The sequence below is a fragment of the Emydura macquarii genome, unplaced genomic scaffold (assembly GCF_026122565.2).
Source record: "Emydura macquarii macquarii isolate MOO-44397 ecotype Brisbane River unplaced genomic scaffold, CSIRO-AGI_Emac_v2 contig_431, whole genome shotgun sequence".
Classification (NCBI taxonomy): domain Eukaryota; kingdom Metazoa; phylum Chordata; order Testudines; family Chelidae; genus Emydura; species Emydura macquarii.
The window spans coordinates 2,975,521-3,119,699 of NW_027130568.1; the positions used below are offsets into that span (position 1 = coordinate 2,975,521).

The 144,179-nt window shown below is 40.5% G+C and overlaps 1 long non-coding RNA gene across 2 annotated transcripts; it reads right to left on the reverse strand.

Moving 5' to 3' along the window:
• Nucleotides 1–37,140: 37,140 nt before the first annotated feature.
• LOC137146238 (uncharacterized) lies at nucleotides 37,141–102,028 on the reverse strand. 2 transcript variants are annotated; one of them, XR_010917860.1, is made up of 3 exons: nucleotides 101,847–102,028; nucleotides 39,176–39,243; nucleotides 37,141–37,671 (listed from the first exon to the last, which is right to left on the reverse strand). It is a non-coding gene; the product is annotated as an uncharacterized lncRNA (long non-coding RNA). The 2 variants fall into 2 exon arrangements; XR_010917861.1 differs by lacking the exon at nucleotides 101,847–102,028 and adding an exon at nucleotides 54,973–55,089.
• Nucleotides 102,029–144,179: the final 42,151 nt, after the last annotated feature.

Consider the following 144,179-nt stretch of genomic DNA (forward strand, 5'->3'; position numbering starts at 1 on the left):
CTAAAGGAAAGGAGAACACGGGAAATAGTTAAAATAAAAGCCTTATTAAATACTTTACATTTCAAATGCTTTAACTGTTTCCCCTTCTTTTCTCTATCTTTAATAAAATGTTAAAGGCTTTTGAATGGTATATTTGCCATCATGTTATGCAGGCTGAAATCTCTGTATAGCAAGCCCTGGACCTTGTTTAACACTGTTTATGCTTAGACAGTGAATTGGTTATGTTATATTAATTCCTTTAACCCATTTATTCCATCTAAATTAAAACATATCCTTGATCTTTAATATACAGAACCTTATGGCACGCCATTGTTAACCTTTTGGGGTGATGGAAGTTGACCAAACTTTTCTGCCTCTTAGTCAATATCTACCAATAGAACTTTACCCCTCATCCCATGATTCCTTAGTAACCTTGAAGGCACCTGATGAGAGACTTTGTCAAAGGCTTTCCGAAAGTTCAACTCTACTACATTAGCTGAGTCTCCATTATTCACTATTCTGTTGACATGCTCAAGAAATTCTAGTAGATTAACAAGAAAGCTGGTTAGTCATTAGCATCTCATCAGAATCTTATCCCACTGAAGTCAATGCGAGTTTTGCCATCGATTTCACTGGGACAGGATTTCACCCTCCAGTGTATCATCATTCTCTTTTACATTACTGTTTCCACCAGAATTACTTGGTACTGTAATAAGACTAACTTATATCATTTGCAGGATCATTGCTAGGACTTTTTTAAGATAGACAAAACATTTGTTAACCGCCAACTGATTTAGTTGCTGATTTTAATGAGACATTGAATATTTTTATTTGTGGCTCAAGCACTTCATTCTTAAGGTCCTTCAAAAGTCAGACATATATAAAAAAGCTTGGTCCAAGTTACTTGTTACCCCTTTTTAACTCAAACAATTAGCCAAAGTTCAGGGCCTTGAGAGTTGTTTCCATTATGAGGCAAAATTTATGGAGTCGGGTATCTTTAGTGCAATCTTTTTTTATTTACAAAGAATATACAATATGTTTCCTGAACACAGTAGAAATCGAACAGGAGATAGTTTCTTTACTCAAAACTCCAAGCCTATTTTAGGAAGCACTCAGCCTAAAAGCTCTCTCAGCTTTTTTCCAGGGCCATGCTCCAAGTACTTCTGTTACTGCATCTAGGACTTCCTTGCTCCCTTATCTCCCAGCTTCTCTGATCTTATTGTTGTTTCTCAGATACCCAAAAGCAGCTCCAATCTAGTCAGAGCCCTAGTCCCTAACTTTGCTACATGAGTCCCCCAGGAACCTCCTTCAACCAGATGATTCAGCTTCTACTCAAGCCTACCTACGTGCCTGTGTTTTCAGTTATACGCCTATTGTTTCAGCTATGTGGTTACATAAAGGAGCTTAATGGGTTCTTTACATTTATCCTGAATGAAAGGCAGCTGTAAAACTCACTAAATTCTACAAGGTTTAACCCAACCCGTAACAATACCAATTTGTTTCAACATTTCTTTTTGGACTCCTCACTTTTATTAACTGAAAAGGGTAGGTATCTCTCAGCATCCTCTGTGGTGAAGGCAGATGCTCTACAATGTCCTTTTGCTTTTTACTCCCTGGCCGTGTAGCACACCTATAGATTCTTCTGCAGGCTTCCTGTTTCTGATCTATTTAAATATATATATTTTAAAAAATATTTGGCTATTTGTTCTTTGAATTCCATCTTAAATCTCCTAATATCCATCTTTTTATAGGCAATGCTCCTTTCTATAAGCTACATTAAGGCTAGATTTCCATTTTCTAAAAGAAATGTGCTTGGCCTACATGGACTTTAAACACAGCTGGGTTTCTCCCTGAGTGAGGAATAGAGAATGATAATAAGGCAGCAAACCAAATGTATTTTATGTTCAGTTTTCTCGTCACATTCTCACTCTGTGAATGAAACAATACCGGATGGCCAAGTACAAATGCCTGTATTTACACAAGAAAAGTGCTCAAAAACTCCCCAAAACTATTTTGTGCAAAAAAGTTGTATGGGAAATATTTTCAGAAAAATAATAATTTAAAAAAAAAAAAGATATAGTCAGACTGGGTTAGCAAACATACACACATATGTAAGTGTAAAACACACTGTTCGTGCGGACTACCCTTACTCTGAGTTGTAATACAGAAGGGGATGTAGACTTTGTATGTCCACTTATTTCTCAAGCAGATGGTCAGAGCAGAGTGAGGACAGGACAGAACCATTGCTTCTCACATGCCAATCAACAAAGCTGTGCTAGCATGCCGGGAGACACATGCTGAACTAGGTATAGTCATGGTTTGGTATATTTACTCCCTGGAACAAATGAGGGGGAAAGAGGATGCACACTGTTTGCCTCCAAGTCACAATCTTCTTTTTTGGACTCCTCATGGAACAGCAGAACTGTGGGATGCCCCTTACTCAGCGTAGATCATAAAGGGACTATCTAACTTTCAATGAATAAGTTATTAGTCATTCAGCTGTACTCACAGTGCATAAGTTACATATTAACAAACTAACAGTGTAATATCTTAATGCCACAATAAAACACATTTAGATCCCTCATTATAATCACAAAAATATTCTTCCCAGAACAGAAGAGAAGGAACATTGTGTTTATATCTGTCTTTTTAAAAAGGTCAGCTGCAGTAAAGCAGAATTAAGGGTCAGTTAACATGTTCAGGTCATGTCTTTCAGATGAAAAACATTGCAGTGTATTCAATTCATAAACTTGTAACAAACTCATTAGCATATTTCCCATTTTACAGTCATTTCTTTACAGTGATTTTTCTAGATATTGATGTCTGCTACCAGTATTTGGAAATCACATCTTTTTTAGATGTATATCCTTTTTCCTCTAAAAAATATCAGCAAATTGCATAGGTGGAAGCTCACTTTTTCCTGCTTCCTTCTCCCCTGCCCCTGCTTTACTATTCAATTCCAGAAAGAAAAAACAAAAAAACAAAACAAAGCCCTAGTAACACCAAAACCTACTATTAAATAGAGGTAAAAAAGGTCTAACATTTCATTTGCACATTCTAATTCAATGACTTCATGAAACCTCATGTTATAAAACCAGAGACCTCTGCAGAAGCCGTGGATATTGGAATGGACGTATTAATCTGTGTGTAGGCAGCACTGCTAATTTAGCTGGACAACAAAAGTCTGACACCTTCCATTCGAGAACCCATGGCAAAAAATGCCTTGAGGCAGCTCAATAAAGTGTACTGATCAAGAGAACATCCCCCTACATTCAGTAAATCTGGTTACTTTTGTCAGATTTCTATGGCTGCAGCTGGTACCTCTTAAGAAACTCACATCTTTTACAACATACAGTATTTAGATGTTCACTGAGCAGAGACAGACTGCTTAATGCAGCTTGGCAATCTAAAATTGTCAGGCTCCACATATATAAATAACTATCTACTTCAATAGGCTAAGAACTTGATCTGCTCATGCCCGCTTCAAGGCTCAAATATAATACATTTTTTTATTTTTTAGTGTGTTTCTCTCACTCTGTGCACTGAATGTGCAGTTTCTTATGGTCTACATTTTCAAAACTTAGTTTAATTGGAAGGAATATTTTTCCTGCAGCTAGTTGCATGTATTTAATCACTTACTTCATGTTACAGATGACATTTCTTCATTGGATTTTGTTAAGTGATATTCAATTACTCCTACACAGACTTAGAGTTATATAATTTCAGTAGTCATATTTACATACTTTAATATAAAACATGGCATTTTTTGCAACTCCATATTCCATAGGATGAGAACTTACTTTTGAATGTTTAATGTTACAATGATCCAATGAATTACACAAGGCAGCACTTATTTTCAGGTCAAAGATGTACTTCAAAGTCACAAAAATTTTAACAATACTATATAAATTAAGTTCTTTATCAGTAAGTGTTTTTATACATGTTAAGTAAACATTTCACCTAGAGATCACAAACCATTACAACAGAAACGTGAACAAGCCTTGACCAGATATGAGGTAAGACTCTGTATTGGTCTGCTAACAGCTGCAGCACAGAACTTGCAACTATTGGTGAGGGGCAGGTCGCAGCAATCTAGAAATGCTGCAGTGCAGAATCCCTCCCCCTGATACACCTCCTACTCCAGGGCTTGCAAGGGGATTCTCTGAAGGCAACCCTACAACTGACTTCCTAAATGACTGTGCTGTGAGCATCCTTCCCCAGGTAGAATCAGGGTTTTTATGGCTCTTTTATGCTGCTTTGTGCCTTTTACACGGATAAAGGGGATTAGGCATGGGTGAAGAGTTCATCCTTCATAGTTAAGGATGTATGTCAACTTAAAAATCATTCTGCCTAAATATTATTTACTGACTATAGGTACAACAACCATCAATGATTTACTGTAACAAAGATCAGAGAAAATAGGTTTTCTATTTTATAGTGTGTTTCCCTTGCAGATTTGACAGCACTAAGATGACGTTTTTTAGATCATTTTTCTAAATCAATGTTTTAGTACCTATATAAAAGTGACCTGATTTTCTGAAGGGCTGAGCCATTGTACTTTCCATTGAATACAACATAAATGCCAATATATAACTTTAGGAGCCAAACTCTAGGAAGTTATTTTTGAAAATCTTAGTATTGGTGTCTAGCAAGTTTTTCAGTGTTTTTCACATAGTAAGTTGTTTGTGATGGTCTTTTATAGAAAAACTGGAAAGATACAATATTTTATAAAAAGAGGGAAAATATTATTATAAAACAATTAAATTACTCAAAATAGTAAAACTTAGAAAGTTACTCGGAGGTGAAGTTACTGGCTGCTAGACTGCTCCCTGTGGAGCATTAATGATACTCCAGTGCAGGTGGTATAGGGCAAGGGTTCTCAAATTTTTTGTACTGGTGACCCCTTTCACATATGGTGACTCACCTTAGAAATTAAAAACAAGTTTTTTATATTTAATACTAAGTTAAAAGCTAAATTTAAACCCTATTGCTTAAAATGAACTTACCTTTTCTCACTGCTTTTAAATTAAGACTAAAACACATTTTATTGAATTATTATTATAAGCAGAAAAGTTATTTTTAAATAGAATTTTATTTTAATACTTGACAGCAATTAGTCACCAGAAACAACCAAAAATTAGTGAGATGGATGATGCTGTTTATTTGACACAAGAAGTTCTTGGTGTGTTTTAGAAAGGATGCATCTGATTTCATCCTTCACTTCAAGTCGGTTTTGAGATTTCATCTTTATTGTGAGAAGGCTGGAGAATCCACTCTCGCATTCGTAGGTAGTGGGAAATGGCAGAAGGACTTTCAGAGTCATTTCAGACACCAGGGGGTATTCACCTGCAACTGAGCACCAGAACTGGTTTGGAGGCAGCTGCGTGAATTTTGCTTTCACTTCATCATCACTGATCGCGTTGATAAACTGTTCTTGTGCATGAATATCCTCAGTAGGTAACTGCTCAGCCGTCACACTGAACGGGTTCTTCACCAGGGAAGTGCTGGGAAGTAGTGCAAGAACTCTTCATGAAGGAGTCTCAGATGGTCAATGATAACTGACTTGAGAGCACTATCCGTGTTGACTTCCTCCTCCTCGCTAAATGAAGAAAGTGTCAGAAACATGCCGTATCTGTCTGTGTCCATCTTCATGAACCGCAGAGACAACTTCATCTGGAAGGCTCTGATTTTATTATTCAGGTCTATTAATGTTGAATGTTTTCCCTGAAGCAACAGATTAAGATCATTAAGATTATCAATGATATCACCTACTGGTATGCCAAACAGAGAAGCCATTCCTTGTCACTGAACTTTTTGTTCAGCTCTTGTTTCTCTTTTCACAGGGAAAACTCTGCCATCTCTTCATGAACTATAAAAACCCACTTTAATTGGCGTCCCCTAGAAAGCCATCGGACTTGAGTGTGGAAAAGCAGAACTTTGTATTCACCACCCATTTCATTACCGAGCTCTTGAAAGAGATGACTATTCAGAGCATATGCTTTAATGTAGTTCACTGCTTGTCTAACAACATCCACCACAGCATTAAGGCACATTGGCAATGTCTTTGCAGGTAGGACTTGATGACTGATTCCATGAGTGACAATCACATTACGTGACACGTCCTTTTCCTTCTGCTGAAAGCCAGACCATGCACCCATCATGGCTGGTGCACCGTCAGTACAGATACCACAAAGATTTTTCCACTCAGTGCCATTGCTTTTGAAAAAGGCATTCACTTTATTGAAAATAACCTGTGCTGTTGTGGTTGTTTCAAGTTGTTCACAGAATACGAACTCATCCCTAACATCCCCGGCAACAACATACCCGTATGAACATTATCCATTGTGCACAATTAGTAACATGAGTAGTTTCATTAAGTTGCAGGCTGAACATACTGAAAGCAGAATGTTTAATTTTGTGCACATCTTGTTTTTTGATATCTTCAGACATCTCACATATGCTGCATTTCACAATATCATTCAACATGGAAAGTATATTAAGCTTTTTGGCAGTATCATTGCCAAGCAAAACCAACACAATATCTTTGCATGCTGGCAGAACATGCTCCTCACCTATCGTATGTGGCGTTTTAGTTCGGGCGATTTGTAGTGACACAATATAAGAGGCCTCCGCTGCTGAGGATGTTTGCTGTTGGAAACTTCCATCTTCATCAAGCCTGGCTATTTTTGTTGCTTCTTCTTTGCATTTGGAAAAAACAAACAAAAAAAACCCCAAAACACATTTTGATTTTTATGCTCAGGATGTCTAGCTTCAAGACGTTGCAGCATGGTTTCATCAATTCAGCAGACAAAAGACGGCAGCAAATGACCCATTTTGGTTTTTCAATACCACAGGTAACGATGCTGGTGAAACAGTGTTTAATGTAAAACTCAAGATACTTTCACTTTTCAGCGGGTTTAGCAGTAGAAGAGTGACCATTATTTTCAGGAGAAAGTATGCGCCTATCTGACTGTTAAATAATAAAGTACTTCTTCAGCAGCTGAACAATCGAGACCTCTAATGTCTCAGCTCCACGGCTGGCCCTAGGAGAAATGGCACCCTGGGAAAATTTCTATTTATCACCCTTTCTTTGGAGACTGAGTAGGGCTGGAGGTAGAATGGAGTTGGGGGTGGAGCTAGGCTGGAAGGGTTTGGGGCTTAAGCCCCTCACATGGCTGGGCTCAGGACTTACAGCTTGCAATCCCCGCATAACCATGTCGCAACCCCCACTTTCAGAACCAATGGTATAAAGGGTTTTTTTATGTGAACCACAGGTGGTAGCCAAGTACCTCCTCTGTGACATAACCCAGGATACAATCTGGACTGATGAACAGCTGTGTTCTCCAAACTGGGGTGCCTTTTATACTGCTTTGCTATGAGAGCTACCACTCCTGGTCTGCTCTCACCCAGCCTCCAGCATGTAAGTCACTCTCAGTGTATGAGTGCTGCTGCCAGCCACTCTAAAATTACACTGTAGACAACACCAGCAAATTCCCACTCCCAGATCTTCCCCAGAAATGTACATCTTGTACTACCCTGTTCTCTCCTGGACAATATAAGCTCATATAAAGTCCATTATTTTATTAATAGAAAATGATATGTACAAATCATGTTATCCCAAATGGAGTTCCCCAAACACTTCAATCCAAACACACTGGTTCAGATAAAACAATAAAACACATTTATTAACTACAAAAAGATAGATTTTAAGTGACTACAAGTAAAATTCAGAATTGGTCAGAAGAAAAATAAAAGCAAAAAAAACCTAATGCCTGACTCAATAACCTAGAGTGAATTTGAAGTAAAGAGCTCTCTGACCACATGTTCTAGCAGTTTTACAGGCTGAACTTCTTTCAGTCAGAATCCCTCCCACAAAGCCGCTTCCTTTGTTCTTCAAGTGTTGTTGATGCTGTGGGCAGACGGAAAGGGAAGAATAATTTGGGGCATCTGCTCTCCCGTCTTATCGTTCTTTTTCTTCTTTGAGAAGCATCTTCAGCTGGCCCCATGAGACAGAAAGTCTGTGTGGCTGGGAATCCCAAGCTATTTCTTTGTCAAGAGGTAGATTTTCTGCCCACACCCTCTTTCCTGCCAAAGAGTGGCCACTTACCGAGGTGATGGTCCATTTGACTTTGTTGACACTTGGCTAAGGTGTCAGCTTGCCTTCTGTCTCTGGGGAACTGGTTTGTGGTCACTCTCCAGACTTGGAACATGCCTTAGTAATACCATACTGTAGAATATTACAACTTTACATACAGTGATGCTACACATATTTTACCTGAACAATAATGGTCAGCAAATTATGAGTTTTCAAATGACACTTCACAAGGCATACTTTTTACAAAATGTACTGTAGTCCGATAAAGGGGTGAACTCAAGGGTACAGACCATCACATCCTCTGAAACACAGAATCCTTTCATGCTAACCTCACAGAGTAGCCAGAGTTATAGTAGTATCTTGAAATGACTATGGACAAACATCTTAGTTAAAATCTGATGCCACAGATCAACATTCAGGGTGAAATTCTGGCCCCATTGAAGCCAATGGCAAACTCTCATTGACTTCAGTAGGGTCAGGATTTCACCCTCAGTACATTACTCTAATGCACTATTGGGAAAAAATGTACGTCTCAAAATAAGGTAATAATATAACTTATCTGAATTCTACACAAACCACTGGTTGAAAGCAACAAGCATTGCAAGCCTTGACAGGAACAAATTTTAAATCTGACAATCATATCAGTCACGGGGCAAAAGCCAGAGCAAAGCCTAACAACTTTGCTTCCTAAGTTGATGACAGCAAAAATAAATCCAGGAGCCAGAGAGTTTAGAAAGGCATCTTTCCCAATGCTTTAGGAAATGCAGCTTCCCCAAAAACCAAAGTAGTACAAGATGCAACAAAGAGCTATACTATATTTTAAATAAACTAAATGGACATTGCAAAAAAACCAAAAAACAACAATAAAAACACACCACCGTTCCATTTCTAATTAACAAGTGCTGCTTCAAACATAATTTTGGTACCCGAAAAAGAAAAAGAAATAGCCTAGTTTATTAACTATAAATTAGTGTGGCTTCTCCAAATAGAGCAATGTTATCCTACAAGAGGAGGCCAGAGCAATATTCTATGAAGCTGTCTTGCAAAGCATCCTATCTGGGGAGAGAGGTTTGGAGTCCTGCCGATTTTGTAGGCAGCAAGACCACCCAAATCCCCACAGATTCAGAAGATCTGTAGGAAAGGGTCCACTTACATCTGTGAAGGCAGAAGCTGTCCACATAGATGGCTGCATCCCTGATGGCCCTGCTACTACTGGCAATGTGGCTCCTGCCAGAGCCATGCTGCCACTGACTGGGTCCACATGGGAGCTAGGTCCCACAGGAAGTGAATATAGCTCTGAGGTACATTAACACCTGATCAGATTTCTATGAAAAGATAATAGGCCCTCAGGGGACAGTGCTCCAAAATATTCCTGATTCCTCATCAAAACTATATGGAGTACTGACTCCTATGAGCTCTTGTGAAGGAGAAACCAGGTGGTCCCAGGTGCAGGGCAAGGTACTTGGGAAGTCACCTTCTTTGCAGCAACACCATTGTCAACTGAGGAAAGTTCCCAACAATTGATGTACAATGGAGCCATGTTGTAGCCCATTGGTATTAAGTATGAACCACACTCACAAAACCAGAGGGCCCTGGTCTGCATTCATTAAACATCCAAGATATTGATGGAACTCAGCAGGAGTTTGAGTTTGCAAGGAGTGCAGAATTGGGTTCAGATGTTTTTTAATAACGTAAATCACTGCAAATTGTAAACTAACAATTTAATTAAATATATTAGGAATCCCTAATCAATAGAGGCATAATGGAATTAAACATTCCTTCTATAGAAAAAAAATAAAAATATTAGTAACTTCCCCCATACAAGCAATAGTTCTGTAAAATATTACCTCCAAAACTAGTCTCTATTTATAACTACTTCACTTTGCATCAAAGGATAAGGACACACAGCTCTGCAAGCAGTGCAGCTTGTGACGAAGTAAAATTAAATGTGTGCCCAATAAGAAATATGGTAATCAGCTCTCATAATGGCTCATTCAAAAGTTGCCCCAATTAAAAAATGATGAGTCCATTCCCAAAGAAATGTTCTTGCCAGCTTCCCAATAGCATTGCAACAGTTTCAAAATGGCTAGTTTCAGAAGCCAAAATATGTAGATGGCTTCTTGTCTTCAGGAAACGTTTTTAAGTATCAATTGACTTACTAAACAGTCAGCAGAGTGTTAATGCATGTCACCTGGTGTACGGATTGGGGGGGGGTTGTTTTTTCTTTTTCTTTGTTTTGTTTAAAAGAATATGCTACACATGAGTAAATTTTACATACATATTTTATAAAAGTTATAATACTAACCTCTGGCTTCTTGCATGGTCATAGCTTGAAGACAAAGAATTCAGTAATTAGAAAACAAAATCAAGAGCCATGAAAGCTTAGCACTATCTATAGCTTAGTAGTCACAAAACATATTTCAGTGGCATTATTTTACAAATCAAGGCTTTAAACCGGCACACAATTCTGCGCTTGTTTACGTTTCAGCACATAAGTAATTCCACTGACTTCTATAGGATTCAAGTTTACTCGTGTGGATAAAATTAAGTACATGCATAAATGTTTGCAGAATTGGGGCCCAACTGTATGCCAGTGCTAACATTTTCCTCCTCCACCATCATTACAGGTAGAAAATGCCTTATGCATCATTGTCTCATACAATCAGCATCCAGACCAGCATGCATGTTTAGGGGATGCCACTGTGTCAGCAAAAGATAAACTGGAGCCCTTCTGTCACTCTATAACATGGTTATGCTGATAGTGGGTTTTTCCACATCCATGCTACTGTACACAATTTGTATTATTTCAGTCTTTGTAGACTTATTTACAGCTTTAGAATCTCCAAGGGAGAGCTATAAAAATCTACAAAATCTAGCATTAATGGTGGGAAAAGTAAAGGCCAAAAGGACAGGAAATTAAGTACTGAAGCTAACAGCTCAAAGTTATCTCTACCCCCTTGTGCTTATGCTTTGAAATATGGCCTTTCGGGACTATTTCATTATATTGTGTTATTTGTCAAGTATAAGCAGAGCTGTTCACACCACCTGTTGTTACAGTTGCCTGACACTTCCCATTATAAGACCCTGTTTTCAAGTGCTTATACCTTTCCTAAACTAACAATTCAGGTTGACGTTCTCCATGCTAAATCTCTTCCGCAGGCTGATTTTTTAAATTAAATTATTTATTTTAATTTCTTTTTTTAAATGAAGCTCAGTCTGTTTAGCTTATCAAAAAAGAAGATTGAGATGTGACTTGATCACCATTTGTAAGTACTTACCTGGGGAGGAAAATACAAGACACTAAAGGGTTCTTTAATCTAGCAGGGAAAGGCATAACAAGAACCAATGACTGGAGGTTAAAGCCACAGAAACTGAAATTAGAAATAAAGTATTAAAAAAATAGCAGTGAGGAAGATTAAAAATTAGAACAAACAGCCAAGGGAAGTGATGTATTCTCAATCTATGGATGTTTTCAGATTAAGACAGGATTCTTTTCTGGAAGAAAGAGTTCAGTCAAACACAAGCTATTGGGATCAATACAGGGATAACTCAGTGAAATTTTATGGACTGTGTCACACAGGAGGTCAGGCTAGATATCTAATGGTCCCTCCTTTCTGATCTTAAAATCTATTAACCTATTTGAAAATTGCAGCTGTTTCAGAGAAAAAGGTGAGGGAAAAGCAAGTTATTTTGCCCCCCCCTTTTTTTAAAGACAACTGTTACATTGCTTTGGGGTTGGGACTTTATATTTGGCAGGAGGCTGACCCTAAAAATATGAAATTCCACTCCAAATTGGCTATATGCCTCTGCAGTTTGCACATGCTCTGTAGAAACTTGTTAGAGTTTGGCAGCTAATTCCACAAAGATTCCATCTGCACTGAGCATGTTCCATCCCCTCACAGCACCTATGTGCTGACTGGACTGTGCATGCAGCATCCCTGTACAGCAACAGAGCATGCTCCATCTCAGTGGTATAGGGTCTAAGATGGACTTTCCCTGCAATTGTTGTTTCCAGTTGCACAGGTGATGCCAAGCACCAGTACTAAGGTAGTCTCTCTCCTGTACTATTAATGCTTCCCTTGCTGGCAACAAGGCAGCATGGAGGAAGCTACTTAGGTAATGCAGAGGTCTAAGGAGGTGAGGGTACAAGGGCAGGAGCCAGTGGGAATAGGAGCAGAAGACAGGATTCTCCTGAAGGATGGACAGGGGCAGAAAAGTTTATTACCACTGGAACACGGAACTAAACCCATGGTCAAGTGATAGCAGTCAGTGCTGTAGATCTAAAGGTCCCTGCCTTTAACCCATATAGGTGGTTCATATGGTTCCACACAATTGATTTTTTCCCCCCATTTTGCTTTTAAAAAATTGAAAATTGCTTATTATTAAACTATGTTAAACGAGCAAAGGTGCAAAGACAAGTACTGAAGTTAGGAAGTACAAGTACAAAGTTAGGAAGTGCCCAAACTAAGATTGCCCAGTTCATCTGTTTTGACACTCGTATGCAATGTATGCATTATGTTACAGTCCAATTGTATGATCCCATATTTTTGTGCCCACAATAAAGCCACCTTCTCCTGGGCTGTGAATTCTGTGCTGGACTGCTAACAGACAACATAGAATATTACACTCTGCATTTTGATTAGATATTTGCATGACTTAAAAAGAAAGAAAAACAACACATTTCTCTTTTACTAGTGGGAGGGAATAATTGCTTGTTTAGGTGGTTGGTGTAGGTGGGCACAGTCTTTTGATACTTATTTTTTATGTTGCATTTAGCCTATTTAATATACCCAAAGGATGCAAAAATGAGAGCCCTGTCCAAGATCCACTGTAGTCAATGCAAAAAGACTCCCATTGACTTTGATGGGCCTTGGATTAGGCTCTGAGGTTTAGATTCAGGAAATCACTTGGAAATATGTAATTAAAGTTAAATACACGAATAGAGATGCTTTACCGAATCACGTTTAAGTGCATTCAAATATAAAACATGGTGACAACACATACACACGACAAAACATTGATACAATCTATACAAATTAAGTTGCTGAACACCAAAGTGCAACTTCCACAACCATTATTCTAGAGATAGGACAGAGCAGTGCAGTTTCATAAAGGTGTAATGTGCTGTCAGAGCAGTTCCCAATGCATTTATAATGGATGAGTCACAGTAGTTTTTCCTTCACACACAGACTGAGTTATCTGGCCCCTGAAAATATTCAGCTTGGTATTTTGTACCTATAAGCCATTAAGAGGCAGAGGGATGTGTGTGTGCATGCATGCACAAGATGATCAATGCAATCCTTATATTTCTACAGTCCCTATCAAATTTAACCTAAGATGCATCTAATTTTTGTGTGTCCCCATTGGTATCACAGCACAGAACAGGAGTAATGTAGAATGTTCACTTTTTCTACTGCACTATTCCAGCTCTGCTCTCCTGATAGCAATACACTCTTTTACTCCACCTCCTAAATTTTCAAAGCAGTGCCTAGGGTTTTAGTCTTGCAACTCTCATTGACTTTTATAAATTTATAACTCATTCCACATTTTGGCTGCTAGGAATATTTTATGCTGCTTTTCAGTGGAATTAATGTGAATAGAAAGTATGCATTTCCAGAAACTGGGGCTGTGGGGGGAGGGGGAAAAGGGGTGGTTAATTATTGTTGCAATAGAATCCTATTTGAAAATGTCCTTATTTTACATAAAATAAAAATCTTAATTTACTTCATAAAGTAAGTTACCTCTTTGTTTTTAAAATAGTAAAAACTTGTTTAAAATGTAATCTTTCCAGCCAACATAATATTTACCTAGATAGTACTGAAAATTATATATTGACTTTATATAACTTTTGGGGGACAAATAAGATAAAGTATGGGTTAATCACCAATTTCATTTATTTTCATGTACTATATTAATTTCCCTGAAGGGCAACAATGCTCAGTATGACATGTTGTTTAGTATTATATCACCATATATTGATAGTTTGTATGATGCCTAGCGCTTAATTTTAACTCATAGCACATGAATAAAAATGCAATAACCATTCCTTCCTTAGTAAATGAATTGCTCTTTGAATGTTGACTAAAAACTCATAATGTTTATATTTATAGCAAGTGAGACATTAGGAAACAACTTTTCAAATAGAATCCAAACCACAGGATTTCAAATATTTTTCATACCCAAAGTGCACAGGGCAAGAATTGAGATTTCATTCAACGTTTATAACAAAATGAGTCTCAGTTTTCTAGGTCTGAACCTATGAACCTTGCTTTGATTTACAACATATTTTTCTTGATCTGCAGAGAGGATTGTAGGTAGGAAGCTATATATCAATAAGGATATCAAGAGCCTGACAAAAAGGAAAACAAATCCAAAGCTAATCCTTACAGTGCAGGGATGCAGAGACTGGATCCCATTACACAAGCACTGTAATAGTACGCACTGAACATTGCGACACTGGTTTAAAATAACACAATATAGTTTTACATGTAACTGAATTCCACTAGACTGAAATAGAACCATTCGATAAAAGCTACCTGTCACAACTATTGTTTTCCTCAAGGTCAGAAGTTTTCAGAAAAGCTGTATAAAACATAAAACTATCCTTTTCAACCCAGCCATCTGAAGACTCACATAACGTGAGATACAAATGTCGTGTGATGTAGTGGAATAAATCAGAAGAAAATGCAACAATACTAAATATACCGTTATGACAGTTGTCACCAGTGGCTTCTTAAACAGTCTTCCACGTTCCTTTTTCTTAACGTGCAAGTGATGTTCAGTCTTGGGAAGATAAGTTGTCTATTGTCTTTAGTTTTGTCAAGTGTACAAGGAGCTATGGGAGAGAACGAGATAGTTTTCTGACTCCGGTAACTATTGTTACACCTACAACACTAGTTTAAAACACACATGCTCACACGGCCCTCACCTAATTTTTAAAAGGAATAAAAACAAAACAGCAACATGCAGGCAAGGTAAGATGTGGTTTATCCTGCTTTTATATAGTGTAGCTGCACCACTTTACCTGGTCTGACAACAGGCTAGCCATTGGCTCAGTTTCCCCTCACTCAGGTTAGATCTTCCAACCTTCCTAGGAAGGAGTCTGCTATGCTCAATTTTATTCTTCAACACATAACTCAGATAAAACTAAAGCAGTTCCTGTGTCCAGCTTGGGTTACAGCTTTCAAAAGGCTTTTCCCTATGCCTCTCTGAGTGCTGAAACAAGTACATGTATAAGCCTGGCCTACACCATGCAGTTAGGTTGATTCAAGGCAGCTTATGTTGACCTAGCCGTGGATGTGTCTATGCTTAAATTTCGCTCCCACCATAGCTGCCCTGCTTGGCTGACTTAATAATACCACCTCCCTGAGCAGCATAGAGTCAGGATTGATGTAGTTAGATCAATGCAGAGTCTGTAGATACTTTGTTACTTACATCTACTGTGACTGGCCTCTAGGAACTGTCCCACAATGACCACTCTGGTCACCATTGTGAACTCCGCTGTCCAGGAGCCAGGTGTACAGGAAGCTGCCCCGCCCCTTTAAAGCCCCATGAATTTTTGAAATTCTTTTTTCCTGGTTGGCCAGCTTGGCGAGCGCACCTAGCGGCTCTCCACTGTTGTGTGCAACTGCCCAGCTGGTGATGCCGGCTGCATGTTGCAGCTGTGCTCCAATTGGAGTACACAGAAGGTGTTGTATCTCCTGGGCCTGTGGAGAGAAAGAGGCTGTGCAGGCACAGCTCTGATCCAGCTGTAGAAATGTGGACATTTACAAGCAGATTTCTCCTGAATGCCCTGAGCAGGGCTACAAGAGGGCCCGGCAACAGTGCCTAAAAGCCGAGAAACACAGCAGGTGTACCAAAAGGCGAGGGAGGCCAACAGTCGATCTGGTGCAGAGTCACAATGCTGCAGCTTTTACAAAAAGAGCTGCATGCCATCCTCAGTGGAGACCCCATCACCACCCCACGAGCCCCATGGATACTTCAGAAGAGCCTGTGTCTCAGGCCCCCTACCATGAACAGCAAGGAAGAGGTGGACAAAGAAGAGGATAGAGGACAGGCAACTGGGAGATCCATCTTCACAGCAAGCCAGAACATGTTTTTGACTCTACCACAGTCCTGCCAGGCTGATCCTGATGCAGGGGAGGACACCTCTGGTAAATCTGCAATTTGCTTTGAAATTACAGGGATGGAACACCCAAAGTAGCAGGACACATCTGTCGATTTACTCTTTTTTACTTGTGCTAAAAGAGGCAGTGAAGCAACCAAGAGAGGTAGACTTGCTCTCTGCTTTTCTTTCCTCTCCAAAGTTAGGCAGAAGGGGCCATGCAGAGAAGTTTCTTTACAGGCATCGGGATGTCTAGTGAAGCCCCCACTGAGATCTCGATGAAACCTTCATGAAGGTATTCTGCAATCTTCTGCCAAAGGTTCTTCTGCCAAAGCTGCCTTATTTCTTCCGCTGCGGTAGGACACTTTCCCAAGCCAGTCAGCAATCACTTCAGCAGGCACCATAGCAGTACACAGGCTAGCAGCATATTGGCCCAGGCAGCATTGGGACACCAGCAGCAGCTGTGCTCGCTCTGCTTCTGTTACCCTCACAAGTGAGATATCAGGTAAAATCATCTCTTCCTGGGGAAAACTGTGCCAGTATTTGGTTCCATTGCCCTATACAAATAAACTCATGCCTGTGAGCTATTCCAGCCTCATAGCCCCAAACACCTGCCCTCACCTCCCGAGAGCTGTACTCGCCATGGCTGGTGCTGTGACTGGTGGTGTGCTGTATCAATCCCAAGGAGAAGAGAGAATATGGTACTTACAACTTTTGGGGAGCAATGGGAGTGAGTTCAGTATCCTCAGTTTCAATTTCTGTCATGAATACACTGACAATGATACCTGTGTGTATTGTATCTGCACCTTCAGGGTCTCCTCCTCCACACCTACAAGAATGCCCAAGCCAGATAAGGAAGATAAAGAAGAGGACTCAGGCTGACATATTCCAGGAGATACTGGAAGCTGGTGCTGCATCAGAGAATGAGACCAAGCCCTGGAGGATGACCCTTGCAGACAGCATGGAGAAGGAAAGAGTGGAGAGGAGAAAGGCCTGGTCATCCAAGCAGGAAAAGGAGAGGGAGATGCTCCAGGACAGAATGGGGCTTCTCAGGCAGCAGACTCTGGTAGATTTGCAGATTCAGAAATCCTGTGTTTACCTCCCTCTGTAGCACATAGCCACACTAGTCCAGAAAGGTTTAATGTGGCTCAGAAGGGGTTAAGTAACCTGACAAGGCCACACCTGAAGGAGTGTTAGGCCTGAGAGGCAAGCACTGATTAAGGATGGAGCCCAGCTGGGCAGGAGTAAGTGGGGCTGGTATAAGGCCAGGAAGTGAGGGTAGAAGGAGGCTGCAGTGTGGAAGCTTGCAGTCACTCTCTGGGCTTAGAGAAGAAAAGAAGGAAACCCAGGGAGAGAGTAGAAGTCTGGGATTCTGGCCCTGAAGGAAGGGTTTGCCCAGAAAGATGATGGAATAGAAGCATGACAGAGGTGGAGTAGGACAAGGCCTAGGGAACAGCAGTAAGGTTTGGGGTGGTGCAGAACTTGGCCACTGACTTGAGGGTCCCTGGGCAAGAACCCAGAATAGTAGGTGGGTTCCCCTACCAGCCACTGAGGAAATGGCATAGCTTTGAGTTGGAGGACTGCTAGGAAGGATACTCGGTCAACCAATCCAGTAAGACTTCGATACCCCAGAAGGAGGAAATTATAGTGACCTGGCTGGAGGGAAAAGCCATGAAGAGGGAGCATCCTGATTCACAAAGAAGTACTGTAACTCCAGGAGCATGGATGGGGTCACAGCATGAATGAGAGAAGGAAGGGGGCATCCCCACTATAGCTCCTGGGGACATCATTGCGGCCTATATAGCCTAGAAAGAGGCCTTCAACTTGGGTTACAGAAATTTCATGGCAACTGATGCCATTGTAGGAAGCTTATTGAGCCTTCAAGTGTGGATTCTTTTAGTTTTCCCTCTTTCTATTGTTTCATCGGGGCTGTGAGACATAGAACTTTGGAGAATGCTACAGTTACATTATGGGGAGTCCACTGGAGTGGGGAGCAGAAGCGTTTAGTATATGAAGTTGTTCTGCTTGGTAGTTGTAGAACTCTGCTATTCTTTATTCTTATCAGGGTATTATTTCTACTATTAGCAAGTAAAAAAAGAGAATTAAATTTGTGTTACAGAAAACCTTACAGTTCACTTTTTTCTACCTTTGACATCTGGCAGCCTAACAAAAAATCAAGACAAGAAGAGTGGCAGTTTACTTTGAAAGTTAAAATAACTATTTCCATTGACTAAGGGGAAAGGTCATGAACAGATTTTGAGAATCTAAGGTCTTTAAGTGATGACAATGACAGTATACTGGTTGACAGTTTCACAATTGCTAAAAAGTTAATGAATTCCTTGCTTCATTGTTCACTAGAAGAAAACTTTAGAGCAGTGTTACGTATCAATTTGTATATTGCAAGTTGTGTAAAAAATATTCTCTAGCTTCAGAAGATGGTGACTTTCCTAAGGTGTACATGTCCACATTTGTCCCATGTGAAAATTAATCACAGCCAACCCAATTTTACACCTGCCAAAATAAATTGTCCTGAGGAAAAAAACAGAAAAATATTACAAATGAAATTGCAAAACCTTTCACTTTTCTCCTTAATCTCAAAGGAGATTTCCATTCTCCTGCCCAAAGCAAGTAGAACTGGTCAAGGCAGTCCAGGAACTTGAGAGCATCACACAGATTCACCCAAAACATGCTCCATATTTTTCAAGTGTATACGTATTATTCGTATTGCTGTAGGGCCTAGGCACCCCAGTCATGGACCAGGACCACATTGTGCCAGTCAAAACAAACAGAATTAAAAAAATAGTTCCTGCCCTACAGAGTTTACAATCTTTACTTTTTATAGGTCAACCTCTTATAACTCTATATGTCCACACTATGAAACAGATCCTGTGTAACTGAAGACTATGGAAGTTTTGCCATTGACTTCAGTGGTCAACTCCTTGAGCACTATATAAGCATTTTCAGTCCGAAGCCTCTAAAATCAGAGGGATTAGTTGCAGGATTATTTATATGATCAAGTATTTTATATGATTAGAGAAATGGTAGGCATTATTACTATTATAGTAATAGTATATAGAGAAATAGGGATAGGCTTTATTACTATTATAGTCCTCACTTTTTCTATCCACTCCCCATCATCTGCAGTGCTTTTACCTGCATAGAGAATGATAGGTCAAATTCAATATTGGTGTGAAAAGACAACTCCATTGATTTCAAGGGACTTGTGCTAGTGTATGACACTGGTCAACTTGGCCCATAGTAGTTATGTGAAAGCAGATGTACTGGAAGTTCCCTGTTCTATAGTAATATTAGGTCTAATTTTGCAAAATTTGATTTAATTTGGTCAAAACAAACAAAATACTTTAAAACAAATAGTTTTGACATGAAAAAACAGGGTTACTTACCAGTAACTGTTGTTCTTCAAGATGTGTTGCTCATATCCATTCCAATATAGGTGAGTGCACAACACTGTGCACGGATTCCCGGAACTCTTCCCTTTAGCAGACCTCGTAGGGTCAGCTTAGGCGCCCCCTGGAGTACCGCGCTCATGCTGCAGTATATGTGGCACCGCCGAGCCTAGGACCCTCAGTCCCTTCTTTCTGCCAACTCCGGCCGGGGGGACAGAGGGTGGGTGTGGAATGGATATGAGCAACACATCTCAAAGAACAACAGTTACTAGTAAGTAACTCTGTTTTCTACTTCGAGTGACTGCTCATATCCATTCCAATATAGGTGATTAAAAAGGAATACCTTGGAGGTGGGTAGGAGTTACCGGTGAGCTGCCCTCATCAGCACGTCTCTGCCGAATCCCGCGTCCTCTCTCGCCTGCTGCATGATGGCGTAGTGGGACGGAAAGGTTTGCACCAACGACCAGATGGTACCTTTGCAGATGTCCTGCAGGGGCACCCTCTCCAGGAAGACCACAGAAGAGGCCTGGGCTCTGGTTGAGTGAGCTGAAACGGCCCCTGGAAGTGGTACATTTGCCTGCTCATAGCAGCACTTAATGCAGGCAGTGATCCACGCGGAGATGCACTGGGTGGAGACAGGTGAGCCTTTCATCTGGTCCGCCACTGCAACGAAGAGCTGCATCAACTTCCGGAATGGCTTTGTCCTGTCGATGTAGTAGCCAGGGCCCATCTGACATCCAGGGAGTGCCATCTCCGCTCCTCCTCCTCTGACCCATGCAGTTTGGGAAAAAACACGGGGAAGAAGATGTCTTGGTTATAGTGAAATTGGGAGACCACCTTAGGCAGGAAGGCTGGATGTGGTCTCAACTGCACCTTATCTTTGTAAAACACTGTGTAGGGGAGGCTCCGAGGTCAAAGCTCTAACTCGGAAACCCTCCTAGCCGAAGTAATGTCCACCAGGAAGGCTACCTTCCACAATAGGATGAGCAGAGGGTATGTAGCCATGGGCTCAAAGGGGGTCCCCGTTAATCTGGAGAGGACCAGGTTAAGATCCCAGGGAGGCACCGGGTCACGGACCTGCAGGTAAAGCCTCTCCACCCCCTTGAGGAATCTGAATGACATGGGGTGGGAGAACAGGGATCTCCCTTCTAGCGGCTGATGGAAAGCCAATATGGCCGTCAGGTGGACTTTTAGAGAGGCCAGCGCCAACCCCTGGAGTTTTAGCTGGAGCAGATACTCCAGGATCGCCTGAATAGGAGAGAGGCTCAGCCGGATGCCCCAGGACTCCACCCAGCAAGTAAACCTTCTCCACTTGGCCTGGTACACGACCTGTGTGGAAGGTTTTCTGCTGCCCAGCAAAATTTGTTGGACCTGTGCCGAGCAGGCTCTCCCCCCCTCCGTCAGCCACAGAGCCTCCAAGCCACCAGGTGCAGGGAGTCCAGGTCCGGGTGGAGCAGACGACCCTGGTCCTGGGAGACCAGGTCGTGTCGTCTCGGGAGCTCCACTGGCGGGGTGATCGACAGGTCCAGCAGCATACTGTACCAGTGCTGTCTCGGCCAGGCTGGGGCAATAAGTATTATGCCTGCTCTGTCCCTCTTGATTTTCAAGAGGACCCTGGGCAGGAGCGGAATGGGGGGAATGCATACATGAGGGCCCCCTTCCACTTGATGAGGAGCACGTTGGAGATAGAGCCCGGGTCGCGACCGCGGAGCGAGCAAAACCTCGGGCACTTCCTGTTCCAGGACAATGCGAACAAGTCAAGTTGGGGAACACTCCACTTGCGGAAAATGAAAGTCACTACCTCCGGATGCAGGGACCAATTGTGGTGGGGTAGAAATGACCTGCTAAGGCGGTCCACCTCATCGCTTCTGACCCCCGGGAGGTGAGAGGCAGATAAGTGAAAGTCATGCCTCACTGTGAAATCCCACAGTCAAATGGCCTCCTGGCAGAGGGCCGAGGAGCGTGCTCCCCCCTGCCTGTTGATGTAAAACCCTGAGCTCTTTCACATTCATATGGAGGCTTTTCTCCTCCTTTGACCACAGCCCTTGGGTGCCCAGGTCGGCACTGATGTGGGCTCCCCACCCCACGTCCGAGGCGTCGGAGATCAGGGTGACCAACAAGGGCCAGATCCCTGTTACCACCACGGGAGTCCTCCACCAGTTCAGCGAGGCTAGTACCCATGGTGGAATCTTGACCACCCTGTTCAAGGGGTGTCTGCTCAGTGTGTACGCTGAGGCCAACCATGCCTGGAGCGGCCTGAGTTTGAGGCGAGCCAGCCTCACCACATATGTGCAGGCCACCATGTGCCCTAACAGCTGAAGGCAGTGCCTGGCTGTCATCGTGGGGCACCAGTGCAGCTGGGCAATAATTGTGGCCATAGCCTCGAACCGAGGCTGCGGGAGGAAGGCTCTAGCCTGGGAAGTGTCCAGGGTGGCCCCAGTAACTTCTGTGTGCTGCACTGGCATTAGGGTCGACTTCTGCTCATTTATGAGGAGCCCCAACTTCTTGCATGTGGCACAGGTGAGGGACACATTGTCCTGTATGTGGGCCCTGGACCCGCCCCGGATTAGCCAGTCATCCAGTTAGGAGAAAATCTGCACCCCCCTGCGCCTCAAGTGGGCCGCCACCACTGCCATACACTTGGTGAAAACCCTGGGGCCAGATGAGAGGCCAAAGGGCAGGGCCGTAAACTGGTAGTGGGACCCAGCTACCATAAACCGGAGGAAGCGCGTGTGGCTGGGAAAGATGGAAACATGAAAATATGCATCCTTCAAATCAAGGGCGGCATACCAATCTCCTGGATCCAGAGCAAGGATAATGGAGGCTAGGGAGACCATGTGGAACCTGAGACGCTTGATAAACTTGTTTAGTCGGCGTATGTCTAATATGGGCCTCAGGCCCCCTTTTGCTTTGGGGATGAGGAAGTATCTGGAATAAAATCCTCTCCCTATCTCATGCGGGGGGACTGCTTCTACCGCCCCCAGGTCGAGGAGGGTGTTTACCTCCTGTACGAGGAGTTGCTCGTGAGAGGGGTCCCTGAAGAGGGACAGAGTGGGGGGGTGTTTGGAGGGAAGGCTGTAAATTGCAGGGCGCATCCTCGGAGAACTACTCTGAGAACCCACTGGTCTGAAGTTATGCCTTCCCATGAAGCGTAGAATGGTCTTAGCCTGTTTAAGAAGATACGGGACGGATCCGGGAGATAGGTATGAGTGCCACCATCGGGTGCACCATCAAAACTGTTTTTTTGTGTGCTGGGAGGTTGTGGACGAGCTGAAAGGGTCTAGGTGATGGCCTAGGCTGTTGCTGCTAACACTGTGGCTGCAGCCGAGACTGACGCCTTGAGGCCTGGGGAGTGTAAAGGCCCAAGGAATGCAGCGTAGCTCGCGAATCCTTAAGAGTGTGCAGCTTCTCATCAGTCTTGTCCAAGAACAGGCCTGATCTGTCAAAGGGTAGGTCCTGTATGGACTGCTGCGCCTTTTGAGACAGCCCCGATGACTGCAGCCACGAACACCGCCTCATGGCAACTGTAGAGGCCATGGCCTGCTTGCAGTGCCTGCAGCATCGCTGGCGGTTTGTAGCGCTGCCCCCACTACCATGATACCCTCTTCAAGGGCCGTGGCAAAGTCTGCGGCCTGGTTCTGGGGCAACCTCTCTGCGAACCACCTCATGGAGTCCCAGAGGTTAGTTATATCGCCCTAGGAGGGCTTGGTGGTTCGCTATGTGGAACTGCAATGCTCCAGTGCAGTACATCTTCTTCCCAAACAAATCTAATTTTTTGTTTTCTTTGTTTTTGGGCGTGGTACCTTGGTACCCCTGCCTGTCCCTCTAGTTGGCTGCGTCCACCACCAGGATTCCCGGGGCCTGGTGGGTAAAGAGATATTCAAACCCCTCTACCGGGACATAGTATTTCTTCTCGGCGCTCTTAGATGTGGGGGCAACCGAGGCAGGGGTTTGCCATAGGGCCTTGGAAAGTTTGAGGACCCTGTCGTGCATGGGCAGGGCCACCCGTGATGGTCCCTCTGACACCAGCACACCAAAAAGGGAATCCTCCTCCTCCAAGAGTTCCCTGACCTCTAGGTTAAGGTTGGCGGCCACCCGCTTCAGGAGATCCTGGTGCGCCCTGAAGTCTGTCAGTGGCGCCCTGTGGTCCCAAGAAGCCGCCTCACCTGGGGAGGAGGAGGAGGAGGGTTGAGGGTGCTCGCCCTCCTGATGGGGCCCCATGGAGGGACCTTCCTCTGGGTCCGATTCATCCTCTGAGAAATGGCCCTTGCACTTCTTGCGTGGCGTGGGGGGCACCGGCTGTGCTGTTGAAGGTGGGACTGACACTGTACCTTGTCCCACCTGAGCTCCCCTTGGACCCCAGTATGGCCATTGCCAGGGCCCTTGAGGACAACCCGGTGCCTGCATTGGTACCGGCTGCTGTGCCTCTTGGTGGCGTCGGGTGTCCTTGTCCTTCCTGGATCCCAAGCCATTGAAACGGTGCCGACGCGACCGTCTCTGGCTCTTACTGCTCCTAGCCGGACACCGGCCCCTAGACAACCCTGAGGAGGTGGAGGAACATCGGTGCCACCACGAGCAGTGCTGATGGGAGGAAGCAGGCTCCAACGAGCTGGATGCCGCCGCCACCCAACGCCTTGGCACCGATGACTTGCGGCGCCGTTTGCCCTTTGGGGACCGGGAGCGGTGCCGTCTGTGGCTTCTCGGTGCCAAGCCCAATTCCGAAGACCGAGATCTGTGATGGACTGAAGTGGCTGGGTCTTTCGGTGCCGGGCTCTGTGTTGGAGATCGGGTCCAGAGCCGCGCTGGCGAAGGGCTCAGTGCTGGGGTGCGGGAGCGAGAGCTGTGCCCGCTATGCGAGGCAGTCTTGGATCGGTGCCTCCTCAAGCGCGTTGCCTCCAGTGCCGGGGACCGATCTCGATGCTGCGGGGAGGATAAGCTCGACGAGTCCAACTCAGAGCTGTGAGGGGACCTTCCGCACTCTACCCTCAGTGACCGTCTGGCGGGAGACTTCTCCCTTGGCGGGCGTCTTGACCAGCCTCCAGGGAGACCCAGCGAGGTTTACCCCAGGACACCAGCCCTCCCTCCCTCGGCTGAGGGGGGGGGGCGGAGGTGTGGGCATGGCCATCAAGGCCCGTGGCGCCTGGAAAGCCTCCGGCGTCGACAGCACCTGCAGGGGCGCTCCCTTACCCCCAGGAGTCGGGGAGGCTCCCTGCATGGAGGTGCAGGCTCCGGAGCAAGCTCAATGGGCCGTGGCTGGTGCACCTCCGAACTCGACCCCACCCGCGCAGGCGATACAGAGGAGTGCGAGCGCTCCGCACGCTGGCATCTTCTCTTCTTCGGCACCAGGGATGGTCGTGTTGAGCGGACCCTGGTGCCGGCATAGCGCTCTGCACCAAGGAGATGTTCGGTGCCGAGGTGGAACACGGCAGTTCGGAAGCCGGTCGGAGCACCGCCTCCATCAAGATAGAAGGAGCAGGACATTAGGCTGAAGGCTAAGTCCTAGGCTTGAAGGCTTTGCAGATTTTGCGTTTCTCCCTCTGATGCTGCTCTCCCAGGCATTTGAGGTAGCGATCGTGAGGGTCACTGACTGGAAAGGACTTGCTGCAAGCGGCGCAAGGCTTAAAGCCAGGTGAGCTGGGCATGGCCTGGCCCTAAGCCTCTAAGGACTTCTATTCTAATGCTAACTAACTTAAACACACGACTTAACACTATCTTAACACTTAACTACTGAAACAACAATAACAAAGTCTATAAGGGGAATGCTACTTGCCAGAGGCAAGAGACGTTCCAGCAACTGTCACGGGCAGAAAGAGGGAACTGAGGGGCCGTAGGGTCGGCGGTGCCTCATATACTGTGGCATGAGCGTGGTACTCTAGGGGGGCGCCTAAGCCGACCCTATAGGGTCTGCTAAAGGGAAAAAAGTTCCAGGAACCCGTGCACGGTGGCATGCACTCACTTTATTGGAATGGATATGAGCAATCACTCGAAGCAGAACAAAACATTTTGGTTTCTCAACCTAGATTCATGAACGGATTTAGCTGTCATTCAAATAAAAGGAAGCAGGGGTTGTGGCAGCCTTATAATCTTTACCACAGTAGTTAGGCATTCCCTAGGGATGTGGGAAACTCAGGTTCAAATACCTGCTCTAGGGCCGGAACTCAAACCCAGGTCTGTCCCCTCCCAGGGGAGTGCTCTGACCCATAGGCTATAGGGTATTCTGGGGTAGGCCTCTCCATCTGTTGTTCAAGTTTTCCCACATTGTATACATAAACTAAAAAAGAGTCACTGGAGCAGGCCCTGGAACCAGGGTTCTCCCATACCAAGGAAGTGCCCTCGTAACTGGGATATAGAATCATTCTCATGCTCTGTGGCTCCAAGACTAGTCAAATATTTTATACAATGTGGAACAGCTTCACAGGAAAGACAGAGATCCACCACAGAATACCAGAAGAGGGAGATCATAGGTTAAAATCTGTGCTGCAGAGTGAAGATTTAAACCTGGGTTTTCCCTATCCCAGGTGAGTGCCCCTAAGCCCTGGAGTCAAAGGGTGAGCAAAGGCATCACCACCTTCTCCTCCTCATTTTTGTGAATGTATCCTATCATTTTCTTTGCTTTTAAAATGTATGAAATGCCCAAACCTAAAATGAAGTGTTTCATTTTACCAGAAATAAGAATTGACTAACATTTTCAATTCACCAAAAATTCCTAAATGTTTTAGTTCAACCCAAAACATTATTTTAAATTCTTTTTCGGAAGGAGGTACACTAGCTCTAGTTCATGGATATGTATCTTACATTGTAGGATGCTACAATATCTTTAAAAGAAACCACCTGCTATTTATCACTGACTGGGGAGGGTCTTTTTGCCCTGCTCTAAATAGAACGTGTATTCTTTTAAAGTGGAAGTCAAACAAGCGAGTACAAAGGGCCAACATGCAAAGACCTCCACGCCAGTTACACCCTTGGGCTTCAGTGGTCTGGAGGTCCTTCCTTGTTTCCTCTGAATTTTTACTAGTCTAGTCGTGTTCTACCATCTTTTTGTAGATTTTGTTTAAGAATGTAAAACACATCACACATATATTCTTACAACAGAAGTCTCTTATTTTCCCCCTCAAACCTTGTACAAGATTTCATTAAATCACAGCATCATATTGCATTAGATATCAACAGATGTCAATATAGAGCTATCAATGTCACATTGACCTTTTCTCCCTCCTCCTTTCCTGTGGCTCTGCCATGGGCAACAGCAATCCTTTACTATTAATAGACAATTTTTAAATCCTTCTGCACATCTGTCTTGCAATCACACAAAGTCAATATTCAATTATATATGCTGCCCTATCTGTCACTTTTAATCGCAAATGTATGTGCTCTGTAATAGTCATTTATTTATTGAATGAACTATGCCGCTTTTGATAAAGTAATATAAATCAGCCTAAAGAATTCATATAAAACAGGATTTTCCCTTGAATTGAAGTGATTGGTCCAGGTTAATACCTGGCATTGCTGACTTTGCAAGGGGGGGGGGGGAAGCTATCACTGTGCACATAAGGCTTTGAACAAAATAAAAGGAACTTTAAGATGGAAAACCTCAGATATACAGACCATCTTGAGTCATCAGTTTGAAGAAATCCTCCAAGGAAACTGAAGCCTTATTTATTGAAACAGATAATATATATTTAATAAAATATTTGAAAGGAGCAGCAAGTTATATGCCTCAAACATAATTGTTTCTGATTGGTAATGTTTTCTTCCCCCCAAAATACCTGTCTGAGCAGAAATGATTTGTCAAATGTCTTGAGCATTTATAGGAGTATACAGTTCATACTACAGTACAAGGTTTAATATTCATTACTGCTTCACAGATCATCATATGTACCCTAGTGTTACAAGGCTGATGTATTGTTTATGTACTGCAGAAGACAAATACACGCACAATAGATGACAAATTATAAATTGCCATTGAGCATTACAAGTGTGAAAGATGCAATATGACACTTTGAACACTGAAATCAATTCTGTTTGAATGGAGGTCATCATCACCAGAATTCATCTGCAGCTAGGTACCTTAATCAGTACATTTTCCTAGTATGATACGAACAAGCAAGAAGTTATTTATGATTTTATAGTGGGGAAGCAATCAGTTCACCACTTTTCTAAAGCAACTGTTTTCCTCTCACCTCCCCCAAAATAAATTAACAATAGTTAATGTTTATGTACTGGGAGGGAGGGAGGGGATGACCTACCATGTATCCATGTGGGAAAATGCTCTAAGCCTTAGCTGAAATATTTTTAATGTTAGGGAAAATACAAGATACTGAATACTACAGACATAGCAAGGAAAATTATTTTCATTCATAAAATAATGTTTTACATATCTACACACATTTTCCATACAAAGATCACAAAACACTTTGCAAACACTAGTGAGCCTCAACATCCCAGTGTTGGTTCATAAATATATTAATCTGAATTTTACTGATGATGAAATGGAGACACCTAGATATTAAGGTCCTGATTTGGCAGGGAACATAAGCATGTGTTTAAGTTCCAATGATGTTCGCTCATTTAGACTTTAATACATATTTAAGCGCTTTGCTGAAACATGGCTTATATGAGTACCCCATGACTACAAGAAGACAGTAGCAGAACAAGGAGAAGAGAACCTATATCTCCAGACACCCAGTTCTGATCCTTAATCACTTTAACTCTTTTTCCCTTTGTTGTCTTCTACAAGGCTGATTCTATTTCCTTAATTAGTCCATCTATACAAAACTCTGTCTTATAGAAGCTAACAAATGAGATTCCATATTATGTGCTGCATTAACTAGACACAACAAGATCAAAGGATGATATTTCAGCTACTTAGAGGGTTTTCTTTGTCCAAAATGTAACATTATTTAAGCATAGTATTTTGTATGTGGTTTAATTATATAAAGTCTTTATACATGTATTTATGAGGAGGATGCTAACAGCATGTTATCGAACGGTGGTAGTATGCCCACTATTCTTGATAGCTTCAGGGTTAGTGAGGCAAAGCTAATAAGTAAACTATGAAGCCTAAGGAAAAAAACAAAACAAAAACCAACAATAACCCTAACATTTGCAAGAATAGAAAAAAATTATTTCAGTTTAATGGAAAACACTAAAAATGTATTTGTGGGCCAAAGGCAATCACAGTATGGATCTCAGTAAATATAATCAGGTCTCTGGAAGGCTTGAAGCAGAAATGTATATAGAGAGAAGTTTAGTCAACAACTTGCAGGGCATCCATCTAACATCAATTCTAATAAATATAAAATAATCAAATACCAAGAACAGATTTTAAAACAGTACTCCCAAAACAACAGTAAGCTTGATTCTGAAGCTGAAAGTTATCTGAAATAGCACCTTTTCTAAATAGCCCTATCCTTCTAATTTGAACCATACCATACCTTCCCTTTCATTATAAAAGGGAGTGAGATGGTGAAAGCAATACAGCTTGTCTATCATGACTGTGTGTCAAAATCCTGGCTCCACTGAAGTAAACAGGAATTCTGCTAGTGACTTCTTCCTGATTGTTTAAGCATTCAGGACCCAATCCTACAGACAGGATTTAGTGTAGCATTTCCTATGTGAGATTACTCATAATAGAAACACTGCCTGGTAACAAGGTTTGCAGGATCAGATGCTTAGTTTTATCTCCCTTCCCTTCTCCTCCCTCCCTCCTGGGTCACATACTTTGTAGAACTCCTCTGGGTACTGTAAATGTTCCCACTAGATTTGAAACTGTAGAAATTGTTAATTTCACTGGAGATTTTAAGATCTTGACATGGTTCTATTTTGAAATGAAAGTGATCTTGAGATTTCCTCTAAAGCAGACATCCCATTTTTATTAGCTATAATTTTAATATAAACCTTGTATTATCACTACAAAAAGACCTCATAAAACAGAAGAAAACTAATGTGTTATTTTGTTCATTTCTGGTGTTCAGGGATACATTAAGCAGGGAGGATTGTACATCTTTCGTTTCCATGGAATACCATGGAGCACTGCTTTGTAGTGGTTCTCTCCCCCAAGTAGCACAGCATAGGAGCGGGGAGAAGTGGGAGTTTTGGGATAAATGAGGCATTAGAGTGGTCAAAGTCAACCATATCAGTTACCTCAAAACTTTTGTTGGGAACGTTTTTGGTGTGGGCGGATGGGAGAGAAAGATAAATAGACTTTGTAGCCTGATGGTTAGGGTAGTTGGTGAGGATGTACGAGACCCAGAGTCAAATCCTTGCTCTGCCTGATTTGGAGTAACTGGAATGAAAACTGCTCTGAAACAGGTGGACTCAAGTCTCTCAGATCCCAAGCCAACTACAGCACCTAGTTAGCCCCAGTCTACACCCACACTTCTCATTTCATGAAAAAGTTTGAAAGGTTATTTTCATTCCAACGCAGAACAAATATTTAAACCGCAAAAGTTTCAGCAAAATTGAGTTGTCATGAGACATAGCCTGTGGGTCTCTGAACTGCACACGTCCATGGTCAAAACCCCTGGGACTCATGTAGCAGGCCAAGGCTGGTACTAGACTCCAGAGGTTGCGGCAGTGACATAGCTATTCATTTTCCCCATTTTTCAGTTAAAGGAGGATTCCATCCTCCACAAAGTATGTCCATTTGATCTTTGCACACGATACAAACTTTTGACCATCGGGTTGTAGCATGCAGTAGTGCTGTTGATCCCCATCACATTCTTCATTGTATCTCCAAGGTCAAGTCAGATTATAATCAGTAGCATCTGTTTAATACTTTGGTTCAGAATATTTAAGAAAACAGTAGTCGCTGCAAAAGGATAGCAAGCTTGTTACAGAGCCATAAAATCTGCACTCTGCCATCCGGATGACTCTTCCAACATTTCTCATTAGACAGTAATCTTTTATTGAAGAGTTTGGCTAGAGTCCAATAAAACTCGTAAAATTTTGACCTATAAAAATGGTAATCTACCTTCCCTAGTGGACCGGCAAGAGATACTTAATATCATACACCATCCTGCTGAGCACCCTTCATTTCTTGCTGCACTATTCATTTCCATTTAATCTTAAAATCATCAGGAACTGAGATTGGATATTAATGATTTATCAAATCTGCATAGAGAGCAGTAACCAAGAATAGCAATTCTCTCAAATTTGTAACCAACATACTTCGCAATGGCTAAAGATGTTATACTCATGACTATAAAACCCTCTTATTTATGGTTTTCATAAACTGTCTAAGATAGTCAAACCCATTACCATATAATGTTAAGAAAAGTTTAAATGAACCTTTGTGAAATATCTCCAAATGCTTTTAATACATTTGTTCATCCAGTTTTTTTATACATTCAAACCTGGGACACCACATGTTAAAGACAAGTTCTACAAGGTATTTTAAGAGTAATATTCTAACAGGATATGCTTCGCTCTACAGCTGCTTTATAAATAAGGTGAGTTGGGAGATCTTTCCTCCACAAGGAAAAGATTAAGGCCCCCATATCCAGGCATTTATTTTTTATTACCAAGAATATTCTCATCATTTTGATCAAAATGAATGGTTGAGCTTGTTCTTATAACTAGAGTGCTACTCACCGTGCATACAGAAAAATAAAAAAGTAGTTTTTATTTTGTAGTTATCCATTTATTGTCATCAGTGGCACTTGGTTCTTTCTTCACAGATTCAGTAATTTTTTATCATCCATATAAATGGCTAATTTCTACAGGCAGTAAGGAAGTTTTTAGAGTTAGTGAAATAAATAGCAATGGATAAAGACTGATTTTGCTTTATTTTCTAATTGTTTACAAACAGACAAAAAACCTCATATTTGCTTGTTGTTTAAAATTCTTTGCTAATCTCTTCAGTGACCAGTTCTTCATTGACAGCTTGCAAACAATTCATTGCACATATTCTAAATTCACAGTGTGTTGTTGCCACTTTAAGAGCTCCTCAATGCTCTGGGGAGAGGACCCACTACACCGTAACTCCTATCATGCCTGACACATTCACTACCCACCCTGTTGTCATACTATGTATTTAAAAAGTATCTTGCAAGGTATCATATGTAAACTGGTAAGGCACTAGTTCAGCGGTTCCCAACCTGTGGTCTGCGGACCCTGGTGGTCCGCGAAGCTACTACAGGGGGTCCACAGAAAAGAAAAATAATAGCATCCTCACCAAGGAAATGTACAATTTCAAATAAAAACTAGTAGCACGTGGTGGTTGGGAGTTGAAAAGGGGTCCGCACCCTTGAAAAGGTTGAGAACCACTGGACTAGTCCAATAGCACTTGTGTGATGTATGTATGGGTTGTGTATAAAAAGTTATGTATTTGTGCTAGAAATATGTTCTTAAGATGTGTTTTGAAGAAAGCACATAAACCTCCATAAAGGAAGATGGATGTACCTGTCTGACTGACTTTTTTTACAGGCAGAGGACAATGAACATACATTTATATATAAGGTAAAAAAACAATCAAGCTAACAGGCAGTGGAAACAGTTTAGCGAGCACACTTGGAGACAGAGTCTGCATCCTGAGGAAGTCTTCCTGGCTTTTGAGACAAAGAGAGTAGACTTTGGAAAATATAAGGGGAGCAAAAAGACATATAAATTATCCATCACGTAGCAAACAGGCACCCTCTGATTCTGTGAATATTAGATCATCCTACCAGGAAGGTGTGGAGATGGTGTGAGAAAGCTATTTAGACAAAGCCATAACTTGCTAGAATTAAATTTTCACACTAGGAAACATGTTTCATTTTGTTTTGTTTGCAACTGTTTTCTGTTTCTGTGATCTTGTTTATTATCACTTAACTCTCTGTTCTTTATTAATAAACTTTTCCCAGTTTCACTGTAAACCAAGTTAGTGCTGTTATACTGAAGTAAAGAGTGTGAGTCCTCAGCTAACCCAACAGGCTGGTGTGTGTATTGTCTCTTTGGTGGCAGGGAACTTAATTTTTATGAGTGTCCCAGAAGAGGGACTGGACACTGCCGAGAGAAAGCTCTGGGAAACTCAGAAACTGAAATCCACTGATTGTTACCTGCAAGGCAGAGTCAAGGAGTTTGCTGGTGAGGTGGACAGATGTGTGTGGCAGAGATCTGACACACAGTTTGAGGCCCTGTAAAACTCCCCCTTGTTGAGGCAGAGAAGTAAAAGTGCCTTATGCTTCTCGATGTCCTGAGCACAACATCCCAGTTGGTTGGGGCGGGGAGGGGGTGGGGGTTAATAAATAAATACCACACTTCTTGTCTTACAAAGCTGTTACCTGATAATCTGAATAACTTGAACACAGCATGAACTGTGAGTTTTACAACAGAATATACCATTTGACGTTTAGATGAATACCCAAGCACGCAGTTTTAGAGTTCACTTTTCCTGAATATTTTTTCTAGTAAAGCTCAAATGTATGTAGAAAATGCACACAAAATAATTGCAAACATTCTTGAACAGAAATTCTGATTCAAATCTGAAAGAATGTTCTTGGACAGCTGTCATCTCTGCAAATTATCCCAGTTTTGCCTGGAGAGATCAAAAAGAAGAGCAGCAGTTATAGAGATTGTATTACAAGTAGTATAGCTTCTGAGGGAGGAATTTAAGAAGGTGGATTACAATGGTTTGGTCCATATTTTGGAGGCTTTCTGGCTCATTAGATTTTTTGTTTTTAAAAAGCTTGTTTATATACATTCAACAACTGTAATATCTTGCAAGTCATGGGAGCAGAACCAGGTGCAGACATGTAAGTTAATGTGATTTCTGCATTTGAGAATTTTGGGATCAGACTAACTCAAATAATTCAGTTTTAAAAAGCTACATATCCAGGGTTTTCTAGGTCATTTTATTTTCATTGGCATCTTGCAATGTTTAAACCTTAAATGTTTGTAAAGCAATGGAAGAGAGTTAGATTAGAGGTAAAGGTAATAGAGGGTGACACTCTGGCTCCATTAGAGTCAATCGGAGTTTTGCTATTGATTTCAATGGGTCCAGGTTTTGACTGTCTTTTCCAAAATGGCTTTGACAATCCATAAATTGTTTGGAATACTATAGCACCAAATATTACAGTTAACAAAACTATCACCTTCACTAAAACAGGGATAGCTTGAATTACCAAAGTGGAGCCTTAATGATATGTCTCACAACCCTTTAACATGTCACCCAAGTGAATACATATATTATGGAACAACAAATTGTTTCTAGCTCTATATAGGTTTAAGATGTATTGGAGAGGTGAACTATTAAAAAAAATATCAAAACCAGTAAGTCCTCTTATTAAATAGAAGAGATGTCTGGATGCACACTCACAAAATATGTACAGCTACTCTTCGTGCAGTGACCATCTCATTTCTTTACTTTGGGATTTTTCCAAATGAAGATTGGGGAGAGATTTGTGAACTTGAAAATTTGGATGGATTATCTCTCATGAAATTACATTGGTGTGTTGAATTATTCTATGTGTATTGTGGTATTGCCTAGATGACCTGGACTCTACCCACTGTATGACTATATAACAAAAAAGACAGTTCTTGATTCAAAGAGTTTATAACATTTGATTTAAATGTGTCTACATTAGTAAATCTACCATTTATCCATCTATCTAATGCCTCTCTGTATGAAGATACAAGAACAGATGACATTTTCCAGACCCAACACAAGTTCTAAAACCAAAGGCTTCCCTTCATCTTGCACTTACATGCTCCCCTAAAGAAAAGTAAGTTCTACACAAATCACATTGAGAATGAAAGAAAACACACAGCTTCTGCTTGGGCAACATCATTAAACTTCCACCCAGAACAAACATAACCAGCAAAGCCTCCACATCACCCCAAATAACTGTTACATACAGATTTCAGTAATAATGAAGTTACAGTTCATTTCAAAGTATTAACATTAAAACAACAGAGCTCTCTGTTAAAGTTTTATTTTTGTGTTCAGACCTTTGTACACTGTGATTGATGCAGACATGCAAGGGCTGCATAATTTACTATTTGATCGAGCGGGCACAAATATATTTGGTCTGCATACATCCACAAATATGGCCATTTTCCATCTTTCGAGCTTGTCTGCCTACCATTTCACCTGCTTTTTCACACCAATGTATTTTCCTATATTTCCTCACAAGTGGAGCTCAGTTAATTTCGTGAACATGGTTGCAATGCAGATTAAAACTCCCAGAAGGCTTAGGAGTTCCATACAGCAGCTGCTTCCTCCTGGAGTCCAGCTTAGGAAATTGAGCAGGAGTCAGACTCCACTCCTGAAGTGTTCACAAGCTCCCCACACTTGGCCCCTTTTCCTCATATACAGCTTCTAAAATGTACAGGATGAGACTGCTTTCTTTCTGCTACAATTCCAAATAGGTAAAATATTTGACTTGCTTTGTTTAGATGCCAAATCAAATATTCTTCTCAGTTATACAGAGGTAAATCTGAAGGAACTCTCTTGGTTTCAATGCATTTCATTTAGATTTACATGGGTGTGAGATCAGAATTTGATCCAGTGATTTTAGGCACGTTATTTAAGCTTTATATTGTTCTTTTTTGTCACCATTGAACATCTCAGACATGTTATTGTGTTTATGGAAAGGGAGATTATGTTAAGTAAATTGTTACTACTTAAACCAGACAGTTTGTGCATACACCATAGCTGAGAGTTATTAATTGATTTCAGGGGGCAAAGGGGCAACATACGTTTTAAAATATTTACCTCAAATATACCTAAACAACTTCTGCAGCATGGTTGATGAGTTATATACATTCACAATGACCAGAACCAGTAAATACACTCTTTACTAAAGGAACAGATTATAAGCACTTATATAAAGAACTAAAGACAGTCCTTTTCTAAAGGTGCCTGCAGGTGCTAGGGACCCAAAACAAATGCATTCAGAAGTTTAGAACAGAATTCCATTGGGATCAGCATTTGTATGGAGGGTTTCATTTAACCACATTTACAGAAATAACCTGTAACAGTAGATTAGATCATGATATTTAATAAAGAGAAACTTCAAGAAAATGTATATTAGAGAATTTGGATTTATTGTCACCGGATTTAACCTTACCATATAAAAAGAATAGACAAATAGAGGGATCTCTTCTCCTCTTTCCAGGTATTATATATGCCTAGTGAGAAGAGGCTAGACAATACTGGAAATGAAGACTCTGATCAAACTGCAACAAGAAGAGTCAGTGAGAGGCATATTGGACAAAAAGTGGCAGACCAGTAAAATTAGAAATTGCAAAATATCATCTCCAGTAGTAACAGACTAAAATAAATGCAATTTTGAAAGAAGAGGAAAGCAAAGACCACAGTCAGATCCTCAACTGTTATAAACCAGTATAGCTTCAGTATGACTTCAGGAGCCATGCTGATTTAAACCCACTGGCACTGAGGATCTGACCCTGCAATTTCAGGATTATGTAGAGGAGTTTGTCATGCTTTAGTGTAAGAAAATATAAGTCGATGATGCTCAAAAGTGACCATCAATGAACAAGAAATTATATGATAGATTTGCCTTTTTGATCTGGAGTCGCTCTTGTTAACACCCTTTTCTGCCTCCATTTGATCTTCTATACAGTCCATCTTATACCTGATTCTTAATAGATAACTAACTTACTGACTGAAAAAATTACTTAAATGATGTTGGATACAAATTTTCAGCCCTTCTTTGCACAAATTACATGAAAATAAGGTCTCACTGTTTGTAAGGTAAGATGAATACATTCTATTGTAGTTGTGAAAATGCGTTTTAAAATGTTAAGACACAGGTTAAAATAATCACTGTCAGTTTTCGTTTGCATGACTGATATTCGTGATCTGTAGCAAGTATTCCAAGGTCTCACTGGCATTGGCAGCCTTATGGGGCAAAGCTTTACATAAAAGACAATCACTTTCACTAGCGTAATTAGATACAGTTACACTTTGGCACAGAGTCAGGCTCCCATGGTGGCTTCTTCTACTTTATTGTCTTAGCTAAATGTGTCATTCAGACAATGCCAGAGAAATCCCAGTCTGTTCATGTCCAAATTCCCCATTGATACTGTGACAATGTTAGATCATATCTGAAGTGATCTGTACTATAGTTCTGTCTTTTTAGCATTAAATTGTATTCTTCATATCTAGCATTTGAAAACTCAGAGGATGCTGCAGACCTCATTGCCTCACCATATGCTGTTACATCAGCTTCAGAGGAGGATATGAAGGCAATAACTTTTACAGCATGGGAAATGCAGCATGAAGACAAATAGCATGAGAAAGACAGTGATCAAACATTATTATGGCTATGAAAATAACCAGTACCTGCTCACTACAGGGTAATAAGGGCTGTCCTTTATTGCGAAGACTTGTGGGCCCATGAGAATACTCATAGGAATATGTGGACCAACCAAAATGCATAATTGAGTATAATGGGTTGAAACCCAGATAGTTTCTTGTTGCCGCCCAGGACTACTTTCGCAGGAGAAAGGGATTTAAATGAAAATGTGAGATGGTGTGGAAGCAGGAGGAGTTCAGAGGGGAAAAAAGAGAAACAAGACCATACAAATGGGCTACAGCAGCAAAGAGAGGATGCCAATGACATGGTTTTATTTAGGAGAATATTCTTATAGCAATCTTCATCTACATCGGCGGGGGGAGGGGAATAATTTTCACAGAGGGGCCAATCCACAAACATTGGTAAGTTGTCGTGGGCCACACATTTCTACTATATTAATTAAATTACCTCCACTTAACTTGCTACCTTGACAACTGGAGGTTGGGCAGCTTAATTTCTCAGCCAGTCGCTTTCCTGAACTTCCGGCATCAGGTCACGAGACTGGAAGTACTTGTTTTGCCTCCACCACCACCCAAGTCTACATGGCGGGCTGGACAAAAATGTTAGATGGGCTGGATCCGGCCCGCAGGCCATATTTTGCCCACACCGGTCTACATTGTGTGCTATTTAGAGAGTAATTAATGATGAAAAATCTCAGGAAGTTTGATTTGGATGAGCATTTGGAACCCATCTTCCTTCTTCTTCGTCTGTCCAATGGGGATCTCTCATCATGTGGCAATGGTAGTTTGGAGAGACTTTCAACCAGAGACAAGGTTACAGGGAAGGCTGCAGGTTCAAATTGCATACGCTATTAGAATCTTTGATACTTCTATCACACACACACCAATCTTATTTCCCAGTAAAACTGTCTATAGTATTTGGAAATAAGACTATGGTCTCTTTCCCCTGACAGCACAATTTACTTAAAAAAGAAAAGTTTTATGCCATCCTTGGCACTATTTTTTTCTTTTCTTGCATTCCTACAGAAGACTTTCTTCAACACATTATGCAAGCCAAAAACCAGCAACAACACAGGCTGTCCTCTTACATATATTTTTGAGCCTATCTGATGTTTCCAAAAAATCACATTATTTTGATAACTTCATCTTCCTATTGCCATTTTCCATTCATCTTCATCTTGTGTCAGAGAAGATCTTAAATGATCAGAAACTGTTCATTGACATTTATTGTGTGGTAGCTGTCCTCTAGCTGTTTGCACTGAGCACATGAGAAGTAAAAATGACTAACCTTTTTAGAAAGCAAAATAATGCTAGGCAATTTTTTTAGAAAAAGGGATGGTTATACAGTTTCATAGAGTGATGGACGTAGCAAAATTTCACCAGTGCATTATTGGCCACGTTTTTGGTCTACTTAAAGTGGAAAACCATGTAGCTATCTATTCAGTTAGATGTTGAAAGGCATTTATGGGCCATATTCAGCCCTCTCTGTAAATGAGTTCAATGCCATTAACTTTAATAGATTACCAGTGCTAACACTAGGAATGAGTTGGGGCAATGAACAAAGTGTAATGTTCCTCCTTTCTTTCACAAACCGTGAAACCAAACACATTACTAGTCTTATATGAGGGCTCAAAGAGATTAGTCTCCTTCAAGATTTTCCTCCAAAGAATGTAATTTTATGCCATGATTGAGTCATGTTTCAGTGAACTGAATTAGGGATCACCACATCTGTACAAAAGGATCTTTGATCCAATGTAGAGCCTTCTAGTTTTTTAATATGATCAACCAAATACAGCCAGGTGTAATTTAAAGAAAAGGGATAAATATGAATGGTATTTCTCTATAATATTAATCCACTATCTCTAGTACTAGTATTAATAAGCAAAGAGGAAAAAAGAGCATTCTTGCCCACTGTCAGTACTTGGACATCCAGGAGCAGCCCATTATCTGAGATGACGCATTAATTATGCACCTGTGTTACAGGCAGTAGTCGCAGTTTTTTTAGTGGAGTATGCCAAAATACAAGGTATTTGTCCAGTTGTCTGGCTGCTTCCCACAGAATTATCCTACAGTTGCTTGCATCTCTGCCTTATTCAGATTAAGTTGCAGCTGGCTAGCTCCAATACAAAATGTATTAGCCAGTGTCCAGACCTCCGGCCAGGTCACACATGATGGAGATGTAAAGCTGGGTGTCATCAGTATACTGAATGCATTGCTGCCCATGTCTCCTTTCCTAGCACACATTGGGAAAGAGGTGAGAATACAAATCTCCCCAAGATACCCTTCAAGAAAGAAATCTTAGGACAGAAGAACAACAGACCACAACTAACCTTTGGGTTCTCAGAAATCAGTAAGAACAGATCCACTCAGCAACAACTCCACTGACCTCTGTTAGGATCTGCAAGTGAGTCAACAAATCTCATGATCAATAGTATCAATGATAGGTAACAGATCTAAAAGAATCAGCAGACACTTAGTCTTCATCTATTGCTAAGAAGAAATCAGTCAATGCAATTAGTGCCATTTTTATCACGTCAACCTATATCTCAAAATGACTAGAGTCAGAGAAATCTGAAGAATCAAAAAACTTATGGTTTCCCAACCACAAACTTCTCAATGACCTTCCTCATAACTGGAGATGGGACAGCAATCAATAGTTAGGGTAGATTGTCAACCATCTATTATTGATTCTTTAAGCACTGGCCTCAATAATTCCTCTAAGAATTGCTGACATATTGCACTTATTCCCCATTTATAAGGAAACCATGACAATCTCAATCAATAGTAGACCCAGTATATTTTCTGGCAAGTTAAGGTAATTGGAAAAGAACAATGGTCCAATTTACAGAAGTTCGCATGAATCCATCTTTGCATCTGCACATTTTCAATGCACTACTGGCTGAATCCAAAGCAGAAAATACAGAGATCATCCCCCACAAAACATTCTTCTGTTTCTACAGCAGAGAACAGCTTAGTCTGAATCCAAGCAATTTCATCTGCAGAGAATATTAAAATTGATGAAGGTTTCTCTGCTGATTAAATCCTTGACCTTTTAGCAGAAACTACAGCAAGAATATCGATTAAAAAGGGATACCACAAGGACAATTTAGGCTACCAGTCTGGATTTTGTAAAAGCATGATTTTAAAAAACTTTTCAGCATCACCACAAGTGTTTCCTTTAAAAGAAGGGGGGGGGGGGGAAAGGTTGCAGAGAATCAGTTTAAAACATTTCCCTTTGTGTCTGCAACCCAAAAATTGCCATGCTCTGTTAATATATGGGAACCAGAATGTGGAACTAATAAACAATGGTAAAAATAACAGGTTTGCTTTTCATATTCCAAGTTGAATATAATACAAATAGTAAACAGGGGTGTCAAGTAAATGAGACAATACAAATTAAACATTTCTTTCAGTTATAGCCTCAAGTGTTATTAGTATGTGGCTAAACAAGACCATTCTTTTAACTTGACAGTCTCTTTAATGTATGCAGTGTAGCTGTAGCTGTGTCAGTCCTGGATATTAGAGAGACATGATGGGTGAGGTAATAAGTTTTACTGGACCAACTCCTGTTGGTGAGAGATAGATGGGCAACTAAAGTCTAAAGTTAAGTCTACTTAATTTAAGTAGACAGTCAGTTCTCACAGTAATTAAGTCAGTCGGTTGTGTCTTCACCATGCTCATTGCGTCGGTGGAGTGTGTCCTCAAGAGCAGTGCTTACACTGATGCACAGAGCAATGCACCATGGGTAGTTGCTGGTTGTAGTCATCTTGGACTTGCAGATTCAGAGGTCAAGCCTGATCCCTGCCAACAAAACCATCAACATGCTAACAAAACCTATGTGGAGGGACCCGGAAACCAAGGGGGTGGGAGGTTACACCTTTGAGTTTATATTCGGTAGAATGAGCAATTGTAATGAAAACCTCCATCATCTCTCCTAGGTAATTCTATGTGATATTAGTCTCCTGAGGGTAACACAGGCAGAAATGAAGCAGATGCTTCAAGTATCTAGATGTAGACCTGGTCCTTATGTTGCTATGCTGTGTACCACAATGACCCTAGCAGAGTTAATACTGGAGTGACACAGGAAAATGTCCTACCATGGTGGAAGAAATAAGGCAGCCCTCCCCAGAAATCTTCTGCAAAGGATTGCAGAGTACCTCCATGGAAGTTTCCTGGAGATCTCAAAGGAGGATTCTTGGGACGTCACTATGTACATAAACAATGGGGTGCACCCTCTCCATAGCTGAAGCAGCTACTGGAAATCAGAGACCCACTGCTCCCAACTTTTCTTTCCATATTAAAGATAAAGCAAAAGAGGTTGTCGCCCAAACAGTTTGATTACAATTGCATACTCACCAGAGGGGTATTCCCTGGCATCACACTCAGCCACAATGCTGTCCTGTGACTGGCTGGACTGCTCCAGTGTTAAATACAGCTCCTGGATCTTGGGAAAAATGGATCCTCTAGTTGCCTGCTTCCCACTGTTCTCCTCCTCCACAATGTCCTCATCATTGTTGCCTGCCATGATGTCTGTCACCACCAAAATTCTGTCACAGCCAAGAATCGCATGTGAGAATCATCATGGAAGTGGTATGCCTGCGATGAAGAACCAGAATGATTGTTTGCCTCCCTTGTCTTGTGGTACACCAGTCGAAGTTCTTTGATTTTCATGTCGCACTACTGAATGTCTCTGGTGTAGCTCTTTCTCCCCATACTCGGTGCAATCTTTTCATCTACATTTCTTCAGCTGGATCAGATCTGTGCCTGCACAGACTCTTCTCCCCAGAGACCAATAAGATCCACCACTTCCTGTCTACTCCAGGTTAGAGCACCTTTTGGGCATTCATTTGCCATGATCAGTTGTTCTGCCGAGCTCTCCACACTGATGAAACAGGAAATGGAAATTCAAAATTTACTGGGTCTTGAACTGGGAAGGGACTGTTTCCTATACCTGGTTGCAGTGCAGCAGAGTTGAAAACAATCTCCAGAATAGTCATAGTGGAGTCTTGTGGGACACCTAGTGGAGGCCAATTCAGTTGACTTATGCAATGCTGCATCTACACTGACTCTTGATTGACTTATCAAACTCGAATTAAGCACTACACCTCTCACAACAGTGGAGTAATTAATTTGACATTACAGTTGCATTAGGTTGGTGGAAGGAACCTGGTTGTGTAGACACATACATTATTAGGCAGACATAAGGTGGCTTCCATTGACCTAGGTTGTAATGTAGATCAGGCCTCAGTCTTTAACGTCAGCCTTGATCATATGTTTTTGGGTTATGTGAAACTCTTCATTAAGACCTGGATAGAAAGCACCAAGTCATTTCATATAGGCCACCAACAAACCTTCAGAAGATGACTTTCACTTACTACTATATCTCATTATCTCTCCCTGTTCCAATGTCAGCACATTTCCAATCAAGATGCATGCAACCAAAGTCAATAGAATGCACAGTGATTTGTTAAATATGTCCTACAAGAAGACATTACTATGCCATCATTGCATGTTTATTCCACATTACTCAAGCAGCATTTTGTTTATAAATTACATTGTCATCATGAACCTTTTCCATGCACTTTATTTGTCCTTGCATTATACAATATAAGTCAAAGCTGTAGGAAGCATCCTATAAGGTCACCCAGCTCAAAACAGATGTTCATATAATTTATGATAAATATATGCTTTATTAGACTATTAGGTAATAAACTAAAGGAAATGTTAGCTTGCAGGAGGTTAAACAACCTTACTATTACACTTAATTGCACTGGTATTGTTCAAGGTTCTAAATTGCAATTTTAAATGGTTTCTTTCAACTAAGTTGGTCTTCCCCGATATACAAAAGTGGATAGCTGGAGTCATATTAAAAATATATTTTACAAACTGGAATAAATGCTATAATTTACTGAAATAAAAACTGTATTTTACAGTAGCTTTAATTATCCATCAGGAAATGGACACTGCCATTTGGTTGCTAATCATTCATCACATACTACAAAGTCTCATTTTCAGTGTTTTTCCTAACCTATACAGCAAGTTTTAAATCAGGTAAACAGTGACAATATGAATAAAAAGCAACAGCTTTTTTTCCTCTAAAAGGTCAAATAGTAGTATTTTTAACCTTTAACAGCTGCAGAACCACAAGCTAATATAACATCTAATATATAATTAGGAAAATGACTCAGTTATTAATGACCAGTCCTGTGTGAAATATTTGCAACGAAAGTAGAACTCACACACAATTCTTATACACTGAAAACTCATAGGATACCATATTTAGTCAAAAGCATCACTAAGATTTCCAAGTCTTTCAAGTAATCCTGGTGCCAACTTGGAAGGAGATCAGTCTCTGTGTTCATTTCTGGGACTATCTGTGGCACTGCATAAAAAGGTGAAACATTCAATTTTATACATGGTTTCACATTACAATCAAGTAACACAATGATGATGAAATTAGTTAGGAGATCTTAACTTTATTTAAACATAAGATATGTTTGAGGCAGGGGCTAAGTTTTAAAGCTAACCACATTCCACTCCTCTCTGAATATATGAAGAATTTGATTTCATACCTGAAATTCATGGTTTGCACCCATCTAGTGAAACCCTGATTTCCAAAGTAAAATATAAAGGGTTATAGACCAGAAATGACCAGGCAAAAGGATATGCCTGCACAAAAGCCTATTTAGTGACTTGCACACAGCTCTACAGAACCCAAAATAATAAACATCCTTTACAATATTTTAGGTGGGATATGCTTTGGCTCCAGTCAAAATCCTGGTGTTAATCTCTTGTTTAAATGAACCCCAAACATCAAAGTCAAAGAATGAATACCTAATTAATATAACAAAAGCAGCAACCAACATTTACACATAGAATTTACATTTATAATTTGCCAATGCTTCAAGCTCTGGGACACAGACATATAGGGCCCCTGTCAGTGGAGGCTGCCCAGGAAAAGAACTGAGTCAGTGTCTCCCCACCCTCCTGAGCTCCCGGCTTGCCCTGCCCAATTTGGGAAAGGGTTGAAACAGACCGCTTCAAGTCCCCTTCCTCCCAGAGGAATGAGCTTTGCAGGTGTGTTGCTCCTATCTGCTCACTGCAGTTGAATGTACCAGGAGTTACAACCCTGACTATAATGGCAGGAGGGAATACAATGCTTTGTCCTAGACTCTTTTCAAGATATGTTAAAGACATACGTGCTTTAGGTAGTCCAAGGATAGGCATCCAGGTACTAATGTAAGTACAGCTGTGCAAATAAGAAAATGCAATGCTTCTTTGGGAGAGAATATGCTAGTAAAGGTTTCAGGAAAACATAATTCAACCTCTCCCTTTCCACAGTGTTTCTCAACAACTATCCCTGAGATCTGCCTGATACAATCAAGGGATCCATTTTGAAGCACTTGGAAGAGAGGAACAGTCAGCATGGATTTACCAAGGGCAAGTCATGCCTGACTAACCTGACTGCCTTCTATGAAGAGGTGACTGGCTCTGTTGATGTGAGGAAGGTGGTAGATGTGATATACCCTGACTTTAGTAAAGCTTTTGATACGGTCTCCCACAGTGTTCTTGCCAACAACTTAAAGAAGTATGGGTTGGATGAATGGACTATAAAGTGGATAGAAAGCCGGCTAGATCATCGGGCTTAACCGGTAGTGATCAACAACTCAATGTCTAGTTGGCAGCTGGTAACAAGTGGAGTGCCTCAGGGATCGGTCTTGTGGCCAGTTTTGTTCAACATCTTCATTAATGACCTGGAGGATGAGGTAGTTTGCACCCTCAGCAAGGTTACAGATGACACTAAGAAGGGGGGAGCAGTAGATACACTGGAGAGTAGGTACAGGATACAGAGTGACCTAGACAAATTGGAGGATTGGGCCAAAAGTAATCTGACGAGGTTCAACAAGGACAAGTGCAGAGTCCTGCACTTAGGATGGAAGAATCCATGCACTGCTAAAGACTAGGGACCAACTGGCTAAGCATCAGTTCTTCAGAAAAGGACCTGGGATTACAGTGGACAGTGTTTCCTTGTTGCCAAGAAGGCTATAAGTATATTGGGCTGTATTAGAAGCAGCATAGATATAAAGAAGCGGTGTTCCCCTCTATTCGGCACTGAGGCCACATTTGGAGTACTGTGTCCAGTTTTGGGCCCCCCAAAACAAAAGGATGTGGACAAATTGGAGAGTCCAGCAGAAGGCAACAAAAATGATTAGGGGGCTGGGGCACATGACTTATGAGGAGAGGCTGAAAGTACTCGGCTTCTTTAGTCTGCAGAAGAGAAGAGTGAGGGGAGATTCGACAGCAACTTTCAAATATCTGAAGGGAGGGTTCCTGGGAGGACAGAGCTAGGCTCTTTTCAGTGGTGGCAGATGACAGAACAAGGAGTAGTGGTCTCTAGTTGCAGTGGGGGAGGTGTAGGTTGGATATTAGGATAAACTTTTTCACTAGGAGGGTGGTGAAGCACTGGAATGGGTTCCCTAGGGAGGCGGTGGAATCTCCATCCTTAAAAACATCCAAGGCCAGCTTGACAAAGTTCTGGCTGTGATGATTTAGTTGGTGTTGGTCCTGCTTTGAGCAGGGGGTGGACTAGTTAACCTCCTGATGTCCTTTCCAACCCTAATCTTCTATGATTCTATGAATTTAGGAAGGCAGCAAGCCTGTCCCTGATATCGAAAAGGTTGAAAAACACTGCCCTATAATATTTCTGTTGTAATAAAGATTTTTATTTTTAGAAACAAGATAATTGCAGCTAAGTTGTTAGTAATGGTGAAGTCATCTTATTGTCTTTACAGAACCCAGAAGGCCAACTTACCCCTTAGAATGCTACAATCCTCCTACTAACTGCCCTCACACTCACGCTCCTCTGCCTTCTGCTATTTATGTCCATGTGTACATATGGGGTAATGGAGCAGTAGCTTGGCACTCTCACATTCAATATCTGGAGAACAAAATTCAAATTTAAATTTTTACCTATACCACAATGGAAAAAATAAGTTGTGTCCTTTTCCTGGTACCTATTTATACGAATCCTTCTAAAACATCACACATGTGGAAACAACGTGATGTAAGTGGGACTAGAATAGAAGGGGCTACAGCTTACGATGCAGCAACATGGACAGAAGGTTCTCTTCTCTCTGCTAGTCCTTTATTGTTTAAGAAATGCAAATCTGGTCACCATTTTTGTATTTTGAAAATCACATGCTTTTATGTTGCAGGGGTTAGTGTATCCTAGAAATAGTTTTCACCACAGAGCCAGATAAAAATAGCTCAAAAGAAGCTTTCCCAGAAATGTGCAACACTGTTTTACAAGACCCTGATGGATTACAGTGGAGACACATGCAATAGGGCATCAATAAACTAGGGAAAAAAATGATATTCATAGAGCTTTCAAGTTTCATTCATTTTCGGTGAGCCCTTCTCATTTTTACTGTCAATTTCAGACCATTTGGAACAATTCCAGATTGAAAGCAAAATGATTCATGATCATTTCCAGGACTCCCATGAGAACTGGGGCTTCATAGGGTGATCAGAACTTTTCCTGCTAGAGAGACTTTTTATACCTCATGTAATTTGTTGGCCATTTCCCTAATCTGCTTTCTTTCTCTACATCACATACAAGAGGCAGTAAAGCTCAGGAATAGATAAATTGACAGGGGAAAAGAGGTGGAGGGATGATAAAGAGATTGTGCTCAATCGTTGTTTCATGAAAATGTACAGGAGCAAAGAGAGGTGATAGTAACAGTACTTAGCAACAGCTTTGTTGAAAAATTCCTGACCAGTTCTTCACATTCACCTCCAAAGTGCTTTACAAAATGTACATTCCCATCCTCATGATGTGGAGTATTACCCTCATTTTACAGATAGTAAAAGAAAAGAAAAATGAGCTATAGTGGCAGTGTAAGAGCTGGGATTAGAATTTAGAAGTTCTCCCTCCCCTTGATCCTGAAGAATTCTTCCTCCCAACTCCATTGGTCTTCCTTCTACGTTGTAGCACTTATGTTATTCTTCTGAAAACATGGGAAGCTTGTCTTTAAATGAAAAATAATTTAAATGTTGAATATTACATAAAACACACTGCTGCAAGCTGCAGTCTGCTACAGTCTGTTTTGCCCCCTGAAGTCTAGAATCCCACCTTATAAAATGGGGAAGATGCCCTCAGGTCTCATTAGTCACACCCTACAGCCTTAACAATATCAACTGCTTCCACTCACCCCTTTCCACAACTTCCCTTACCACCATTTTGGGGACCAAACACACGTGTCGCTCATGTTCTACAGGGCTACAGGCTTTCTCTATTTCAATTCTCTTTGAGGGACTCACCCAGTTAAAAGTGTCCTAATATATGCAGCACATCATACGTCTGAATGCCTACAAACACTCCTCGGGTACAGGGTTGAAAAAGAAATCTGGTGCATAATTAGCTCTGTGGTAGTCACAAAAGGGCTAAGTTATTATGTACCATAAAGGACATCCTTATCCATTACTGTCATATCTATCAGAGAGCTAGGATGTACTCTCCATCTCCATTTGGTCCTTGGCCTATTTACTGACTGCAAACAAAAATGGTAATTAGTGCAATTTATGATGACAAGTTTTGTGGTGTGAACATGTATTAATCTGTCTAGTTCCTAGTGGACAATCAGCTGTTCCTTCAAGGCTCCAGCCTCCCCTCCTGCATCAGTGACAGCAAAGAAGTAGGAGCAGAGATAGAACTAAGATGTACCACAGACTATCACTCCCTAATCTTCTTCCCCAGCTAGTGTCACCCATTTTTGGATTTTCAGTCACCAATTGTTATCCCCTTCACAATGTCACGTGTCCCCGGTAGACTATACACCATAGCAGCAGAAGATGGCACAGAACCTGGGTAAATCTCACACAGTATCAAAAAGTAGTTTGCTGTAGTAGCAGTCTGACATTTCAAGGACTGAATCCTCCATTCTGTTTCTGGATTAGTTTAAAAGCAACATTAATTTCTAAACGGAAGTCTGTATTATTTCTCATAAATTCTATGGATCTCATCGCTATAATATCTGAGAACACATTTGGAACAATCTCATGTTGTACATACATACCCTGTAACAACGCTAATTATTCTAAAAAGGCCTTATTCAAGCTATGGAAGCAGTTCTAGACTAAGTGAATGAATAAACCTCTAGAATGATCATGGCACCAGTTCAGTTAAGCATATGAGAGTGTGCTTAACTTTTAAACTTCGGTGGGACTTCGGCACATACTTACGTGTTTTGTTGAATCAAGGTCCATATTATGCATGGATCGATAAATACATAGATTTTGGCTTTTTTTTTAAAAGGCCAAAACATGAAATGAAGATTGTTGCAGGGCTAATATATTGGGGATCATCATGTTATCCTCAAGGCAAACCAAGTCACTCATCTTTTGCTTTAAAACCACATAATAGGATAGTACATAGCTGATCAAAGATATTGAAGACTTAGATGAATCTCAGTGGGTAATGTTAGTTGATTTAGGCTGGCTAATGAATTAAACCACATACTTGTTAAACTCAAACTAAAAATGCTGATGTGTACAGAATTCCAGTGAAGCAAGCATAATAGCATTACATCATCTAATGCAGCATTTCTTAAATGTGACCAGTGGCCACATGCAGCAACCAGGGGCTTTTCTTCCAGTCACACAGCCTCATGGGCGATGAATGGGGTCAAATCAGTGCCCCCTCTCCCAGGTCCGCCAGCAGGGTTTGGACCCTGCCCCCTCTGGAGATACAAATTCTGGAGGAGCAGGCAGCCAGTGAATTCCCCACCTTCCCAGGGTGGCGGGGTTGGGCTTCATCCCTGGGGTGGCATAGGGCTTCGGAATCCAGCTCCCCACACATACATCATCCCTGGCTCCCGCTGTCTCCTTCAAAGGAAAAAATATACTACTACTATTTCTGTGTTTGACTGGTCAGGATACTCCTATGCTGGGACGGACACCCAAAACTCCTTGCAAGGGAACTCTTCAGAGCATTTTGGGGGACAATGAGCCTAACCCTGTCCCTGTAATCCGGCCTGTATTTGATGCCAAAACCCACACAGGAGACTGGCAAGGGGAGGGGAAAGGATCGTAGACATGTCCAGAGGCAGTAGCACTTACCTACGCATCAGGAACTTGCCTTTTTGTTGGATTTGTTCCTGTTGCATATTTTTCTTGCAATAAGTTACATGTATGTTTGTACGTAAATGTTCATGTTCACTTCACTTGTACGTGAAAGCACCTTGCTTCCCAAATATGAGGAAGGTGATAGTTCACAAAGGGCTGGGGTCGAGTAGCAGGAATCACAGCACATAACTGTGTTTTCTGTATATGTCTGGAACCACTGATAAAATATCCCTCATCCTGGCTTCCCTTTCCCCCCAGTCAAAAGTTTACTTATATATTTAAAAAAACTAAAACAACTCCCCCTCCAAAAAAATAAAAAAAAAAAAAAAAAAAAAAAGAAGAAGATCACACAAGAAATAAAGAGTTTACCAGCAATGGAGTAAGCTATGACATAATTGTTGCTGTTCAAAAGCACCAAAATAAGAAATAGAGAAGGTGTCAACTAAAAAAATTTTGGGGTTTGTTAACGATTTAACTCATAATACAAAGGAAACAAAAGTAAAGTGACATGGATGATATCTGTGCTCTGACAACTCTTCCACCTTCACCTCCCCCAAGCAGTCACAACTGGCAGCCATGAATGTAATGTGAATAATCATGCACAGGACCTGATAAGTGCTATGAGCAGAAGTGTTTTATAACACTGTGAGGAGGGAAGGTGCGAAGTCCTTCGCAAAACAAGCAAAGCAGGAAAACAAACAAACAAAGAAGACTTAACAGTGCTAAAGTGCTACCCATAAATCAAATGTATTTGACATGTAACAAACGTTGATGAATAATGGCATTACAGGGCATTAACAATGTCTTCAATGTCTGGCCAAAGATGTTAATCTGGAGAGTTCACACCAGTTCTGTGCTTTCAGTTAATAGTTTGTGTCCTGCAACACAAGTATGATGTAATGCTCTATTGAGCTTTTGCAGCAGCACCATAGTGTCACAAGTCTAGCTTAGCACAGTTCCAAGTCATCTCCTTGCTCTTCAGTGGTTCATGATGTAAATGCACATGGCATCCTGAATTTCCCTGGCCTGCCGGGAAACAGCAGCAGTGTGAAAACGGATCAGGTGAGGCTGCCTGTACAGGCTTTGGATAGCATTTCTGTACTGTGACCGCTTGCTGTGGAAGTGGTCCCCTTTGCATTCACAGTGTTGTGCAAAACACAGCGTGCTGCTATAACCCAAGCCCCATTGGCCACAGTGGTATCCAGATGGTTCTGGAGGCACTGCCAACAGGCTTTCATATGCCCAAAAGGCATACTCCATCACCATTCACCCAGTCTGTAGCAGGATTCCCTTGTCCTTGAGTCAGCAATGTCAGGATACAGCTTCATGAGCCATGGTAGGAGCAGGTATGTGGGGTTGCTCAGAATAAGCCTTCGCACAGAAAAACCATACATAATGACAGTTTCTGAGGAATCAAGTCCCTTCTTGCCACCTGTGGTACAGTCCCACTCTCCTGAGAACAGTGGCATGATGGACCTTTCCCACGTATCTGACAGCATTCATGAATGAACCCCTGTGGTCCACTAAGCCTTGGAGAGCTAAGTGAACAGAAAACTTTTTGACTGACATTCACTAGCCCCTTTAAGCGGGCAAAGGATGGGGTCGGAGGGGAGGAAGAAACAAATCCTCATGGACTTGCTCGCCAAAGCAGCTTGGAAGAAGGGTGAGATATGAGTGAGCTGTCATCGCTAAAATGTGTGAAGGCGCTTTACAGTCCCAGCAATGCAGCAAGGCAGTTCCTGGATCACCACCTGTAATGAAAAGGACTCTGGGATACCACCCCTGATTTCAGAGTGCTGCTGTTGCATTCTGTAAAGGCCAGCGTGGATGCAGGAAGACACCTGTGTATATATAAAAACGGCATATGTGAACATGTTGTGCACGTATGGGACTCCTGCAGTAGCAGTGCACACACATGATCCTGTCTCCATTCAGAAGTGTGGATATCCCCTAAGAAATACAGCATAAATATAACCATCCCCTTTAGTCCACACCTGCCTTAGCAGGCTGAAAGAGAGTTTTGTAGCATGCCTGAAGAGTTAACAAATCTGGGCTCTGTTGAACCAAGCAGGGGGAGCAATCTCCAGAATCAAGGACTCCTCACAGAGAATATCCTGTCAGTAGTTCTTGTTCGTTTATAGTAAGTGAGCTCCAGCATGAGTACCTACACTGATTTCAGGGTCTCGGGCTATGAGACGCACAAGGTGGGTGAGGTAATATCTTTTACTGCACCAACCTCTGTTGGCAAAGGAGACAAGTGTTTAAGCTTACACACAGAGCTCTTCTTCAGCTGAAGTTGGTCCAATAATAGATCTGATTGGAACAGTGACAGCTGGTCATGGGCAAAGAGGTCATCTCTCAGATATTTGCACAGAGGTACTAACTGGTGCCTAGAGCTGAGCAAAATGTTTTGGATGAATAGATTTAACAAAAAAATGCAGTTTAATTTGACCCAAAACTATTTGCCAATTTGCCAGGAATAGTTGTGGCCATTCTTAAGCCAGCCAGGAGGAGGACATGGTGGTGATAGTGTTACTGCTGTGTTTCTCTAGGTTGTGGGAGGCCCAGGTTCAAATTCCACCTGTGGAACAACCACAAAATTTGAATTCACCAGATATTCTGAAAGGTTTCATATTGACCCCCATTGATTTTTCCCAATTATCAGTTAGTAGTGCAGCTGTACTTATGACCACAAATCCATCACTTGATATGTAACTTGCAAAATCTGTCTCAATACCTGAAAGAATGGCCAGTGTTTTTCACAGCTAAAACCATGTTCTCCATTTACTGTTCAGTCTCACAAACCCCCAGGACTAAAAGATTGAGAAAATGTACAAAACAAGCCTCATATGTAAACACAGCATCACGAGGTCTATCAATATGTCAATATAGTGCTGCCAAATACCACATATTCTTGTGAGGAAAGGCACTCTTGTTGTTTAGTTGTTCTTATACAGACAGAATGATGAATGAACTTTTCAAAACACGTTAAGGCAAAATATTAAGGTTATATTCAGCTTTACTTTAAGTGTTTACAGTACAGAAAAACCAGGGGGGAAAAAGCCTTTGGATGAAGAAATTCTAATATATATATTCAGATGATCATCTTCTTGAGATGAAGTTAAGTAGATAAGATGGTGCCTACTTGGTTTCTTTTGCCATCCATTATTCAAATAATTACATGCAGTAGATGTGAATGGTTCATGTAGATAGCAATGCACTTTGTCTAGGACTATCACTTATTCTATGCTGGCTTAATTTTCCCAATTTTGAACTCTAAAACAGTAGAGATACTAATGTGACAAAGACCTGATGTACAGAACCGTTTTAAGCTTCACCAGGATTTAAAGCAGGACAATACACAAAGCCACATTTCCTGCTGACTGACTCCCACCCAGAGACAGGAGCCCATTGCAGAGATAGATTGTAGCCAAGCAGTTACAGCAGCTTCAGTACTGTGCCCACTTTCTAGATTAATTTAATTTTATTTAAAGGCGTTATCCCACAACCTGCCCCAGTCATTGAAATACTACAACTCCTGTGACTTTCACAAGAGGTCTAAACTTGCTGTCTAGTGCTTGTCTCTCGATGAGCAGAGAAATATCCTTCTGTTTGCCTACATGTCTACCTCATAGATTATCCTAAATCCTGAAACAATTTGTGCATAGTGTATGGATAAAGTACAACAGCTAGAAGTAGTATTTACCATGGCCCTGCATATTTAGAATATAGGCAGAAGCAATTACATGCTCATAACACAAATATTTGTGCATGCAAAATGCACATGCATATTTTTCAGATCCAGTTTATGTACTTATGTTTGAAACTGTGGTTTCAAACTCCCACCATTCCAAAATTGTTCATTCATGAAAACAGATCTATTGTCAAACTATAAAAAAATAATGGCATGATCAAATATTTGAATCTTATTGAGTTTTTCTAAGTTAACCTTTGTAACCAATAATTGCACTTATTCTACAAAGTATTTTTTTAAACAAAGTTGTAATATTTTTATCCATATAAAATCCATGGTGTCTCTTCATAAAGAAACTGTAGATATACTACCAAAGACAATTTCCTTGGATAAAAAGCCTATTAAGTTCCTGAACAATACCCAAGTCGTATATTTGCATCAACTGCCAGCAGGAAACAGAAGTCTATGGAAACAACAAAAAGATGTCAAACTAGCTTTAATTCTTAAAGTGTCTTGAGCATGAGCAATGAGTCTTGAGCATGAGGTTTTGAGATATGATTGGAGGGGGTGCTAGAAAAACTTGCAATAAAATAAATAAATAAAATAGGCAGTTCTAAAAGGATAAGCTTCTGTGTGAGGATCAAGAGTTATTTGAAATAGGCCAACACAATACCGACTGAGAGGAGGATATTACTTCTAGTGTGGATCAGAAACAATTACAATGTTTGTTATACTTGTATGTTACCCATTCTAAGTGTATCAACATCTTAAAAGAAAAAAAAAAACCATACTTTTTCATATGTGAGTGCCTAAAGTTAAAGCACCTAAGCACAAGTAGCCTGATAGTCTGTGCTCAGCACCATTAAAAAAAGGTCAATCCACTTTTATTTAAGTGCATAAACTCAGATATCGACGTTTGAAAATAAGGACTCAAAAGTAAAACTTAGAGTCTATTATCTGGGAACATGTTCTTTGAAAGCACTGCTTAGTCACCTCAATTGGATACCTTAAGACAACTATACTTGAAGAACAAGTGACCTGATTCAGTATGTCAATTGCTATGTTCCTACAGACATGTTAAATGCTTTAGGCTAAGTAATTTATCTGAGCCATTTTCGAGAGTGGTGTAGGAATAGTATGATAGTGGTTCATCTAACCAGAGATTAGTACTTATATACTCAACTCACCTAAATACCATCAAATGTCCTAAAAATACTACAGGCCATCAGATAACTCAAACTAGCTGGTAGTGTTCGTTATCATTACTTTTACACTTAAATGACTGCCTGGAGTTGGACCAAGTTTCTCCCATTCTACATGGCACCACAGAAATGGGATTAAAAGAAATGCAGCAACATGATATAGGAGCCATCTCCCTGGCTGGTCGATAATACTTGCTTCATAAGGAGTCCTCTAACTGGTGATAACAGTAGTAAGGGTAGCTAATTGCACCTTAGCATCTAACTTGTCTTAGCTAACACAGTTGAGAGTGACAGCCCTGAAGAACATGTGGGAATGTAGCCATTATAGTATCTACAAATTTCTCTGGGTCATGTGGTGTTGTGGGAGCTATTTTTCTACTCAGTTTTAGTACTTTGAAATCATAGAACTGTGCTCAGCCCTTGTGCCACTGAACAGTCACAGAACTCTTAGATCCACTATTCCCAAAGGAATAATGCACACCAGCTTGTCAGATTCAACTCAGGATCACCACTTAACACACAGCTCTACATTGTTTATGAATATGAAAACAAGAATAAGTTCATTACCGAAAAGAGATTCAAATAATAGAGTGTAAGAACATTGGGAAAAAAAACAGTTACATACAAAACAAAATCATAACACACTTTCTAGAGACTAAGCTTAATAAGGAATTCCCCTATCTCCTACGAGATAGCTTACCCAAATTCTATCCCCAGCATTTTTAAACCCCTTAAAACCTCTTCACATAAGATCAAACCTGCTGGCAGCTTGTTCTCACAAATTGAAGGAATGAAGGTGTACCTCTACACCCTTCATTAAACCCCCAAAGTTCATTGTTTTTATTTCTAACACTTCTGGTTCACTGCTTCCTGTAAGTATTCTCTTTGAAGATTTTACAGTCCTTCATTAGCATTTAACTCAGACAGTAGATGAAGTCCCTTTGTGAATCATACAATACTTAATTTACATGTAAATCAGACAAACACTTCTTGCCTGAAAGAAAACCTGCTTTTCCCTTTTCTGGTGACCAGTTTGTAGTCTCAAACCTTGAGGACATAATTTTTAGTATATATCACACACAACTCCTTACACAATATTCATACATACGTTTTGCAGTTATTATGACCATCAGTGTGAGATAGGCTTTTCTTATGGACTGGTGATTTCAGTTAGCAAATCCACAGCAGGCATAGACAAGACTTCTTTGGTGAACCAGGGGATCCCTGTACCCATATGCCTATAGTTGGCATCCGGAGGTTCTTGGATCACAGGTATTTGCACGTAGTGGCAAACAGAAAATGGGGACTTCTATTTATAAAAACATAGACCATCAATCAGGAAATAGAAAGCATGTACTCAAGGTGCTCGCTCATAGATAAAGGTTAACAAATATTCAGATTATTTCTCAGAAGCAGAAGCTAAAATTCAAAACAGACAAGTTTATAAAAATCATAACCTGCTCAGAGATAAGCGGAAATAGAACAAAGGAGGTAAATTAATGAGTAATTTTGCCATCTATAATTCTAGTGCAGATCTTGCTAACTACTTCATACAAACAGATGAGTGGGAAAGTTATATCAGACCAAATGTGTCTGTCTCAGGTATCAGCTTTCATTTCTTAGAATATTGCTTTCTTTGGCACAGAGCAAGAAAGCTGCTTTAGGAGCAAAGGAATGACTAATAAGCACTCCATATCACTATAGTGTTACTTACAAAAGTTTTGTTTGGTGTAAGTAAAGAGTAACACTTCCGGAAAGCACCAGAGTTTCAGAAGCACTTCAAAAAAAAAAAAAAAAAATGGTATATGGATGCCTCATATGCACTCACTCACAAACTATGATGGTGTTTAAAAGAGGCTAGCAAAGTACTCTATCACAAGTGAAGTTCTTAGTTACCGACCAGAGGGTATGTTTTTGATCCGTGACTATAAGCTTTGCTTCCATCAGCCAGCCAATATACTGAATGCTCAAAAACTGAAAAAGAAACTATGAGGCATCTAAAAAATATGCCACCATGCCGACTTAAGGATATAGAACTCAAGGACACAAACATCAACATTTTATGTATATGCTTATTGGTGTATGCAATTGTATAAATAATAAAGATATTTATAATTTTGCCATTAATCTAAGTTACTTTATCTTCTGTATGTAGATTTTGAAAGACTGTAATTGCTCACTTTACTTTAGAAGTTAGATATGTTCTGTGTTATGACATACAGTTAATGTATATATCATAGTAAGAAGTACATCCTTGCATTTTTATATATAGTGGCAAAAAGCCAGCTTCACCCTAGTGGGTCTCGCGCTTTTGCTTCTCGTAGTGGGCCACGGCATCACCAGTTACCCAGTCTCCCCAGGGAGAGGGGTAGGGACCTGGGTCCACTCACTCCTCCGGGTCCCAGCCCAGGGGCCCTACGAGTAGCAGCTTTGTGCTGCTGGCACCGTGCTCACAGCTGCAGTCTTTTCCCCTGGGCTAATTCCCCCCTTCTGTCCTTCTGGCTTCTTGAGCCCGGTACCTTCCTCAGCATTCCTTCCTACTCCTTCACACAACTCTGCACTCCTGCACACAACACGGCACTCCTACTCCTCCAGCTCGCCCGGTGTCTGTCTGGAGCAGAAGGTTTTTATGAAGGACCTGGCTGGTCCTTAATTGGCCTCAGATGCTCCTAATTGCTCCCTAATGACTTCAAGCTAGTCTGCAGGGAAGAGAGCCCTGAGCATTCTGGGGCTTACATAATTCCTTTCCAGCATGGCGATGGCGAGACCCTGCCCCACGCGCTGCTATAGGTACTCCAAGAACAAGCCGTACCCCAAATCCCGCTTCTGCAGGGACATTTTCGATGCCAAGATTCGCATCTTTGACCTGGGCCAGAAGAAGGCCAAGGTGGATGAGTTCCCCCTCTGTGGACATATGGTGTCGGATGAGTACGAGCAGCTCTCCTCTGAAGCACTGGAGGCCGCCCGGATTTGTGCCGACAAGTACATGGTGAAGAACTGCAGGAATGATGGTTTCCACATTCCACAGATGTGATTCCACATTCCAGTGGTTAATAATGCCCAGTTATAATTTTACATCTTAGCCATTTACATACATAAAGCCATTCTGGATTTGTCTAGCTTCAACTTCCAGCCATTTGATTATGTTATACATTCTCTGCTAGAATGAAGAGCCCACTGTTAAACATCTGTTCCCACATAGGTACTTATAGACTAATCAAGTCAACCCTTATCCTTCCTTTGTTAAGATAAATAGATTGGATTCCTTTAGTCTATTGTGGAAACCAGAACTGTATTCCACAATAGCATCCGAGCAGCAGTTACACCAGTGCTAAATACAGAGGTAAAATAATCTTGCTACTCTTATTTGAGATTCCCCTGTTTATGTATCCCAGGATCCCATTAGCTCTTTTGGCCACAGCATCATACTAAGAGTTCATGTTCAACTGATTATCCATCATGACACCCAAATCTTTTTCAGAGTCAGTGCTCCCCAGGATAGTTTCCCCCATTCTATAAACATGGCCTACATTCTTTGTTCCTAGATGTATACATTTAGCCATATTAAAAAGCCATATTTTTGCTTGCACGTAACGATTCAGATTACTCTGGATCAGTGACCCATGCTCTTCGTTATTTACCACTCCCCCAGTTTTTGGGTCATATGCAAACTTTCAGTTTGAGAACTTTATTTTCAGGTTTATTATTCAGAATAATATAACTGGACTAGATACTGTCCAGACTATTTCCAATTGTGTGCATTTTAACATTTTTTTAGTTAATCACTAGCAAGTGAGACAATTGTTTTTACTTTGTATTCACAATGTGTGAATACTAAGATTCCGAAACAACAACTTCTGCCTTGTTTAGGCTCCCTTTTCTGGACGTGTTTATTTCTCCAAATGTATATGCCCTAACCTCTTATAATAGCCTGGATTGCAGCCCTATATCTTCAGAATGATCTCAACTGCTACCGCAGGAATTGACTGGCAAGTTATAGTATTCGAGTAACCTGGCACCATGGTCCTATTCGGGAGGGAGTCCAACATATCTGGCCTCTGGCCTGGGAACTGGAACAACACTCAAAAACTAGACTACCCTTCCACTACACAGAGGATATAGCAATGACCACTACCACGTCTGACTTAATTTTGTCACTCTGTTCATTGAGATTAACATGAGTAGCACTCTGAGCTGTTACAAAGGGACCTGAACTTCCCAAAATATTCTCACATACACTGTCATCTTTAATATGACGACAAAAGGTGCAGGGCTTGACTTCTGTGTCCTGCTGCTGCTGTTGGTGAGCAAGTAAAATGTATTTTATAATGAGTTTTAAGATTTATGACATCCTTGAAATCAAGTATTTCTAGCTAGAGACATTATGTCTTGATGGTACCACTAACTACCCTCCATAAAAGAGAAAATTGCTTGCATCATTTCACTGCTGATATTAAATCTGATTTGTTTGTCAAATACACAAAAGACCTTTAGCATTTGGCAGCTAATACTAAGGATTAGCCATTCTAGAATGGTTGAGGAAACAAAACAAAAAAAACCCTCTAGTAATTAGATAGCTAAATGAAAAAGCTTACTTGGCAGAAATCCATTGTCCGTATATTAACGTAAATAGCCACTATAGCAACTTTCTCTGTTGCTGTTCTCATGAGATCCAACTATACAAACAACCAAATATGCATCAACTATTCTCAATTGGGCATAATTTATTACTGTCAGAAAAATAATTCATGAAATGCCATTATTCTACCATCAACTGTAATATGTGGGGTTTTTTTAAATAACCACCTTTTATTTCACTATTATTTTTTCCAGCTGATGACTGGTAATCTACTAAACTTTTCAGTAAAGCAAAGCATTACAGCAGCAGAGCCACTAGCAACACAACATGTGACGGCCAAAACTATAATTGGGTTAAAAAAAGAATTAGATAGGTTCATGGAGAATAGGTACATCAGTGGCTATTAGCCAAGATGGCAAGGGATGCAAACCCATGCTCTGGGGTGTCCTTAAGTGTCTGACTGCCTAAAGCTGGGACATGACTATAGGGGATGGATCACTTGATTATTTCTCTGTTGGGTTCATTCCCTCTGAAACATCTGGCACTGGCCACCACAGGAAAACAGGATACTGGGCTAGATAGACCATTGTTCTGACCCAAGGGCCTATATTAACATCTTCTTAGAAAATAGGTTAAGAGCACTACAGAGAAATACATTAATGGTGAATTTTAGTTTTCTAACCCAGAAAGATGCCCAGACAGTTATATTACAACTTATCCTGAAAAGTAATCAAATGATCACAAATTGGATTATAAATAAACAGCATTGTATCAGAACAGGTTTGCAAAATCCTATCAGCTGAGGAAAGTATCCAAAAGTTCCTCTTTAGATCCTTCTGTCCTGAAGCAGCAGACCCAATTTTAACATGGCACTACTCTGGGGCTTACCCGTCAGAAAAGCGCAGGGCATGACATTCCTGACTCCCTAACTCAATTTGCTGCACTCGGGGGCACTATTCAAAGGAAAACCTCTGGAGTAGGGAAAAAAATAAGACAGCAGCAGCAAGGGAATCCCACAACATCCTGAGGAGAAAGGGGGTGTAGAGTGGGGAGCAGTGAAAGAACCAGCATGTGTTTGAGGGAGAAGGGTGCTCCGAGCTGAACCCGAACAAACAAACAAAAATTTTACCCCCAAAGTTTGAGCCAGTTATTTTGTTCCAAAGGGTTCACCCATCTCTAGCGGCTGACATAATAAGGAAGTCTTCACAGACTTCAATGGAGTTTGGATCAGATATTAGGGGAATTGAGTAGGCTACCGAATGCTCTCTAAAGTCAAATACACTTTGATTATAAGGCTTGGATAGCTAAGCAGTGTGGCAGATCCACTTCATTGAATATCCCATTTCTGACTGAGTTTCTCTTGGGAAGCAACACTTTTATAGCATTCACTTTTTATATAGCTAAAGACCAAGACTTTCAAACCTGTGGCCTGAAGTTAGGCTCCTTAAAGCCATAGTCAGACAACTAAATATAAAATAGTACTTCTGGAAATCAAGCTGATGTCTGCAACTTCCATGTCCTTTGACACATTTTTCATATAGAATTTCTTTTGTTGTTGTTAGAAAATTTACTATGCACCACTCAAGCTTTACAATATTAGGCTTCATTGTTAAATCTAGTGGTCTGGTGTTCTGGTAGGAAAATTTAGTTGTCAAGATTTGTGTTTCTTTCAGAAGGTTCTGTGTTGCAGATTTATTTGTTCTATAAACATTTCACTGTATGAATATGGCAATCCTCCTACAAAGTGTTATTTAAAAAAAAAGTTATGTAAGTACACAAGCTGGGTCAGAAAACTAGAGCACTGGTAAATTAGAATCTCAGCTGGGGTGTTATTTCCCAAGCACAGAAAGGAGAGATGGGGAGCAAAGATTTGAAATAACAAACAAATCCAAATATTTTAGATGCCTCTGGTAGTCTAATGGCAGCACAGATAACTAGAAACCTTCAGTCTGGTAATATGGTCCTGTGCACCAGTCTTCCAAGTTCATTTCCCATTTTCATGCTAGGTAATAAATATAACTGAAGTCAGGGTGAAAATGGCGGAGAGGACCCTGGAGAGCAGTATGGAGGGCAGATGGTCTCTGCAGGTATGAGTTTCCTTCTCTGGCTGATTCTACAGGAGCCAGATGTTTGAAGAGCATATCCACTGCCACCCCCGGGATCTCAAATATTGTACCCTGGAAATAGTGAGGCTCACCTCAGAGTTTCCTAAGCCTTCTGTCCCCTTACCTAGGGGATTCATAACATAACCCTTGAGGGCAGATAAGACCAGTGAAGTGAAGACGGTACCTTTCATTACTAAAATTTCTGTTTTAGATAGCTGTTAGAGTAAGCCAGAAAACAGGGGTCATTACAGTGTTGGACATCCGGCGAGCATAAAGGGGGACAGGTGGGATCAGGATCATTATTAGATTTCTTGGCAAATATTTTTTAAAATTTGTATTTATTTATTTTGAATGCTGAAAACAGGCCCTGGATATAAGCAGCTGGGAAGGGACAGATGGGACAGGGGAGAAGGCAGAGTTGACAAAAAGGCAGAAAACAATAAAAGTAAGTATTTTTTTTAGAGGCTGCTGGAACAGGTAGAATTGAAAAATAACAGGAAAAAATAGGATAAAAAATGGGTGGAAACATAGGCAACGGAAACAAGATGATTTTAGGTTTTGTATTGTGAGAACATGAAGTGTGATTCAGTGGTACAGAGAACACAGGAAGGTACAAAGGGGTTTTAGAGGAAAAAACTCTTACTGTTAAGTGTTTCTGTCATTTGGGATTTAACACGGGTATTGGATTGCAAAAGACTTCTTTGCTTGGTAGTTCCAAATAGCATCTCTAGTAGCAGGGAGCAGAAAGTCCACCTTTAAATGAGTCAGAGTCTTCTTTTAATGGGACCTGAAGCCAGTCAATCAACAACGATTCCTGGGGAAGGATAGGTGTGGGCACGATAGGTATTCCTGCAGCAGAGGAAATTCTGGCAGAGATTAACATTGCTTTCTAGGATAGAACCACCCTCAGAGAAGGCAGCAGAGGAAACCTCATATGAAAACTGATGGAGACCTTCCTTTGTAGGTGCAAATCCATCTCAGGAAGCAGAGGTCTGCACTGATGCAAGTAGGGTGACAACTCTTTCAAAAGACAAAAGTGGCACAGATGCAGGAACCTTGCCCCCTCCACGGCCCTATCCCTACCCTTCTTCTTCCCCCAAGGCCCTGCCCCCAGCCGGGCCAGAAGCCAGAGCCTGTCAGTAGTAAGAGCCACCCAGGGAGCCTGAGACACTGTGGGGCGTCCCAGTCCCTCCACGTGCCCTGGGTGGGGCCCCAGGGGCCTGAAAGCAGCCCCCGGCTAGTGTCCCTACCCCTGGGAGGTAGGTGGAGGGACTGAGGCTCCCCACAGTGGCCCAGGCTCCCTGGGCAGCTCTTACTACTGTCTGAGCCCCCCACAGGGAAAAGAATGGTGCCATCCCTGAGCCTCAGAAAAATGCTGTCCTGGAATCATTCAGCCCAGAACTGGGACTTGAACTCTGCATTTCAGGACTGTCCCACCCACTTTGGGATGGGTGGTCACCCTAGCTGCAGGGAGGTGATTTGCAGCTCATTGATCGGTGATTAATCTAAAACCGCACTAATAAGTCTAACCAGTGTTGTGCTTTAAGCAGTGGGAACAGTAATCCTACTATATATACACTCATGCCCCCAATGTTGGGAGCACCACTGGAACTCCACTGGTGTTAGCTACAATGTAGTCAGGCCTTTATAGGGCAGGTAGTACAGAACCTGCACATATAGAACTTCATCCTAAGCATCATATCTGGCTCGGATCTCCATAGGCAAACATGGAGGGAGGGAAGAGAAACTGGGTTCATCACCCCCAACTGAGAAGACGTGTAGTGGTTCCACTCATCTGTATACTCCATTCAGCCCATAAAACACACACTGGAGAAGAGTATCAGAAGATATCTGATATGGGTTACAGAGCTCTAAGTATATATATTTGTATAAAAGATTGCTTCCTTCAATCCTGCTATGTTGTATTAGTCCAAAGTACATTCCTCTGCAAGCTTCAAAATGAAATAGATATTATTTTTCTTTGTCCCCAATGTAATCTCATCTCAGGGAATCATTTTTAACAGATTAAAATATTATAATTTATGAAGTTGTAGGATATTGATTTGTTTTCTGTAATCATTTAAAGTAATTATACCATTTGACTGTACTTCTGTTTTGATAGTGTCACCTAATATTATCCATCCATTTTTGGCACAATGCTGGAAAAGGTTTCATGTGGCTGAGTGTGTGGATGACTAATCTCACTGAAACGCAGACTGCTGAAGTCCCAGTATGTCAGCTTAAAAATATACTTAGATGCAAAATATTATTTTTAAAGCCCACCTGTAGTCACCTATGATATTGCAGTGCTTGTGATCAGTAGACAAATAAAAGCCTCTCTTTAAAAGCTAACTGTAATTAAGAACGAGAGTCCTGTAGCACTTTAAAGACTAACACATTTAATTTCTGCAGGCATAAACTTTCGTGGGCTTCAACCCACTTCGTCAGATGCAAGAAACAGAAATCAGATAGGGTGTGTGTGTGTATATATATATATATATATATATATATATATACACACACACACACACAAACACACACACACATATCCAAGGGTAAGGAACAACAATGGGGAGGGTAGGTGTTAGCAATGTCCATTCCGTTAGAGTAGATGAGGCCTATTCACAACCATTGATGAGAAGGTGAGAATGTGTGAACAGTGACAATTACTTCTTGTAATGAGATAACCATTCCAAGTCCCTATTCAGACCCAGTTTGATTGTGTCAAGTTTGCATATGAGTTCCAGCTCCGCAATTTCTCACTGAAGTCTGTTTTTGAAGTTTTTTTTGTAGACGTATGGAACTTTCAAGTCAGCTACAGAGTATCCTGGAGATTGAGATGCTCTCCGACCAGTTATTAAGGTTTAAGCTACTATCCATATTTAAAATTCTACAAGAGTTATAACATAGAAGAACAGGGATTATAAAATTCATAACTATCATGACTAATTTAAAGAAGAATCTCACCTTGAACCCTATATTGACTGTATATGTTTCTGGAATAAAACTAAATCAAGACAACAAAAAAAACTTCTTAAAGCTCTAGAAAAATGTAACATCAATGTAATAATGGAGCTTTCTGAAAATATTGAAATGAATAAAACTTCCTAAACTCAGAATTTAGAGTGGTAAATCAAAAAAGAGTCAGCTCTTTGGAAGTGTATTTACCATCATTAATTGTATCCATGATTTGAGACAATTTTATTTACTCTGTTTAAAAACGTTTTTGTGCACCATTAGATATGTTATTTAAGTTGAATATATTGGAAAAATTTTCTGAGCTACATTTAATCTGATACATAGAATTGGTGAAAAGATTTATGATTAAGATCTCAACTTCCAAAAAGTTATCAGGACGGAGGGTCTGTACCTTAAAGATATTTTTCTGGAAGGTGTATTTTTACTACTACCACTCTACAGAATTAATATCATAACAGAAAAAGCTTACCAGGAATACTGACTTGAGTTGGTTGTTACATTCTTTAAGAAAGACAAGAGATAGATTATAAAGGAGAAGATGAGATAGTAGTTTCACTATCAAGGCATCTGTACTACCTGGCTGTCCACTATATACCTTGCCAGAGGATAAAAGATTGATGGTATAAATTGTACGTTGGAACATTAACACCAAAAAGGTTTTGATTTACATGAGTTCTAATAATGTATTGTTAATGCTAATATGTAGGGTATATTTTCCTCACAGAAAGCAATTTAAAAATTCATAAGAGTCCTGATCCAGGATTTACTGTGTCCTTGACCTGAAATAGAGGATTTTTGCTGAAGTCAGGAATGAGTAAAACCTGAGTAATCATTTTAGGATTAGGTCCAGAGGATAACAGGAATACGTTTATTATTTGTGTATTTTCTGCATGGAGATAATCATTTTAATTATATTAGGAAAAGTTTTTAAAAATGTATTTATTAGTTGTAATAAAGATTTACAGAAGGGAGAAGCACTATTTCTAGTTTGAGTTTACGCAGCATATTCCTTTCTTATATTTCTGCTTATCAACCTATAAAATCTGTGCATCTCCAAGCACATACCAATAAAAACTATGCCAATCAAATCAGTGTTTCTTCATCTAAATGGATGTTTTCTAGTGTTTTGTCAAATCAACAATTTTAATTTTCAAATAGGAGAGCCCAGTATCTGTATTTGAGTTGTATCTATGGATTTGAGTTATTTACATACACATAAAGATCAACCAGTACAAAAGATAAACCAGCTAAACCATTAAAAACAGTAGAAAAATAATGGCACGCAGTATACCAATAATTTCAAAAAGTGAGTCACTTAACAAGCTTTCCTTCTCATGCCCTGAAATCATTAAATATCTTTTCAGGTGATGATAATATATGTAACTTTTCCAGCAATCTTTATTTTTTAATAAACTGCCACACATCAACAGTTGCAAAGAAATATTTGAGTGAGCCATGTTTGCTTATTTCTGAGTTATTCACAGGGTCTTCTGACTGCTTGCTTATAAATCAACCAGTCATGATATTATGTAATTTCTCCCTTCTTAGAATAAAGAAAATGCTCTGCAATTGTCTAGTGTGCACACCAAATATTTGCACATAGTTCCAGAAAGTCTTGAACACTGGATAAAGTTATGGACAAGGGGACTTGTATCTGAAGAACAAAAAGAGATTCAGACAAACCCTTGTTACAGCCTACCATAATGCTATTTCTGGACACTCTGTCTACAAGTCTGACCAAGCATCTCATTTGATTAGGTCCCTGCCAACATGACAGAGTATTCAGAATGTTTTGCCTGGTGAAGTCAGGGAACATCCTGGATAATATTTTGAGTTTCTCATCAGCAAAAAGGCTACACAGCACTCAATCGTATTTTGAGGGCTTCAATGGGCTACAGCCCTTGCGCTAGTCCTCTGCACAAAGGATAGCTTTATCTAGAGCAAGCTGGAGATGAAGCAGCTTGTTTAAGATATCTATTCTCTCTTTCAGGAAAGTTCATTTTAGCAGTATCTACCTTCCATGTTGATATATACTCCTATCTCTTGGATACTTCAGCTTCCATAATGATTTATAGATTACTGTCAATGCTCCCCGACCCTACATAGCATACAAGAGCTGATAGGCTGCTTATCTCTAGAGAATTTGTTCTTGTGGTATAAAACATACAAAATTTCTATGTTGCGGGTATAGACATGGATTTTTTTTTTTTTTAAATCTAGCTTAAAGTTTTTTTCCTGTTGCCAAGAAAAGCTTGTTTAAATAGCTGTCATTTAAGAGGTTTCTGGCCATTCACGAAGCCTGGTAAAAAAAATGTGTGTTGAAACTTTTGTAAACAAAAGGAAAAATGTGTTTTAATTAAAAACATTTATTTTGTTGAAAAGTGTCTGCTGTCCATGGACAGTTGTCATTGAAAAGCTGAATACCCCAAACCTACAAACACTTATTTTGAAATACAGGCATGGTGTGTTATGGGAATTGTAATGTGGAAGCCTCGTACTCATTTCCTCTATGGGCTGGGTAACCTACCTAAACTACATTCCTGTGATGCAATATGGTTCCCCACTGGGTGAGGGGAGGCTGTGTTCCATGGCCCCAGTACATTATGGGAGCGATAGTCAAACTGGGGAATCCAGCCTGTTGAGGAGAATAGGAACAAGGAACCCAAACTATAATTCACATGATGCACACTTGTGCCTGACTTCATGGGAGAGCTAGCTCACCAGACAAGCTGGCCTTTAAGGAGGGTGGAGGCATGAAGCACTTAAACCGCAACTCCCAGGAGGCACCACAGTAATATTTCATTATCAGCAGTTTTCTACCAAAATCCCTTTTTTGAGCAAAAATCTAGACTTCTGTTTTTGTATGGAGGAGTTTCACTGCTTTCTCTAAAATGTATACTTTTTTAATGTAAAGGCACAGAGAAAGTATCAATATAAATTAGGACAATATAGCATAACAAAATATTAGTGTCCTTTTTATGATAGGAAACGGTTACATGAAGAGCTGAAGCTGTGATTTATTTCTCAAATTCAGGAGGGAGGGAATATGGAAAGCAAGGTCTTAAAAGCTGAAAACTGAGATTACATATGCTATTTATGATAGCTATTTAATGATAGCTAATGATAATGCAAACCATTAGGAAAAAGGAAAAAAATGTGCAGAAGCAAGAAAAATATATTTACTGGTCAGAAAAGCATTCAGCATTTAGAATCAGGGAAAAAATAGCACAGGGGGATGGGGGAATTTCCCTGTCCATAAAATAAATCACTGCCTGCAAGGAAAGTCAGACCCAGATATCTCCAGGGATTTCCCCAAGTCTCCTCCGCCATATAAATTTGGTAATGAAAACATCTGTTGGTTTGCGAGGAAAGTAACCCCCAAATATTTAATGCCATTTATTTTCCACCTCAGGATAAAACTTTATGAAATAAGAATCCAAGGTTTCACTTCTACCCAAATTTTCCCAATTATTATTATTTTTTAAATGGAAAAAGTAACTCCTTTTAATTAGGGAAAGGAGATGAGGGACTGAGATTTGTGGTTCAACCTACTAAAGCAATGCATGCAATTATAAACTTAGATTGTGGAGTAATTTTGATATCATGGGACTTCAAGAAAACAGCAGGAGCTGAACAAAAAGAGGGAGAGATTCCTGAATTATGGAAGTGATGGTACTATTAAGCCATTTACAGGAGTTCTAGCTATGGTATGAGATATAGTTAAGAGAGATAAGACAGCCTTCAAATTGCTTCTCACACTGTATTTTTTACAAGGACTATACATTTAGCCCTGGGTCCACATCGGATTGATATCTGTGGAGCTTGGCACTGATTACCAAAGCAGCTAAGTTTTAAAAGGGCTAAATAAAATGAAGCATGTGAAATTTAAGCAAATCACTGAAAGCACACAGCCTTGTTTCACCACAATTATTTAGACAGAAACGTAGCCATGTTGTCTCATTAAACTAGCAACAGGATTTAATAAGAAGATGAAACATCCCTAGGGATCTTTCTTCTCCCCTGTACATCTCTTGATGTGATGAGTCATTAAATATCACCACTTTTTTGGCAGGATTCACTCCTCTGGGAAGGAAGTTAGATTCTTCATTCAATAAAGATTCAAATTATGAAATACCTTAAAAATACTAAACATAATTGGCACTGACTGCCAGTCAGTAATGTTCGAACAGCAATAGGGAATTCTGGGTTGTGCCTCTCTCTCTCTTTGGCTTTATCCCAGGGATGCTGTAATTACCTACAAATGCCTTTCCCGTTGTGCCTCACTGCTTGCTTTAAGGTGCACCACAGCTGCTCTTGAAATCAGAGAATTTTTTAAAGCTTGCTCTCTCTCTTTTTTTCCTTCAGAGCATCACAATATTAACTTTATTAGGGATATAAGAGCAATAGAATAGATACAGACCTAAATCTGAGAAAGCTCATGCAAGGGAGTGTGAGCAACAGGCTATTTTTGGAGCTTAAAGACTACAACCTAATGCATTGCAAACTTACTCCAGAGGTAAACCAACTGAGCAGGGGTAGACTGGAGCTATGGAGACTGAAAAGCCACGGCATAACAAGTTGCCCTCTGTGAAATGGTTTGTACACTGAAATAGGTCAACTGTTTCATCTGTTAAGAAAAATCCCTGGATTTTGGCCAGAACATTCTCACATTGATCCATAGAGATTAAAATAAAAATAATAAACCCAAGAACACCTTCTTCCTCCTATCCAACAGGACAATTGAATTGTTTTGCTATTTTCCTGCAAAGACAAAATACATTTTTTCAGTGGCCAGATAGTGGTTGTTATTGAGAAGTCACATACCTTCAGCAGTATCGGAGACAGAGCTCACATATGTTAATCAAAAATAGGAAGTAACCGATGTATCAGATACTACTGTGTGGTAGAGAATGTTGACTTTCTGAATGGCAGCCAATGTAGATAGAAGGCTGAACTAAGTTAATGGCCTCAGTTCAAGTTTAAGAGGGTAAAACATTTGCTTCCCTACCACTTAAAAAACCACCATCACACAGACTGCAATAAAACAAGATTTGATGTTCAAGTAATTATGCATACCGTCCATGTACGATATGAAAGGAATGAGATTTACATGAAGTTTATACAACACTAGATTCAATAATATTGTCTAAGTTAATTTGTTCTAGTAATTTTGAAATACATGGCACTGAGTTCTTTGCAAATAGGACATTTTAAAAATAAAACAAGAAAAATGTGGACTTGGCTTTTTTGTAAGCACAGTACAAGAACAAAGGTTACTAATGAAATATGCATAAGCACTAACACAAACTTCCTGCTAACATTGTATTAGCACTTTTTTGATGTCCTATTGAAAGAACATCTGACCCAGTCTTGAACTCATATCTATCAGAAGCAATGATATATTGCAGTAATTAGGAAGCATGCTGTGGAAAAAACTCAAGAGCAGCAGGAGAGAGTTGGTCCCATTTTTTGATTTGCTGTGAAGGCAGAAATGAGAAAAGATTTTATTTTTCTGCTGAAGTCTGGAAAAAATAAACACAATATAAAAATAAAACTAAGATATGAAGACTTCCCTCTCCACAAAGCTATGGGAAGCTCTTACTCTCAAAGAGAGCAAAGAGCGCATCAGGAAAGACTCTATGAACCCTTGGAACTTTCTCAGGGTTTAAATGTTCTCTCTTCAAATGCTAAGAATTTGCCATAGAAGAGCCATTTTTTAAATGGACATGTTGAAACAATCGGCTTTTTGCAAAGTTCATGTATGCAGTGGTGTCCAACATGCATAACCTGCTTGTTGTAGAGGAGTCTGATCATTAAAAGTTAAATGGAAGAAAAGATTGAAACGGTCATAGTAGCAGTAACCATCTGCTAGAAGACAGACAAATGAAAGATTCTCAAAGTGGGCTCCGTGGAGCACTGACTGTAATGCAGTCAATGTGTTGGTGATCCACTGAGAACTGGCAAGTCCAGGGTGCTGCCTCTGCAAGACAGAGTATGGGCATGGAGGTTGAGAATAAAACCTGAAAACTATTTCAAAACCCATCTACACCACCACCATACTGCACTAAAAGAAAGTCTGTTATTTCATGTTTTCCATATTAACATGCAGTGGGAGCTATAAACATCTGATGGAAGAGAAGCTCCCTTTGAGCAGCATCATTGGTGAGAAGACCAAGGAACAGGAAATTGTTATAGGAGTGATGCAGTCTTCCTCCATCCTCCATGAACGTGCTACAGAGCATCCAAGAGCTTATTTACACAGCCTAGACTCAGCACAGGAAATGAGTGCCATGTGAGGCTTCCTCAGCCATCACCATGTGGATAAGTCTTGAGTGTATTTGTAATTAAAGATCTCGTTGCAACTATCGTTGCAAATGTTCACTAAGGTACAGTCTGCATGAAGAAACTAATCTATTGCTGACAAATTCCAAATAAAAGTCCTTAAGTAACTACCTCCCTCACTCAGCCAAGTTCCTCCTAGCAACAATTAAGACACAGTAGGGACTTTCTCCAGCCTAAGCCACAAACTAAACTTATGGTTCTTCTAGAGAAACATACCAATTTTTCCAGGACTTCTTCTGAGAAAGGATTTGTTCTTTTGGGGGCCCTCACCAATTTACCACTGTGTCTTCTTCATTGCACTGTCCTAACAGTCTACATGGCGACTTGTTAATAACTGGCAAGTCATAGTGGCCATCTCCTATCTTCCTTTTTTAAAGTTTCTAACTTTTCATGCCTCAGTTATTCTGATCTATGTACACCCCACCACATAAGGGCAAGTAAATTCATATTTCACAGTACAAGTTGATTGCTACAGAGAGCAGAGGAGAACTCAGTTCCTCTATATTTACAGCACTGCACATTGAGCAAAGTGCTTATCAGATGTCCATGAACTTTCTCTGAAGCATCAAATATTGGCCTTGCTGGGCAGGCAAGACTTAGCCCATCTAGTCCACAGAAGTGATGTGGCAAATGCTAGAGCTGGTTAGTGATATACACAACAAAATAAGGCCTAGAACTAAAACGATTTTTCATCAAGATGGAGGTATAGTGATCAAACTAGTGTTATGTTGCAAAGGAACAAAGCAGGAAACGGGATTCTAAGTGAATTTTTTTTTAAATGGTGGGCATGGATTAATTTGAGTGATCATATAAAAATAGAGTTTGATTAATATAATTAAGATATACATATGAGCTCTAAGTGAAAGGTGGCCAAGAAAAAATAGAAAAAGGAGACTAAACTTCTCTCAAATTTTGAAATACTGTCTGATTCCAGGCTCCGTATGACTTTTCTCAACCTATTCTACAAAATACCGTTGAAGTCCAAACTCTCCTCCCTATACCCTTTCCTGTGTTTTGTTTTATCTACTAACAAAACAACTTAATGTAACAGATCAGCTCAAACATTCATCCAAGTTTGTCTGCAGTGGCTACTGTGCTTAGGATTCTGTCTTTTCTGCTGTTTAGAGTAAAACTCTGAGACCCTGTTTACACTTACCTGCGAGATTCGGCAGCAGTTGACGGGAGTTACGCAAAGTACGCAAAAAACTTGCGTAACTCCCGTCGACTGCTGAGCTTCTCTTCTGCGCTCCGTCTTCACTACACTGTGCTGACGGGAACAGCGTTCCCGTCGACGCAGCGCTACGCTACTTGTGTGGCTGGTCTTAGTACGTCGATTTCTGGATTGACTGAGCAGGTCTTCACTGACCGCTCAATCGATGCAGAGAAATCAATCTGACGGCGGCAAATTCACCACCGTCAGTGTAGCCGTAGCCTCATTCCCGCTTCCAAAGCCACTCCTGCTTTTCTTGCGTCCAGGTAAGATTAACGAACCTGACTTACTCAGCAAAACACTTTTCCTACCACATCAACACTTGCTAATAAGTAGGGTGTTCAGGCAAACATTGTTAGCTTTTTATAGCCAGCTACAACAAAGGTTGGAATTAAGGGCACACCAAGAATAAATACCTATAAATGGGTTCACTAAGTAACTAAAAAAAAATGTTGTAGTGTGCTATTCATCGCTTAAAGAGAAATGTTTCCTTGTTGCTCAAGAAAATAAGTGTTTCTTCTTTAGACGTTCAGTGAAAATTTATGGTAATGTCCAACAGTGTTCTAATGTTAACCAGCAGAGAAGCATATTTTCATTGAACACCAGATATTGAGTAGCCTCAAGAAGCTCTACCGTGTAGAAGGAATATATTTACAGCAATTCAACTCAGATTCGTGGGATCTTCTGCAGTAGTACACTAAAGTGTACGCAGCACATTCACACGAGGAAAGCTCCTACAAAGGCAATAAGTACTAATCGATTGCAATAGTTCTGTATTTTTACTACTACTACAATACCTCCTAGATGCCTCAGCAAAGATTAGAGGCTCAATTGTGCTGAGCACTGTACAAACACATGAGACTATCCCCAGCCTGAAAAGCTTACATTCTGAAAGAAAAGAGACAGTGGGACACATATTCTGGGGTGCAACCCAGATCAGTGAGGGGTTGTGTCATCACTTACTCTGTAACCCTGAATGACTTAAAGTGCTTTCCTGCAGTAGTTTCTTTGTCTGGACTCTCTTAGCTAGCATACAAGCGTGCAATAAGTGTATGTGTGATAAACTGCCTAGACCAGCAGGTCTTACTCCAGTAGCCTCCTCGTTACAGCTCAGCCACACTCTGGCGTCCACCTGCCTTAGTTACATTGGAATGATGACCCCACACCCCACAGTTCCAGATTTTCCCAGCTCTGCAGCATCCAGTCCTTTCCTGGACCATTCAGAGGAATAATAAGGTTTGTTTGCTCCTCTACAGACACAAAATGCACAGCTTATCACTTTAACTGGCATTAACAATCACATCAATTCAAACAGCATTGGGTTGGTTTCCACTTAAAACAAAACTAGATTATTAACAAAAAGTGATAAGTTTTAAATGAGTTCAAGCAGAAAGGCTAGAGTAAGAAATGATTACAAGCAAATAAAAATGAAAAACTACAGCCTTGGTTCAACGTAGGATTTTTATCACACCACCTTCCAGCAAGATGGCTGGCGAACCCTCTATGATCAGGATGTCCCACAATGTCCAAAGTTCAGTTTTCTTTTGTTTTCTTAGGTGAAAGGCCACTTGGGGTTCTCTGCCCCTCTCTTTTATAGTCCAGAGAACCTTTGAAAAGGATTCTTCTGAAGGTTACTCCCCAAAAGTAATATTCTTTAGAGTTGTGAGCAAGGAGATGTGGCATCTGCTAGTGAAGGAAATTCTATGCTGTTTCTTCCCCCACTGGTGTTTGCTAAAATGTAAGTGAATCACCACTTGACATGTGGTTGTTCATAGACTGAGGACACTTGGCTGTAAGCATCAACCTATCCTTTGTCTCAGAGAAACCTGTTCACCCACTTCCAGACTTGCCTGGTAAATATATTTTAGTTTCACACGTCCTTCATATCTGTATGGTCTTTTAGACATTTACAACAGATACATCACAAAAGAATATTAATGTTCAGTGTGTTATTAGTTTTCCAATGATACCTTACATGACACATATCAGATACCATTTATGACATTAATGAACGGGAGCATGGTGAACTGGTCAGGTCAACTGAAACTCACTCCAGGTACCAGTGAGCCCCTTGCCCTCTTGCATTGTGAGGCAGTTATGTTAGCACCTAGTGTCTGTGACCCTAATACAAATGTAACCCTTCTGCCTGGGTTTGATGGAACAAAACAGGTTTTTAGGGGTTTCCTTAAAGACTTAACACTGGCTCGAGCCTGCACCCAGAAACTTGGGAACCTACATACACCATTCTGGGCACCCCAATAGGCAGTGCTTCTCCAATCACAAGCACCGAGTCAAGAGGTTAGCAGAGAGAGAAGTTGAGTGGGGGGGGAAAGAGAAAGAAGATAATGAATTGGGAAGACCAGCAATTGTGATGCAAGACTCTCTATCCCCAAGGTGTCTTAACATTAGTCCCAACAGCCTCAGTCCTCCTTTGGCCATTGTGAGTGACTGATGAGGTCTGGCCACTTCTCTCCTCCACATCCTCAGTTCACTGTCCAAGAATTCTAGCAGGTCAGAGCCACCTGGGCTCTACCTACCCACCCAGCTGGAATGATTTCAGCTTTAATTGCTGGGTAGGGAGGCCCACACCCCACTCCCTTGGGTAGGCAGTTGCTCTTTGTGGTTCCCAGCCAAACTTCCTAGCTCTGCCCATCCCTGTGAAGGTGGTAGTGCTGCTCCTGAGCCATCCCCCTCACACTGGAAAAGCTGCTGTTGCTGCCGCCACTCTGTGCTGACCCATTGTCTTGAATCATTTGCCACTGCTGCAGCCTCTGTTGCCACCCCGCTGCTCCCTACTAGCTTGAAGCTGCCACAGTTCTACACCATCCACTGTTCAGGAGTCTCAGCTCAGTCCTTAAGTCGAGATTAGTGTTCTCAGGAGAAAGACACCCCCACCTCTCCCCTCCTTTAGGTTTGGCCAGGCTCTCTTACCCAACTGAACCTAACAGCAGTCTGTCAGGTTGACCACAGGCACACTCAGTGTTGATATCTTGAGTTTGTATTTCCCCAACAAGGTACACTGCATTGTCTCCAAGCTAAAAATTTAACTAAATTTTAAACCAAAATCCCCAAACTATCACAAAACCGAAGTGTAAATAATGCCTGGCCCATTCAATCTGCTCTCCTGCAAGCAGCTCTGGGCTGTCTTCTCCTGTTTCACCAACAGATGACAGTAGTGAGCTCCCTTCTCTCTAAGGCTTCAGACCACAGGGTTTACCTGAATAAGCAACCAGAGCTGGGAAGGGAAGTGGAGGCAGAGTGGGGAAGTGACTTACTCAAGCTCACAAAGTAACTGGCAGACCCAGGAATAAAACCTGGCTTTCCTGACTCCCAGGTCAATTCCCTAAGCCCTTGACCATTCTGACTCTCCATAGATAGTGCTGCCTGTATCTGTCTAATTTAGTAAAATCAGTCTCCCTAGGTCTCAATTTTTGAAGAATTGCAGAGACTGGCAAAAGTGAAAAATATTCTTCATCCTCTGTGACATGCAAGAGGAGAGGACATGTTCCAGACCTCCAGGAGTTTGTTTTCCATGCTAATCTACTGCAAGATGCAGATCTCTCAGAAACGGAGGGGACACATCTCTGTGCAAAACCCAGCAGAAAACTGGGACAGCCTCATTTACTGGCAGGATTGTATGTAGAAGCTTCCCTTCCACCTTGTGCTGGTACATGTGGTCATTTCTTTCTTGGAGCCATGCTATCATTTCTCATTGGAATTTTGCCTACATTTGAAAAGTGAGTAAGATGCTGTGAGGCAGCTAGGCCTGCATATACAAACTGAAAAAAAGACTTGGCTTTGACCAAGATTGAATCTAACCTCTCTCACAGACACAGTGCCTCAACAAAATGCTTTTTACAGTTGAGCTGTGAATACTAAAATGTAACTTCCCTTTAATAAGCAGCTGTCCGTGAAACAGAAAATGTCACTCTCTGGGCATGGCTGAACAAAGGTCTGATGAGTTTCTTACCCACAATTTCAGTTCCAGTTTTTCACTAGTTTTGAACTGAAGTTATTTTTGAGTCAGGATTTTAGGACGCTTAAGATAATGCCTGCAGACTGGCCCATAACCTCCTAAATCTCAAATACATCTGGTCCAGCTAACTGAGTATATTTTTGGATCCTTGGTTTTTGGAATGGGGGAGGTTCTTTATTTGCATAAAGGTAACCTAATTAGAACCCATTTGGTGATGCTAGTGGCCTCACAAGGACCCCAGTCTGATTCACCACGTAGCTCCTGAGAGCAGGTCCGAAGGAGAAGAAGAACTATCCAGGACACTATCTTCAAAAACTGAATGAAAGGACCAAGATGGTTTGCTTGTTTACCTACACTAGTGGTGGCTGTATACTGGCTGGCCTCTGGACTTGCAATGCCATCATGCTTGACAACAGGTCCTGCACTGCCTCCAACCTGCCAGCTGGCTACCGAGGGGCAGGAGTCCAGCAATCTCATGTTATGTTCTCTGACCAGGGACCTTTATTCTTTAGGCTTGTCTACATGAACAAATAGACCACAGCAATCAGTGGTGTGAATCTACCCCCACACTAGTCTGCTGCAGTCGAAGGGTAAATCTACACTAAAAAGAGAAAAAATGTGAAGCAGTGAGTAGTAGGAGCCTCGGCCATCTGACTCAGACTTACGCTACGGGGTTTAAGAAAGAGCATTGTAGGAGCTTCCATTTGGGCCGGAGCCTGGCCTCTGAAACCCAGCGAGGGGTAGGTCTCAGAGTCCAGGCTCCAGCCGGAGTGGAAATTTCTACAGGGCTCTTTTTAGTGCCATAGTGCAAGTCTGAGTCAGATGACCCAAGCTCTGAGACTTACTTCCATGTTTGTTTGTTTTTTTCCAGTATAGACATAACCTAATTGTCTGTATGCACCCTGCTGATGTGCATTAGTACTTCGTTAGAGTGCTTAAAACACTCACGAACTGTTAATGTGCATCAGCAGTGTGCACATGGAAAGTTGGAGTAGATCAAGATATATTCACATTCCATCTTGCTGCAGTCTAATTGTTCATACAGACAAGCCCTTAGGCAGTCTCTCTCTCATATATACATACACCCCTGGCACATGCCCCATTCCTCCAGTGTCCTTTCAGAGCACAGTCGGCCCCTCTGACCTTCTTAGCAGACTTTCTGTCCCTTTAAGGAATGTGTGTAGGTAAATCTAATCCTGACATTCCTTTATGAGTACTATATATGCAATATCTAAGGTTCAACATCTAAAAACAAGTAACCTATAGCCAGACATTAAACACTGGAGCCAATAAGACCACCAGCTAATCTTTTTAACAGTGTACCAGTTTCCTGAAGCTGATTCAAGCCACAAGAGCCACAACAACCATCCTGCACAGATTTTTGGTTTTATTTTCTGATGTTTATTGAGAGAGGCATGCCGCTACCTCACATTCAAGTTGAGGGCTTGTTTATACAAATGGTTAGTGCACAGTATTGTTTCTTTTAACTCCAGCAGATGGCTGGTTGGGAGCATGTGTGTACACGCATGCATGCACAAGCAAGCACAGTTGCATGTGGTTAGATCCCACAAAAATGTATTTAAGAATTACATCTACAGAATAGCAAAATAACCCTAGGTTAAAACAACCTTGCTGTCTAAGGCTTTGTCTAGACTAGCACTTTGGTCCGTCAGGGGTAGGAAAATAAATAAATAAACAAACCACCCGACTGACATAAGTTTCACTGACAAAAGTGCAGGTGTGGACAGACTATATCAACGGGAGATGCTCTGCCGCCGACATAGCTACCACCACTTGGGGGGTGGTTTAATTATACCAGTGAAACAGCTCTCTCCTCTCAGCATAAAGCAGCTATGTGGTACAGTTGTAAGGCCTGTAGTATAGACATAGCCTAAAAGGCCACACATATTTAATCCTGAGAAATTGTTATTTTCACCAAAGTTCCTCATTTGAATATTAAATGTAACAAGCTTTGTCATCTTGACCTGTATTGGAATGTTTCATTATAACCATATTTTGGGGAGGGAGAAAGAAGAGATTGGAAAAAAGAGATTGGTCAAATCACCAATAATTTGGGAAAGCTACTTTAATTGGCATGAGAGCAGAAGTCTCAATATTAGCTTTAAATTAGGGAATGGTTTGCCCTTCGCTTTAATCAGCTGAATGACTGGAATTTATAGATTGTCAATGAAAGATTGCTAATGCCTTATTACAGGACTGGTACCTCCGAAATTATTACACAGACCTTATAAGGATATGTTGGTTTATTTACTATGTTTTAATCAATTAACCAAATTAGATTAATTTATTGATATTAAGCCACTGTCTTAATCTGATTTGTTTATATGCAATTTTAGCCTTAGTTATTTAATTTAGTTACTATACAAAAATTGGATACCTGTGTGGTTTGGATGCTTCTTTCCCAAAGACAGCAGGGTTCTCTACCTGAAGACTCCCCAAAGTAAATAAGAGGCAACTCTGTGACCATCTAATAGTAGTCCATAGAACTTCCCATATTGTCCTTCCATAACTAGAACTAGAACACTGTTGCTTTCTGAGGGAAAGTTGAGGGCTTGTTTATACAAACGGTTAGTGCACAGCAAGCTGGAGTGCAAGTCTACTCCCATAGAACCTTTGAGGGCATATTGATTGACATGAGTTGGTCAGCTTGAAGGCTGACTACTTCCCCATAATAAGTCAAGCCACAACTCAGTTTAGGATTGCGTCCTAATAAAAAAAAAAAAAAAATACAACTACCATGTATCTATATGCATCAGTGACCAGTTGCATATTTACCGACACGGCTGCTGCATAATTTTTTTTGATTATGCACTTGCTCATACTCACTAAGTTGGCACAGATTTTGGTATTTAGATATGGAGCTGTCCATTAGCACTATAAATTAGTGATTGCAAATCTCTAATATATTACAAGTTTGGCCAAACTATTTAAGGGGGCATGAGGAGAGTTTGCAATTTCACAAAATGAGTTTTCAAACATTAGTTCCCATATAATTTAAAGCTAGGTTTCTTTTAAACCTTTCTTTTAAAGCCAGACATGAGTTAATAAAAATAAAAGTAACAAGACTAGCTAAGAGGCAACCTGTGCTATTTTAGGGATAGAAGGACATCTCTGCTCCCGAGGGCAGGCTGACAAATTTAGATGATAAATTCTGGCCCTCACTCCAGCCCTTGTACACCACTCTGGGTGTACACAGGGGCTGTTATAGGCCAGAGGAAAATTCCAGGGCAGAAGCAGCATATTGGGTGAGCTGGACTGGAAGGGTCTGCTCTAATTTATGCATCAGACTGATCCCTGGCACGGGCAGAATCCAGGAGACACAAGGATGGCATAAACTCACTTTGCTCCCTTTTCCTTCAGAATGAGCCTTCTGTGCTCTCTCAGAAGATAGAGAAGGGGGATGGAGAGGAGTTTTGTCTTCTCTCCAGTGCAACTTATCCCCTTCTTCTTTCTGCACAATTGACTTTAACAGGACTTTTGCCTGCATATTTCTGGATCATGTCCTTAGAATCAAATTGAATGCAAATCCAGAAATTAAGAAATATGGTGGGTTTCTTGAAGATTTTGTTTTAAAAAATTTTAAAAAGCAAACTTGCTAACTTTACTGGCTCTCTCAAAATTCACAGTGTTTGTTTTTGAAATCACATAAGAAGAAACCAGACTATGGGCCAAAAGTCAAAGGGGTGTGCAGATGTAACAAGAAGGTTACATTGTCACCATTGTGAGTTTGGTGTGACTCACACACACACACGCGCGCGCACCGTTTGTACAAGGCACACATTATGGAGAGTGTCCATATTCTGAAGTTAGAGACGGGCTCAAACAAAAACCCTGAACCAATTAAGCCCTGAATTTTGGGAGAGTTTGCAATGCAAGCCTAGCTACAGTTTTGGATTTTAGAGTGGGCCAAATAAAACCTGGAGCTGAACACATTGAATATTGGAGTAATTGGAAATTTGGATCTGAACGTTACCACCTAAACTCATCTCTGCTTGCTAAATGCCAACACCAAGATATGACATGGCATGATAGATAAATGTTAACTGTACATGGTCTAGTTAACATTTATTCAAGCTTAGATGATCGTGAAAATTACAATAATCTACCAGATCCCAGTCTAATCAATTAACAAAAGGCCTGGATTCTTGTAGTTGGAGTGGGTTCAGTGGCCCTCCTCCACTCCTGACAGAACTGTTTCCCTGAGGAAGTCCTTGTGGAGGCGTCTTTCCCGTTAACGTCCCAAGGGTCTTCTTATAGAAAGGCAAAAATATAGACTAGAATTATTTGAGTATGTTTCATTTTGTTTTGAATTTTGAACTTTTTTTCAGTTCTGCAGACTGCCATCTTTTAGTGCACCCTGATGGCGAAAGTGTACTGTAATGATTTCAGCTAGCCTCTTGGATCTTAAAAGTATACAACTTTGTCTCAAAGTAATAAACTATACTCATGAGTTAAAGGTACCTAAGCAATCACATTGACTCACAAAATTAAGTGAGTGAGTGATTGCAGTGCTGGTTAAATGAAACCTTTAGGTTGCTGTCATCACCTATAGTCCCCTTTATGCATCCAATAAATTGTTAGCATCAGACCTCAAGATTGTTGTGAACCAATATAGTGCACAGGAGAAATGTCAACAACTAATTGTTTTTGTAGGCTTGAAGAAGAGAATGAACACTTAACCGGAGATTTCTAAGATAATAAGGTCTCACAACTATGTAAGAAAACATTAAAAGCTAATGGAGAGCAATAGATCCCTTTCATTTCTGACTTAATCTCATGTATGGTAGGCCTCTTGGGAAATAGCAGGATATGCTTTAAACAAAAAGAATAACAGATGAAAGGCTGCATGCTTTTTATAGTCCATGAGGACCTACCATGCAAATTAGCCTAGGAAGATTAAAGTCTCTGAGGTTATATTATCCAAGTTGTAGATGCATGACTGGTATTCTTGATTATAAGAAATTATAGATAAAGAAAAGTCAATCTGTTTTCCAAGCTGTTTAGACTCCCTGTTGTCCTCTGCCAAGAGTTTACTGAAAAGGAAAAAATGCTTTTCTTTGCTTTTTGCTGAAAGTGAACAAGTAAAGATCTATATTTAATCCCTAGCTTTCTAACATTTGTGTTTGTGTAATAATATATTTAACTGCACTACAAATATGTATTTTCCTCAGGAGTAACTTTTGAAAGGTATCATGTCACTTGAGAAAATCCTATATATTTGAGCATGGAGGTAAAGATATTTCTAACACCGCTTTATTCAGATGAAATAATTACAAGTACAGCTGCTCAATGGGGCAACTCCATGCATCGATGTGGTTTAGTAAAGTAAGCACCTGTAAACTTCAGAAAGTCCTTGTATGTATAGGATAATGCTGTTCTTGGAAATCAGTCCACATCAAGGATCTCTTAAAACATCTTTGACCAGAGCCTCTGCTGGTTTAAACTGACATAGCTCCACTGACTTCAGTGGAAATAAACTGGATTTGCGCCTTTACTTTGTTTACTTAGTTCAGTGCATACCTTTGTCATACCTTTGTCCATGTTATAAATACTGCACTATTCCTTTAAATACTTAAATACCTTTAAAAATAAATACCAAGTACTACACTGCTTGCAAAGCCACATAATATCATGTATCTTAATATTAATTGTTACTGTCAAATTCCTCTCCTAACCAGTGCTCAAGTCTGTACAGAGGCAAAACTCACAGGGAAATCTACTGGAATCCAAAGTAAGAACTATAGGATTTGGCCCTGAAAGAGCAAATGAAGACTGACCATAGCAGCCATATTATTCCCAGGTGAAAGAAAGGAGGTCCTGCTTTCCTATTTGGAATGATCTCTGAAGCATAGCTAAAGCCTTTCCCTCTAAATACTTGGTTCACAGATACATGTTTCCAGCATACTTGATGAATATCATGCAGCCAGCACAGCCACCGGACTGCATGGAAAAATCATTTAAAATGAAAGATACGGCCATGTAAGTGAAGTATGGATGGCTAGGTCCTAAAAGGTTGTTTGCCCTGGAATATTTCTGTATCATCAATATTAAGCAGCACATAATCCTTTTTAGAGTATTCCTTGGCTCCCTGATTTGTGGTTCTCATTCTGGTTTGTAACAGTAGAAATATTACAAGGGAGGAGCCCAGTTCATAGAAACACTGTAGTATTTCTGCAGCTCACTTGATTTGGTTAGAAGTCACAATACAGAACAGAATATGACCCCCCAAAAAAATTTGTCAGGCTCCAGCACACATGCATAGGGAGAGGGAGAATTCAAGGAGTCTTCTCCCTACTCTCCCACAACCTCTCTCTGCCCTCCTCCTCCACCCTACCCAACAAAACACACACAGCAGTCCTGGTACTTTTCTCTCTACTGCTCCTTGGGATGCTATCAACCCAAAGAAAGCAGGGAGAATGTGGTGATGTCTCTGTCCCAGTTCCCACTGGCCTGAGGAGATTACTGGACACACCTGGGGTAGCAGGGAACACAGCCTAGAAGAGATTTGTGCTGCATAAAGGAATGAGGAAATTTTGCAGTCAGAAGTACTTTCCCTTCTGGAATCTCTTCTACACAATGCTGCAGCACCCCACCATTGAATACAAGCCTGTGCCCATCAGGTTTAATCTAGTTCTACACGTTACACTTTAAAATGATCACAGTGAATGTACGCTGTTAGTTAATGCATTAGGAACAGGTTTACCAGAGAGTAAAGCTATGAAAATTTAATCTAGGCCAGAAGGGATCATTATGATAATCAAGTCTGAACTTCTCCATAACAAACCATAGATTCTGAATCAAGCCCATAACTTCCATTTGAGCTACAGCCCATGTTTTAAAAGGATATCCAGTTTGGATTTAAACATCTTCAAGTGATGGAGAATCCACCACAACCTTAGGTAAGTTGTTCCAATAGTTAATGCCCTCTGTTAAGAAGTTTCTCCTTATTTTTAGACTGAATTTGGCTAACTTCAGTTTCCAACCATTGGATCATATTATACCATCTTCTTCTAAGTTTTAGAGCAGTCTACTATTAAAACAATCTCTTCCTCATGTAGATACTTGTAAATCATGATCAAGTCATCTCTTAACCTTCTCTTGGATAAACTAAATAGATAGCGCTTCCTTAGCCTTTCACTACAAGCCACATTTTCCAGACTTCAAATCATTCTTACACATCTTTACTAAACACTTTCCAATTTTTCAACATCCTTTTTTAACTGGGGACACCAAAACTGGACACACACTAGGCCATAAACAATCTCCCTAATGCCATGTACAGAGTGAATACCACCTTCCAACTCCTTTTGATATTCCCTTGTTTATACATCTGAGAATTGCATTTGCCCTCTCCGCAGCATTGTACTGGGAGCTTTTGTTCAGTGGACTGTTTATTGTACATGTCTATGATATAGATGTTTCTGAAATGTATATTTTTAATCATAGCAATGTAGAACTGGAAGAGACCTCAATAGATCATCTAATCAGTCCCCTGCACTGAGGCAGGACTAAGTGTTACCTATACCATCCCTGGCAGGTTCTTATCTAGCCTGTTCTTAAAAGCCTCCAATGACAGAGATTCCACAACCTCCCTAAGTAATTTGTTCCCATGCTTAACTGCCCTTACAGTTAGGAAGTTTTTCCTAATGTCTAACTGAATCTCCCTTGCTGCAATATAAGCCCATTACTTCTTGTTCTGTCCTCAGTGGACAAGGAGAACAAATCACCACTCTCCTCTTTGTTCAAGTATATAAAAGGTTGTGATAGTCTTTTTGTTCCCCCTCAGTCTTCACTGCTCCAGAAGAAACAAACCCAATTCTCATAAATCTCTAATACATGTTTTCTAGACCTTTATTCATTTTTGTTGCTCCCCTCTGCACTTTGTCCATTTTGTTCACATCTTTCCCAAAGTGTGGTGCCCAAAACTGGACACAGTACTCCCATTGAGGCCCTATCAGTGCTGAGCAGAATGGAAGAATTTCTTCTCATGTCTTGCTTACAGTACTCCTGCTAATGCAGTCCAGCATGATGTTTGATTGCAGCAGTATTACATTGACAACTCATATTTAATTTGGGATCCACTACAACCCCCCAGATCCTCTTCTGCAGTACTTTTTCCTAGGCAGTCATTCCTAATTTTGTATTTGTGCAATTAATTATTCCTTCCTAAGTGTAGTAATCTGCAGTTGGCTTTACTGAAATTTCATCCTAAAGGACAAATGCAGGTGAAGTGAATGCATTCTTCTATTTATTCACAAACAGAATTCTCCACTGTGCCCAAGCACAACTCAGGCTCATGTGGAGCAGGGGAGAGGGCACTGCCTGGAACCAATTGCAGGTCCCCAATTCCAGCTACCCATCTCTAATGCAAGTTAAAGGTGTAGTGGGACAGCTTTAACTTAAGCCACTGGCAAAAGATCAGCCGATGCAAAGCCTTGCACTGCCACCATCATTGACACTTGCGCCCCCCCTCCACTTCCACCTCAGCGACGCTGCCATATGTTGGGTAGAAGAGCTCCAGAGCAAGAGTGGCAGAACTGGTATAGGAAGCAGCAAAACTGCTTTGCACCTGCAGATATTCCCCTTACACAAGAAGAACTCTCAGATACAATTTCTCTTGACACTTTAAGTTCGCTTTGCACCATCTAAGCAATCCAATGTGAATTTGATGTACTGCAGAATCTGGACCAAACACTTCTAAAAAAGCTAATTATTTGGTGTTGGATGTCATCACCAGCTGTGAGTGAACCTCTGAAAGTTCAGTTTGGAACAAGGCCTTATAAACATTTGTACTTAGCTAAAGCTTTTCTAACTGTATCATGTTCAACATAAGATTAGAGTAATAGATTCTGAGACCAGAAGAGAGCATTCGGATAATTCAATATGACCTCCTATATACCACAGGCCATAGAGCTTTCCTAAAATAATTCCTACTCCATGTTTTTTAGAAAATCATCTAATCTTGATTTCAGAACTGCAGTGATAGAGAATTCACCATGATTGTTGGCAAATTGTCGCAATGGTTGATTAGAGTGTTAAAATGCACACCTTGTTTCCAGCCTGAGTTTGTCTAGCTTCAGCTTCCATCCACTAGGTTCATTATTCTTCTCTCTGGTACAGTGAAGAGACCATTATTAAAATATTTGTTCCCCATAACTTTCTGTTTGTTAGACTGAAAGAGCTCAATCTATTTAGTTTATCACTATAAAGGTATATTTTCTAATCCTTTAGTCATTCTCCAATGAACCGACATCCTTCTTGATGGAGGTAAAATAACCTCACTACTCCTACTCAAAATTCCTCTGTAGATGCATCCCAGGATCGCTTTAGCCCTTTGGTTAGAGCTGGGAGCTCACGTTCAGTTGAATATCCATGATGCCCAAATCTTTTTCAGCGTTACTGCCTCTCTGGATAGAGTTCCCCACGCTGTAAATATGGCCTATATTCTTTGTTCCTAGATATTTACATTTAGCCATATTAAAACATATGGTTTGTCTGCACCCAGATGGCTCTGTATCAGTGACTAGTCCTCTTCATTATTTACCACTCACCCAGTTTTTGGGTCATCTTCAAACTTTATCAGTGATGATTTTAAGTGTTCTTCCAGGTCACTTACAAAAGTGTTCAATAATGTAGGGCCAAGAAACAACCCCTGAGGGACCCACTGGAAACACCCACTCATTGAAGCATCTTGGCATACATGTTGAGACCTATCAGTTAGTCAGTTTTATCAGGATTATCCATGTGCCTTGCTAATTTTATAATAGGTCTAGTGTTTTTAGTTTAGTGTTATAGCATTCTAGTTCTTTTAGTCACAATATTGTGCAGTGCTAAGTCAAACTCCTTACACTATTACCTTATCAACAAAGCTCATCCTCAAATTATATATATGAATCAGGTTAGTTTGACAGGATTCTCCTGACCCGCCCAAAACTGATGTTGAATAGCATTACTTTACAAAAATATGTATATATGTAGAGTAGAGTTGTCCTGAAACAAAATCCAACATTCAGACACTCCCAATTTTGGGGAAGAATGAAGCAGGAGCTTGTCCTCAAATCTCAGGTTCATCTCTAGTTTTGAGACTTTCCTCACTCCCTGCTGCCTCCTTCTCTTTTGATCCTAGCTCATACTTCCAGTCCTGCCAACCCCCAAATCTGTTTGCCAACAGGTCCCTACCACAGGAGAAGATCTTGTGTATGGTCTCTCTGCTACCCAGATTGTGTGGTCTCTGGGTCAAAGGTGTCCGTGATATCATCATCATTGAGCCACTGTCAGACTTCACAGCACTAAAACAAAAGAAGGGAGACATGGTCTGTAGCCCAAGATGCTTCCATTTTAAAGCAGATAGATTATACAATGCAGACAAGTCTGTTATGCTGAATGATAAGAGTTAAAGTAGTGCAATTTTTATTCTTTTGGGGTTTATCATCACTGGGTTTTACTGTAGAGTTGGAAATGAAGAGAAGGGATTGTAGTCAATCAGGACAATATTTCCAACTGTCAGGGGCAGTATGGGAGGAAAAAAGCATGACATTGAGAGGTTATCCTAGTCCTTCCTCTTTAATTAATATAGATCAGAGGATATATAGATTCAGCTTTGCAGATAGTTAACGGAGTCAGTTACGTGACAGACATGAAAAAAAATCACTTTTCACACGTTTGAAATGTGTTGTGAGAGAAGTTATGCATGATGTCATAAATCTAATATTAACCCATCTGGGGGTATTAAATTCTGCAATCAGAAAGTTTTTCTTTTAGAGTAAGAAGAGCTACTCCCACTCTCTATAAAGAGATGTCTGAGCCCTTGGTATATTGTGTCTGAAAAGCCTTCCAATATATTTGGCAGGCCTCACGTCAGTTATAACCAATGTAGACGTTAAATTAGTTTCTTCTGATACAGGAAGATTTAGTGTCAATGTAACACTGGCAGGCTCCCACTAGCCTGACCTGGCTCCACTACTCTTTCGTCCCATCTGCTTTAGAGATATTATTCTCTCATAAAAGTCATGCAAATTGCCTATCAATTTGCAGGATATAAAATCTTTTTGGAAGCTATGCATTACAAAACTATTCGGTTATAGCATGGGTCATTTAAATATCTGGAATAACAACATCTCTGCATATAAAAGTCATATCATCTGTGTAGATTGCTGTATATCAGTAACACGGTTGGGTGTGTGGGTTTAAGACTATTTAAAGTAGTCAGAAAGTTCTATTTTCTTTGCCAACCATATGTAACAATAAATTCTCCAGTATTTTATTCTTTCAGTTTATCTTCACATAGCATCTTAAAATCTCAGTATTGGAGGACAAGATGGCACAGTGGCTCAAGGCTGTAGTGAGTAGTCTTTCACCTTCAGTGACAATGCATGTTTATACCTGTCACATCACAAGTGATGAGCTCGATTGTCTCAGCCTTGTCCCTTTAGAATTTGTCCATGTCACAAAAAGCACCACATTTTATTACAATTGGCTATCTCCAGTCAGAAGAAAACGGAGACTGTAGTAACAGGATTGTTCAAGGTCAATTTTTAGGTGCATTTGGGAGAACTATGAAAGAAAACTTTAGAAACGTTTCAAATATATGCATTTGTGATTGTGCATGTATTCAAATACTTATTGAGCATATTACAAGAAGTTATATTAAATGTATCTGTGTCCCTCATTACTGTAGCATTGTGAACTTTAATAGATTTTATCCTCACAAAATGCTGTAAGATGATAATTCCCTATTGCTGTTTCACAGATAGCTAACAAAAACTTTGAGTGACCAGCCCAAGATCACAGAAAGTGGCCATGGACATGCTGAAAATTGAACCTGTGTGTCCTGCTCTTAGTCCGGTGCTTTTATCACAAGGTCATTCTTCCTACTGTACATTTGGCAAATATATACATTCTCACTAGCAATCATTTAGGGAATTCCCTTCATCCACAGTAGTAGAAGCAGCTCTGATCTGGAAAGTCTAGCCCATATTTGCACTTAAGCAGCACTTACAAGTCTCTCTATTATCCTGGTTTTTCTACATCACTCTATGCTTGGTTTTGGTGATAAGTTAGTGTACAGTTGACTCTCTATATAAAAAAAAGATCTTATTACCCAAGTTTAGGCTCTAGCTCCCAACATGCATCCCTTGCGGTAAAACCTTTTCTGCTTTTCCAGACACCTATTTATATGAATCATGTCACATTTTTGGTTTCTCTAGGACAAACAAGTTCTACACTTGAACTGGGCAAAAATTTTCAACCAAGCTCATCCCCACCCCAGCAAAAGATGAAGATTGAGACACTGCAAGATTTTACAAATGTACATATTTCATCATTTTTGTTTTTCACCTGAAACAAAACATTCAAAAAATATCACAGTGTTTTGTTTCAACATTTTCAAAAATGAAATGTTTACATTTGAAACAATTTTGTTTGTTTCCTTTAATTATTTTTTTTTTTAAATATTAAAAATTGTCTAAGTGAAACAACATTTTTTGTTCAGTCCAAGATGATTTTTCCCTCCCAACTTTACAGAACTGCCAACAAGCCAAAACAAATCCACTATTCGCTTTGCTCCAGTTTATATTCAGTTCTGTTCTACTTTCTTTTCCCTGTGGATTTCTCAATTATTTGTTGTGTTATTTAGTTTCAGCTTCAACTACTGTGCATTTTATTTTTAAAGTTATGTTCCCCCCTCAGCAGTCCACGGTGACTTGACCTAAATGCACCATTGGACCACCCAGGGTGCTTCCATCAGCATTTTCAGCAGGAAGAGCAGCTTGCTGCCAAATGGCTTAGTCAGTTCTATAGCTTAACAATTAAACAAAAAACTAAGTTAAAAGAAAAGTGGTGTTTGAAATCTTCTAGCACAGATTCAGTCTATCTTCAGTGCTCTGACACTGACATCCTGAAAAACACTGTAAGGAGAGTTGTATTCTTTTCCATTCAGTAATCCCATGGTACAAGAGCAAAGTATAGACTCCATAAAATTAAATAGCAACAAATGTGAACAGATGACTGGAAATACATTTTGCATTCAATGTACTGTATAATTAACCTGTGGAACTCACTTCCACCAGATGTTATTTAGGCAAATAGTTTAAGTTTCAAAATGAATTAGACATTAATATGAATAAGAGCAGCACATGCAATTGCACTAACTGTGCTAGTTCAAGAGCTGTTAAATCTCAGACTTCAAGGCATAAATCCAGATGCTGACCAACTTATGAGGAAATACATTACCATGATATAGCACTGAATAGTTTTTACTTTTTTCCCTGAAGCATGACACTGGTATGTTAGTCTGATACTCTGTTCCTAAACTGCACCTCCATCTAGTAGTGAAGTGCGTCACATTACATTTAGAACATACAGTAAAAATAAACACCAACCATATAATCACCCACCATTATTCTTAGGCTCTCATCTAGAAATGGGTGAAACCACTTGAAGGCAATGCAATTAAAACCCGCTTTGTACATCAATTTTGCCTTTCATCTCTGAACCTGGAAGTGCTAAGTAGGTCATTTAATGACGCTTCACAAATGGAGATAGACCTAGCTTGTGAAGTTAGGGTCTGGCTGTAGATTCAAGGATGTGCATTTCTGGCATGAAGCTTTCAGAGGTGTGCATCTCTGGTATTCCAGTTCAGGCTATCACTGTTCTCAACATTCCCATGTGATAGGTCAGTGCTGAGAGTTAAGAGAGCTTGGGTTTATTTCTAGCTCTGATAATGTTGACTCATTATGTGACCTTGGCAAGTCACTTAGGGCCAAATTGTCAAAAATAGCCTGTAATTTGCAGTACCTCTATTTTTAGAGGTAAAAATTGAAAGAGCCTTAAGATTTCAGTTTCCACATCTGTGGGGATAATGCTTACCCATCTCTCTAAGACACGTTGATATCTGAGGATATAATTTTATTTGTAAAGGTTATAGTTGTCTCCATTTTACAGATGGATACATGAAGGCATAGAGGGGTTATGGATTGCCAAACATCATACGGCAAGTCAGCATCAGATCACAGAAGTCCTGGTTTCCAGTCCGTCTGTCTTTGCCACTTTTAATGTAACCCTCCCACAAATTAAAGTAAACTGTAATTATCATTTTGCTGTGGGAGCCTATGACACACAAGTTAGTCACAATCAAGTGGCTTTTTTGTCCTGATTTTACACTCGTCAGCTCCAGTTTAGAAGATATTATTAAAAAAAAAAAGTTTCAAGTCACATTTGCAGTCAGATGAAATTGGAAAAAGGCTAACCTATTACTTGAAGGTAATGAGTCAGAGTGATTCACTGCAGCCTCTTGGTGATTTCTGTACGAACCAATCAAATGAAAGGGCACAAAAACCATTCACAGTGAAGATGATCCTCAACTCTAAGTAATATAAAATCTAAAGTCATTAAAATGCCTAAGAGTGAGAAAGATGGAAACTTAAAAGCACGAACTCTCCGACCAAAAAAATCATAGTTTATAGTAAAGTGACAAATAGTAAAAACCTTGAAATCAATCATTAAGATGGAACCGTCCAAATGTTGAATCTTATGGCTCCCGTAGGACTAAAAAACAATGCAGTCAAAATGAGAGCTTGCTTTACAAAGTGGTTCCATTTAAAGGTAAAAGAAACAGAATGGGTCAGCAAACAGCCCACACAATCCATTGAGTATGATAAAAATGCAATAGTGTTTGTGCAATGTGACCTTTCATATAAAAGAGAAAAGAAACAAATGCACTATGCTGGAGAAGTTAGATAAAAAGGGATTGTACTATCACATCCTATATATATATATATAATGTCATTTAGTGCCTTTTAACATTTTTTTTAATATGGTTCATATTTTCTGTGATCGTTTAACCAGAGGATAAGTCATCCATGTTAACTACCCATTTCTACTACATTTACAAGAGAAGCCTTATAGACATGCTCAAAGATGTCCTTTCCTACTTAAGTGTCTGAAACTGGGGGGGAGTTTGTCACACTCCTCTTAATGGCTAGTCAATACTGAGAACAACAACTTACTATTGTGGTCAGCTAATGAAATTCTTGTTCTAGCTCAAGTGGTAAAGCCTGTGCTTTGGTAACATGGATCCCTGCTAGTGACCCATGGTGGAACTTGTTAAAATGTTTAAATGGTGCTAAAAAGAATTGGAGTTCATGCCCAAATCTTTCTGTTTGCTGCCAGAGCCTGGATTCTAGGAGCGTCCCTATAAAGTATCAGGCAAGTAAAAGATCATTATAGATATTAATTTGCAAGCAACGACACTAAATGTGTATTAATTGAACTTTTTTTTATATATATATTCAAGATGTAATTTCTTGGAATGTCTTCACTGCAGAGTTAACCCAGGTGATTGGCACTCAGATTTGAGCACTCTGATTAGCTTAGCCCAGGTATAAACATCCACCAAAGCAAAAAACATATTCTATTCCGATATTACTATGTTCTCACTGTTTCTGCATTTGTTTGTGTGTGTCTAGTTCCCATGGTTGTTTGTCCTGAGATCTGAGCTTGTCACTATATCACTGGTCAGAGATTCCTGAGAGAAGGAAATGCAGGGGCTCGAACACAAGCTGGGTCTGCAGAGCAGTAAGTATTGGTTATAACCAAAGTAGCATACCCGGATCCTGGTCTAAGAGCGGAAGAATTGTGAAATTCCACCCCAAGTCAGATAAGAGGAAGAGACTTAACACATGAAGAAATGCTATAAGAGACCAGAAAGACAGCTAGTCAAACCTGGATTTAGGATCAGGCAACTGTCTGGGGGGCGCTGGGCTCAGGGTGCTGTTTTTGTTGTTCACAACAAAAGGAAAATAAAATGTTTGAAATAAAATATTTTAGGTATTCCGTATGTGGTTTCATTTTTCACTAACCTCCTAGAATGTTCTGGACCTTTGCATAATCTCGTGGCACTTTCCAGACTTTTCCCTCAAACCTCCTAGAATGTTGTCAGCCATGCCCCCGTGGGTATATAAGGGGTGGGGCGTCAGTCAGTCAGTGAGATATAAAAACAAAGTGAAGAGAAAGTCAAGCTGTAATATCGTGAACTTGTTTTATTGTGAAAGTGTACATGTGGAGGAGAGGGTACCAAAGGGAGGGGGGCACTGAAATGGAGGGGAGGGTGTCATTTAGTGTAGGGCCAGTTAGTTATGTATTTATGACACTAAACAGCTCACTTTTAAAGAATGAGCAATGTATGCTCTGAAAAATGTAGAGGTGTGAAATAAAACAGAAAACTTTGCAAATTTTGAGAAAGTGCCTCTAATTATCTACCTCAAGTTTTGGTGTGATTGTGAGTAACATGAAAACGAAGTAATGGATAACTAAACAGAAAGTTGTTACTATCATTCAGAAGGAAGGAGAGAAAAATACTGTCCTCAAGGGTCAGAATTTGTGAGGTACTAGCAACATAAATCCCTGATTAGGTCAATGGGAATTAAGGGTATTCAGTATGTTACAGAAGCTCATTTTCTCAGGAGATCAGGAGTTAACCACTAATGCTAATTTCTGGAGTACTGAAAATAAATACAATTACAGGAAAAAGAAAAAGACTGCACAACATTTTGAATGAGGGTGCCAGATTTTCAGATAATGTAAAGTGACATATGGCCATAGAAGTCAGAGGAGCTACGCCACTGGATACCAGCAGATGGTCTTAAATGCCTCATGAGTGAAAGTATCTTTGTGGACTCAGAGCAGGGCATTGAAGTGGGGAATAAATAAATAAATAAATAAGTGTTCTCCTACCTGGTATTTACCCTGCAAAGGTAATTGATTTTCTTCCAGGAAAACCCACACATCAAATATCTACTTTTGTACACTTTTGGACTTGGCCATTTCCTCTCAAATACAGTACCTTTTGATCCTCTGTCATTGAATAATTCTAGTAATTGGAGCTACCATGCAAGTCTATGAAACTCTCCACATGCGTTCCCACAAAGTTAGAATCATGAGAGACCCATTCAGAGATGCTGTTCAAAAGGTCACCCAGCAAACAAGGTTGCTTGTTCTTTAGTCATATCCAGCATCATCCCTCATAACAAAACTCACTTTCCATTCTCCTTAGAATGTTAGTCATGATTAACCAGAAATAAAACTCACATTACAAACATAGAAACATTTTATTCTTTTTAAAGCCTGTTAAGAGCTGGAGTGGCAATGGTTCATCCCCCTAAACCATAGATGTAAAAGTTCCTACACCCAGAGTGGTCATCTATCACCCACACTGGAACCCATACAGAGTATCATCAAATAATTACAACCCATATCTGATGGCGACCACGTACTGACAGAAATCTCTCTCAAACTCCCTCTTGTAGCCTTCAAACAATCCCACTTCTCCCCCCACAACCTCACCAAGTTCTTCAGAAGCAAGCTCCCCATAGACCAGGACACACCAATTTAAAGCAGCAGCAGACCCTGCCAGAACAGATACAAAACCTGCAAGCATATCTCCACTGCTATGATGATCAGTACGCCCCACAACACACTCTTCAAGGTCCACATGCCTACCAACATGTAGTGCATCTTATCCAATGCCCCAACAACCATGTGGGTGAAACTGGACAAGCACTGTGCTCTTGAATAAATTCACACAGAACAAGAAGAGATAAAAGCACCCTTTTGCAAAGTGATGGCTGCATATTTGACCTCTCAGTCCTCATCCTCAAAGCAACCTACACAGCTCCTTCAAGAGATGAGTCTGGGCACTCTGCTGGATACGAACCACCTTGGACTTACAGACTAGTTTTATGGCTCATTATTGTTCGATTCCCTTTGAGACCTTAACTTCAGTTCACAAGAACTCAGCTCAACTTTGAAATAGGTCACTCAGGTTTCTTTATTGCAGTGGTCCCCAAACTTTTACATCACAAACCCCCCTTACACACATCCATGCCCCCCCACACCCACAGCTGGGACTGAGGCTGGGAGCGGGGGCCATGCCTGGGAGTGGGGTGGGGGCTGGGGCCTGCTGCGGCAGCAGTGGGACCCCAGAGGCTTGGTCACTGCAACAAGGCCAGGGGCCAGGAACTGAAGCCAGTGCTGAGGCTGGGGGCTGAGACCATGGCTGGGAGCTGGGAAAGGACCAGGGGCTGAGGCGAGGGAGAGGTGAGCCCAGCATGGAGTGGCTACGAGTAGGTGCAGAGATCGGGAACCAGGGACTGCAGCGGTGGGGCCAGGCTGGGAGTCGAGGCCACAGTCAGGCCAGGGGCCGTGGCTCGGGGACCGGGATCAGGGCAGAGCTCTCGGCAGAGCAGGGCTGAATGGGGTTCCCTCCCCAGACACTGTGGGGGCTGGCCCAGGTCCTGCTGTGCCCCCCCACAATGTTCCTTCATGGGCCCCTGAGGGGGGCATGCCCCACAGTTTGGGGCCTCTGCTTTATTGGCATACAGTAAACCTATGCTGAAAATGATCAGGCTCAAGTGCAGGGGGTGGATAGCGCGTGTACCGCAAATCCAAAAAATACGTAATCAAACATATACATCTTTCCAAAACAGAGTAGTGTGTGTATATTCCATTCTACATCATATCGTGGGCTCTACGATTGGTTCTCAGAAGTTAATGAGCCAGTGTCCATACAGATCATGAACTGTTTATGTACCACACATCTGCCATCCATTATACACTTATGGCCTTACTATCTACTACATGTTATTCATTGCCCTACTATTCCCTTATCTACTAATTACATATTTACAAGCTTACTGTGAATACTTCTGTGAATTCACACTTTATTAATTGTTTCATGTCCTTGGTCAGAATAGGCCTTCAAGTACAACAATTTGTTTGTACACACCCTATTGCCTGTTAACCCTTAATTGCCCATTTTATTTTACGTAGTCTCCTACATATGAACCCTTTATGCTTAACAACTTGAATTTAGTTTAGACACTATGGTTACCTTCTTCACATCTGAAGAAGAGCTAGGTGAAGCCAGAAAGCTTGTTCCTGTAACCAAGAAAAGTTGGTCCAATAAGGGATATTGCCTTACCTACCTTGTGTCTCTCATATCCTGCGACCAACACATCTACAACATGCTGCTCCTGGGACATTTTAATTATGTTTTCACTAAATGTTAAATATAACATTATCCTCTAATGTTACCGAGAATTCCTCAACCCAGTAACTTTTAGTTTCTGCAAGTCGGTATCAGGCAACAAACCAAAAGGAAACAGTATCTACGCCTGTTATATGGCTGGCAAAAGGGGAGTCAGAACCAAATGCTTATGACTTAAAAGCTTTACTTCTGGTCCCTTGGCATTACCTTCACCACTGTTTCCACTTATTAGCCTTAAGCAACACAATACAATAGGTGATTAGGCTTTATGCTTAACTTTATGCCCCTGAGTAGGTCCATTGATTAAGGGATTTGTGGCATTGGGACCTTAGAGTAACTGTGTGTGTTATTCAAGTCATTAAAAATATTTTCAAGAAAGACTAGCCAGTTAAAAAAAAGTTGCAATTGTTTCCATTTTTAGTGTTAAACTAAGCTTTTTGATGACCGGTTATCTTCAAGTTTTAATGAGGACATCAAAGGAAAGGCATCAAAGTCCCCAGAATAGACGACAGCTAGGGGAAACTCAGTAATCGGTGTGAGATTATTAATTGACAAGGCAATTTGGACAACAACAACATGTGATTTTTCCCAGAGCCCAAAAGCAATACAGGTCTAGGTAACGGAGCAGCTTGACCAGACGCTTAAGAACAAATTGTTACGAAACTTTTAGGTGCAAACGATTTTTGTAATTTCAGCAGAATGTGCATCTCTAAACCAAAGAGAATAAATCATTTATCTTGGAATATTGTCTAATATATGAAAATATAAATATTTATCACCACATTAATGCAGGGGCTATGAGGTGTCTGGCTTGAAGCCATGTTGAGCAATGCATCTGCATACACAGCGGACAATATATTAGCATGTGTATGCTAAGCCATCCCCAATTTTTCCTCTTCCTTTGTTCCCTATGAAAATCAATTGCATTTTGAATTACTGAGCCTCCTCTGTACTTTGTTGAGTAATAAAAGGACAGTTAGCCAAAACTAAGAACTATGATACTGCAGGGCTAGTGTAATTTCAACCATTTTAACTGCCCTTGAGATTGCCAGCTTAACACTAATTGATGGCTCAGTTATATGTAACGAATTTACTATGCTTTTTGACTCCTCGAAGCTTTACTTAATGTATTGCAATTACTACTAGAGCTGTCACTTTCAAATTGACCACATAAGTTAGTTTCAAAAGGCAGGAGTGGAGAATTAGAATGTGTGCTGGGGATACTGATTTTCTTCGATAATAATCAACTGTAGTGGTTGTGAACACATGTTGACTTGACAAAGTAAGCTGGTGGAAAACGAATCCAGTACTGGACAAGCCTACCTAATTTTTCAAAAATAGTTTTCTAGTTTGCTCAGTTACAGTAAATTCACAAGCCAAGAACTGCCTAATTAGGGTAAATGAGCAAGTATAAAAGTCAAAGGGCCTGATTCGCCTACTGCAACAATTTAAGACCAGTGGAATTCCATTGACTTCAGTAAAGTTATTCCTGATTTACCCCAGTGTAAGTGAGCAGAGAATCAGCTCCAAAGGAAAAGAGTGGAGAAATCAGTCCAAGATAAGAAGAGGCAGCCTTGGTGCCATACATTGTAAGTTGATTTATTGTTTGAATAGCAGTACAGCCTAAGGGCAGAGGTCTGCCAATAGCTGTTTTTTCAATGTCAACTATTTCAGAAAAATGAAACAAAAACATTGGTTTTGGTTTACAGAAATGTTTCATTCAACCCAAAAGAAAAAAGGCTTCATGGAGCTTAACCATTTAAACGTAAACAAAGAAAAAGAAAAGAAAATCTTGAAATAAGAGTCATTTTGAATTAAAAACAATATTGTGGTTTTCTCAGGATTTCTCCCCTACCCCTCCACTGGTACAATTTGTCAAAATTTGACACAAGTTTACAAAATGTTTTGGTCAACCTGAATTTGCATTCTTGACATTACTTTCAGCTGAAAAATTTCATGCAGCTCTCTCTACCTGGGGGCTTGACTCATTTATCAAGACCTAATTGTGCTAGACGCTGAACAGACCAGTGTTCTTTATCAGTATAGATATCCTAAGCATCTTCAATCTGATAGAAAGGTGCTCTGGTCTCTCAGACTGTGGTGGAAGTGCTGACGCTTTCTACTACTGTTGCTGCTGCTTTTCACCCTGTGTCTAAAAGATTGATGCACTAACATAAGGAGGAAAATACAGTAGGAAAGTTCTTTTAATATAAAAACATCAAGTCACCTCTATAACTATTTTAACAATGATAAATTTAAATGATGTATTATTGCTTACTATTCCTCAGAATAAATCTAATGGTAAAGAACCAAATTTAGGTTTAAGATTGTTCTGTTCTACGACTCTTCAACTACTTGCAAGAAAAGATACTGGCTAGGCAGGATTTACTCTGCATCGGCTGCCCCAGAAGGACAACTGAAAGTTAAAGGCCTGACTTTTCTCACTTACAGCGGTGGAAAACTGCTGTAATTATATAGCTCAGTGGCATTTACCCCCATTTTATATTGATGTGAAAAGAGAAGCAGACTGAAGGTTTATTTTGAAATGTTAATCCTGTGATTTTGAATTATTTAAGAACTGTAATGTTTGTGAAAGGCACTAGAATTTGATATGAAAAAATTAAGCCCTTAGCGAAAGTAAAGCACAGGCATCAGGAGCACAAGTTTCACCCATGCCATTCTGCCTATCCACATATCCCCCTCCACACATTATGAGGGGACAACCTCTAAAGGTTGATCATCTTCTCTTTTCTGTCATTGGCCTCGCCTCTGAAACTAACACTTGAATATCACATAGCCTCATTCTGTCACTGTCTTGGGAATTAGAGGTTTCACTCCATCAGGAAATAGCTTGTGAAATATTGTAAATAATGTAACAATGTGTGGGATGGGATACACAAGCATGAAAAATGTGTCTGGGAGCTGCAATGAGTCGACCCAAGAGGATAAGTGGGCTTGTTTATGCTTGGTCACTTGCAGGTGGTTACCACCAATTAAAAACAAGGGCTTTTTCTATAGAGAGACAAGGTGGGTGAGCTCCAATAAAAGTATTACCTCACCCACCTTGTCTCTCTAACAGCTTGGGAGGACACAGCTACAACTACACTGCATACAGCCAATCTGTTCCACTCCTCCTTGTACACAGTCATGTAAGTCAGAAAGGACGGTTTTGTTAAAATGTCTGTTCCTGTTGTAAAAAGATCCAAAACTCTGAGTCTTCTCTGCCATGTCAAATTACTCCAGGATTAATTACAAGGCTTTGCATCTGTGTGTTTGATAATGTAAGAGCTTGATCTGGAACCATTTACGTCAATGGCAGCCTCCCCCCCACCTCCTCCCCTCATTGACTGGAATGGGAACAGGATCAAGCCATACATGAATCAAATAATAGGAAGAACAATCCTTCAGAGTTAGTTGTTTCCAGGACCTACAAATAGATTAAACCCTGTTAAATCTTTCATGATATGGTGATTGGCTGTTAGCCTCAAAATTCTCTACAAATGCTAGGGCTTTGTCTACACTAGCACTTACGCATGCAAAACTTTTGTCACTCAAGGGTGTGAAAAAAAACACGCCGAGTGACATAAATTTTGCCAGCATAAGTGCTTCTGTGGACAGCGCTGTGTTGGCGGGAGACGCTCTCCTGCCAATATAGCTACCGCTGCTCGTTTAGGTGGTTTTGTTATATTGGCGAGACAGCTCTCTCCCATTGACATAACGCAGCTGCACAAGCACGCTTACAGCAGCACAGCGTACCAATACAGCTGTGCTGCTGTAAGTTTAAGTGTAGACTAGCTCTAAGACTCTTCACTTAGACCTATAGAGATGAAGAGAAGTAGAAGTGATTAGCCAAATGCAAATGAGAAGAAAACTGGTAGTCTTCTCTGCTACCATGACTAGCAGAGTGACATAGTCCACTCTCTCAGGATCTAGCTACAGAGCTCAGAAGCAGTAGCAAAAATACCTGTAAAGATCACAAAGTAAAATAGCAACATCATAGCAATAATGTTAAATTTAGGGGCAATTTGCTGCTTTTGCATATAGCAAAACGGCATGTAAGAGCATTCAGTAATCTGACCTCAATATACTCAAAGCACTCATATTGAGACTGATTTCTCTGTGTGCTTAGGCCTCAGAGGATGTGCCTACACTGCAATAAAACACCCATGGCCGGCCCACATCAGCTAACTCAGGTTCACAGGGGTTGGGCTGCCCAACCCTGCATTGTAGAAACTCCAACTCAGGCTAGAGACTTGGCCCTGGGACCATCCCCCTGCTCCGCCACAGGGTCCCAGAGCTCAGTTATAGCCTCCGTGTCTACACTGCAATTGTATAGCCCTGCAGCCTGAGCCCGAGTCGCTGACATGGGCAGCCGTGAGTGTTTTATTGCAGTGTAGACCTATCCATTGGCACAATCCCTTCTGGGGCTTGCCAGTTGCAAGTGGAGGGGGTGCGGCAGTGGAAGATGAAGATGATAATTACTAAAACTATTTAAAGAGGAGAGCACCCACCCACATGGTGGATCGGGGGGGGCCTCATCCTGCCCCATTTCAGTCAACTTGTTCCATCCTGTGGGGAGCATCATGGACTTACCTTCCTCAAGCACTGGGACTGTAGCTGTGACCAGCCCTTATAAGAGAGTCCTTATTTCTTATGCCCCTCCATGGCTATTTAAAGGAAGGACACAGTTCAACACTGTGTATGTAACTACACATGCACATAGCATACATGAGAGTTTTCAAACCACATTCAGTGCTCTCTCAATTCCAGCTTGTAACTGGATGGTTTAAATTTATCTGAACTGACAAGTTATGAGTAAAGAAAAAGAGCTTTCTCTACTCAACTGCCACAGCAGGAGAGAAAGCACCATGAGAAAGAACAGCTTCCTCTGACTCATTCCTAGTCACTCTCCTGAACTGAAACGCACTATATTGGACCTTGGCAATTCCCTCCCCTCCCCTTCCCTCCTCCCCGCCCAATCCCTCAGCAATTCTGCAAATACTTACTAAATTGTTTCAGTGCTGTGACAACACTACTTAGTAATTTAAAACAATGAAGAGCCTTTTACTGTAAGGGCCTGACTACAGGCATTTGAACTGCATCTCAAGGGCAGCTGCCAACTCTTTTGTCAACTTGTTTTACAGCTCTAGGGTGTGAGGTTTTGGATGTAATCCCGATTATGCTGAAGCAGAAGTTTTGCTATTGCCTTCAATGGGGACTGGATCAGACTCGGCATGAATTCTGTTTTTTTTTTAAAGCTATTAGCGTTTTAAGGACAGGAGCATGTGTGCAGAGTCAGTCAGCCCTCTTTTCACTTGTGAGCATCAGATTTCCATCTGTGGACATAATGTTTTCTTCTTTATTTGCTGCTTATTATCATTACTGGTCTTTTACTCCTTTTATATAAAGGATGAGCATGATCCTACCAGGAGTGAGATCATATTCAAATTGCCTCAGAATACCAGGGTTCAAATTCCTTAAAGTTCTAAGAGAATTCTGTGCTGCCACCACAACACCAGCAAAAAAGCATCACGGCAAATTTTAAAGATACCTTTTGTGTGTGTTTTTCTACTTACATGTAATTGCTTACTGCAAAGACTTGGCAAACGGTCAGCAAAATTTGCCAAAAAGTAGCAAACTGAGCAATATTTTGTTGTTAAAAGCAGTATCCAAGTGTTTTTTCCTAATTCATTGTGAAATTTTTATGAAGTGAAAGCTAGAATATTTCCTTCCAGCCCTGGCACGTATCTGATGTTGAAGTGAAGCTATACTTCAAGGTAAAAAAAAAAAACAACCACCAAAAAACAACCACTGCATTGTCTGCCCTTTGAGTCTCATTCCAAAACTACTGGCACTCTCACATTTCCTTTTTTGATCTTTGTCAGACATTTTAATATTTGGAAATTATAGACACATTGTATTTCAGTTTTATTGCCTCCCTGCCCTTAGGAGGGCAACAAAGGAAATAATTACAAGTATGGAGACTGAAACAACATCACCTAGTTCTTATTACAGAAGAAAAGTACTTTTGTTTTTGTTTTATTGTTTTGGGGTTGGTTTGTTTTAAATAAAGCTGGGTGCCACTAGTGCCCACTGATGCTATAGTTGTGTCTAACAGGAGCCCTCCTTCATTTGCTCCAACTCTCTTTTACAGAAGAGTTTACTGCCTGCTTGCCTCTGCATCCTGCCTTATGCCAGGTCTACACTAGAAAGCTTTTGCTGGCATGGTAATATTGGTTAAGGACACAGTTTTGTGATGACATGGTTAATTCCAGCAAAAGCTAGAAGAGTGCTTTTAGTTTTCATGCTATAGTTTATACCGGTTCCCCAAATGAAATAAGCTACATATACAATAGGAGGGATTGCAGCTATACCAGCAAACCTTTTCTAGTGTAGACTAGGCTAAAGTAATAGATTACAAGTAAAGCAACAAAATACCAATGCTGTTGACATTGCCATAAACATCAGAAACAATTACGTTGACTTTTCAGAAATAGCCACAAAATTGAAATAGAATCGTATACTCTAGAGAAGAATCTTTGGAGCAATTCTCTCATACACTCTCCCCTACAAGTGCTGTAAAGTTTACCTTGTCTTAGGCAACGAGACATTTGCGATGATCCAGGCTGTATTATATGAAGGATTTGAGCATATAGCTGTCAAGGAGCTATGAAATCCTGCAAGCCTAGTTTCTTGGACAGTTTATCATAGACTGAATCCTCCAGTTGTACAATCTTAGCCATAAAGTGCTTCACATAGTCCCACAGCAGCTCACTTTGTGTGTGTATAGATCACAGCTTGTTCATTGTAAGTCATAGTACACAACACATCTGATTCCTGTCTTGGTGACTAATGTGGTGTTGTGTGATCATTCAGGCTATATCTACACTATAGCGTTTACAGCCCTTGTGGAGGAGATGCTCTAAACAAACTGTCGGTTTAATAATGCCTGTCTCTGCAAGAGGTGGTAGCTATGTCAGTGGGAGACACTCTCCTGCTGACATTGTGCTGTCTATAGTGGCACTTAGGTCAATATAACTTATGTCATTCGGGGGGGTAGATTATTCTCACCTCCCAGCAGCACAGTTATACCAAAGTAACCTCCAGTGTAGACAGGTGAGTCAGTGAGTAAGATGCATTCTAGAGATCTGCTTTATTTTTTGTCCCACTTCCAGTCCCACCGGCTGGGCCATCACAACAAGAGCTTCGCAGTGCCCCACCCAGACTCTCGGTCTGGGAAGTGCAGCCCTTAAAGGCACAGTCCTCAATACCACAGCTCTCTCTACCTACTTCTCTAACTCAGTGGTTAACTGATTTGCTTCAGCAGGCTGACTAAATCAGGTTAAAGAGTTCATAATGTTTGCATGGATTATGGTAAAAAAGGAAGCACTAGATCAGTTCTGAATAATAGTGATGTTAAGTGTAGTGTTTCATACACATTCACATGTGTTGCATTATCTAGTCCCTCAGTAGTATTGACTAGCTCAGTCTTAGACCCGCCTACAGGAGAGCTGCTCAAGCACCCCGCTGTAGCAAAGTTGCTACCCCAACATGCCCCATCTGAACTGATTACAGCAGATTTTGTCTCAGTTCCCCCACAGTCCTTCAGCCTACTCTAGCCACAGAAATGTCCTGGCCCACCAGCCAGACCGCTTAACAGAGCTCTATCCTTTCCCAGGTTACAGAGTCCTTTACTAAAAGGTCTAAGTAACATAAAACAAAACAAACCTTCAGTCCAGCTGGGACCAGCAGACAACCACCTCATTGCAGGTACACCTCTGCTGCTTCAGACTGCCCTCAGTCCACCCCATAATAATACAGCTGCTAGCACACTCCTCTCTCAATGGTTCAGACAGGCTCCGGCTTGTCCCAGCCCCGCCCCCACTCAGTCAGGCTTTCTGCTACTCTTTTTCCCCTTTCCCAACTTTCTTTATAGGCTATATCCCAGAGACCAGACTTTTCCACCTTCTGGTCTCTAGATCACCCTCCTCCAAACTACACTCACCCAGCCCTTTATGGAAACAAAGCCCTGCTCTCCCCCAGCTAGATTTTTTTTCCAATTAGTCTTGACTCATCCTCCAGATATAAGCGGGCAGGTTAATTGGACTTTCAGGCACCTATTAGTCCTTTCACAGCATATGTGCAGTTAACACTCCATTTTACAGCCCCCTCCCTGCAACACCCTTCCAAGCAGAGGATGATTAAGGACACATCCATTTAGCTGCGGCTTTAAGTCCTGGCTGGCAGGAGCTTCAGGACTCAATAGAATGTAGATGCACTGATTCATAGTCAGAGCTGCATGGTTGCAAAAGTAGGAAACCAAATCCAGCAATTTGGGTAGGGGCTGGCTCCGGCTCCCTTCTGTTGTCTCTTGTGTTTGAAGTTAGTGGGCAGCTAGTTTTATAAATCAGTTTTCTGTTTTTTCATCAGCATATGAAGATAGCCTTTTCAATCTGCCTGATCAATGTGGGACACATTAGACTTGTTTCTCAGAGGTACTAAGCATTCAAGGCCCTTTGCCTTCTGAAAAAAAATTCAATCCCAAGATGTCTCAGGTGGGCAGCCAAAAACGGAGACATTCAAAATCATAAGCTATTTTTGAAAATTTTGACTTTAACTTTTCTGTCTCAGTTTCTCCTTGAAATCAGGGATTTCCCTATCTCACAGGGATGTTGTCATGGTTTATGCATCTGTGTGCATGAAGCACTCTAAAGCTAGTGTTGAGCACCAGAGAAATGCCTGTCAATAAAATGAGATTGCATTCAAACCCTGAAAAAAGATAAGATACTGAAAAATTTCACAAATAACAGAGATCATAGAAATCTTGTCAGTCTAATAAGAGACTTCCACAGAGAATGTACAAACAAACAAAAAAAGTAACTTTCAAACCCCATGGTACCAGATTCATCAGAACTCTTCACAGATGCTAAAATAAAATTTAAAACATTATGCAATTACCTCAATCCAATTACTTACCCATGCAAATAAAACAGACAAAAAAAAATCACATTACTAAAGCTATCAAATCATTGGCTGTCATTAACTCAAAATATCACTTTAAATAGGGGAGCTCAAATGAATAAGACTGTTTTTGTTACTTTGCTGTACCCTCAAGCAATAAAAGGATTTGCAGTGTGTTTATTACATTTGAAAACTGAATTGTTCCAGTTTCGCCATCATTTTAAATATACTGAAGCATTCAACAGAGTTCCAATAGTTACCAATACCAGTATTGCTCACAGAAACAAAAAAAACAAAACAAAACAAAACAAAACAAAAAACAAATCCACCAAATATCACCCTGGAAATAAGACCACTCATCAAATGAACCAAAAAGAGTTGACCTCATCACCACTAATTCAGCATAACTATTATAAACAAACACTAAATGATAATCAGAACTGCAAAAAGCAAAATTACAAATCAACAGAACTCTAAAAATTAAGAAAATAGAGAAATGCAAAAAACCACCACTTCGGTCATAAAAAGCAAGCAAACCAAACACCTTTAAAAGTGTGGTCAACAATAATAGTCCATATGCAATCAACTGAATGCTGTCCATAATACAGAGGGCAATACAAAAAATAGTGCCTATGTTAAAGCTGTGATACTGTCTCTAAAAAATGTGCAGCAAGTTAAGAATACCAGTAGGCTGGATCTAAACATGCTGTAATTGAGGAGGTATCAACACTCACTACTAAAACTATTAGCAGGGGCCTTTAAGCTGCATAACGCTCCAGGAAGGTGCAGGGAACTGTCTCTGCAGAACAGGAATCAATCTTGCAAGATACATATTCACAAGGGCAACAACTGTGAAAGTACAAGAACTCATATTTGTATAACTCAGTCTTGGTGTGCTCCTTGTTCTCCTCCTGGCAACACTTGCACCATCCAGGGGATCAGCAAAACAAAACAAAAGAACTACTGTAGTTCCTGTCCCATTTTAGTGTTTTTGAAAAGAACGAAAGAAAGAAACAAAACCGGAAATCTGGCTTCATCCTGTTTTCAAGATATTTCTTAATTTAGTTACAAAGAACAACATAGAAAGCATAGTGACTATCTCAGTGACAAGTGTTGAAATAGGAGAGATGGAAAAATGACTAAATAGCTGCCTATGAGATAGGGCACAAGTGCCTTTTTATAAGTGCGTATCTGAATTAGTAATTCAAAAGGAGATTACGCTGATGGATACATGCTGCAGTGCTGGCAACAGTTTAGTTTTTTCAGAAAAATGTCACAGATGAGTTTACTGTCTGACTACACTTATCAATGCAAATAGGAGTATGAGAAAAATGGGACCTAACCTTGGCAAAGCAATAGTACTGGAAGCCTAGGAGAATGTAGACCTCTGTCAGAAATACAGACATTAGACAAATGATGCAACAATAGAATTCTGGACATTTCTCTAGGGACTTGTCCCTTATGTAACTAAAACAACACGAAGCATAGAAGCCTCAAATACTCCATAAATTAATCTCAAATACTATTCAATGGCAAAAAAGCCTACATTAATGCAGAGTCAAGAATGCTTGATATGTCATCCTCTTGCAAAACGCTGAGTTAAGCAAAACTTAAACCTTTGAAAACCAGGAAAGGCATAAAGGTGCCCATACAACCTTGCCTCTACCTTCTTTCAGCAATGCCCCAATATGTCCACATATCTTTACTCTGTCAACCCCATGGTTGCTGAAATGTATATGCTCTAAATCTCCTTTTACTATGCATTCACTCTCACCCACAGGATTCTACCCAACAGTATTAAAGGAAATTGTGTATTGGCACATTGCTGAAAGAGGGAAGAAGGAAGGTTGCATGGGCAACTGTAAATGCACCTTTCCCAGGTTTTCAGAGGTTTCAGTTTTGGTCAACTCATCATTTTGAAAGGGGATGATGACATACAATCAAGCAACCTTAACTCTGTGTTAACATAGTTTTTGCCAATGCATTTCCTAGGTGTTCTCTTCTTTTCTTTTTTAAAAAGAAAAAGTTAGTAGTCATTTAGGCATTTGTACATGTCCTGCAGTTTGCATACTGAGCCATCCCATCATTTGCCCCACCAGCCCTGCTTTAGTACACCTGCCCAGGCATGCCCCTGACCCATTCATTGCTTTCCCCTCTCCAACCTGGACCTTCCCTGCTACTGCAGCCAGGCCTCCCCAGTGAAAGCAAGTGTAACAGCTCCCTGGAACCTTCACTTCCTCATGTACAGAGTTACTATTCCTGTTACTCCCCCCATAACCCAATTCACATGCAGTGCCTGAAGTAAAGGCAACTATGAACAGCGTTCCTGATTCTCAATGGCTGGAGGAAGAAGTTGTGGTGGGGTAAGTGAGAGAAATTGCAGATGGAGTTTCTGTTCCAAAATACTGACAGTTTTATGTTTGAGAGAAAGACCTCATCCATGAGATGTACCCTATTTCTGAGAAACACTGAGGTATCAGAGCATGATGCTATTGTAAGGGGGCATTCACCCCATGACAGTCCTGAAAGGGTTAAGGAAGCTGAGAAAGGACTGTTAGGCCTGAGGCAATTTTCAGCTAGGCTGAAAACTCACATAGCTAACAGGCAGGCATACCAGAGCCTCAAGGACAATGGCACATGTAGATACCAGATAACTTAGAAGGCCAGATGTACACTCAGTGATTCTGCCTCACAATGAGAACAGCACATTCCTTACACCCCCGCCCCTCGTCATGTACCCTCCTATCTGTAAGGATTCTCCTTCTCCACCCATTTCCCACTCCCAAGTGTAGTCAAAGATCCTTTGATGTAATTAGAGTGTCTCTGCACCTATGTTCTGTATCTGTCATTATTACTCCTGTTCTTTCTGGGTGGAACAATGTCTGTATTCATAACTGAATAGATTAAGAAAATGTAAATACATTATTTAAATAATAAAAACCGTATATAAGTGTCTCCTGTAACAACATGAATTCGAAGCTGTTTAAGGCAGTCTTCTCAGTGCCGTGAATAAACCTCTTCAGTATTATCTTGTGCTGTCTGATTCTTGGGGAAAGAATCCTTTTTGCTTCACAGGGCCCATAAGTGTGATAGGCCACACAATGAGGGGATTGGGATAGAGAAGCAATCCCTGACTGGAGGATGAAGCTCAGATGAGCAGGTGTGGACTGAGGCTATGTCTACACTACAGCAGCTGCACCGCTATAGCACTTTTGCTGAAGATGCTCTAAACTCATGAGAAAAAGCTCTCCCGTCAACTTAATAACTCCTGCCTCCATAAGAGACAGTAGCTATGGTGGTGGGAGAGGCTCTCCCACTGACATGACACTGTCCACACTGGCACTTAGGTCAGCATAATTTACGTCAGTTGGGAAGGGGTGGATTATTCACACCTCTGAGTAATGGAAATCATACTGAAGTAATTTGTGGTGTAGACACAGTGTGAGCAATATGAAGCCACCAACAGAAATTGTAGAAGGAAGGAAGTCTGCAGCTACGCTCTGTGTATTCGAGCAGGAAGGAGGGAACTCCTGGAATGAGTAGAACCCCTGGGAACCTGGCCCTGAGGGAAGCACATACTCAGAAGAGAGAAGGGTGGAGAAAAATGCCTTTTTTTAGGAAGCAGCCCAGGGAGAGAGCAATAAGGCTGGAGGCTGAGCAGATCTTGACTGTGTGTTGTGAGGTCCCTGGGATGGAACGTGGAGTAGTGGGTAAGCCTGGGTTCCCCTACCAGCCACAGACAGAGTGGCATTGCTTGGACGGCAGCAGGTCCAGTGAGACTTTATACCCTGAAAGGAAAAGCCACATAGTGATCTGGCCAGAGGGCTCAGTCACAAAGAGGAAGCTGCAGCTCCTGGAGTAAAAGAGGGGCCACAGAGTGCAAGTGGGGACAATACAGAGGACAGACCGCAAGGGGATGTGTTGGACCTGGAAGAGAGCTATTCCCCTGAGTAGCCAGGAGGAGGTGCCACCTGCAGTGAGTACCCCATGACAGCCAGACAGCACACCTTTTCCAGTCAGCCATGAACACTCCAGTGTTCTTCCAACTCCTTTTAATAAGTTTAATTCAATGCTGGGGGAACTAGCAGAGCTGTGGGACGCAGGAAGGTTGTGGTTCAAGATGGGAGGAGTGCACTGGCAGAACTGGTGCTGCGGGAGGACTTGGGGTGCACTGGCAGAGCTGGAGGTTGTAGGAGGGTGGAGTACACTGGCAGTGCAGAGTGTTCAGTGCAGTGTGGTTGGGCTGCATAGGCACAGCTGGGGAGTGCCATGCCTCCCTCACCTGCGTCCCCAATCTCTCTCTTTCTCCTCCCCTACCATCAATCCCAATTTATTTCCTCTCTATAACCTCACCCCTCACTGTGGCCCCAAACTCTTCTCCCCCTATTCTCTCACTCCTCCACCCACTAATACTTCTCCTTTCCCAGGAAGCATTCCCATGTTTAATTTTTCTCCCCAAAACTTTGATTACATTGTCCCCCCCCAACTAAAACAGCCACCCATGACTCTCAAAGTGTAGCAACCTCCAGGCACTCAGTCCAAGACTTCTTTTGTCTTGGGGTGGGGATAGTGGGGGTGGGGTTGTGATCAATGTATCCTTAGTTATGTTAACGGAAGGGCAAGCTCACAGCCATCAGGAGGGGTGTGAGTCATTAGTACCTCTCAGGATTAATAGTAGGCAGCAGAAGAGAAAAAACAGTTTTTGGGTGAGGGCCTGTAACTTGGGAACTCCTCTGTCACATAACCCTGAATCTGGATCACTAATGTTACCCTGCACCCTCCTGAGGCATGCGAAATTTCAAAGCAAATAGAAGAACCATTTGGATTTTAGAGAATTTACAAGGGTCGAGTTTAACACACATAAAATAGTGGGAATGGAAATTCTCTAGCTAGTTTTCTATACTGACATATGCACAGTGTAAAAAATGTACATTTTCTTAATACTGTTCTCAGTTTGCGTCCCACAAAGATTTAGTAGGTGCCACACACAGCCTTGGGTAAAACTTGACAGATTGAGACCATTTCAACCCACATCACATTACACTGACCTGTAGCTTGGAGCAAAACACCTAGACATTTTTTTTAAATGGCTATTTTTGGAAGGCTTATATCTCTGGAACCTGTGGATCGCAACTCCAAATTTGGATCAATAGCCTCATCCTGCACCCTCCTGAGCCACACCAATTTTCAAAGAAATCTAACAAAGCATGTCAATTTTAGAGGACTTAAAAGTCCACCTTTAAACAGATGCCATGACACAAACTTAACTAGAGAGGCACTCCACATCACTCTACTTTTAATAAAGTTAAAGCATTTCCCAGGCAATCATAAGAACTAAGGACATTTGAGACAGTAGGTTTAATGTCCTAGGGGAGTGCAGGAACCTAACAAGATTGCACAGATAAGAAGGTCTCCTTTAAATATTATACATAAACAAATCTTCCCTTATGCTCTGGTTTAACAAGCCCCCTCCAACATCCTCCTATGTAAGGGAAAACTGACAGGTGACAAATGGCCATTGCTTGCCAGATTTAGACACAACAGAATTGGATGTGGGGGAAGAGGGGCAGGTAGGTTTTTGTTTTCTAACTCTTTTTAAATCCTCTGAGAGAAAAAACAACATGCAGCCTACCCTTCCAATACAACTTCAGAAAATGGCTTCCCCTGAGTTTATGGGTTAAGATCACCCAGTCGGGGGACCAGAAAAAGGAACATGTATGTGATCAACACAGCTCAAGGCACAAAAAGCTCCATGAAAAGCAACCTCAGATTTTTAGACATCCATGCAATTCTAACTTAAAATATTCATGAAAGCAACAAAAACAAACAAAGACCCAAAACAAAGAACTGCTATTGGGATTAGGAAAAGGCGGCCAATTTTGACTTTCAAGTGAAATATTTTGTACAGCTCTACTCCACAGCTGAAAATTCTCACAGTGAGCCACCTGTCTAGCCTAACCAGCAGGAAATTTTGCTTAGATGATATCTGCAAAGAAAAGCAGGACATTGACAAACTTCTGCATACTATGATTTGTTCAAATATTCACCATGAAATGTTTTAGAAGCTCTATGTTCAAAGCCCATAGTTTTTGGTAATTTACTCAATTTGTATGCAGCAAAAGTGTTAGAAGACCTGGAACATTTAAAATTCTGGGGTTTTTTTTTCCTTCTAGGATCCTCATCAATTCTGCTTTGATTCCACAAACTGACTTGCATGTTTCTCTCCATTACCTGGCTGAAAAAAAACCATGTCCTTTAGCTACTATCCTTCTGATGACATGTCTAATTTTTTCTGAAGTAAAAAAAGGAAAGAAAAAAGAATTTACCCTCAAATTGTCCTTTGTGCTCCCACCAATACAAATAAATTACTCTCAGCTGAAAATTACATCTGTCATTTCCATACAAGTATTTCACTTTTATATGAATGCTGATAGGTACACCAGCCATAATGAACATTTGGCCTCAAACTCCCATTCATGGAAGGTTTCTGACAATTGAAGTGTCCTTGAAATCTATGATTACAAATACATTTACATAATTACATTTGTATATGAATTCAAAAACTAACAGACAATGGTATTAAGTGAAACTAGTGCATCACTCAGGATATCAAATGTTGGAGAATCTTTTTATAAGATCATTCATAGGAATTTATATTTTGAAATGCATTAAAAGGAAACATATTTGCCATGTATCATAATGAGTAATTTTTCACATAATCCACTTTGACAAAAAATAGTGTATCCAAGCTTTACAAAAATATATTCTAATCTATTGTCAGGCTTTGTAACTGCTGCTGCAGTTAGTACCTTGTCTATGTTCCTTGGTTGTTAGTCAGTCTATCCAAGATTAAATCAGATAAAAAGTTTATTTGAAAGATTACATTCAAAACATTTTGGTACTAGACATTTTTGTTCAATGTAAAACTCTAGCTTTATATTACCAATTGCCTGTAGTCTCTTTCCACACACCAAAGAGTACAAACCCCTCAAGCTAGAGTGCTAAATGCAATGGGACAAATTTTCATGCAGTGGTATCAGTGCTGGTCAGCTGCACAGGGGTGCAGGTGGAGGAATTCTCCCCCCATGCAACAGAAAGGCTGTGAAACCTTTCAACAGACTCTGAAGCAAATTTATAAGCAAAGTTCCTCCCATACCACCTCTCCTGGATGGAGCACTGGAGGATCTGTGCAGTCATGAATCTGCTGGCCCTTCACTCCCTAACCTAATTCTGCCCCACCACACCTCTGTGCACAGCTACTCCCAGAGAGTGAACAGAACAGGCCTGGATCTGGGTTAACTTTCCACATCATGTAGCTTCCTAAATCCTTCCTTACCCCTTTGGGCATTAGAAACATAGCACATCTGCTGCCAGGGAGGCCCTGTGCAGCCAAGCAGGTAGAAATGTTTACCTGGAAGTGTTGAGCATTTCCTGGGTGGTGCTGAGCACCCTCAACTCCTCCTAATGTTAATGAAGTAATTGTTTTCAATTAATGGTAAATAGAACTACCCTTTTTCAGTCAACTCAGGGCAGGCATTGCTTTGAATGATTAAATATTTATTTACAGGCTGCAGTTACAAGTCAGAGTCTTTTACGGTCATCATTACCCCTTAGTTTTAGAGTATTTTATGTTTAACATTTGGCTCAGCCGAAGCAGTGGAAGAGCTTTTTTGCAAAGAAAATATACTGCCTTGTTTGCAGTGACAGCAAAACACATTCCGAGGAACGGATTATTAGAAGAAAGATATTCATGCTATTTCTAACCAACTCTTAAGTCAAACGTGTCAAATATTTGCTATTGCACAAACTGTATTTCTGCTCTTTCTTCAGTAGATATGACTTAAAAAGCTCCTTGTCCTTTCTTACCCATGTATATCCTGTATACTGTTGCTTCTGTTTTATTCTTTCTCTCTGCTTTCTTAAAGACTTTATTTACACCTGCTCTGCGTGGTCAGAATTTATAGTGTTCATTATAGTTCATCCTCAAAGAGGTTTGATGTAGTGGCCAGCACAGTGGCAGCTAGCTACTCCAGGGTTCTAATCCTAGCTGTCATACTGAATGCCTTTGCTGACTTGAACAAGTCATTTCACTTCTTTGCCTCAACTTCCCTATCCCCAAAATGAGAATAATAGCATTTACATCTATATAGAAGTACTAGAAGAGTTAATATCTGCAAAGCACCCTATAAATAAGAATTGCCATCATCCAAGCAAGCCTTCGTCCTGCTATCAATACATGTGCAAGGCTTCATTGTATTGCACCTGTACAGGGCATTATTGAAGTCAAATCTCTTCTTTGCACCAGTACAAATATTTACATAAGGTTCAAGTCAGTGGAGAATCAGGCTAATTGATTTCAATAAGAATTTTGTCTGAATGATAATTGCAGAATGGGTCCTGTAATGCTCTGCTGAAAGAGGAGCAATTTTCTGTTATGCTTGTACTAAATTGCTTTAAAAGGAAAAGTATATTTTCTTGTGTAAATACTTGATGTGAACAATTTTCCATTACAAGGATAGTCCATATTTTACTGTAGCATAATTCCACAGGAAGAGGGGTCACACATATACTATAATGTGCAATACAGAGCCAGGCTGCTAACAATAAAAAAATGTAATTATTAAAATTGCAGATCCTTTAATGGAGCATTCAATAAGCAGGTCAGGGGATCTCTAAGAAGCCATATTTTTGTCTTAAAATGAATCTCTCCAATAATTTCCTACCAAAAAACTGTTTAATTCCTGGACACAGCCACCACATATACAGGCCAGTACCCCTTTTCCTGCCACCCCTCTGACAGAGTGCTTCTCATTTGGCCACCCTTTCTTGTATACTTAAAGGAGAATGGCATCCCAGACAGCAAGCCAGAATCTTTAGCCAAGTTATTTGAATATTAAGCTGATCCTGAGTAAGTAAGTAGTATGTTAACATTTTAACATTTTAATAAAAATATATATAATTTTCTATGTATCAGTAATACATATACCATACCATGGTAATACATATACCATACATATACCCATTACATGGGTGGTTAAGGGATTAGATTGGGGGATTAGATGCCAAAGGTTTGGGGTTGTTTTATGACACAAATTTGATGTGATCTTGGACGAGTCTTCAGAACAACTTCAGTACAGGAAAATTGGTTGAAATTATAGTTAAAAAAAAAAAAAGACAGAATACGATATGTTCATTATGACTTTTGTAAAAGGAAATCATTCCTCACCAATATATTTGAGAGGAGTCAACACACATGTGTACAAAGGTGAGCCACTAGATAAAGGGTACTTGGAGTTTCAGAAAGCCTTTGACAAGGTCCCTCACCAAAGGCTCTTAAGCAAAGTAAGCAGTCATGGGATAAGAGGGAAGGTCCTCTCATGGCTCAGTAACTGGTTAAAAGACAGGAAACAAAGAGTAGGAATAAACAGTAAGTTTTCAGAATGGAGTGAGGTAAATAGTATGCTGCCCTAAGGATCTGTACTGAGACCTGTGTCATTCAACATTGACATAAATAATCTGGAAAAAGGGGTAAACAGTAAGGTGGCAAAGTTTGAAGATGATATAAAATTACTCATGGTAGTTAGGTCCAAAACAGACTGCAAAGAGTTACAAAGGGATCTCACAAAACTGACTGACTGGGCAAGAAAATGGCAGATTAAATTCAGTGTTGATAAATGCAAAGTAAAGCACACTGGAAAACATAATCCCAGCTATACATACAAAAATGATGGGGTCCAAATTAGCTGTTACCTCTCAAGAAAGAGATCTTGGAGTCATTGTGGAAAGGGATAGATAATAAGACAGAAAATATCATACGACCACTAGATAAATCCATATATGCCCACACTTTGAATACTGTATGCAGTTCTAGTTCCCCTATCTCAAAAAAGATATATTAGAATTTTCAAAAGTACAGAACAGGCAACAAAAATGATTAGAGGTAGGGAACAGCTTTTATATGTGGAGACATTAAAAATACTAGGCCTATTCAGTTTGAAGGGAGATAGAGGTCTATAAAATCATGAATGGTATGGAGAAAAATTATTATTCACCCCTTCAGATAACACACAGAGCAGAGATCACCCAATGAAATTAATAAGCAGCACTTTTAAAAACAAACAAATACATACTTCTTCACAGGATGCACAGTTAACCTGTGGAACTTGTTGCCAGAGGATGATCTGAAGGTCAAAAGTATAACTGGGTTCAAAAAAAGAACTAGGTTAAGCAATGGCTATTAGCCAAGATGGTCAGGGATGCTCAATTGTAAAATAATATGTATGTCGTAGGCCTGTTGTGATCATTAATATTTGGAAAGTGCTTTGATACCCCTAAAATCAAGATATTATGAGCTCACCCATGCCTGCCTCTTGACGCTTTCCATGGGATATTTCAGCTTAACTTCAGTTCATCTGACTTGTGGCACTGCAGTGCTGCATCAGAAGGTAGAATACAGCCCAGGCCCATAGAGTTGTAATGCCCCTTATTCTATCCATTCGTAGGCTGCAGTTTACTAATCTCTGTGGATTTCCAATGTTTAAGGGACCGAGCCATAGCGTTGCTTCTTCCCTCCCCTTGAATTAGGGTGAAGGTAAGTGGAAGAGGGCGAGTAAAGAAGGGTGTAGTCTGTGCAATTGTTCCCAGTCCTTAGCATGGCCATACCATGAGGCTTGCACCCTCCCTTCGATCAGTCTGGCCTTAGACAGAAGTAGGAAGTGTTTTTATTAGTTAAAATATAACTATGGTTGAATATTGTCCTGGGTTTTGTGTTTCATACTCATTAATATTTTGACCAAATACATGTGAATTACATGCCTATGCTAGCTCAGTGTCCATTTCTGCAACCCTTACTCACACAGTCTACCACTTCTCCATGCAAGTAGTGTCATTGATGTTAATGAGGTATTTATGTGAGTAAGGGCTCTGCAGCATAAAGGGTGTAGAATCATGCCTTCAGTTAGCATTGTCCCGTGACATCTTTACTAACCCTTTTCTTAATTCTACAGCAATGACATATTTCAGTGTACCTAGAGTTCCCTATATCCCTTGAAGAAATAGGATGAAAATGGAGATCATTACGGATTTATGATCAACTGAAGTCCTTCCCCAGTTTCTACTGTACACATAGAATGTGTCAGTTGTAACTATGTAGCGGTAGATATCCCATTTACCTATCTGAAGACTAATTTACCTTGATCAGTCCAGTAACACACAAATCTCACCCGCTTCTTACCCATGAGGTCACCATCATGCCCTTCAGTATGCTGATTTTTTAATACTGATATGTTATTGGCTCCTCTTGTAGAATGAGAAACAGATGTGGAGGGCTTGTGTCAATTACTACCCATCACATGTTTGATCCAGGATGTCAGTGATTAGACAAACTTGGCATGATAGGCCTACTGTCCTTACAAACAACTTATCAGTTTCCTAATAGGATTCAGCTGCTGCTCTCTCACTAAGGTTTAAAACATGATTCACTTAGAATATTCCCTAAGGGAAATGTGTAAAACTGAATTAATGGAGAGATAGGGTTTAGTTTTGCTATTTTTTGGAATAATTTATAATGCTCAAGACATTAACTTGGGCCTGATATTTTAATAAGCTAGAAATCCATTGTACTAAACAGGGAAAGCCATCCTAATTTTGATATTAAAACTATTCTACAGGTTTTATTGACTAGAAAATCAAGTTAAGTACTCCTAAAAAAAAGTCCATGTTCGCGACAAGAAGTCAACTATGGGAAAATATCTTTAAAGTGTAAGTTTCATCTTGCATAATAAAAGTTAATAAACTAAATTCATCACAGTGATTTTATCTCTTGGTCATAATTGCAAGGAAGAATTTGGCCCAGCAGAACTTTACTGAAGAAGGGACTAGCCGTGAAATATTACAATTTAGAGAATAAAATAACATTCTAGAGACTCCTCCAGTCTACTTACATTATATCTACATTCATCAAAATAGTTGCTCAGTTTGCAGGAGGACATGTGACTATTATATTGCGATGCAAGGGTGAAAATTAACTTATGTGGAAAAGGAGTGCAGCCAATACCAACACAGAAAGGATGTCATTCCCTGCAGGGCTCACATATAAAAGCTATGAAAAAGCAAATTGCCCAAATAAAAGTTTGGGACAAGAAGCTTTGTACAAGTGAGAACATTTACCAGAGTGTATTAGATTTCCCTTTGATAATATGGATGTTTTAATTCCAGGGACACTCCCCAAGTCACAAATGGTGCAGAAATGTAGCTGATCACAGCACTATATTTTAGGCTTAGGAGTTTTGTTGCAAGTTGAAGTGTAGTGAAAGGATGACTCAGGAGTTTGGTAAGAGAACATAGAAGGTGAAATCCTGGCCCCACTGAAGTAAGTCAATGGGAAAAATTCCACTGACTTCAGTGGGGCTAGGATTTCACCCAAATTCTTTAATCTCTATATTACCAACTCAAATCCAGCCAGGCTCTGATCCTGCCAAGAATCTCAATTCATATCCTTACTCCTATCCAGAAGCTCAGTAAAGCCAGTGGGACTCTGTGTGGGAGTAAGGGTCTCTGTGTTCAGATCCCATTGCAGAATAAGGGTCCAATCTGACAATAAGAGTCTAGAGGAGGTCAGTCATTTCAACACTAGATAGCAAACTGGTACAATCCTATAGTCATCACCATCTAATGCCTACTTAATGGTCTCAATTCTATTTCTATGAACACCTGTCCATATCACAAGAAAATGCCACCATTAATTGGCTTCTCTGGCAACAAAGATGTCAGTTTGACCTGACTCTGGTGGCGGCATTGGTTTACTAGAAACTGATCTGATACCACCAATTGATTTCACTATGACCTGGACTAAATTCATACTGAATATGACTTAGAGGTGAAGAGCTTCATGAATGATTCCCAATTTTTTGCAGCCTCCCCCTAGACCAGTCTATTTAATTTTAGTTTTATTTTGAAGTAAAGCCTTGCAACAAAATGTTTCCAAAATGTATTTCCTGAAATTTATACATTTCTGAAAGATTATTTTGTATATGTAAGTTGTTTTAAAGAGTTTACTAAAACTTTGCCCAGTCAGAATGGTTCATTGAAAAAAAGCCTTTTGATTTTTAATCTAAATAATATAATTAAGAAGCTAATGCAAAAATGAAAACTGGAGGGCAAATACATCAGTAAGAAAAAACATTTTTTATATGTCTGAGCATAGTATACGCACAAAGAACCCAGGATTATTTTGACCCTGTTATGACTTATTGGCAAAGCATTTTGTTTCTTGAAAGCAACTTGTATAACCTTGTCAGACATTTGTCTTAAATAAAAGAAATCTGAATAAAGCAAAAGAGGCACATATATTTTGACCTTTAACAACAATTATATAATGTGAGGAGAGAGACAATAGAATATCCTCCAGATCCCAATGGTCCTTTATAAAACATTCCCGCATAATAATCACTGAGAAGAATTAAACACAAAAAAAAAAAAAAAAAAAAAAAAAGCAAGAAAGAAGAAAGAAAAAAGAAAAAACACAGTATTTTGTAGAAACTGCAAACCTACAATATTTGCACTATTGTAGTTCTTTAGAAACAGCAACTGAACAACATTTCCAAGAACTGTAATGACATTTATATGCTGGAAAACAAAAAGACATAATAAAATGCTATATGCGTGACAAAGATGCTGTTTTAACAAATATCGGCCACAATCATTTTGGCTTCATTCAAAATACATTTAAAAAAGTGCCTGACAAAGTGAATAGGAGAAAAATGAGTGAGGAAAAAACATTGCAATATCAATCTTCTAATAAGGTAGTAACTGGTATCCCAAATCACATGCGACTGTATGGCTGAAACTTGTGTGTGCCAGGTTAGAGATCTGGGTGCTATTCTTAGATATATAGACAGCGAGGCCTTGCCTAATAGAAGTATACAGAATTGTTAAAAACAATTCATGGAAGAAGGGAGTCTAGAGCTGATTGTTTTCTTGTTTCCCAGTGGTGTATATGGTTCCCTAGGCCAAATGGTATTTAAAAGATGATGATGATGATGATGACTGTATCCCACGTGGAGTTTCAGCAATGAGTCTGAGACACTGAGGGAGAGAATGCACAGTTCTACAGAATGTTGGCGGTGTTGGGAGCATATTAACAAGGGGGCAGCCAAAGGCAACTCCTGCATCCCAGGACTATTCCCCTGCCAGTTTTGAGAGTCATGTTGCACTCCTGGAGGTGTTACAGGTCTTCAAATAAAGGTTGAACCTTGTATTTATAATAGAAAGGCTTAAGTAAGTAAAGTAGAGCGGTTACTGCCTCTCCTCCATAATATGTAGATATAATTCAACAGAATATATGCATATATATTTACCTACCTATAAATACACTGTGTTCTCCCCACCCGATAAATGCACATATTTATGTACACACATGCACACACACTCAATTTCTGGGCTTAGCTGACCTTATTCTTTGTCTAGCTTGAGATATTGATCCTTTTTCCTCATACAATGATACATAAAAGCCACAATTTTCTTTCTTTCTTTCCTTTTTTTTTTTTTAATCTGCACAAAAAGTGCATCTTTCAGCTATGTCATCTCATAGGCAGAGATGAAATGAGTCACTCTGGGTTGTATTCATCGCTTGCATTGCATTAAGTTATATGATGTGACATGGCAGATGGAACCAAACCCCACAGCACACCACTTTCTTTTTTGAGATGCACCACATCCATATGCACTGAGAAGTCTGGCTAAAAACATCCTGGGCCAGGTTGTCAGCCAGTATATTTAGGCACAGCTACATGGAAAGAAACAGAGCTAAGATAATGTCCACCAGCTGAAGATCTGGAGACATTATTCAATATTTTGTTGAAAGATGCAATAGTTTCAAGTAAAAAAATGGTTTTAAGAAATTACAAAACATGCTGCTTTCACTGGGCCTTGCCTTTTCCGTAGTCATTTAAGGCCAGACCCTGGGTACCACATGACCCCCTGCACAGCCCAAGTGTCACAGAGCTTCCCTAGTCATCCCACTGAGGATTTCCCTTATGTGGAGGCATCCCTTTGTGACTGAATCTACAGCTCCTCAGAGAGAGGGCATGGCAGGATAATGGCAGGATAGAGTCATTATTAGCTGCCATCAGTAAGAGAGATTCTGATGCTGTCGTACTTTATGTCAGAGGCCAAACCCACCCCAGGATCAGGATGTGGGGTGGGAGCATTAAAATTGACATGCAGTCAACTTTTCCCATATAGTTGATGATGCATCTCACAGCTTGGGTGAACCCAAAGATTGGGATGTTATACCTATGGAAAGTTGCTGTAACACATTTTATCATAAGGATGATTGGGTGGAGATTTCTGAAACACTAGCTTAAATGGCTACAAAAGGTTCAAGTTAGGCTATGTCGACTTTGTTTAATTCAACTTTCAGCAGGCGATTTTTAGAAATCGCAGCAGAGTGTACACACTATGGTGTTTGCGCTGGTCTCTTGCTTTCACACTGACCAGCCTTAATTCAAATTAGAAAGCAGTGCAATGTGGGTAGCTAGCCCACAGTGCAACTAGCCACGGTGGCTGTTGGGACGAGTGTCTTCATCCCAGGATGCAATGCTACTTCCTTCACCTTTCCCTCCCCCCAAACAAACAGGAAAAGTGTTTTTGAGCTGTTTTTTTACTCCACCCCACCCCCCTTCTCCCCCCGATCACCATTGCTGCAGAGTCACGGAGCCAGCTCAACTCTGCACTATAATTGTGAGCGTAACAAATACACCACGGCTTATCATCGATTATTTTCGAAATAGAGCAAGAAGCCGAAGCAGAGACAACACCAATGCCACCGAGGCTGCCCTGCTAGAAGACATCGAGCAGAACAATTCCCGGTTGCTGCAGGCTGTAACGAGTCATCTGCAGTCTGTAGAGCGCAGGTTCTGGTGCAGGGAAACAAGCACAGACTGGTGGGACCACATCGTTATGCAGCTGTGGGATGATGATCAGTGGCTACAAAACTTTCGGATGTGAAAGGCAACTTTCCTGGAACTGTGCTTGGACCTGGCACCGTCCATGAAGTGCGTGAACACTCGCTTGAGACAAGCTATGACGGTGGAGAAGAGAGTCGCGATCGCTATCTGGAAGCTGGCAACCCCCGACTGTTACCGCTCGGTTGGGAATCAATTTGGAGTCAGTAAATCTACAGTGGGCATAGCCGTGAATCAAGTGTGCAGTACCATAAATAGACTTCTGCTATGAAGGCTAGTGACTTTGGAAAATGTGCAGGACACAGTGGAGGGGTTTGCCATGATGGGCTTCCCAAACTGCGGGGAGGCCATTGATGGGACACACATCCCCATCTTAGCGCCTGCGCACCTGGCGACCGAGTACATAAACCGCAAGGGGTATTTTTCCAAGGTCCTGCAGGGGCTTGTGGATCACAGACATCGTTTCACAGACATCTATGTGGGGTGGTCTGGGAAGGTGAAAGAAGCTCGTGTATTTCGTAACTCAGGGCTGTTCTCTAAGATGCAGGCAGGAACTTTCTTCCCCGACCAAAAAATTCAGAGGGTGTGGAAATGCCAATAGTGACCCTGGGGGATCCTGCTTACCCCTTGCTCCCTTGGCTAATGAAGCCGTACACCGGTCACTTTGACAGTGACAAGGAGTGTTTTAATAAGAGGTTAAGCAGTTACAGAATGGTTGTAGAATGTGCCTTTGGGCGTTTAAAGGGTAGATGGAGGAGTCTTCTCACTAGGCTGGACATGACTGAGAAGTACCTCCCTTCTGTGATATCTGCTTGCTGTGTTCTTCATAATGTGTGTGAAGCGAAGGGTGAGCGGTTCCCCCAGGGTTGGCCTGTGGAGGCAGAAAGACTGGTCGCCAATTATGAGCAGCCAGATGACAGCACTACGCTGAGAGCTAACTGTGGAGCACTTTGCATTAGGGAAGCTTTGAAAATCAGGTTCTGCAATGAGATGCAGGACTGATTTCTGTTCCTGTATGTTCTTTGCCTTTGATATACCCCTCCCCCCCAACAATATCTGTGCCCACCAAATCCCTCCTAAACAAAATATGATTTAATAAGGAAACATGCTGAAATGATGCAAAACTTTATTTCTGAACATTCAAGTCATGGGGGAAGGGGGGAAGGGCATGTTCATTCACTTTCTCAAGGGGTAGGGTGGTAGCTTCCTGGCCAGCTATCAGTGTGGCCACCGCTGTTTTCCGCTCACCTCCACCAGGGTGGAGGAGAGCACATACTGCAGCCTGGACAATCTCCTCCGAGACCTCTTGGGGGTGGGGGAGGGCGGCAAAGCCCTCAGTTGAGGAGCATTATGGAGGGGCTGCAGCGGGACTCTGTCCTGCCTCCATTCCTCCTGAAGCTCCATAAGCCGCCGGAGCATGTCTGCCTGGTCCCGCATGATTCCAGCATTTCCTACATGGTGCTGCGATCATGCTCCATCATTTCTTGCCGACTCTCCCTGTCCATGTCCATGTCCTGTGACAAGGTCAGCCTCCACACTCTGTGTTCTGTCTATATGGCTGTTGAGGCATTCATGAGCTCCACAAACATGTCATCTCTGCTTTTTTTTTTTCCTGTTCCTAATCTGAGACACAGTCTGTCCGCAACATTTCTTAAGGGTCGGTCCAGTGCCCAGGTGTCTACAGAAAGAAAGAAAAGTAACATAGGTAGCCACAGTTAGCATAGTGAAGAAAATGAAACAAATTTAACAATTTAAATAATGAACCCCTGAAAAAATGTAGCAAATGATTACAGTGAAACAATGTACACAATGTTACCATTAAAATGTTGCAAATGGTTCCCTGGATACAATGTAGCACATGATTCACTCTCTCTGCTTGTGTTTTAAACCATTACAGAGAGGAACCGCGGACTGCATGGTGGAGGAGGCTATGCTTAAAACACATTTAAAACCTTTATTGCAGAGAAGAATCCTACCATGGAGGGAGGAACGAGGCAGCCCTCCGCTGAAAAGTTTTTCTAGAGATAACAGATTACATACATTAAATTTTCTATGAGATATCAACTGATGATAAACGTAGCATTTCTCATCACATAAAAAAATTGATCCCTGGGTAACCACCCAGTACAGTCAATGAAATGCCCAAGATCCCCTTCGTGCCTCACCCCCCCCCCCCCAATGTACACGGACAGAAATACTAATAAGAAAAAAAACCTCACCAGATGTGCCTTCCCCGGGATCATTTGTGCTGTCCTGTGTGCTGCTGGACTGCTCGGGGATCAGGAATAAGTCCTGACTTTTGGGGAGAACAGACACCCCACTCTCCTGTACCCTGCTCTCCTCAGCTTCCTCCTCCTCCTCCTGTCCATGGAGTCCTCATTGCTGATCATGGACTGTGACCTAGCGGAGGTATCGATGCTTCAGGGAGGTACTGTGGTGAAATCCCCACCGAGAATTGCGTGTACCTCATCATAGAACCTGTATCTTTTTGGTGAGGAGCAAGAGCGGCTGTTAGCTTCCCTGGATTTCTGATACGACTGGCACAGCTCCTTAATCTTCACGTGGCACTGCTGGGTGTCCCTCTGGTGTCCCTTCTCCAGCATGCCCTGAGATATCTTCCCATAAATGTCCAGATTCCTTTTGCTGGCTCTGAGCTGAGCCGGAATGGACTCCTCGCCCCACAGCCCAATGAGGTCTAAGACCTCTGGTTGACTCCATGCTGGAGCACGTTTGGGCTTTGCAGTAGCCATGCGGAGAACAGTGACAAAGCTCTCTCCATGCTGGCAGCACAGGAAATTAAAATTCAAATCTTCCCGGGGCTTGAGGGGAGGGGACTTTTCCTGCTAGGGTGACCACTGAGTAGCACAGCGCGACTGTCCAGAGCGGTCAAAACAGGGCATTGTGGGATACATTCCAGAGGTCAATTAATTCGATTTAAGTTCTGTTGCATCTACACTAACATTAAATCGACTTAACAAATTTGAATTAGGCACTATGCCACTTGCGGAGGTGGTCTTATTAAGTCAATTTTACAGACACCTTAATTCGAATTAAGAGTGGTGCCAGTGTAGACGCGGGTGTAATTAAATTGACTTAAGTCGCCAGTGTAGACCAGGCCTTAGTGAAAAATTAGAACCAACGGCTCAGATCCTCAGCCCTTCTCCAGCTACTTTGTGCCACTCCAGCTGCAGAAAGCAACATGAAACCACAAAGATCTGACCTTCTAGAAATTCCCCCAGCATTGAGGGACATCTCCAGGTGCCACAGACAGTGTTGCTATGCCAAGCCACCCCTTTGCAGCCCCAGGCATGGGGTATTAAGACCATTAGAATGGCCATATGGGGTCAGACCAATGGTCCATTTAGCCCAGTATCTTGTCTTCCGACAGTGGCCAAGGCCAGCTGCTTCAGAGGGAATGAACAGAACAGGTAATCATCAAGTGATCCATCCCATCACCCAATTCCCAGCTTCTGGCAAACAAAGGCTAGGGACACTTCAGAGCATGGTTTTGCAAACCTGTCCTTCCTGGCTAATAGCTATTGATGGATTTATCCTTCATGAATTTATCTAGTTCTTTTTCGAACCCTGTTATAATCTTGGCCTTCACAATATCTTCTGGCAAAGAGTTCCAGAGGCTGTGTTGTGTGAAGAAATACTTCCTTTCATTTGTTTTAAACCTGCTGCCTATTAATTTCACTTGGTGACCCCTAGTTCTTGTGTTATGAGAAGGCGTAAATAACACTTCCTTATTTACTTTCTCCATACCAGTCATGATTTTATAGACCTCTCTCATATCCTCCCACTTAGTCATCTCTTTTCCAGGTTGAAAAGTCCCAATCTTATTAATCTCTCCTCATATGGAAACTGTTCCATATTGCTAATAATTTTTGTTGCCCATTTCTTTACCTTTTCCAAGTCCAATGTATCTTTTTTGAGATGGGGGGTGGGGGGGGACCAGATCTGCTCGCAGTATTCAACATGTGGGAGTACCATGTATTTATAAAGTAGCAATATGATCTTTTCTGTCTTATTATTTATCCCTTTCCTAATGATTCTGAACATTCTGTTAGCTCTTTTGACTGCTGCTGCACATGGGGGTCATCACCAAGGAAAGCTAGGTGTGGCTGGAGGATCACAACATCCAACACCAGAATGGTGACTTGGTGCTGTTGGCAATCAGGCATAATTTAGAACAGCCCTGAGACTGCTCTAATTTATGTGAAGGACTTGTGTGGCCCCAGGATCAGAGAGCTGCAAAGAAAGATTAGAACCAACTCCATACCCACCCCCATTGTACTGAATTTACCTCAGGGATGAGGCTGTAGTCCCACTTGTCCATTAGCACTATGCCACCAAGGAGGGCAGGATTTAGGGGCAGGCAACACAGGCGACCACCTGGGCTCAGGATGCTGTTTTTTTGCTAGCGCCAAGAGGGAAAAAAAAGAATGTTTGACGTAAAATGTTTCAGGTATTCCATACATGGATTCATTTTCCTCAAACCTCCTAGATTGTTGTCAGTCATGCTCTCATGGGTATATAAGGGGCGGGGCATCGCTAGTCAGTCAGTGAGATATAAGAACAAAGTGAAGCGAGAATCCAGCTGCAAGATTGTGAACCTTGTTTTATTGTGTAATTGTGAAAGTGTACATGTGTTTTAAGACTTGAAGAGTGTAAGTAGTGACTAATAAAGGACATCTCCGGTCTATCTATCTGTTGAACCCCTATCTATGCAACAATATAAAAGAAATACTCATATTTCTTTTGCCATGCTTAACACAAAGTTTGATGACTTTCTAAGACTGTGAAACATAGACTTTTGCTCTCCCAAATGCTGTCTGTTTTCCCCCATAGAAAATAAGAGATGCCCCTGAAGAAGGCTTCAGGAGTTCAGTATAGGAAGCAAAAAGATCAATTGCAAACTAGTTTGCAGTAAGGGACAAATTTGATGGGAAAATATCTGAAAAAGAACAACATAGACCGCTCTTTAGGCAGTAGTGATTGTTCCAGTGCAGAAGAAATTGAGAAGTGAAGTATAAATTATGGAAGTCCTATTACTAAGGAATTAGCAAATTTACCTGAAGATAACAAATGGAAACGTGAGGAAAGAAATGAAGAATCATCCAGTTTTCCTGGTAGAGTGATGATAAAGAAGTAAGTGGCTCACATGAAAAGGAGAGTAGAGACAAAGAAAAATCCGGTTTACATGAAAAGAAGGGAAATTATAAAGAAGAATCAACCTCACATGGTCATAGAAACTGGAGGGAGAAAAATTGCACACCACATATGGATACATCAGATCCGGCTCTAAGGCCAATGATCCTAAACCCTGCCAATGTTGATCTACAATTTTGAACAGGACAGGCAAAATCAAGGATATAATGTTACCAGTAAATGAGGAGAAATGACACTTCTCAAAGTCACACTGCAAAAGAGTGCTTGAGAATGGTGAGAACCTGAATCAGCGTTGGCTAGTTTATTCTAAATCAACTGACAAAGTGTTCTGTTTTTATTTCAAAATATTTGACAAGAATGCCAAATCGTTGCTTGCATTTTCTGGGTACAATTAAAGGCATAACTGAAACAACATGAAAATTTACCTGGTCATTTTATGGCCTACTCCAAATGATGGAGGTAGAGTCCAGGCTCAGGTTGAATAAATGCACAGATGCAGAAAACTCGCACATTAATAATGTAGAAACCCAGCATTGGAAGAACACGTTAGAGCGTCTGATCTCAACTACCCTCTTCCTTGCAAAGAATAATTTGGCTTTCTGGGGCTCGTTGGATATGTTGTTCATTGAACATAATGATAATTTCTTTGATTTGGCAGGACTCCTTGGAAATACGACGATGTCATGTGCAAACACCTTAAGTGGATTAGTTTGTAAATAAGCTATGGACCATTACTGTAGTAAAACAATTCAAAACAAATTGATTGGCCTTATGGCAAGGAAGGTGCTAGATGACATATTGATGCGGCTTGGCAAAGCAAAGCACTATGCCATAATAATGGACTGCACTCCTGAAATTAGTCACAGTAAAAAGATATCATTTACAGTACTTTTTTTTGAAAAGGAGGATGGCTGAATCTAAATAAAGGAATATGTTATCTTTTTCCAGTATTTGAATAACTCTACTGGAAAAGATCAAACAGAACTGTTTATGAACATTCTGAATGAGAATGAAACTTTAGGACTGCCGTGGCCAAGGCTATGACAATGGCACAAACATAAAGGGCATCCAGGCAAGGATCCTTGCGCTGAATCCAAGAGCTTTCTGTGTGCTTTTTGGCTTCCATTACCTAAACCTGGGTATGTCAGATGCAGCACTATCTTTTTTAGATTCAGCATCTGTCTTTGGAACATGTAGAGGATATATGTCCTGTTTTCAGCATCAAAGATCAGGTGGAAGATCCTCAAGGACAATGTTACAAATCTGACCATGAAGCTGCTAAATGACATTTGCTAGGAGAGCCGAACTGACAGTGCAAGGTCAGTGAGGTACCAAATGACTGAAGTTTATGACACTCCAATGGAACTGGAGCAGTTGGGTAAAGTTGAGGCCAGAATCCGACATGAGCTGTAAAAGCTGACCAGATCACTGACTTCATATTTCTGGTCTCAATTGTGCTTTGACACAACATCCTGTTCCAAGTAAACGTTTGTAATGCCTTGCTTACAACTCAATCGATGAGCATTGTGACCACTACTACTTTGATGAGAATCTTCCTTTATTGTGTTGTGTCCTAAAGAGACAACAGATTTGAAGATGGCATCACTGCCACCAAAGAAATGGCAGAAAACTTAGGAGTTGAGCCTGTCTTCAAGAAAATTATTATTCATCAGAGAGTGTTTGGTTACGAGAACAGAGACGAGATGATGGGAAGCTTGGAAGAAAAATTCAAGAGGGAGTTTTTTGGCTTGCTCATTGACACTACTAGAGTATCTATCAAAAAAAGGTTCAGACAAATGAAGTACCACAAAAAGACCTGGGGGGAGGGGGGTTGTATGACCTTAGAAAGCTACTTGTGGACAGAAAAACACTCTTGAACAATTGTATTGACTTTCACCAGATGCTGGCACATGGGTAATGTTCGGACATCAATAATAAAGACCCCTATGTCAAATTGGACAACATCCATCACATTTTGCCACACAGGAAGCACTCTCCACTCCAAGTTCTCCAATTCATTCATGATGCAGAGCTGAAGGAAACTTTTCCTAATGTGTGGATAGCTTGGGCATTCTGCTCAGGCTGCCAGTCACAGTTGTGAGTGGTGAGCACAGCTTTTTGAAGCTCAGGCTTATTAAAACATATCTTCAATTGACGATGGCCAATGAGAGACTGACATTGCTTGCTATTTTATCCCTTGAAAATGTCATTGGCCAGTCTTTGGACCTCTTCAGTCTGCGAGGGCAAAGGTGAGAAAAGCAACTTTTCGAACTAAAGGACTAGGGTTAATATTCTAAGGCTGTCACCTATTGAATACTGTCTACCCAATTTTGGTGCACAGTTCAATTTCTTGTTGTTAGTACATTTCAGTTATTCTTAAAATTAAGAAGTTTTATAAACTTAGAGGAAACTATTTTATTTGCTTATATATGGCATGAATAAATACAGATTTACAGACCCTAGTGTGCGAATTTATTGTCTTGTATGACAGAGATAAATCTTGTATTTAAATTGTGCATCAAAGTTGTGAAATGGGCTACAAATGCAATAAAAATAAAGTAGTCAAAATTTCACAAATGGAGGGGGAGGCACTGAAGACACTCCTCGCCTGGGGCACCATTTGGTTTAGGGCTGGCCCTGCCACTAAAACATCTCTAACATTCAACACTTCTAAAAAAAATAAGCAGGCTGATTAGAACTGAAAAAGCGATTTCCAGAGCTGGTAAAAAAGCGGCTTCTTCTTTTTTTTTTTTTTGGTCAAAACAGATGGTTCCATGGCAACTGTTAATTTTCAATGACATGTTGGGGCTTTTTGTCAACTGTTTTTAATGATTGGGAGCAAGGACTTGGGTCTCCCACCTCCCAAGGGAATGCCTTAACTACAGGGTTATAGAGACATCTATCTCTCTGGCTCAGTGATTATTCCAGTACTTCATAGAAAGTTGAACAGTGTCAACAAGAGAGACTAAAATAACCCTACCCCAGAATACCCTGTAGCCCTGCAGTTAGGGCACTCTCTTGGGAGATGGGAAACCCAAGTTTAAATCTCTGCTACAAATCAGAAGGAGTTACTGAATATAAGTCTCCCCCAATGTGTATGAGTGCCTTAATACTGGGCTAAAACTTAAGGCAGCATACACACACACCTTTAAAAATGCCTGGAAACAAAATACCCAGAAACATTGAGTTCAACCCAAACCAGACTTCATTGATCAGCACTTTTTGATTTTGGTTCATCCAAATCATGTTTTTTCTCCTATTTTTTATAACAGCCGGTGAACTGAAAATTTAATTATTCTGCCCAGATCTAAGGGCCATCCCATCAGCATTAATGGGAAGCAGAGACAAACTGAAAGCAAAAGGCTGCTGGCACAGACTCCAGGGTCAGCAACAGTCCTAATTAGGGCCCAAATACCCCCTCATCCCAAGTATTTTGTAGTCTGTGCGACAGGGGAACAAACAACACCAGAATAGGTGGAAAGATGGTGGACCCTGAGGGATGGGGCAGTGAAGCGTCTTGCCTTGAGCTTCCTCCTGTTCCCTTTGCAGAGCTGCATTTAGCCACTGATTAGGTCACCTTTAAATCTCCTCTTGGAAGCTCTGTGATCTGCTGTCTGGAGGGAAAACACTATAATTCTTTTCCCCTACACCTTCACCTTTTTTTTTTTTTTTTTGAATTGAACCAGCCTCTGAAGCTTCTGAAAGGAGACGATTAGAAGACGCCCCTTCAGCCTGCAAAAGAAGCCATACAAGAGCTAAATTAGAATCTATTTCTCAAAACTCCCCAAGATTTGTCATTTTTCAGGAAAACAAGTGTCAGTAAAAACAAGGGTTCCAGCTGCCATTCAATGTAACTATCCAAAGCACAAATACAGGATATCCATTTAAACTTCCCTACATTTGGTATATAATTATGAAGTCACAGAAAATTCACTTACAGACTCCTAAGCCTGGTTCTTTCTATGTCAAAGGGAATTTCTCAGCTTCAGCAAATAGCATTATACATTCTAGATAGCATCCAAAGGGACATCAGTGCTCCTGTGTTAAATTTGTATCTGGTACAAATGATAACTGTACTGTGGCAGGATTCGCCTCATTACATTGCAAGGGCTGTTAGAGATGGCACTGAGGAGACTGGATTTAAAAAAATACAAACATAATTGGTCCCCAGTATCCAGACAGTAGCTTTGGTATTTGAGGGTTGCAACAAGCAGCTGGGCAGGTTGAGCATCTTCAGACTGTATAAATTTTTCAGTATTGCTCACCGCCTACCCAGTGCAAGACGACTGAAAAGCAAATACAGTAACATAGCTTTCCTGCCAGCATTGCCTGTTAACAGCAGGGAATCCAGTTTCATAGAACTGATTTTCAGGCAATCTTCATTTTGATCAATCCCTCTACCCCTCAGCGCTCCCCATAGGAGAGAATTATGAGGAAAAAGCCCTACATCTCAGCAGGTTTGCTCTGTCTCTAATGAGATAGAGAGGAAAACCTTGTCAAAACTAATACTCCTATAGTGGAAGACCTTAAAGTGAGAATGACACAGGGCTCTGCACAACAGCTTGCCCTTAGGAAATAATGTATGTTCCACCCATTTTTGCCAAAACTCTCTTTTTAGCTCACTTTGTGGAGAAGATGGTGGCAAATAAATGATAAGAAAGATAAATTAAGGACTACTTGAACTTAACCTATTTTAGAACTGAGCTATAAATATATAAATCTTTATAGTTTAAATCTTTTATATATATATATATAAATCTTTTAGTTTAAGTCCTTGAATACCACAGGAAAACACAATTCTTGCAATAATTCCAGCTAAGCCCAGAAATAATATGCCAGAAATCACATGAGAAAGGCCATTCTCACAAGAGTTCCCGTCTAATTTCACAGATTCATTATGTTCAGCCTTGGATTAGCATCCAGACATTTGGTCATTATAGCCTCATGCTGCAAAAATCTACATCTGTGCTTAACCTTATGCTCTGTGAATAGTGTCATTAATTTCAACAGGGCTACTCAAGGTGTAAAGTAAAGCACAGGTGAAAGACTTTCAAGGATTGGAGCCTATGTTTGTCCATCCCTTCTGGTAACTGATCTTTTCCTCAACCAGTAAACAATTTGTACATTTCAAAAATGATACATTTCCATTTAGAATAAAAATTTCTAATTGTAAAATCCATTAGTTAAATTTCGTTTTCTGTGCATTTCTTTGTTTACCTGGGAAAGATGAAGAAGGCAAAAGGTTAATTTTGATTTTATGAGAACATGCAAAACTTATAAAATATTTCCCCCCTCATTCACTATATTTCCATTGGTTTTATATTTACTGCTTTCACGCTTTGCATTTGGTTTTTGCATTTTGACAAAACAAATGCAGTTTAAGGGTCCAATTCAACATAGTTCTACTCTTTATATAGTCACATATACTGGCGCAGAGGGATTGTAAAAAAGCTTCTACACACTTTGCAGTAGTGCACATACCCACAAAATTGCATAGTAACAGTGACTCATCTGCTCCAGTAATAATACAACAGATAAGGACATTTGCTCCCATTAACTTCAATGGGAGATTTGCCAATGCCTCACCGGGAGTAGGCTCTAGTGGAGCTTAGCAAAATTAACAATTCTCATTGACGATGGTGGTGTAGTACTTGTTTGGGGACAGGAGGAAGCTGGAGCATTATATTAATCCTCCACCCAACCCTGGAAAGTCATCGGTGCATAGATTTATAGATAACTGCTTGAATATTCTTCTGGCCTGAAATAAAATACCAGGATTGCAGTTGCTATGGGGGATTAAGAATACATAAAAGACTGATGAAAAAATGTGGAGCTTTATGAAACAAATCTTTATCCATCCTTCAAACTGATTTTCAAATCTTTTGATAGGATTAAAGAAATCAAAGAGAACATACTGCACTATGTTTATTACTTTACAGCTTTTTCCAGTTTTTTTTCCCCCAAAACACAGCTTAATGAAACATTTACAGCTCTTGAGATCTTTGTTTGTTGGGGTTTATTGCATTAATAAATTATACGAAGAGAAAAAAGGAGGGTCTTGAAACTGAAATGCTATAACAATGGGACTTGCCATATTTGACCAAAGGCACAATAACAGGCTTTAAAAGATAAAAGAGCTGAGTCTCTCAAAAATATTATGTGGAGATAAAGAAAGAAAACTTTAAATCTGTGCCAAAAGAAAAGTGACTTCAGAGGACTATTAAATATTATTATCGAGTGAAAGTGATTAGCATGGCAGGAGCACTTTATACAGCTGATATTCAGACTCATATGGCTGGACCATACTCCTCTCTGATGGAAGGGAGTGGAAAACTCAGGATATGAAGATGTCACAGTTTAACCATTTGTATTTTATTTGATTCTGTAATGTAATATGTTACAGCTGAACATAATTAACTTGCACTGATTTAAATTGTCATGCAGTGGCATAGGGTTTTTTTTTTGCCCCCAGATATTGCTAAGTAAGCCCAGATAACTCTTTAAGGCAACAAGTTTTGTTATGCTATTACTCCAAGTAATACTCTAAACCTCCAGAATTCAGCAAATTGGACAGTTACACCTGGATGAAATGGCTATTAGGGTGGTACTTTTACACATGACATTTAATGAGAAAGTCCATCCCTGTACTCTGGTGTAGATTGTAGTGTGTTGGAATCATAGGCCTGGAGACTTGCCTCTGACTTTCCATAGAAGGATGTCTCCCTGTTCTTACATAATAGAGGACATGCATGGAAGAGGCTATGTGGGACTCTGGGAAAAGGAAAGAGAGCAGCCAGGCACTTGCTGTGGTCCATGGCTCCTCAACCTGCTCAGTTCATGGGTATTTCAATGGCTATCCTAGTAGATCCTGATGCTGTTTGAAGTGACATTAAGTCTGCTAGAGTCCCCTCCATAACTGCTACTGATCAGCCATAGGGAAGATTCAGCTAATGGCATTCAGCTAATTGCTCCTGTAAGAACCGTGCAAACACAAAGGTAGAGGGACATATGGTGCCATGCTGAGGAACAACCATACATCCAAGAAAGCTCTTGCCTTTGGATATTTTGGGGGACCAGGTGTCCCTTCCTTGTAGGGATGGGAGACTTCATCCCAAGTGATCCCTCCCTAACAACGGAATTTTCTACAGGAAGTTGTGCAAATTGCACCTCATGGAGCCTTCCTGCTTGTATGTTCCATTTCCTTGGACGTAGGTGATCTAGAAAGTAGAAAGCAACAATTTGATCTCCATCCTTACTGATCTCCTCCCTCAGCTTGGAACAGAGATGGAGAACACTTTGATTGCTTGCACATGCAAGATAACATCAAAGTGTAATTCAGACTAGTTCAAACACACTTCCAGGGAGCTTGATGTCTAAAATGGGGCTAATCCTTTTTTTCCCCTAAGCCAGCAGCCAATACTTAGAGAAATTATTCTCCCCCCAAAAAAATGTGAGCCATATTGATATACTGGTCACAGTTACATCAGTACTTCTTAAAATACTATAGATTTAAAAAACCCTCAACTCAAACACTTGCTTAGTAAGTATTAAATGCATGTGGAAAATACATTTTACACTTTGTCTTCGCATGTGAGTACAGAAGTGAGGTACTGTGAGCAGTTCACAGGCGCCTGATCCAACGCCCGCTAAGCTCAATAAAAGTCATAGAATCATAGAAGATTAGGGTTGGAAGGGACCTCAGGAGGTCATCTTTTCCAACCCTCTGCTCAAAGCAGGATCAAATCATCCTAGCCAGGGCTTTGTCAAACCTCACCTTAAAAACCTTTAAGGATGGAGATTCCAGCACCTCCCTAGGTAACCCATCTTTCTATGAATCTTTCCATTGACTTCAGTAGTCTCTGGATCAGAGCCAAGATGCCAATACAATCTTTAGACTGAATTCCTCCCATCTCAATATGTAAGGATATTTAGTCATCATTTCATTGTGTTATAGTTCAATATATAGTTTGGGAGGTGTGCTTTATGAGAGATGCCCCAAACAAGGACAACTGAAGTGCAGCAGCCAGTTCATTCAATTAATGGCTTTTTATTCCATATGGTTTTTGCAAAACTCCTGATTTAAAAGTTTAGACACACAGGAAAGTCATCAAGCATAAATATTTATTCTTAGATTTCTGTAAAGAAATAAATTCTCTGGAGAAACATTGAGACAAATTTGCACACCCCTTTCTTCAACAGTAGCTTTTTTAATGTACTAGATATCACAAGAATAAAAAAGTGCCATGTTCCCAGAAGGAGTTAGAGGATATAAAACTGTTCTTCTTTTAAATCTGCAGCTGACTAAGTTTTCCATATTGATCTTGACACACATTTCTTCAGGGAGACCATTCCTCTCCTGGAATTTTCTTATGCCATATATTTGCTAATGTCCATAATGCAAATTGCACTTTGTTCAATATTGACCCAATGATTGTTGGTTGTTTCAGCTCCCAGCAAATACAACGGTCAGCATAATAATTTTTAGTTTTAATTCTGAGAGTGCAATGCCTTCCTTTAATATCTCTTCTAGAGCACTCCTCCCAAATGAAAGAGACACATTTTGTCTTTCAGATCTATTCCGTAAAAATGACTGATGATTCAAGAAAGAAACAGTAGCTTCTGGGAGTTTAAATAAACCCCATATTAAATAAATATATTTGCATACAAAGCATGCTCATTTTCATAACAATAGCTGTGCCATGCCCAGAAGATCATGAGGTTTTTCCACTGGGTTGCCTACTTTTTGAACATGTAATCTACTGAGATGTTCAGGAGGAAATTAATTTAAATTAAAAAACAAAAACAAAGCAGCCCAGTCTTTGAGTAATTAAAGCTGAAGAATATGCCTACTAAGAAATGTTCTGGGTAAATAAACCCAATCATTTAGAAATGTGGTTAAAATAATCAGTAAAGTGAGATTAAAAAAAAGCAGATAGAACTACAGTTAGCCTAGTCACATATATTTGGAATGGGCAATGTGATATTTCAGCTATGCACAATCTTAACTCTGACCATGAATTCTGAACCATAGATGGAGACTCCTTTGAAACTAAATTCCATTTCTTACTATATTCTAAGAAGGCTTCAATACTTATATAAGCCAAAAAGATGGATTTTACCTTCTTCTCATGGACATCTTACCCCTTCACCACCATCTTTTTCCAGGACCTCTTTTATTATTATTAAAATTAAGAAAAACAAATCAATCCACATCACTTGAAATAGTAATACGTTTATCTGCTTTGAAAATGATTGGGGTTGTGTTTATTTGAATGCTAAGATGTATTTGTATGTTATAGTTGGGAATTTCATAGAAAAACAAAACTTGTTTACTGAATATTAAATACCCACATAATCTGTAGCCCGAGGAAGGTCATGTTACAAATCAATGAATCAGTAGACAAACTGTATTTGAAGAAGACCCACAGATATAAAATCTTATACTCTATATACTATCCAGGAACAACCCTTTCCTCCAATCCACTATTCACCTGTGAGTCAGAAAGACCAATCTACCCTACCCAAGGCTCTGTATCTGGAGTGGAAATTGTACTCTCTCAGTCCTACCCACCTTCCCAATGAGAGTCACAGTCCTCCTCCTTCCAGACACAAATGTATTCATCTTTACTCAATGCACTGTGTACATGGGTTCACATATCTCAGACTATTTTGTTCTGCAGACCAGGTCAATGCATTATTTATTGACCAAGAAGTTGGTATATGGCTACAGAATGTATTATAACTCCATTTGTAATCTGATTTTCAAATATTTCTCGAGGATATAAATGTATTTTTTATCTGTTGGAAAACCAATACACCTCTACCAGTTGAACTGAAGAAGGTTCTCAGCTGTCAGTTAACAGATCCTTGTTTGTTTATATTACCAGAAACCCACTCATGAACCAGGACCCCCCTTGTGCTAGATATTGAACGAAGAGAGAATAAAAGAGATAGTGCTTGGCCTAAAGACTGGACAATGTTTCCACTAAAGCTGTAATCAGTCATTAGAAGGCAACATGCTCAACATAAACAGCAACATGTTCACAAACACATACACGGTAGGTTCTTGACATCCTTCCTGAAGTTTGTCTTAATTCTGTGATTTTTAGAAACAACATATGACAAAATTTAGAGCTTTGCTTACTTTGATTAGTTTACTTTATAGGCTGTGGTTGCAAAATGTTTTTCTTAAATTGTCACATAAGCTTCCTCTAAGGCTGGTTTACTCCCTAGGTTTTTCCCTGAAAGATTTCCTGTACCTCCCACTAGCTTTCTCAGCTCTGATAATTGCTTCATCTTTTCTTTTGTAGAGGAGTCCTTAATGAGACTCACTTGATTTGGCTGTGTGGATGAGTCAACAGAATAGCTCTGCATTTCCACTGATTGTTCTAAAAATGACAGCCTGTCACTCACATATGCTATTAATCGTTACTCTTATATACACTACGTTGATAATTTTACTTACAAAGTAATTTTTTTTAGTATAGTCTGTTCTTTAGATTTCAAAGAGATATTAACAATATTAACAAAGATATTAACAATATTGAAAGTTTGAAGGGGTAGCAACATGGTTTGTTTTGAGCTGCAGGGATTTTTAATGACCCATACTCAAAACTGAGAGATCAGTTTTTCTTAAGCTATGTAGAAAGATTAACCTTGGCCCTGTTATTTAACATTAATATCATAGTGGTGCCCAGAGACCCAATCAGGAATAAGGCCCCTTTCTGCTAGGCATCGTACAGACATATATAATTAATCATCATTCAAAACGCTAACAGCCCATCTGCCCTGTATACATGGCAACATTCAAGCAAATCAGTTTTCCTTTCCAATGATATAGGGCTGCTAATATGGATTATAGTGCAAACTAGTTCCAAACATGAATACGGTGTCCTGAAAGATATTGCAAACACATGCAGTAACTTTGGGAACTATTGTGTAAGTTACTGCAGTCTCTGGCACTATAAACAGCTTCACAGAAGCACCATCTGGTCCAAGAGGAACCCAGCCTTGCTGAAGGGTTGGATAGGCTTTCGACTGCCAGATTCCCCCCTGTGGACCGTGGGTGACTTCTGGTACATTTAGACCTCTATTATTTTATATATTTTCACTGTATACCTTTGTCCATAAATAAATGTACTCTGCTGTCAAAGAGCCAAATGTTCTCTTATAACCACTGACATTCGTTGGTCATAGCCCTAGAAGAGAAAGCAAAATGTAGGGGCTGGACATTAGTCAGATCGGTTTGAAATAATCACAGTGCAAATACAGATGACTGCTGGCTAAAATCCCAATCTGGAGAAAGAAGGGACACAGGTCTCTGTCCAGAGAGAGGTGAATACTAGAAGCCAGAGGGTCAGGAAAAGCCCTCTCTAAGAGGGGGTTAAAGGTGCAATTACCCTGAAACTGTGAAAGGCATTGTCTGACTTATGTGTCAAGTTTGCTTGGTTACTTTTGGATTACTTTGGAAATGAATGTGTAAAGGTTTGTACAATTACTTGTAGTTTGTTATTTTAAATTCCCGTTCCTTCTTCATTAATTTAATGATTTTTTTAAGCTTGTTGTCATAAAAGTTTGGCTAGACAGGTTTCTGGCTTGTTGGCCTTGGTGAATAATTGATAGATTGCTAATTAACTATTCCATTCTTTTTACTATAGTTTGTGTTTAAACTAATTCTTGCGATAGTTAATTTGGTTTAAATAACAAGGTTTTAAGTCTATTATTGACATCAATATATTCGTGTGGCAATGAGGCAACAGTTTTATCAATGTTGTGTGAAAAAAAGTACTAGTTTGGAAATTTGCCATCTTTAATGTCCCTGTTCCCTGTTCTTTCATAGATTTCAAGGCCAGAAAAAAAAAAAAAAAAAACACATCTTCAATTAGGGTGACCTCCTACAAAATACTGGCCATCGAATTTCACCCAGTAATTTTTGCATCCAGCCCATACCTTCTGTTGTGTTATAGCTTATTTTTTAGAAAGTCATCTCAACTTGATTTAAGACTTCAAATGATGGAGAATCCATCCAGTCTCAAGGTTCTTGTATCAAGAGAGGAAGAACAGGAGTTCCTAATCTTCTTTCTTTACACCATTCAATATTTTATATGTACATTTATCATATCCCCCCTTACCTGTCTCCTTTATAGGGTAAACCGACTATTGTTTCCTTTCTGATTTCAGGTGCCAAACCAATTGCAGGCTCCCTCACTCTGCCTTTGGCAGTATCCCAAAGTGCACAAACTGAAATCTCATCTTTTTTTGTCATGAGTTAGGAATTGATGTAATCAGTTAGGATCTGATTCAGCAAAATACTTAAACATGGGTTTAAGTGCTTTGCTGAATTGAGGCCTTATACTTCCTTCAGTCCAACTTTGTACCTACCTTTTTGGTTTTAATCCTTAGTTCTTCATCTGTTTAACTTGGGGTTTGCCTTCCTCAAAGGGAATATAATGTGATATTTCAGATCTTGTTTACTTTGATTTTGCCGATTCTGTGTGAGAGACAGAATCCCAGAATTTGAGAAACCGTTCTTCTGCAACAAAAACAATGAGAGTTCTGTGGCACTTTAAAGACTAACAAAGTTAATTTCAGCAGGCATAAACTTTCCATGAGCCTCAGCTCACTTCCTCAGATGCAGTAGGTAGAAATGATATAGCAAATAGGTAACATATAGGAGGCATCATATACATATCCAAGGGCATAGACAACAATGGGGTAGGTGGATGAAAGCTGGGTACTTGAGGCCTAATGACAACCATTGAGTAGGAGGTGAGAATGGGTGATAGCCATTCCAAATCCCTGTTTAAACCCAGTTTGAATGTGTCAAGTTTGCAGATCATTTCTAACTCAGCAGTTGCTCTTTGAAGTCTGTTTTTGTAGTTTTGTATATGTATATAATCATATGTACAGAATACTGACAAGAGTGAGACAGAGGAATCCTTACATACAGTCAGTAGAAAATTGATACAATAATGTTCGTTGATAAATTAATTTGTATTTAAGGTCTAAGTTATGGCTTTATGAGTTGTGCAATAATGAGGGAAGAGATGAGGATTTCAACATGCACTAGGGCTTATAAATGGAGTCACTGTCATGACTTTGGAAATGTTAATTCCATGGTGCTCTTGTGGAAATTGTAAGCTGCTTGGCTTGCTACATTTTTAGGGAGGATTTAACCTGTGTTCATCCTGTGCAGTGGGAGCACAGCTGCCCAGTCACATCCATCTTTGTCAGTAAATGTTGCTGCCTACAGTATTAGGCAATCTAGGCCTCTTGCACTGCCAAGCACAGTTAAATTACAGCTGACTTATCTGTCCTTCTTCCTAACCTGGAACTACTTTCAATTATAGCCCAGTTCCCTCAGAAGCAAGAATATCAGCCAGGGTGGAGCCAATCTCCACAAACCACAGACTACCTAGGTACCAATCTGGGTCAGAACACTTGTATTATGGTCTCCCCAACCCAGGGTTGGAGGCTGTCTCTGACTCACTTTCCCCACTTTCATATAAACTGGTAGTCTTGCTCACCTACCAGTGCTTCAGTTGAAGTTTCCCCAACTCAATATTTCATTCCTTTTTCCCCTGAGATGTATTTATTGTTCAAAGACAGTTCAACATCAATCAAGATAGGCAAACCAGGTCCTGCCACCTGACCCCTCCTTATACTTTTACCTCAGAAGACTTTTGCTGTTGCCTACACAGCAGGTATCCCCAATCACATCTTTCACTAGTTGGTGTGGCAAACCCCATTCTGGTCCTTTCCCTGACCCAGGGCCACCTGCAAGAATGTCCTTACAGCTCTCCCTCTCAACTGACCTATCTGCTGATTTTTATGAGGACCAGGTGATCTTCAAGCTGATGGCTGGACTCACAGTATCAGCTAGAAGGCAGTTTAGGCATAGGTGGGACTGGGCTCAACTCTCCCTAACAGGCCTGCCACTCAGCAACAGCACTATATTTGAGCACCTCACAGTCATTACAGAATCTATACTCAACACCTGAGAGACAGAAGGGTTATCCCCATTTGATAGATAGGGAAGTGAGACTCAGATGCACAAAGGGACTTTAGGTGCCTAGAAGGTTACAGGAACAACACTACAATTCAGAAAGTCTGAGTTAGGTGCCTAAGCTCCCTGTACAAAAAATGGAGGGGATAGGTGCCTAACAAGCCAGTCCACAAAAGGCAGCATGTTAGGTGGGGAACCACATAAGCTAGACACTGGGAGGTGCTGGCAAGAGGGGTATGTCCTAAGCATCACGTATTTCAACAGAAATGGACACCTAAGTCTGGGTTTCAGGGAAGTATGTATCTGTGCTAGTGATCCACAAACAGGAACCTTTTCCTGGAGTCATGAGGCTTAGGTGCCTAAGTCGTGCAACTGAGTAAAGGGTTTGCTTCACTGCACACAAAGTGACTAGAAGAGAAGGCTGTGGTGCTAGTGTCTGCCTTTCGCCCAGTGCTTAGCATAATCCTATGTGAAGTGGGTGACCCAAGTTCAATTCCCCCATATCTTTCTGAGGGAGAGAAAGAATTTCCCACTTTTCTCAAAGAGTGCTATGAGCAATGGGATATTCTGTTGTGGGGCTCCTTCAATCTCTCCTTTTAAGCTTTTCCACATAGGTGCCAGAGACAGAAAGATTGATTCTATAGCCTGATGGTGACACCTCCCATCTGGAAGGTGGGAGACCCAGGGTCTAGTTCCACTGCTCCAATGACTACTTATTTCACAATTCAAAATTCAACAGAAGTGATTGAGGGAGCCCCACAGAATAGTTCATAGCTCAATGGTTAGAGCACTCTCAAGAGACGTGCGAGGATTTGAAAAGGGGGCCTCTCTCTCCCTCAGGAATAGAAGGGAATTGAACCCAGGTTTTCTACATCCCAGGTGTGTGCTCTAACCACTCAGCTAAAATATACAACATGGGCACCCTCATCAGCATGCCCAATTTTTAATGGGGCCAATCCAGTAGGCATACTCATAGGCCACCTACAGGCTTGGCCCCATGAGTAAGGTAAGCACTCCTCTGCCTATCTTTCCATGGATTGTTGTGGGATTTAGGTGGGAGATAGGCACCAAGGTGATTATAGGGAAGGAGCAGTGGGCATACCTCCAGGCAGAAATTTAGGTGCTTTTACTCTGGAAACGTAAGTGCAAAGTGAGTTTCGTTAGCTACCAGGTTCAGGGGGAGTTTTACAGTGGAGCCCAAACTGGGATTTAGGCATCTAAGTATCTAATGGTATGTCTACACTGAGGGCGGAAGCATGGATCCCAGCTCAGATAGACAGATTCGTGCTAGCTCGGCTCATGCTAGCATGGTAAAAATAGAAATGGGGACATTGTGACAAGGGCAGTGGCTTGAGCTATCTGCTCAACTCCAAGCCTGCCTGAACTCCTGGCATCCCCCCTGCAACATCAACACTGATATTTTTAGCGTGCTAGCAGGAGTGGAGGTAGCGCGTGTCTGTCTGCCTGAGCCAGGAGACACACAGCAAGTCTGTGGCTGAGCTGAGTGTCAATTCCATATCTCACAGTATGCTGTCCAGTAGTTTAACTACAAAGCCATCCTCCTCTTTTTCTTTGTGGGTGACTTCTTGGCGCATGAGGGGATTAAACTGCATTGTCTGGGGTTGTGTGTGCTGTCTGAGTTGACGGAGATGGACCTCTCTGACTCAGAAAATGTATTAAACTGAAGAAGAGTTCAGAGATGATCACTTATAAAAACAAATTTTTGAATGAAAATAGTATTTCTACAAGTAACTGGTGCTTTCATTTTCCCCTTAGCAAGGTGGTTCTGTGGATTAATATGACAGCAGCTGGAGGTAAAATGCAGTAAAAATAAAAAGTGGTGTGACATATTAAAAACATAATAACCAATTACCTTCAAACTAGCACAAATACTTTCACCTAATTACTTATGACATTTATGACTGATAGTAACTGCATTTGGACTCCCAATGAGTAGCTTATTGTTAATTCATTGGATTCATCTGTGCTTTTGTATTTTTAATTTGGAGGGTAAAAGAGAACAAATCTAGAACAGGCAGATGCCTATTTTAATATAACATTCTCATTCTTTGGGGACTTCATTAGCTGCATAGGTTACCTAGATGATGCCAGGTTGAGACTTTTAAACTAACAGCAAAATGATGTTCTCACCACCACCTATTCCCATTCTTCAGAGAAGCGAGAACATTATAAAGCTATTTGAATTTGAAAGGGGTATTCAGTGTATTGGATACTTCAGGCATATCAAAATTCAGTTCATTAGCAAAATTTAAGGATATCTACCAAATGCCGAAGAGAGACAGCTGGTTTTTAATAAAACAATACATTGTATTCCAGTTTCATGCTAGTGCAAATCCGTGAAGATCAGTGATGAATCATTGACACACAACCCCTAGTTATTATGAAATTAAATCATATAGCTAAGTATCTGCTTTGCTGCACACTTCTACCGACAGAAATACCCATTATGTAGATAACCAAAAGCACAAACCTGTCCTGTGATGCACAACGTAACATTATAATCTTGGTAAAACCTTCTCGTTGATTGACTTAAAACCTTATTGAGATTGATGGTTGTGCTAGCAACCTCCAATTAGCATAACTGTAAGAATAAATTAGCTCAATCACCCACCTATGTCAGAAGGGTTATGTGACTCCACCAAGGAGTTTTGGAACGTGTGAGCAGAAGGGATTTTGCTGAACATTGGGGGGTGGTGAGCGCATGTGTGGTGTATTCACCATAGAGACAGCCTGAAGAAATCCAAACAGCAGCCTGTAAGAACTGTGAGATCATGAGACAGGTTCTGGGGTGCCAAACCTGTAAACTAAAACTACTGCTTTTGCCTTTGGTTCCACCTGCATTGGGAAAATCAGGACTTTGTATATTCCTTATAAATAATCACAACTGCATCAAAGAAGATATCGGACTCAGTAATCAATGTCTACTCCTAACTGAGATATCCCCAGAGCTCCAAACTTTGACTAGCCACTCAGGTCAAAAAAGGGGTAATGAAAACATACAGCACAATACAGCTTGTATTAGCAGTTACTGAGATTGCTTGGTACATTGGCACTATTCTGGGATCACAAATATGCATGCTGTTCACTAATTACTAATGTATAATAGGTATGTTTTTTGATGACTTAGCAGGTGAAACTGGTAAATCTGAAAACTGACAGGCAAAAGTGTGCTTAGAGCGTTTATAGAACAGCTTAAAGATCATACTGCTCTTGATTCAAAACAGAGTAGGCGACCTCTGTGGTTATTCAGAATTTGTAATTTCACTGTGGTCTGTGGTGATGCCTCATGTTTAGCTGTTATGTTGGACTGATCCTATAGTCACAAATTAAAATAAAATGGATTAGGTGAAAATATACATATGTTCATTAGTGTATTCTGAAAGGATTGTATTTTAAGCCAGTGTGCTACTTGGGCAAATAAAGCTTTATTATCCTTATAAATATTGGTAACATATCTTATTCCTCACAAATGGAAATGCTATTTATATGAAAAACTACAGTAACGTGATGAATAAATGCATCATGTAGTTTTGAGCACCTCATCTGCCTTCTTCTGGAATATCTGAATGGGGCTTTTTAACATTGTGATTGTCTGAGCCACTACATTTTAAACCAACCAGCCAGAGATGTTTCAGTCTTCTCTTTCAAAATGTGGAATATATTCCTAAAAATCATCTTTTCAAGATTCACTTCATAGTCAATGGTAGCTAGCTGTACATCACAATGTTAGAACTTTAAAGTCTTATCTCATGCCACACCAGAGCTAGAGAGAGGTATCATCTGGACATTCAATTACCCCCTTTTCAAATGGGAAACATACCACTTGCTTTGACCTCTGGCAAGTCCCAAGATAATGGACTTTAAAAACATCTCAACTGCAGGTATGCACCATCATTTTAGGAATTATTTTAATGGCTGTCTGAGCCTTGTGCAGCTGGACTCATGATAATTAAGGTATCTGGTTTTAGAAATGAAGATCTAAAGAATTTTATTAGAACTAGTTTTTATAACTACCTATCACGTATCCAAAATAGTTTTTCCTGTAACATATAAAATACACAATGATGCACTATAAACATTTCATCTGTACTTATTTGGGCTTTGTCACTCAAGAGTTAGGCAGAGAACCCGTAAGAGCACTAATAAATTGTTTATATCACACCACACCATACCGTCATGCATTGTTTGTATTCAAAACACATGCATGTAAGACATGACTGATTTTTTTGTGTTTTTGAAATTTGTAACATTTTGAATAGCTCTAATCAGATGTTTATGCCTGATCTCCTCTATTGACCTTCAGGCCTCAAATCCTGGATATTGAGCAGGTCACATTATTCTGCTTGTTCTGTACCCTCACTCAGCCCTCATCAAGGAAGAAAACTTACAGTGGATCTCTGTGCTTCTCAAATCCCTGTTTTGGTCATTTTTGGTGTTTAAGACCTCACTTTCCATGTTGTTTCCTATTAAAAGACTGGATATGTCCCCCATAGCATATTGTAGGAAGAAGACAACAGTAGGACACAGCAAAAGGAGGCCCTCAATACTGACTGACCCATTAAAGCTGGGTACATAAAAGCATGCCAAACTTAAAACATACAAGCAGCCCTATCAATGACGTGACACCAGTATAAAACTGGAGTAATACAGTGGAGAATTAGGCCCCTAATCTTATCTCAGTGGGACTAATAACGTACTTAAAGTCAGGAATATACCTAATTGCCTTGGTGAACTGGGGCTGGATGGTGACACTTCATCAGAGTTATATGTTAGTAGTACAAGAACCCCGGGTATTCAAGTTGTTGTAACAAATCCTGGTATCCTGGAAGGGGTCTCATCTGCAGATGTCTCACTGGAAATGTTCTGCAGGATATTAAGGAGAAAGAGTGAGTCTTAGCCTGTGACTGGTGAAAATAGAAAGAAAACCTAGGATACTTTACACGGACAAATAAAATAATGCACAGTCTGCTCAGAAGTTAAAAGCTTACATTGGTTTTGTGTTCTCCAAGACAATACAGTAATATTTCTACCCTATTAAGGACCTGATTCCCTACTGTGTAATCTAGTTTTACGCTGGAGTGATTTTGTTGATTTCAATAGACCCACACTGATAATGCAGATCTTAAAACATACAGCATAGTAATAAAATATCAAAATTTCAGGCTACTGAGTCTAATTTAAATGTATATGGAACTGGGGTCAAAAGGTCCATGTTCCCTGGAGGGACAATTATTGACGGGATACTAATGGAACAGGGATCTTGAGGAATTAGGTGGAAGCAATTCAGCCACATAGATAGAGCAGTGCACATGGTTTTATCAAGTTCCACTCATTTAAACTTAATTTGCACTCAGCTTCACTCTTTTCTGGTGGAACACAGAAGGTAAAAAGTACTTCATTACTGGAAAAAGTTCTGGATCAAAAATGCTTTAAATTCTTTAAAAGACAGCAAAAATAATTTCACATCCCTAGAAGTCTATCAGCACTAGATGTACCTTCAGGGATTTGGAACCAGATGTTCATAAGTTCATAAGTATTTTGATATCTAAAGGTTCAGATGTGCATGTAGGCACTTTTGACAATTGCAGTAGGTGCCTATTTGCATCTTTTAGGCGCCAAAACACTTTAAAAATATCAGGCCATTTATGACTTCCCAGTTCTTGCATGTTTCTGTTCTGCTTGGATTCAGGAGTGTATTATTTTATAGGTTAAGAAAAACAGTGTGTTTCCTTACAAGGAAAAAGTGGTACATATTTTGTATTGCCATAAACAGCTGGAGCTCTGAGATGTAAAACAATGACTGAGAGCAGGATTTCTAAACATTTATACAGAATCAAAGTTTTATTTTTTGGTAAACTGCTAATTGTTTTCCGTGGAATTTATTTTTCTTACCATGCTATGGAACAGTTTCTGATATACAAAAGAAGGAAGCAATAT